This window comes from Halichoerus grypus, chromosome 5 (assembly GCF_964656455.1).
Source record: "Halichoerus grypus chromosome 5, mHalGry1.hap1.1, whole genome shotgun sequence".
Lineage (NCBI taxonomy): Eukaryota > Metazoa > Chordata > Mammalia > Carnivora > Phocidae > Halichoerus > Halichoerus grypus.
The window spans coordinates 76,209,239-76,353,417 of record NC_135716.1 but is presented as its reverse complement, the minus strand read 5'-3'; the positions used below and the strand labels follow the sequence as shown (position 1 = coordinate 76,353,417).

At 36.5% G+C, this 144,179-nt stretch overlaps 1 protein-coding gene across 6 annotated transcripts; it reads right to left on the bottom strand.

Annotated features, from left to right (window-relative positions):
* Window positions 1–31,899: 31,899 nt before the first annotated feature.
* On the bottom strand, window positions 31,900–125,362 carry RB1CC1 (RB1 inducible coiled-coil 1). 6 transcript variants are annotated; one of them, XM_036073035.2, is made up of 25 exons: window positions 124,982–125,362; window positions 110,242–110,267; window positions 100,177–100,291; window positions 98,717–98,838; window positions 97,325–97,451; window positions 96,982–97,152; window positions 91,204–91,406; window positions 89,415–89,841; window positions 83,626–83,796; window positions 74,709–74,893; window positions 74,351–74,537; window positions 74,185–74,266; window positions 73,862–73,923; window positions 72,392–72,495; window positions 71,825–71,951; window positions 69,841–71,741; window positions 54,838–55,003; window positions 52,095–52,203; window positions 51,758–51,998; window positions 42,987–43,041; window positions 41,948–41,995; window positions 39,213–39,271; window positions 36,961–37,097; window positions 33,664–33,734; window positions 31,900–32,860 (listed from the first exon to the last, which is right to left on the bottom strand). In XM_036073035.2, the coding sequence occupies exons 4-25, from the start codon at window positions 98,785–98,787 to the stop codon at window positions 32,783–32,785; spliced, it is 4,782 nt and encodes a 1,593-aa protein (XP_035928928.2). In that variant the 5' UTR covers window positions 98,788–98,838; window positions 100,177–100,291; window positions 110,242–110,267; window positions 124,982–125,362; the 3' UTR covers window positions 31,900–32,782. The 6 variants fall into 6 exon arrangements, with proteins under 6 accessions (XP_035928928.2, XP_035928929.2, XP_035928927.2 ...); XM_036073036.2 differs by lacking the exon at window positions 100,177–100,291; XM_036073034.2 differs by lacking the exon at window positions 110,242–110,267.
* Between the last annotated feature and the right edge of the window lie 18,817 nt (window positions 125,363–144,179).

The window sequence follows — 144,179 nt, the reverse complement described above, 5'->3', positions numbered from 1 at the left end:
TCTAGGTAGCATTGACATTTCCACAATATTTGTTCTTCCAATCCATGAGCATGGAACATTTCTCCATTTCTTTGTGTCTTCCTCAATTTCTTTCATGAGTATTTTATAGTTTTCTGAGTACAGATTCTTTGCCTCTTTGGTTAGATTTATTCCTAGGTATCTTATGGTTTCGGGTGCAATTGTAAAGGGGATCAACTCCTTAATTTCTCTTTCTTCTGTCTTGTTGTTGGTGTATAGGAACGCCACTGATTTTTGTGTATTGATTTTATATCCTGCCACCTTACTGAACTCCTGTATGAGTTCTAGCAGTTTTGGGGTGGAGTCTTTTGGGTTTTCCACATAAAGTATCGTATCATCTGCAAAGAGTGAGAGTTTGATTTCTTCTTTGCTGATTTGGATGCTTTTTATTTCTTTTTGTTGTCTGACTGCTGTGGCTAGGACTTCTAATACTATGTTGAATAGCAGTGGTGATAGTGGACATACCTGCCGTGTTCCTGACCTTAGGGGGAAAGCTCTCAATTTTTCCCCATTGAGAATGATATTCACTGTGGGTTTTTCATAGATGGCTTTTATGATATTGAGGTATGTACCCTCTATCCCTATACTCTGAAGAGTTTTGATCAAGAGAGGATACTGTACTTTGTCAAATGCTTTTTCTGCATCTATTGAGAGGATCATATGGTTCTTGTTCTTTCTTTTGTTAATATATTGTATCACATTGATTGATTTGCAGATGTTGAACCAACCTTGCAGCCCAAGGTTGGTTCAACATCTGCAAATGTTGGTCGTGGGGAATAATCCTTTTAATGTACTGTTGGATCCTACTGGCTAGTATTTTGGTGAGAATTTTTGCATCCGTATTCATCAAAGATATTGGTCTGTAATTCTCCTTTTTGATGGGGTCTTTGTCTGGTTTGGGGATCAAGGTAATGGGGGCCTCATAAAACGAGTTTGAAAGTTTTTGTTCCATTTCTACTTTTTGGAACAGTTTCAGAAGGATAGGTATTAATTCTTCTTTAAATGTTTGGTAGAATTCCCCTGGGAAGCCATCTGGCCCTGGGCTTTTGTTTCTTGGGAGATTTTTGATGACTGCTTCAATTTTCTTAGTGGTTATAGGTCTGTTCAGGTTTTCTATTTCTTCCTGGTTCATTTTTGCTAGTTGATACATCTCTAGGAATGCATCCATTTCTTCCAGATTATCTAATTTGCTGGCATAGAGTTGCTCATAATATGTTCTTATAATTGTTTGTATTTCTTTGGTGTTGGTTGTGCTCTCTCCTCTTTCATTCATGATTTTGTTGATTTGGGTCATTTCTCCTTTCTTTATGATCAATCTTCTTAATTCTTTCAAAGAACCAGCTCCTAGTTTTGTTGATCTGTTGTACGGTTCTTTTGGTTTCTATTTCATTGATTTCTGCTCTGATCTTTATTATTTCTCTTCTCCTGCTGGGTTTAGGCTGTATTTGCTGTTCTTTCTCCAGCCCCTTCAGGTGTAGGGTTAGGTTGTATATTTGAGACCTTTCTTGTTTCTTGAGAAAGGCTTGTATTGCTATACACTTTCCTCTTAGGACTGCCTTTGCTGCATCCCAAAGATTTTGAACATTTGTGTTTTCATTTTCATTTGTTCCCATGAATTTTTTAAATTCTTCTTTAATTTCCTGGTTGACCCATTCATTCTTTAGTAGGATGCTCTTTAGCCTCCATGTATTTGAGTTCTTTCCGACTTTCCTCTTGTGAGTGAGTTCTAGTTTCAAAGCATTGTGGTCTGAAAATAGGCAGGGAATGATCCCAATCTTTTGGTACCGGTTGAGACCTGCTTTGTGACCTAGGATGTGATCTATTCTGGAAAATGTTCCATGGGCACTAGAGAAGAATGTGTATTCTGTTGCTTTGGGATGGAATGTTCTGAATATATCTGTGAAGTCCATTTGGTCCAGTGTGTCATTTAAAGTCTTTATTTCCTTGTTGATCTTTTGTTTAGATAATCTGTCCATTTCAGTGAGGGGGGTGTTAAAGTCCCCCACTATTATTGTATTGTTGTCGATGTGTTTCTTTGCTTTTGTTCTTAATTGGCTTATATAATTGGCTGCTCCCATGTTAGGGGCATAGATATTTACAACTGTTAGATCTTCTTGTTGGATAGATTCTTTAAGTAGGATATAGTGTCCTTCCTCATCTCTTATTACAGTCTTTGGTTTAAAATCTAATTTGTCTGATATAAGGATTGCCACCCCAGCTTTCTTTTGGTGTCCATTAGCATGGTAAATGGTTTTCCACCCCCTCACACTCAATCTGGGGGTGGCTTTGGGTCTAAACTGAGTCTCTTGCAGACAGCATATTGATGGGTCTTGTTTTTTTATCCAATCAGATAGCCTGTGTCTTTTGATTGGGACATTTAGCCCATTTACATTCAGGGTAACTATTGAAAGATATGAATTTAGTGCCATTGTATTGCCTGTAAGGTGACTGTTACTGTGTATTGTCTGTGTTCCTTTCTGGTCTATGTTACTTTTAGGCTCTGTCTTGGCTTAGAGGACCCCTTTCAATATTTCTTGTAGGGCTGGTTTCGTGTTTGCAAATTCCTTTACTTTTTGTTTGTCCTGGAAGCTTTTTATCTCTCCTATTTTCAATGACAGCCTAGCTGGATCTAGTATTCTTGGCTGCATATTTTTCTCATTCAGTGCTCTGGATATATCATGCCAGTCCTTTCTGACCTGCCAGGTATCTATGGATAGGTCTGTTGCCAATCTAATATTTATACGATTGTAGATTACAGATCTCTTCTCCCAAGCTGCTTTCAGGATTTTCTCTTTGTCTCTGAGACTCGTAAGTTTTGCTATTAGCTGTTGGGGTGTTGACCTATTTTTATTGATTTTGAGAGGGGTTCTCTGTGCCTCCTGGATTTTGATGCCTGTTTCCTTCCCCAAATTAGGGAAGTTCTCTGCTATAATTTGCTCCAATATACCTTCTGCCCCTCTCTCTCTTTCTTCTTCTTCTGGGATCCCCATTATTCTAATGTTGTTTCATCTTATGGTATCACTTATCTCTCAAATTCTGCCCTTGTGATCCTGTAGTTGTTTATCTCTCTTTTTCTCAGCTTCCTGATTTTCCATCATTTGGTCTTCTATATCACTGATTCTTTCTTCTGCCTCATTTATCCTAGCAGTTAGAGCCTCCATTTTGGATTGCACCTCATTAATAGCCTTTTTGATTTTGACTTGGTTAGATTTTAGTTCTTTTATTTCTCCAGAAAGAGTTTCTATGCTTTTTTCAAGCCTAGCTAGTATCTTTAAGATCATCATTCTGAACTCTAGATCCAACATCTTACTAATGTCCATATTGATTAGGTCCCTGGCAGTCGGTACTGTCTCTTGCTCTTTTTGTTGAGGTGATTTTTTCCGTCTTGTCATTTTGTCCAGAGGAGTACAGATGAATGAGAGAACAAAATGCTAACAGGGTAACAATGTCCCCAGAAAATATACACCAAACAAATCAGAAAATACCTGAAACTGGGGGAAAAGAAAGGCAAAAAAAAAAAAGAAAAAAGAAAAAGATAAAGATAAAAACAAACAAAAACAAAACAAAAAAACCTGAATATGATCAAATATGATCAGGCTGTTGCATAGATCAGTGCCACACACTAGATTTTGGGCGTATTTTGGTGTGTTAGAAGAAAGTGCCTCCCAAAATTTTAATAAAAGAAGAACATATATGTACAAAAATAAGGGTTAATATGATGAAGGGATGGAATATGACTGTAAAGGTGAAAATTATAAAAGATTTTATAAAAGGAATTGATGATAAGAAGTTGGTTGAAAAAAGAAAGAAGAGGATTAAATAAAAAAGGTGCAGAGAATGTGTTCAGGCAGGAGACTAGAACAAAGCCATACACTAGAGATTTAGGGTATATTTTGATCTGTTAGAAGAAATTGTATCCCAAAAATTTAAAGAGAGAACAACTTATATATATATAGCAAAAATAAGGGTAACTACTATGAAGGGATAGAATATGACTCTAGAAATGAAAAATAAAATTTTTTTTTTTTTTTAAAAAGGGATTGATAAGATGTTGGTTGAAAAAGGGAAAAAGAAATTCAAAAAAAAAAAAGTTAAAAAAAATTAACTTTGAAAGACTAAAAAATCATGGGGAAAAAAAGCCATGAATTCTATGTGCATTATTCCCCTAGCGCTGGAGTTCTGCCATTCTCATTGATGGGTAAATTTGGTCTTGGCTGGCTTTTCTTGCTGATCTTCTTGGGGAGGGGCCTGTTGCCGGGGTTTCCAGATGTCTTTGCCGGAGTCGGAATTGCCCCACCCTTGCCGGGTCCAGGCTAAGTAATCTGCTAGGGTTTGCTCTTGGGAGACTTTGTTCCCTGCAAGCTTTCCATACAGTTGGAGGACAAGAGTGAAACGGCACTCTCCTCCTCCCAATCTCCACCCTGGAGGAGCCAAGAACTTGGGGCTCCACTCCTCAGTGAGCCCCCAGAGAAAAGCAGTCAATCACTCCCGTCTCCCTGGTCTCCAACCGCACTCCGTGCTCACCCGGCCTATGACTGAGCATTTCTATCTCTGCCTCATGACCCTGTGTGGAGTCTCCAAACCCAGCAGATCCCTGCCGTGCCCACTTGTGCCGCTCCTACTGGGGGAGGAAGGGGAGTCTCCCTGGATATGCCACTTGTTGGGTCCCTGCTGGAAGAGCAGTGGCCCGACTCTTCCACAGATCACTGTCTATGGCAACCCCGACCTGAGAGCCCATTCCTCGGCTCCGTCTCTGCAGCCACTTTCCTGCTCCAATACCTGGGAGCTCTGCCGCACTCAGGCACCCCTGGTCTCTCTGCGACCCCGAGGGTCCTGAGACCACACTGTCCTGCCAGACTTCCACCCCCCCCAACCCCCCCCAACCCCCGCTTAGCCACTGGAGTGACATCTCTCAGCAGAGCAGACCTCTAAAATTTCCAATTTTGTGCTCTGCTGCTCTATCACTTGCCAGAAGCGACTGATGGAGGCCCCCTCCCCCGCCGTCTATCTTCCAGAATATCACCTCAGATTCACTTCTCCGCATGTCCTACCTTCCAGAAAGTGGTCGCTTTTCCATTCAGAGAGTTGTTGCTATTCTTTTCCTCGATCTCCTGTTGAGTTCGTAGGTGTTCAGAATGGTTTGATCCCTATCCAGTTGAATTCCTGGGACTAGATGAAATCCAGGTCTCCTACTCCTCTGCCATCTTGCTCCTCCCCCCTTCTGAGATTTTTATCTTGATGAAGTACCAATAGTTCATTTTTGCCTTTGTTTCCCTTGCCTTTGGAGATGTGTCTAGCAAGAAGTTGCTGTGGCTGGGGTCACAGAGATTGCTGCCTATATTCTCCTCTAGGATATTGATGGATTCCTCTTTCACATTTAGGTCTTTCATCCATTTTGAGTCTATTTTTGAGTATGGAGTAAGGAAATGTTCCAGTTTCATTCTTCTGCATGTGGCTGTCCAATTTTCCCACTATCATTTGTTGAGGAGACTGTCTTTTTTCCAAAAGACTGTCATTTTTCTTTCCTCCTTTGTGGAAGATTAGTTGACCACAGAGTTTAGGGTACATTTCTGGGCTCTCTATTCTGTTCCATTGATCTATTGTCTGTTTTTGTGCCAGTACCATACTGTCTTGATGATTACAGTTTTGTAATAGAGCTTGAAGTCTGGAATTGTGAGGGCACCAGCTTTGCTTTTCTTTTTCAAAAATCCTTTGGCTATTTGGGGTCTTTTCTGGTTCCATACAAATTTTAGGATTATTTGTTCCAGCTCTGTGAAAAAAGTTGCTGGTATTTTGATAGGGATTGCATTAAATGTGTAGATTGCTCTCGGTAGCATTGACATCTTCACAATAATTATTCTTCCAATCCATGAACATGGAATGTTTTTCCATTTCTTTGTGTCTTCCTCAATTTTGTTCATGAGTATTCTATCGTTTTCTGAGTACAGATCCTTTGGCTCTTTGGTTAGGTTTATTCCTGGGTATCTTATGGTTTTTGGTGCAATTGTAAATGGAATTGACTCCTTAATTTCTCTTTCTTCTGTCTCTTTGTTAGTGTATAGAAATGCACTGATTTCTGTGTGTTGATTTTATGTCCTGCCACTTTGCTGAATTTCTGTATGAGTTGTAGCAATTTTGAGGTGGAGTCTTTTGGGTTTTTGATGTAGAGTATCATGTCATCTGCAAAGAGTGATTGTTTGACTTCTTCTTTGTCAATTGAGATGCCTTTTATTTCTTTTTGTTGTCTGATTGCTGAGGCTAGGATGTCTAGTATTATGTTGAACAACATTGGTGATAGTGGACATCCCTGCCATATTCCTGACCTTAGGAGAAAAGCTCTCAGCTTTTCCCCATTGAGAATGATATTCGCTGTGGGTTTTTCATAGATGGCCTTTATGATATTGAAGTGGGTACCCTCTATCCCTACACTGTGAAGAGTTTTAATCAAGAAAGGATGCTGTATTTTGTTGAATGATTTTTCTGCATCTATTGAGAGAATCATATGTCTCTTGTCCTTTCTTTTATTAATGTAGTGTATCATGTTGATTGATCAGTGAATATTGAACCACCTTTGCAGCCCAGGAATAAATCCCACCTGGCCATGGTGAATAATCCTTTGATATACTGTTCGATCCTATTGACTAGTATCTTGGTGAGAATTTTGGCATCCATGTTCATCAGGGATATTGGTCTGTAATTCTTTTTTAGTGGGGTGTTTGCCTGGTTTTGGGATCAAGGTAATGTTGGCCTCATTGAGTTTGAAGTTTACCTTCCATTTCTATTTTTTGAAACAGCTTCAGAAGAATAGTCATTAAATATTTTTTAAAATGTTTTTAGTATTCCCCTGGGAAGCCATCCAGTCCTGGACTCTTGTTTGTTGGGAGATCTTTGATTACTGCTTCAATTTCCTTGTTGGTTATGAGTCAGTTCAGGTTTTCTATTTCTTCCTGTTTCAGTTTTGGTAGTTTATACATCTCTAGGAATGCATCCATTTCTTCCAGGTTGCCTAATTTCTTGGCATATATTTGCTCATAATATATTCTTATAAATGTTTGTGTTTCTTTGCTGTTGGTTGTGATCTCTCCTCTTTCATTCATGATTTTATTGATTTGGGTCATTTCTCTTTTTCTTTTTGCTAAGTCTGGCCAGTGGTTTATCAATCGCATTAATATCTTCAAAGAACCAGCTCCTAATTTCGTTGATCTGTTCTACTGTTCTTTTGGTTTCTATTTCATTGATTTCTGCTCTAATCTTTATTAATTCTCCTCTTCTGCTGGACTGAGGCTTTATTTGCTGTTCTTTCTATAGCTCCTTTAGGTTGTGTATTTGAGACCGTTCTTGTTTCTTGAGAAAGGATTGTTTTACTATATACTTCCCTCTTAGGACGCCTTTGCTGCATCCAAAATGTATTGAACAGTTGTGTTTTCATTTTCATTTGTTTCCATGAATTTTTAAAATTCTTCTTTAATTTCTTGGTTGACCCATTCATTCTTTAGTAGGATGCCCTTTAGCCTCCATATATTTGAGTTCTTTCCAAATTTCCTCTTGTGATTGAGTCCCAGTTTCAAAGCATTATGGTCCAAAAATATGCAGAGAATGATCACAATCCTTTGGTACTAGTTGAGACCTGATATGTAACCCAGTATGTGATCTATTCTGGGGAGTGTTCCATGTGTACTTGAGAAGAATGTGTATTCTATTGCTTTAGGATGGAATGCTCTGTATATATCTGTGAAGAGCATCTGGTGCAGTGTGTCATTCAAAATCCTGTTTCCCTGTTGATCTTCTTAGATGATCTGTCCATTGCAGTGAGTGGGGTAATAAAGTTCCCTACTATTATTGTATTATTATCAATGTGTTTTTAATTTTGTTATTAATAGGTGTATGTAATTGGCTGCTCCCATGTTAGAGGTATAAATATTCACAATTATTAGATCTTCTTGTTGGATAGACCCTTTAAGAATGATATAGTGTCCTTCCTCATCTTTTATTATGAACTTTGGTTTAAAATCTAATTTGTCTGCTATAAGGATGGCTACCCCAGCTTTCTTTTGACGTCCATTAGCATGATAAATGGATTTCCACCCCCTCACTTTCAATCTGGAAGTGTCTTTGGGTCTAAAATGTGTCTCTTGCAAACAACATATTGATGGGTATTGCTTTTTTATTCAATCTGATACCCTGTGTTTTTTTATTGTGGCAGGTAGCCTATTTACATTCAGAGTAACTATTGAAAGATATGAATTTAGTGCCATTGTATTACCTGTAATGTCACTGTTTCTGTATATTATCTCTGTTCCTTTCTGGTCTATGTTACTTTTGGCCTCTCTCTCTTTGCTTAATGGATCCCCTTTAATATTTCTTGTAGGGCTCATTTAGTGATCACAAATTCTTTTAGTTTCTGTTTTATCTCTCTTTCTATTTTGAATGACATCTTTGCTGGATAAAGTATTCTTGGCTGCATATTTTTCTCTTTTAGCACCCTGAATATATCATGCCAGTCCTTTCTGGCCTGCCAGGTCTTGGGGGATAGGTCTGCTGCCAGTCTAATGTTTCTACCCTTGTAGGTTATGGACCTCTTGTTCTGAGCTGCTTTCAGGATTTTCTTTTTGTCTCTGAGATTTGCAAGTTTCACTATTATATGTTGAGGTGTTGACCTATTTTTATTGATTTTTGAGGGGTTTCTCTGTGCCTCCTGGACTTGAATGCCTTTTCCTTTCCCCAGATTAGGGAGTTCTCCACTATAATTTGCTCCAATGCACCCTCTGCCCCTCTCTCTCTTTCCTCTTCTTCTGGGGTCCCAATTATTCTAACATTGTTTCACTTTATGGCATCACTTATCTCTCATATTCTCCCTGCATGATCCAGTAGTTGTTTATCTCTCTTTTTCTCAGTTTCTTTATTCTCCATCCTTTTGTCTTCTATATCACTATTTCTCTCTTCTGCCTCATCTATTCTAGCAGTTAGAGCCTCCATTTTTTATTGCATCTCATTAATACCCTTCATTTTAACTTGATTAGATTTTAGTTCTTTTACTTCTACAGAAAGAGATTCTCTAGTGTCCACTATGCTTTTTTCAAGCCCAGCTAATAACTTTATAATCATTATTCTGAACTCTAGTTCTGACATCTTACTTTTATCCATACTGATTAGGTCCCTGGCTGTCAGTACTGCCTCTCGTTCTCTTTGTTGAGGTGAGTTTTTCTGTCTTGTCATTCTGCCCAGAGAAGAATGGATGAACAAGAGAACAAAATGTGAAAATGGCAACAACAACCCCAGAGAATATAAACTAAACAAATCAGAAGAGACCCAAATCTGAAAAAAAAATTAAAATTAGAAAAAGAGAGAGAATATAATCAGATAGGTGAACAGAACATAGCAATACTGTGGATCTTGTGTGTATTTTGGTCTGTTTGTTAGAAACTAGATCCCCAAATTGTAAAGAAAGAAAAAATTATATTTGTACAACAATAAAATTAAATACATTGAAAGGAAAGAATGTGACTATAAAAATGAAAATTAAAAGACAAAAAAAAAGAAAGAATATAACCAGACAGGTGAACAGAACAGAGCAATACACTATATGGTGAGTGTATTTTGGTCTGTTTGTTAGAAGAAGCTACGTCTCAAAATGGTAAAGAAAAACATATACTACATATACAAAAATGAAATTGAAAGGATAAAATATAACTGTAAAGATGAAAATTAAAAATTAAAAAAGACTTTAAAGAAAAGAAAAAGGGGAGAATATGATCAGACAGGTGAAGAGAACAGAGTAATACACTAGATTCTGGGTGTATTTTGGTCTGTTTGCTAGAAGAAACTGCATCCCAAAATTGTGAAGAAGGAAAAAACTATACACATACAAAAATAAAATTAAGTATAATAAAAGGATAGAATGTAACTGTAAAAATGAAAATTTAAATAAGAAATTGGTTGAAAAGGAAAGAAAAAATATTAAAGTTGAAAGACTAAAGAATCATTGGGAAAAAAACCATGAATTCTTATACAGTATTTTCCCCCTGGTGCTGGAGTTTTGCAGTTCTCTGTGATTGGTTAACTTGGTCTTAGCTGGATGTTTTTGCTAATCTTCTGGGGAAGGGGCCCTTTGTGCTGATTCTCAGGTGCATTTGCCCCAGGCAGAATTGCACCACCCTTATCTGGGGCCAGGCTAAATAAGGGACTCTGGATTGCTCTGTGTTTTTTGTTCCCTGAAGGCCTTCTGTGCTGCTTTAGAAGAGGAGGATGAAAACAGTGGCCTCCCGATCTCCAGCCCAGTGCCAAAAGCTCAGGGCCCCACTCCTCAGTGTGCCCTCAAGGAAAATCTGTCAATCACTCCTGTCTTCCTGGTCTCCTTTGGCACTCCGTGCTCACCCAGCCTATGATGGGGTGTTTCTATCTCAGGCACGCAACCTCGTTTCAAGTCTCCTAACTCTGCAGACTCCTGTGGCACCCATACCACTCCTCCCAGGGGAGCAAGAGGGGTCTCTTGGAGTTCTGCCACTTGCTGGGCCCCTGCTCAGGGAATGGTTGCCTGACTGTGCCACTGTTTGTGGTATATGGTGACCCTGAGCTGAAAGCTCACTCCTGGGCTCTCTGATTTCAGCCAGTTCCCACTCCAATGCCTGGGAACTCTGCCACACTCAGGCACCCCATCTTCCTGTGACCCTGAGACCACACTGTCCAAACTAGGATTCTGTCCCACTTCACCACCTGAATGCCTTTCAGGCTGGAACATCCCTCTCCAGAGCAGACTTCTAAATGTTCTGATTTTGTGCTCTGCTGCTATATCACTTTCTGGAAGCCAGCTAATGGATGCTCCCTCCTGTGGTTTATCTTCTGATATATCCCCTCAGATACACTTCTCTGCACCTCCGACCTTGCAGAAAGTAGTCACTTTTTTATTTGTAGAGTTGCATCTATTCTTTTCTTAGATCTCTGGTTGAGTTTGCAGGTGTTCAGAATGATCTGATAGCTATCTAGCTGAATTTCTGGGACCAGATGAAACTAAGGTCTCCTACTCCTCTGCCATCTTGGACTATCTCTCTTTATTTCTTTTTTAAAAATTGTGTTGTTTTCAAGTGTTTCCTTCCCTTTATCATCCCCAATAAAAGTCATTGTCACATTATTCAACGTATTGGCTACTTTGTTTCTGTTTTATTTATTTAGTGGAAAATCTCATAAGTGTGAAACAATAAGATGTAAGAACACTGTGGAAATGTCCCTTTTTACTAAATACTAGCAGGTAGAGCAATAATCAAAATTGTACATGAATTTCTAATGAAAATCATTTCTTTTTTTTCTACCTGGATTTAAACAACATAAAAAAAACCAATATCCATATCCATTAATACAAAAGATGTCTATTACTTACAAGTGTTAAGTCTAAATATCCATTAATTAGGAAGGTAAGCTATAAATGATAGTTCTGAATTTTACTAAAATTACTCATTTTTTTGCTTTATGGGATAGTCACATGATACTTCCTGAGAGGTTTGTTTTTGTTGTTTTTTTTTTTGTTTTTCCTGTTCTTTTTATGAGGAGATGGAGTTTGGTTTGTTTTTGTTTTATCTTACAGAAACTTGAAGCTCTTTATATATACTTCTATTCTGATGAAATCTTTAGAAAGCTGATGCCCAACCTGAAAAGCAGAGAAACCCCAAAACTGAAATTGCGCTTGATTTCAGAGCATTTTCTCTAATGTCTTCTAGATATAGATATAATTATTTGTATATAATAAAATTAAATACAATATAATATATTTAAGTATAAATATAATTATATACATATAAAATAAAACTCTACCAAGGATCAAAAATTAATTAAAGTAAATTAGAAATTAAAAATCATAATATTGTTTTATCATATTACAATGGATTCCTTCTCAAACCAACAATATTTTAAAAAAGATAAAGTACAAATTAATGTGGGATATGAAGAAAATGAAAATTGGAGGGTATTTGGTTAAAGATGGTGGAATAAAGCATGTAAGGAATTTTGTTATTATTTCTGGAAACCCTCCAAAGACTACCAAAAAAGCAAAATATAGACACAAATCTGCAGGCTCTGGGAAACAAGTACATATCCATAACACTAACCCAAGGACTCTAGAATATCCTCAAGAGTTAGAATAATTAGAAAATCTGTCAATAAGTGTTGCCTCTTATCATCCAGTCAACAGCAAAAGTTTGGGGGTAATCCCTTTGCTCTTGTTGATGGGAGTTGAGTTGTTTCCCCACATGTTTGGCTTGAGTAGATGATTATTATCTAATGTTTTCTGTCTTGCTAGGCTTCCCCTTACTGATCCTTTCACTACATTGAACATGCTTATCATAGCAGAACATTTTGTCATCTGAACTCTGTGGCATTTCTGGGTTGCTGGCTTCTACAGCATGCATTTTGAGGGCAAAACAAAACCACTGCTGTTGAGTAAGGGATAGGTAGGGCTAGGTAGGGAGAGATAGATAGGGGCCTATGTGATCAGGCTCACAGAAATCCCAAAAATGTGGAAGTGTGGGAAAACAAGAAATAAGGGAACAAACCGCACTTTCCTGCCCTAGGACCACCCTGACCTATGCGTGGAGGGTGGGTGGCTTTTTTTTTTTTTTTCTTTGATAATCACCTGTGACCAACAAAGAATAACCAGACTCTAAAAAGGAAGTAAGCCATCGAAGGTATTATCATTAGTCCTTGCTCAATGGTTATCAATAGAGATGTTAAAAGGATTTAAGTTCCCTCCTTAGCTTTCTATATATAAAAGACCAACCCTGAAGGCCCTCGTTGGCAACCCTGTCTGGACCTCTCTCACTTTTGAGAACTTTTTCTGTATCTTCACTTAATAAACCTCTATTGCTTTACTCACTCTCGGTTGTCCTCAAGCTTTTCTTCGACTAGGTGAGACAAGAACCTAGCTCTCCCACTTCACTGTGTCCTGTGGCCCCTCGTTAGTCTGCTTTCTTTACACCTTTCAGGGATTTCTATGTTTGTTTTATCTATAATTCAAAGGGTTTTGAGCCATACTTTATGGTAAGAAAGAAGTGTGTCTACTCTACCTTATTCCAGAACAGGAAGTCTGTGTGGTATAATTTTAATCATTCTGTTGTCTCATTTTTTCTTAAAGTTAAATCATCAAGACGGCTAATAATAGTATGGCTACAAGGTCCTCTTCTGGATTTGAGATTTTATAATTTGATATCAAACAGGCAAAATAAGAAAAAACTGTTTTGCATTTGATCTGAGAGTTGCTCTAAATTTGGTTCTACTTATCACTAACAGTTCAAAGTTAATCACTGTTTCATTATCTTCTGGCATAATTTATTAAGCTGACGATTAATCCAGAGCCCTGTTAGCTTATGAGCTCATTTTACCATATTTTTAAGTTTTAATAAATAAGTTCTCAGTTTTAAAAGTACCTGCTTCCAAAACCCTTTTATATTTTAACTTTTGAGGTGCACATTAAGGTTTTCAGAATGGCTTAATATGCATTTTTTCAATTTTTCCTCAGTCCAGGAAATTAAGCCTCATAGAAAGTTAAATTATGTATCCAAATTAATGGTGAAGCTGTGATGCATAATATAGTTTGTGTCCATATTTGAAGGTTTTCATTATGGGAGATTGTTCCATGAGAGAGAGGTATTAAGCAAAACGACCTCTCACAGCCAAAGGAGTCATAAGACTGAAGAAAAAGGCCAACAGGTCCAGCTTGTTGAGAATGTTTAGGATTTAGAAACAGAAGCATGCCTAGGGCAACCACAGGACAGATCTCCCCAACCCTACCATCCTTAAGACCTGCTTTTATAGCCCTGAAAGCTGGAGTATATGTTGAGGGCCCAGGCAGGAGGAGAATGCTTGAGGGTAGGTTTGTGCCAGAGTTCTAGGGGCAGAGCAAATAAGGATGTTATGCCCCAAGGTTGTACTTAAGGGTGTGGTTAAACAAAAGGAGAGAATGAGGGTGGGGGCTGTGCTCTAGAAGGTTTCGGGTCACAGAACAGTCACAGTAGCCAATTTGTTCAAGATGGCGTTGGTCTGGTTCACACAAAGGTGTATTTGAACCGTTCTGTTTGCCTTCAAGAAGACCAGTGGATTTTCGTTACAAGGAGAATATTTAGGAATCAGAGATTATGCAAAGATAAAATGAACTGCCCTAGTAACTTTCCCACCTCTGGAGCAATTCAAACATCACCTGGATATCTCTAGGGAATTCATATATATTGCAGATGAGATTTAAGCATTGCTTAAGTTTGGTGACTATGGCCTTTATGGTTTCTGATATTTTATGATTTTATACAACTCTGTTGATGATTTAGAATACGGTTGAATTCTAGAATACCGAAGCCAAGGTAAATGTTTGAATTCATGCTTTGTATTTAAATCATGACGGAAAAGATCATATGCCATTCAAAGAAATTTTAAACTAAATTTTTATTTTCCTGAGAAGTTGCCTACTAATTAAGAGAATGGATTTTAAGTCATTAATTGCAGGAAGACTCCGTCAAATATTTCTTGTATGAATAAATTCTGGATAATTAAACATGTACAAAAATTACATGTTTGTATTAGATTTTTCATTCATTATTCCTCAGCTTACAGAGAGATTTGAGCTAGATGTACGACAAAGAGGCTTCCTGCGCTCTGCATGTGAGTATTAGCCAATTTTAAGAAAATAGGATTAATTTCATATGCTCTTTTGGTGCCCCAATTATTAAAGCAATTGCCACTTTTACAACTGGTACTCATAGATGTCAAGTACAAGAGTATGAAATAGAGTATCATAAGCTTGATTACCAATAATTGAAACACCACACTTACTTTAGCAAGATAATTATTGTGGTTTTCAGTGGGACCATACTCTGACAGTTGTGAGGTTTTGCCTGGTCTCACCTTCTGCCACTAGGAAACACGTCCAGGCATATTTTAGAGGAGCAGATGGGCAGTAATAATACGTGTTTCCTAAGTAGATCACTCAAAATCTAAATGCTCATTCACTTATTTATTTCCTTAGCATACTTTACAGGAGTTTAGACTACTTGGGTATTGTGGATAGCTCTCTCAATTACCTTTATTTAAGGATCTCTCATCCATGAGATATTGTTTCAGTTGGTAATATGGGACCTATTTTTTTCTCTCTCAGTAATTGGTGTTGAGACTTTTGCTGTACTTCTAGGTTAACATACTTTGGAATGTATATTTAAGGCCTTTTTGTAAATTGGTCCTCAGGTTTTATAAGAAATTAGAATGAAAGGAAAACGATCTTAAGCACTAAAGGTAATTTGGTGTGAAAATATCTTTCAATTGTGATTTATCCCTGTAAATAAGACGTTTTGTCATTACTACTGGTGAACTAATTTTATTTAAGTATTATCTCTAAATTAAAAGAAAACTTTAATAGGACCATTTGAATATGTGAACACTAACTTGAGAAACACTGGCTTATTATAATTTATGTTTTAGGACATCTTTAGGATCATAAAATACATATTTTAACGAATAAATGGCTATTGTTTAAATCATGTTTAACACAAATTGTTGTCAATATTAAGTTTGATGAAGCAAAACTGAATTTGAGACCATTTTCCATTGGTTCTGAGTCACGATTTCTATTAGATCATATTCTTTTTTTTTTTAAGATTTTATTTATTTATTTGAGAGAAAGAGAGAGAGCATGAGGGGGAGAGGGGCAGAGGGAAAAGCAGGCTCTCCACTGAGCAGGGAGCCTGATGCAGGGCTCAGTCCCCAGACCATGAGATCATGACCTGAGCTGAAGGCAGATGCTTAACCGACTGAGCCACCCAGGCGCCCCCTATTAGACCATATTCTTAAAGTAATCGATACTCATCAGTAAAAAGTTATGAATACATAACTAAGAGGATTAAGCCACTAATGCTATGTATGAATGCAGAGTAATCTTACTAAAATATACCATAATTTAATCTTTCTATTGTTAATATATATGAATTTGGGGGTAATGTGCTAATTATAGGAAAGATGAAGACATACTAAAATATGTACCCTGTGCTTGCATAAAGGAGACACATGTAGGCATACAGTGATAGTCACTAACCACCTACTGTCTACCATGTAGATGATGCTAGCATCTTCCAAGCACTATGTATATAACAACTTTAAACCTCACAGGCGTGCTTTGAATTGTTGACACTACGACTATCCACATTTTCATCGTGTAGAAGGAGAAAGTGAATCACAGAGAAGGTCACTGGTCAGGCTCATACTTGGCAGAGGAAGGACTTGAACTGGGCAGTCTGCTCCAGACTTCATGTTTTCAGCTCTCAGATGATACTCTATTAGTTTCTTCATTCTGCATTAATTTATTTGCTGAACATAATCATCTAAACCAAATCAAATTTCAACAGTTTTGCATGTCAGGAGGCTTCTTTTCCCTGACGTGTTTTAGGATGGTACTTGAGAGATTGTTATTAATTTGGCCTTCCTGTCTACAGACAGTACATTTGCATCTCTGCAAAATTAGCAATTAGTTCCTTGGCTTGGCTGCAAACATTTTTACGTAACTGCTAAGATAATAAACAACTCCTACATTTCCATAAGCAGAGTTATCTGTTGGAATGCAACAGCCACAAAAGGGCCAAAATGTTGAATGGCCAGTGATCATCTAAGAAGCAGTATTCACCCACAAGGGCCCTCCGCCACATCCTGCAGGCAGGCACTCAGGGTCATTGTGCACAGCCTCTGCGCCACTACGACACGTGGAGCCCCTTCCACTGAAAGCGAGCATGCTCACCAGGCTGATGGGCAATCACACTGGATGCTAAAGCGTTTATGTGAGTAGTTTCCATCACATTTGTTCCTGCCCTGAAGATGCTGATAAGGTAACATTTACTTATGGCATGATTTCTTCATTTAAGGTCCTTTTTCAAAATTTCAGTCTTCAATACATGTTAATTTAAAAATTGTTCATAAAAAAATGGTGAGCACTGTGAATAGTGTAAGACTGATGAATCACAGACCTGTACCTCTGAAACAAATAATACATTACATGTTAAAAAAAAATAGAAGATAGTAGGAAGGGAAAAATGAAGGCGGGGGAATCAGAGGGGGAGATGAACCATGAGAGACTATGGACTCTGAGAAACAAACTGAGGGTTCTAGAGGGGAAGGGGGTGGGGGGATGAGTTAGCCTGGTGATGGGTATTAAAGAGGGCACGTTCTGCATGGAGCACTGGGTGTTATATGCAAACAATGAATCATGGAACACTACATCAAAAACTAATGATGCAATTTATGGTGATTAATATAACATAATAAAATAAAATTTAAAAAAAATTGTTCATAAACAGTATAGGACATGTAGTTTCCTTCAATGTTCTCATTAGTAGAATGTTCATATAAAGCTCTCTTCAGCGATGCAGGAGGAACAGACATAGGCTTTGCTGATGTTTAATGTGAGGGCTAACTTGGACGTTCTGACACTCCTTTCTGGGCCACTGCCCACAGTTTCTGAGAGCTGGAGCAGACCACCTTTGTTTTCTTGATCTTTTCCTCTGGGAGGTGGCAGTCAGTTGCAAATGTGAATTCAGTGAGACAAACTAGTCTGGAAGGGAAGTCTAGGACTGAATTTCCAAAGATAGAAAGCAATGAGGAGTCTGGGTTTGGCTCACCAGTCTGCTGGGTGCACTGCCGGACACGCAGGAATGTGAATCACTGGAATTCAGTTGAAGGGGTGCTAAGTGCTGGTACTCTCAGTTTTGATTCTTGATAAAAGGCAGTTTCTCAAAACCCTTCAAGGACAATGACCTAACAACTTGTATAGCACCGATTAATCCAAGGTTGATGATAATGCCAAAAGATTGTTGAATTTCTTAAGACATCTAATTATATTTATTGCTATCCAAATTAAGGTTCAGAGCTCTGAGACTGCCCACAAGCAGTCGTGCATGATGTAACTGTGTAGCTGTTGTGCTAATGAAGCTGGTAGCTTGAAAACACTGAGCATGAAGCAGAAATGCATAGATTAGGAGAAGAAAAAAAAAAGAATGATAGGTGAAGGGCAGGCTTGAATCTGTAGGTAATATATCATGATTACTGAAGGTTTTTAAGTCACAAACAGGAATAAAACTAAACATTTTGATGTAACAATTTTGATCCTACTGAGAAGTTAAATTTCCCCTGGAAGAGAAATTGAAATCCACTAAGAAGTCAGTGGAATTAAAACTAGGAAGTGAACCATCAGAGTAAATAGTCTGTGATTTAGGCCCTGAGGAACCAACATTTTACAGCTTTAACTTTCTTTTTTGATACATCCTTTTCAAAAGTTAAAAAAAATAAAACAGGTTCTAGTTTGTTTAGAGAATTTCCTGGCATCTTTTGAAGTAATTTGACCCATTCATTTACTGATCTTAGTAACTTTCTTATTAGCCTATATTTATTTTTAGTTGCATAAAATAGTGAGCTTTTATCTTATTTGTAGAAATAACATTTCTTGGTGAGCTGTTGATCATTTTATTTTGGTTCTTACATTCACCGAAGATATTTTTTATTAGCATGGGGCAAATCTACCATTTTCTTTTTATAATTTCTTCTCTCTGTAAGGTTACAAAGTCTTTCTCCTTTCAGGGTGGGGACAAGTGTTTAACTCTATCACTGCTTTTGTTTTTAAATGGTGTCTACTGTTTCTATAACTCATCTGGATGTTATTTGGGGTGAGAAACTAAGTTTTTTTTTTTTTTTTTTTAAGGCAGATGTCTTCTCTGCCTTAATTTATGATGTGTTGATTTGGCTAACCTGGCCTCTTTGCTGCTTTATGAAAGGATTCTATGGACCCAGGTTCTTCACTTCTAAGGTGGTGGGTTCAGTGATGGTTTGGCTGAGGGTAGAGAGAAGGGCTGGTGGGCTTGTCTGGGGACCAAGAACGAGGTGCAGACTGAGGCACACTTGGGGTTTCATCCAGTGCTATCAGGCACCCGGACTGTGGCCCGGGGAAACCCCTGCAGTGTGGAGAAGGATGGGGGTGCTGGTTTAAAGACCCAGAATAAATCACCCCACTCTTATTAACCTTTTACCATCATCAAAAATATGAAACCGCCCTTCTTTTCATGCATACACCTCCTAGGCTACAAGCTACATCATGTAATTTGATTTAACTTGAATTTCAAAAAAGGGCAGATCATTTGTTCTGAGTGCTGAATCTTTTCTAAGGATGTTGTTAAGCATTGAAGCAATGCACTCTTTTAAAGTAAGATAATAAAAGCATGGCTTTCCCCCATTCCTTCGTTTAAACTCCTCTTTCTGCCATTTTTATCCTGTGAGCAGACATAAACAAAGGGTTCTCTTGTCTAAACTTGCATCAGGATGGATTTAGGCTAGACATAAAGGACTCCAAAATGACAAAAAAGAAGTAAACTTGTTTTGGGCACCTCTGCCAGGCACCGTTCTTGCCTTTCTGGAACTCACAGTATAGAGTGACAGGCGGAAAAACAGGATAATAAATGCAAGATAAAGACACACAAAGACTTGGGGCGCCTGGGTGGCTCAGTCGGTTAAGTGTCTGCCTTTGGCTCAGGTCATGATCCCAGGGTCCTGGGATCCCCGCATCGGGCAGGCTCCCTCTGAACCCCCCCACCCCATGCTCTCTCTCTCCCTCTCTCTACCTCCCCCCCAAAAAAGATACACAAAGACAGATGATAAGGATAATAGTCTGAAAGACATTTTCTATGTATATTGAATATCTTAAGGTACTGATTCAATGTGATGCTTACAGTTTTTGAATTTTAGAGACCAGAAGGAAGATGAGAACAGTCAGACGGGACTGGAAAGAGGGAAGACTGGGAGCACAGCCTCTCCACACCTACCTATTGGCCCACAGTGACTTGCATATAGTAGATAATGAGTGAGGGTATCAATGAAACAACACTGCTTGTGGTGGAACATGCAAAGCTAGGAATAGGTGTTAATTTGAGACGAAAATATTTCCATCTGTCTGCAATAGTTGGATTGGTAATAAATGGAAGTCATGGTCCTGATCCTGGGCTAGTCCATCCACCTCTCAGTGTCCTTATGTTAGCTAGGGTGCAGCAGATGTTACTCAATCAGAGGGCCAAAAACCAGCAGCAGAGGGGAGGCGGGGCAAGGGACACAACAGGGAAGGGATGTGTTTGTTTTGCAGAACTGACAGTTCCAGCCAAGGAGATGCCCTGCTGTGTGTTTCACCTGAGAGCCCCTTACGTGAGCCAGTTTGAGCCAGGCTGGAGCTGAGGACCTGCGCAGAAGCCCCCCTGAGTTGTCCTGAAGTTACCTTTTGCTCATTGGAATATTAAGATCTCCTCCTATGGGTGGAGTTTTTAGGCATTGTTTGAGGATATGGATGTATTGGTGTATTGACGTGCTGGGCATGTGCAATTGAACCATCTTGAGTGCAAAATGGTGGTTTATTAAAGCACGGGGCCAGGACCTGTTGGCAGAAAGAGCTGCTGCCCCCAGGGGTGTCAGGAGTGGCTGATTATATACTGGGGAGTTGGGGGAAGTAAGGAAAAAGGGAGGTTTCAAAGGGTTTTCATATGTTAAAGAAGACCTTCAGGATACTGGAGGCCTGGCTATATCAAGCTAAGGTTGTTTTTCCCTCTGGCAAGGCATTAACATTAAGATAGTGGGGAGATTCTGGAAGAATGTCACACACGTCCCACCCAGGAATGGGGGTTGGGGGAGGTTGCAGGGTGTCAGCTTATGCTTTGTCTTCAAGCTAGGCTTCTGCTCCCTCATCATCAAGCAATGAACCCCATGAGTTTGGTTACACTTATATGTAAAATTAGAGATTTAGTTCCAGGTTGGAAAAGATGATGAAACTGGCTCTCTTGACTCAACTCAATCCTTGAAATTCTAGGAAATAGGTTGTCAAATAATGTGGAAGTAAACCTCTGAACAAAAAATATGGGTAGTGTCAAGAGAACAAAAGGATGTAGGAGCTTGCTAAGAGTTTATTCAGGGGAAAGGCCTTATCTAGGGAAAAGATGAATAGAAGTAAATATAAATAAATAAAGCTATCAACACATGGGGGAATGAAGCATACATATGGGTCTTAATAAATTAGAGATCATCACCGGAAAGACTTTTTCTAGATGTACAAATTTAACATAAGTAGAAATAAAAAGGAAGCAAAGTAAAATACTGCTGATATCAAAAAAGAGAATTTAAGTCCTAAAATAAAAAATTTAAAATTTTTAAAATAAATCCATCAATGTATTTTTTACAAGAGACACTTAAGATGCAAGGATGAAAATGAAGAGATGGAAAAATGACATGTGACACAAATGTGGATTAAAAGAATGCAAGGATAGCAATTAAATATAAGACAAAAATATTTTTTAAAGCTATAAGCATCATACTGTTAAAAATAAATAAAATAAAAAGGCCCCAAATGGAGTCACTTGCCCCCAGGACAGCAAACCAAGACTTAACTGCTGGAATGCGAACTTCAATCAGTCCATCTGGGATTTCCTGATCAGCACTAGGGAGGTAACCTGCATGATAGACCCCCACCCTTCCCCCAAAGGAAGGTGACCTTGCCTGAAACAATCCTTTCTTTTTTTTGCTAGTAACTTCCTTGCCCTGCTCTGTTTTTGCCCATAAAAGTCTTCCAGTTTGCACAGCTCCTCTGAGCTCCTTTATACTTGCTAGATGGGATACTGCCCAATTCATGAATCACTGGATAAAGCCAATTAGATCTTCGGATTTACTCCATTGAATTTTGTTTTTTAATGACACAAAATAAAGAGGAATGTTGTATAGAAGTTAAAGGGAAAATACATCAAGACGTAGCGATTATGAACACAGATCCATTTAACCATATGGTCTAAAAATACATACAGCAACATATGACAAAGTAGTAAGAAATATATAAATCAACCATTGTAGTTATTTAAAAAATTAGTGAGATAAAACAAACATGTATCTATAGATATACCCACTTAACCCCACCGTGGTGAAAGTATAGACTATTTCTAGCACTCAATGCCCCCTTCTACAAAATTAACTTCTATCATCATTATTCATTTTGTCTATTCTTGAACTACATATAAATGGAATCATTCAGCACTTTATTAATAGTTTATTGGTCATTTGGTTTTCCTCTTTAATGAAGAATCCATTCAAGTATTTTGCTCATTTTTAAAATTGGTTTCTTTGTTTTTGTTTTTGTCTTTTTTCCTATTGATTTGTAGTTCTTTATATATTCTAGATACTAGTCCTTTTGTAACTGAACCAACATGACTTCGCTCTCCCTCCTTGATGAGTCACAGGTGGAATTATTGCACAAAGTAAATTTTATTTGCAGCAAATAAGGAGATCATGGGGAATAACTTCCAAACCCATGACTCTCCAAGAGATGGTGAATGGGTACCTTTGTTTCGGGTGAGGATGAATGTTTAGATAGGGAAGCCTTGTCATCATATGCAGAGGCCAGCATAAGATCACACATATGCCTTAAGGAAACATGCCTATACATACAGTGTATGTAAATATGGCTGAGGCTCCTCTTTGTACAGATTTTAGTATTATAATGAGGTAAAGGTAATTGTTGATCAGGCCAGGGATCATCCATGGTCCAGTGGTGCAGGCCAGAGTCAGGGCTCAACCCGTCTGGGTGGTCTGGGCCAGCTGGAGGTCTCATCAGGGCAATTACTATCACCTGAGGGGTGGTTTTGGGTTTCATTTGCCTGAGTTAATAGGTAAGCCATAAAGAAGAGCTTAAAGAAAAATGTAAGACAAAGGTTGTGAATATAAGCAGTAAAGTGAATATAGGAAGTAAAGGTCAGGTCTTGGGGTCTAGCTGGTGACACTTTGTTGGATGTATGTATCACAAATATCTTCTACCAGTCTGTGACTTGCCTTTTTACTCTATTAGTGGGGTCTTTGATGAACCGTGGTTCTTAGGTTTCAGTGAAATGTAAGGTTTCAGTCTTTAAATTGCTTTTCTTGGGTCCGATTTAAGAATTTTTTGTTTTCCCCAGGGGAAGAATGGGTATCTTTCTGTTTTCTTCAAAGAGTTTTATTATTATATCTTCCACATTTAATTTCATGATCCATTTCAAATATACTTTCTGTGCTTCAAATACATTTTGTGCATAGTATGCAGGCAAGGTCAAGGTTCACTTTATTTTCCATCTGGTAACTTTTATTAAAAAGACCATCCTTTTCCTACTGATTTGCCGTGGTACCTTTGTGGTAAATCAGGTGACTGTATATATGTGAATCTATTTCTGGACTCTGTTTTCTTTTCCATTTTATTCTGTGAGCAGAAACCAGGACTGGATTTGTGAGACTATAGATAGTCATTTCCCAACATGCTATTTTTAGGTTGAGACATGAATGCTTTTGCCTTCATAGAGTTCTTTTGATTCTTTTCCCTGACTTACTTTCCATCCCTTTATAAGGACAAAGATGGCAGTGAGCTCCAGGACATGCACTGGCAATGGTGACCCCAGACATTTTTTACTATAAATTTCATTATGTCTACTTTTTCTAATAGAAAAAAAAAATTATGTTCCTTAACCCAATATTCAGAAAAAACGTAAAATTATATGAATGCTAAGGAGCCTTTATTTTGCATTATTCATAATTCATTTTCTATATTCCTGACTATATATGAACACCTACTAGAAATAGTCTACAAATGTTTTGAGATCTCAGAGAAATAACTATAATCTGAGATTTTTAACTTTTCCTATTATGTGTAAAGAAAATATTACCTCGGTTTATCTTTAATGTTGACATTTAATACAGTAATGAGTATAGATATTGATGCAATCTCCATATTGCAATGCATATTTTAAATTATCTTTTAATTAGAAAGGTAAATGTTTAGTTCTTGCTTGTGAATGCAAACGTTAAGTACAAGAAGCAATATTTATATATACTCTGGCTGTCATATTTTTATGAAATGAAATTCCATATATTCTTCATAAACTGACAACTAAAAAAAAAATCTCCTGATGTAAGTACTGATCACAGTTTCTCTGATGCATCCAGTGGAACTAATATACCGGATTCAATTCTCTGTAAGTCCTCGGTCACTGAACACTTAATATCTTATGAAAATTTCTTAAGTCCATCTCACAATGCACCTGGCTCCCCTAAAAATAGTTTCAGCAATATGTGCAGCTTTAATTCTGAAATTGTGGATTTCTCTTTTCTCCTCCCTCTAGATTCACTTGTGCTTCCTCAAAATGTTAGGTGAGCTTTTCTGAGGTCCCATATGTCACCGAAGCTTGTTGATAAATGACAGCTACCCGAATCATTCAGGCAAGGAAGTTTCTGTTAAGAGAATAAACTTAGAACTAGTGGTCATTGTCCCACGGAATCCAATTTTGGCTAATTTGCACTGTGAACAATGTGCAGTTTGTTTGCATTCACAATATACACAAAGTAAAGTTGAAAGAGGGAGCACTTTGTTGCCTGAGGTCTTCTACAAAACCTTAGTTTGTGAAGATAAGCCAAATAAAGCTAGAGGATATATATGTGAAAGAAGTGATATAGCTGATCACTTTAGCAGTTCAATGATTTTGAAGCATGTAAACTTATGTAAGAAACATTTAAAAGGCAGTTTTTTATCAGTCCCGAAAGGGTTCATTTAAATTTCAAGATGGTTAATGAACTTCTCTTGTTTGGAAATGAAAAAAATAAATCTAGACCTATACTTTAATCCGTTTATTGTGTAATATGGTTAGTTCTCTAACATCTTTAATTTCTATGTCAAAAACAATTTTTCATATATGTTATGTTTTTCATGAAAATTATACTTCATTTAGAGAAAAACAGAATTGTCAAAACAAAAATGGCTGTATCTAATGAATGATTCAAACTAAAATAGGGATCAAAATGTTTAAGTTGTTTTCTAAAATTTTCTAGAAATATATATTCTAAAATTATTTTAATGTACAAAATATGGATATTAAGTAATCTTTAAGTACTGCTACACCTTTTATTTCCTTTTTTTCAAGGTTTTATTTTTAGGTAATCTCTACACCCAATGTGGGGCTCGAACTCACAACCCTGACATCAAGAGTTGCAAGCTCTACCGACTGAGCCAGCCAGGCACCCCAAGTGCTGCTACACCTAAGTTTGGATGGGGAATTAAAATTTTTATTTGTAAGTTCTTGTGTTAAAGTCTTTATCCCAAGAAAAGATAGAGGGAAGAGAGCAGAGAGAGTTTTTAGTGCCTCTTTGTATCCCTAAATCCATCATAGATGTCAGCTGCTACTTATGTCTGAGGTGCCACGGTTTTAACTTTTGTGGGATTTTGGTGGTGGGCTGGGGTTAGGGTGGGCTTATATGCCCTTTTTTTTAAAAAAAATATTTATTTATTTGACAGAGAGAGAGAGCACAAGCAGGGGGATCAGCAGGCAGAGGGAGAGGGAGAAGCAGGCTCTCTGCTGAGCAGGAAGCCTGATGTGGGGCTCGATCCCAGGACCCTGGGATCATGACCCAAGCAGAAGGCAGACACTTAACGGACTCAGCCACCCAGGCGTCCCACCTTTTTTTTTTTTTTTTTTAACACTGAATAATAATAGCATTTTTAAAAAAGATTTTATTTATTTGAGAGAGAGAGAGAAAGCGAGGAAGAGAGAGAGAGCTAGCACAGAGGGAGAGGGAGAAGCAGACTCCCTGCTGAGCAGAGAGCCCGATGCGGGGCTCGATCCCAGGACCATGAGATCATGACCCGAGCCGAAGGCAGACACTTAACCGACTGAGACACCCAGGTGCCCCAATAATAGCATTGATGTAGAAACCTAGGAAGACTACCACCCTGCAACCCTAATTAGTGTTTTGATAGCACACAGCATCTTTTTAAAGTCTTTCTAGGAATGTATAAATATTTGTACGGCACTTTTTAACATGCAAAATACTTTCACTTACTTTCTCTCATTGTGATCATCACAACAAACTGTAAGGTTTATTTCTTACAGATAACAGAAATTCCTACAGGGAAATTGAGGCTAAAAAATAGTTACATAGGTTAGCCAGTAATTTACTTTGGAGTCCATATTCAAACCGAGGTTTAACAACTAGAAGCATTCTGCCCCTGGTCAGAATGTCACATTGTATCATACCTACAGTTCTAAGCAGCAGGATCTGCCTAAAACATTGGAATTTTCCAGAGGAAACAAGTTCTTTAGATGCTTACATTTAAAAGACTTGTCAAGAATAAGGATGGCTGTGTTCAAGTCATGTATTTTTGAGGTTCAACTGTGGATATTGATGACATGGGGCTAGAGATAAACTTGGGTAAGGCGTAGTCCTGAAATTCCAACATGAACAGAAAGTAGCTGACTGCAAGCACTGACACGGGCAGCTTATGGCGCCCTCAGAGCACACAGCATCCCTGTGGCCTACTGGTTCACCCGATGGGATAAGGTTCAGAATTTTTCCTTGGAGCAAAGGTGTATTTCTTTCAAGTACAAAGGCTAGATTCAGATAGAGTGATAAAGGTCAACCTTTTGAACTCTTGGTTTCTTGAGCATTATCTTTGAAAATGTGGACTACTTCCTGTAGTAGACTAGCAGTTCCTACTGTTGTAAGAGGCTTCCTGCAGGAGGTAGTCAACACGCTCCTTGTCGCTAACAAACTTTATCCTTGTGCTGTCTCTTACGTTAATTTGTAGAGCTTTCTCCAAGAAAGGGCCACAGCAACCGCTCATCACTTTCAGTAACATCCAGCTTTGTTATTATAGTAACCTTGAGTATACGGGCTCCCCAAAAACTTTGAAAAGAACTTGTGAGAAAATACTGTGCAAAGTAACGGTAATGAATTCATTGATATTAGTTGTCTTCCATTTCACAATTGTCGCCTTTTAAGGAATGCCCCAAGTGCATTAGGAGGTATTTTGCTTTGGCCCTTCTAACCAAAGTAAAACTTTTGGAGTTTACTGCTATGTGAATACACAGATTCATCTTGATGTCACACATTATTTAATGGAGATTTTCTGAACTTCATTCTAATCATAACCTTTTAATTACAAGCTCTGTAATTAAAACAATTAGAAATAATATGGTAGTGAGCATTGAGGAGGTATTTTAGTATGTCTAAATTGTTGGAATTTTCAAGATTTATATGAAAATCTGGGAATTTACAATTCCAGGTTGGCTTATTCTAATAAACGCCACAAAGAACATATGCAGAGGGAAATCAGGTATCCCCTAGAACTTGTGTAAAATGAGAAAAGTTTAAAGAAATAATTCAATAGGCATCTGGAGAAATAGTCCTAGTGGCTGTGGATGTGTGGCTGAGATTTTAAAACAATTAGTCCAATCAAGACAACAAGGATTTGGTTATAGTCTCACGGAGACATGACTAGAACTTAATTACACTTTTAAAAAAAGCTAACACCTGAACAACTGAAAAAGGCAGCATTAACTGTAGGGGATGGGAAAGGGAAGCTAGGAAATGCAGCTGGGGGAGAAGGGTGAGTAGCATTGAGAAGGCAAGTCCCCACCTTAGACTCCCACAGCTGAACTGCTATGGCCACCTGACAACCAAAGCTTGCTCCAATTTCTGGCTCGCTGGGCTACATTTTGATTATTCCGCTTCCAACAAGAGACAGAATTCATCTGTTAGTATACTATATTCCCTTGGCAACCATATTACTGTCACAAGTGACAATGGTTTTGGTTTATACTGGAATCACACCCCAGTGACATGGCCTGCAAGGACATGGAAAATTTAGTACTACTGACTCATTCATTTATTTATGGGAAAACAGTTTTGAGTGAAGATATTTACAATACAGAGCAGCATGGGCATGCTTGTCAGGTTGTAAGTCATTCAAATCCCAAGAAGACAACATCGATGTGCTGTGAAAGTGATCTCTTGACATTCCAGTTACATCCACAAGCCTGTACCCACCCACATCTTAATGTTATGAACTGGGAATTACCACTCAGCTCGTGGTGTGAGATTTCAATTACCTTAACTGTGAATACTCTATTGATAATGGTAAATAGCAGTTATTCAATAAATCAAAACTTTTTTGAAAAGCCTCTCCGATGTTTTATGGAGTGCACAATTGTTCAACGCGGAGGCAGTTTGGGAAATACCAGGTACCAAAGTTGGAAGGTGAGTTGTCCGGCATCCCAGATCCCTATGGATATCAGGATCAGAGTAATGACAGAATTCTTGTAGAATTTTTGAATGCTCTTATCAGATAATGACAGTATTATTTGTAAGGCAACTCAAAATATTTTAAATTATGCCCAATTGCTTTTAGTGCTGTTAAGAATCCTCCGGTAATATTTCCAGGGTGCAAAATAGGCCACAGTTGTAAATGTTGCTCACTCATGTTTTCTTGCACTCTTCAATGCTACAGGCTAAAATGTGTTACTGGATCTACTTATGTGTATCGTGGTATGAAAACATAAGGGCAGAGTATACATTTCTACTAGATCATGTATAACCTGTTTTAAAAGTTAATATCTGCACATATGGTGACAGCTCCAGAAATCATACTTCTAAGCAGGTTGGATGAAGAGATAAACTTGTATGTACTTGTCAGTTTAGGCTTTACACTTGTAGGAGTTAAGAACTCATTCTTTTAAGAAACTACACATTGATGTTAGAAGCTTGAACTGGTTCAGCAGACATCCACTGTTACAGCAGAATTCCAAAGAGATTACAAGTGACACCTACATGAGCTATTTACAGAGTAGTATTACTGACTGGTGGAGGAATTAACGGGTGGCATTTCTAGATCAGTCTAAGAAAGGAGTATTACAACATCAACTGGGAATTAGACTGTCAGAAGCATTTTTGCTATTAGGTTCCACAAAACATCTTTCAGAAGCAACATGTAACATTTGTAAAAATAACCCCTGAGAATGCTGGAATTTCCTGAATTGTCCATATTATACTGTTAGTTCAGTGAGAATGGAGGGATTCCTCCCTCTAGCAGGCCTAGCACCTGCTCTGAAGGAAATAGAATGGGCAACATCCATTAAAATGGCTGAATGGCACAGTATTTTAATGGGGGCACAGACACTAAAGAGGCATCGCTAGGTATATTCTTATGTGAAGCATACAATTATTGCTTTGATGAGAGCACATGGAGAACTAATCTTGCATTTTGTAACACCGAGGCTTGCCACTTGTTTCCTTTAACATGAGGACTGATATTGCTAGTAAGCCTTATTTATTTTAAGGTAGGAATGAAACAGGTGAAACGAAATGGTCTCCAAGTCTGAGACACCTAAGAAGTATGTAAACCAAATAGCTTACAGCCGACTGTAGAGTCTCATTACCACTATGTTAAGAAGTGTTTGAAAGAATTTCCATCTTACTCACAAATATTATAAATTATACAAAGCATTTTTAAAATTGGCCAAAGATGGCTTGTTTATATTCTGAGACTATGACTAATATAAAGCTATCAATTAGTGGACAATAACATTTTTAACTGCTCCCAGTTTTTATTACTAAGTAACATACGTACTTATGGAAATTATTTTAAACAAATTTTGTGGCTTTAGACATCATTAAATCACATGCTATTCTAAAAAAAATTTCAAGGATATCTGTAACTATTTCTATCAAAGGGCAACAGCTATTTTGCACCTTGTGATGGTATTAAAAAGACAATTTTTATACCCTGCTACTCCTTTGAATCTGAGTTGGTTCTGTTAGTTTGACCAAAAGACAAGCGACAGAATTTGCCTTCCAAGCCTCAGACTTTTGCTGCCTCTTTTAGGAATGCTACATTGCTTAGAAAGCCAGGGTATTATGATGGAGACCACATAAGGAACCAAAGTATCCCCGAGGACAACCCTAACCTTCAGACACTTGAGTGAAGGCATTATGATCATCCAGCCTAAGTTGAGTCAACAGGTGACTGCAGCCATGTGAGCAACTAAGTGTTCTGGAATGAATAGTTACACAACAATAAACACTTGATACAGAAATTGGTACCAAGCCTGAGGTGCTGCCGTAACAAAAGCCTAACGTTTGGCACTGCCTGACCAGAGGCCGGAACAGTGAAGGAACTGTCTGTGAAACTGCTACTGAAAGCTGGAAAGATGATGACATATTTTGAGGTAGCCAAACAAATGGCAAAACTAACAAACGTGTGCTTCTGGCTAAAAAAGTTTCCAAGAAATGTTCAAAGAGACAATTGATTCATTTTAGCTGTGTATAATGAGGCATGGGGAGAGATGGTTCCAAAATGCATGTTTCTGGGAAATGTGACTTGATGAAATCAAATATGAAGACGCATTTAAAAAGATCAAGGCTCTGGCAATTACACAGTAATAGCACAAAAAGAAAAAACAACAGAAAAGCTTCAAATAGACTATGGCCTGTACAAGGGAGGAAATGTAATCATAGTTCAGGACATGGCTCAGCAAACAGTATTTAGAGTCATGATATTGTAAATGATAGTTGAAAAGTTACATAGTAAATTATTGGAAAGATAGAAAAAGTTCTAATGAAATAACTAAAATTTCATAAAAGAAAGTAAACTGATAACAAATTATCAAGTTGATTGCAGTGTAGTCTTATGATTTGGCATATAAACTAAAAAAGGCTAAAATTAAAAAGTAAAATTTTACTTCTAGGTGGTACAACTGGGAAATAGGACAGGGACTTAGGGATGTATTAATTTTTTTGAAAGCATGTACATGTCTTATGCCATGATAATTTTAAAAAATAAAAGTGAAGGTTTAGATAATTTTTGCTCATTCTGTTCTTAGCATATGCAGAGGTACCTTTGCAAAAAGAAATTATCCACGTATTTCATGTGTGCTTAAATTTTACTTGCAGTAAAATGTGATTTTAACATTCATCCCTGGAATAAAGATACATTTCTATTAGAGTTTGAGTAGTGAATTTAACAGGTTTTGATTATGCAAAAAATCTTTACAATAGCTTTTATTCAATATTTAATCTGTTTTTGAAATTGTTCAAAGTACTTTATATTAATTTTCATCACTTAACCTTCAAAATAACCTTAGGAGGTAGGTCCTATTATTATACCATTTTATACATGAGAAAACACGTTCAGTTTATGCAAGTTGCCCAAAAGCACAGTACATTGACCATAACCATACAAAGATTAAGAACTCAATTGAGTTTTGATTTCCAGGTTTCATTTTTAACTAACAAAACTGCATTTTCTTTACATGTGCTTTATAAAGGGATATGTGAACACTGATAAGATGGATATAAAAAAGAAGAAAAACTGTAAGCAATAAAATCCAACATTAAAGAGGAGCATTAATGAGATGATGGCTTTCATGTGTCAGGCCACTGTGATTCCACAGCACAACGACCACATATTTATTTGTGTGAAGGGCACCAAGTAAGTCAAAATGGTCCATCTGGCAGATTCATTTAGACCCAACCAAATCTGCTTAACAAAACCATTCTGTATATAAAGTAGTTTAATGCTTTGGTATTTTTTGCATTGAGATGTCATGGAAGGATTGAATAGAAACATGTGAAATCATTTGTTCATTTATTCATTAATATGTTGTCAAATTCAGTTTTCTATACACTATGGTGTTTATTCCATTTTCTGTACTATTAGATATACATATTTAAAAAAATATTTAACTTATTTTAAGAAGAAATTAAATATTTTCTGAAAAAGAATCATTTTATTATTGTTCTCTAGCAACAAATCTGAAACAAGCCTCATCCAACTCAACTAACTCATTTAAATACCTTTGCTCCATAGCAATTTGTCTACATATCTAGTTTACACAATTCTATTCTACATAACACTGTTTTACCCTGTTACATAGTATATAGTTAAAGAACATTTTTGTAATAAACATGTTTCTCTTTTGATATGATACAGAACAAGTTTTTTCACACTTCCCAGCAATCACTCAAATATATTAAAAATGTATCCTTCTTTAAAAGGCACACACATTTACAGGTTCAAATCTTTATTGTTTTAAAATTCTACATGTCTTTTACAATACAATATTTTGTTATTTAAATGACCTCTAAATGGTTAATGTACAATGAATATGCTTTTTCTGAAATCAAACCATGAATTACGATTTCATCAATATGATTATTCTAAACCAAGTAATAAAGAGGTTGGGAAGGTTCCAGTGCTGCATTTGAAACTGTGAATAGCAGACTCTTCCCTTTAGAACCCAGGTGACCACTGTTGAAAGTGCTTTTGAAGATTGCTGATTATGGCTGATCTTAACATCAGCCAATCAAATTAAGAGTTTCTTTTTGTTTTGAAACATCAAAGGGCATTTAAAAAAATAAATGAAACAATTTGCTTTAGTAATCTACAGAGGCAAACTCAAAGTTATGATTATCTGCATGCAATAACACTCCTCTTTAAATAGTTTTGAAGAATTTATACATTTTATAAAGAATGTGTTTAAGAGTGCAAGTTTTCTGATATTGACTTCACAAAAGGACAAATGCTGGTAATAATAACTAACATTTAATATCTAAGTCCAAGCTAATGTATATGTAACAGGCAATTAATATGGCTAACCATAAGCCACAATGCAGGGTATGCCCTTTGAGAAAATTAACTAGTTTGGTCCACATTTCTAGTTATTTGGGTAAAAAAACAAAAACAAAACCATTTTAATTCAGCCAAGGGTTTTGATGAATTTATTGTTCCTAAAACGTAGCTAGTTAAAAAGTAAATGATATACACCAATGAAGTATATTGTCACGGTGACTTTTGTATAAAAAGATGGCCTGCTGTTTTTGGAGTGATGAATAAGCACTGTAGGACAAATCAGAAAAATGTCACAGAATGTTTAATTTCTTCCATAAGTTATACTTTCTTATTCCACGACACAGCTTTCACTCTGTAAAACTTTGTCCCCAAAGGAACTTTAAATCTGTTTTGTGCCTAAGAAGAGAAGAAAAAGAGTCACTTAAATGGTTAAAACCAAATCACAAAGGTACTGTCCTATCACACAACTCAATGCTAGAGTATTGCGGGCCGAGAAGCATGGGTGAGAAGTCTTTTATCAAACTACACAAAATCCAGCCCTTACACATGAGAGTATACTGTACCACTAATATTGATGGAAGAAAGAGCTAGTAATAATTGCTCAAGAATATAGTACAAAGGGAGACATACGTCATGATTTCAAGTATCAAAGAACCCTCAATACACAGTTTAAGTTTCATTAGTGTTTTGGAGCAGAGGGGCCCCAAATTACAGTGAGTCAGGAAAAATGCTCATTAGATTCCATTGATTCTATAGCATTGACACTGCTGACATTATGGTCAGGTACATTTTTAGTCATCAAAGTATTTGCATTATCTTTCTTCAAAGGGGGTAGCATATGAAAATCAGAAAAAAACTCTACTACAAATAGTAGTAATTTAATCATCAGTTATGCTGTGTGTTCTTTTTTTGCACAAGAAAACACTAATAACTTGATAGTTATAGAACAGAAACTTGCAGTTATTTTCATGTATAGGCTGATGAATTGTTGGTAATCTACCTACATCTACTCTCTAAAGATAAATAACAAATACTTATAAAATTGGTGGTTCATACTCATACTCATTAAATTCAAGGTATTAATCAAATGAGCTAAAGGACAAACGACTGCCCTAGTAACAATTTCTATGTGAAGCAGTATGTGAATCTGAATCTTCTTGATAGTTCCTAGGTTTATATCATTTGATGTAGTTTTTCACCTTTTTGGCTTGACAGTATTCCTTTTCCATTACTTTTCCAAGTACCCAGGGTCTTCTAGATGCACCTGAAGCTGTTGAATGAAATTGTTAATTTCTTTTTAAAAGTACAGGTATAATCACCCATGAAAACAAAACTGCCAGAATCAAAACTAGTAAAGTTTTCAAAAGTGAAAGAAGGTAAAGACTTTTAAAACAAATCACTAAAATACAAAATGATTTATAAATCAAAAATGAACTCATTTTACTTTTCAGCCAGCAATTTTGGCTTTACTCATTAAATATAAATGGTAAATCAAATCACAGAATAGAGTTCAAGAAATACAAATAATCTAAGTACAAATCATGAACAAATAAATCTAGGAATTCTAAATTAGCTCAACAGTGCCATCTACTGAAAGTGCTAATGAAGATGACCATGTCCATTTCTGAAAGCAGACAGTTATTCAGACAAAATTTATTTTCCAGGTTCAAAGCAAAGCACTACCCTTTTCTTTGGTTGGGGGGTGGGTGCTTTTAACACCAGTGCTCAAGGGCAGGAGTTGCATCTGCCTCACATCTGTACTCCACAGTGCCTGGAATGGCAGTGTTAACCCCTTGAGTGCACAAAAAACGAGAGTTAAAGGCTTAAGAACCAAAGTCTGGAAAGGCAGCGCTTATGTAAAGGGGAGATGGAAAATGGAGGAGGAGACAGGATGAAAAGACTAGTCCTCACAGAGCCAAAGTGTGACAAGCTAAGAAAAGGAAAGTACTCATTCTATTTTTAAATTCATCAGAAGATAAGTTTTTAAAAGAGTCAATTTGAAAAGTATTTGGCCAGTAAATTATCTGGTTAGGCTAAAGCCTTTGAGAGATTCCTAAGAGAAGACAAAACGGATTTTTATTCTGTAAACATAATTTGGCAACATATAAATGAAAGATATCATGAGGGGCGCCTGGGTGGCTCAGCCAGTTAAGCGTCTGCCTTTGGCTCAGGTCATCATCCCAGGGTCCTGGGATCAAGTTCCACATCGGGCTCCCTGCTCAGCGGGAGTCTGCTTCTCCCTCTGCCCCTCCCCGCACTCGTGCTCTCTCTCTCACTATCTCTTGCAAAAATAAAATCTTTTTTTTTTTTTTTTTAAAGATTTTATTTATTTGACAGAGACATAGTGAGAGAGGGAACACAAGCAGGGGGAGTGGGAGAGGGAGAAGCAGGCCTCCTGCTGAGCAGGGAGCCCGATGTGGGGCTTGATCCTAGGAGCCCGGGATCATGACCGGAGCCGAAGGCAGATGCTTAATGACTGAACCACCCAGGCGCCCCAATAAATAAAATCTTTAAAAGAATAATAAAAAAAAAGATATCATGAGTGAACTATCAGAAATAAAAATGTGTAGATATATCACATGATAGAAAGATTAAAAGCCCCTAAACCACAGGATATGGAAAATACTCTTAAGAGTAATACAGCACTTCACAATTCATGATTTCTGAAAAGAATGATCTAAAATTAAACACTTAAGTTTTATGTTTGAGGAGTAGTAAGTCCCACTGTCACGGGCACAAAAACACCCTAATAATCCCCAGGGCAATGACACAGGGGTAGGGAAGCATAATTCCCAATTGGTAACCTCAGTTCTGTATTTCTCAAAAAAAGGGTGGAGGGGAGGGAAAGCTGGAGTTCCTTGGTAAAGTAAGATTGTTAAATAAGTTCTTTTCTCCAAGACCTGTGAGAACCTTTAAAATGGTAATGTACACTGTAAACCTCTAAGAGTATACAGTGTTTCCTAGATTTATTTTTATTTAAGTTTTTAAAGATTTATTTGAGAGAGACAGAGAGAGAGTGGGTGCATGTGGAGGGAGAGGGGGGAGAGGGAGAGAATCTTCAAGCAGACTCCCTCTGAGCTTGGAGTCGTGGCCTGAGCTGAAACCAACAGATGCACATTCAACTGACTGAGCCACCGAGGCGCCCCAAGTGTTTCCTAGATTTAAACACTAACTCTCCTATTCTTGGGAAATGCATATTGAAATATTTAAAGACAAAGATCCATGATATAACTTGGGCTCATATGGTTCCGGCAACAAAAACAAGCACATATTTGTGTATATTTATGTATTTATACATTTAGACATACACATGTAGAATAAGGCAAATGGGGCAAAATGTTAACAACAGGTGAATCTGAGTAAAGGTGTATGGGTCTTTTTTTTTTTTTTTGCACTGTACTTACTATGCAACTCTTTGGTAAATTTAAAAATCATTTTCAAATAAAAAGTTTAAAGAAATGAGAAAAAAGAAACCCACAGAAAATCGAAAAAATAACCAAGTTCATTGTTTTCAAGACAGAAAACCAGTAAGTTGTAAGCTTATCTTCTCATTTCTCAAGGTTACATGAAAACTATACAAGTCTATGGACATTCTGTATAACCCACCACCAACAGTCATGATGGAGTGACTACGTGACACTGGCCTACGTCAAGAGTTGGTATTTGCCCATGTTGGTTAAGTCATTCCAAACAGAAACATCAATGTAAATGGACATATATTCCTTTTTTTTTTTAACATTTTATTTATTCATTTGAAACACAGAGATACAAAGAGAGAGAGAGAGCATGAGCAGGGGGAGAGGCAGGAGAGGGAGAAGCAGGCTCCCCCTGAGCCAGGAGCCCAATGTGGGGCTCATTCCCAGGACTCTGGGATCATGACCTGAGCTGAAGGCAGACGCTTAACCATCTGAGCCACCTAGGTGCCCCTGGACATATATTCTTGTATTTTAATAATTCTATTTAAGCTAAGTATCCCAAGGTTTCTATTCTTTAAAGATCAAAGTAATTACAATAGACATTGTAATTTAGTAAATTTTAACAAAACTTTTTTTAAAAAGCCTTAAAAAACTAAGTATTTGTAAGTTTAATAAAAAACAAGGTAGGCACATAAGATGATAAACAGGACAGAAAAGACATTTTACAGTTGGAGAGAATATTTTTTCTAAAAACAGTCTTTATTGCCTTTGTAAACAAATGAGTATAAACTAAGCTTAAATAGGCTGCATTTATATGGGAATTCTGACAATATAATTCTACTTTTGCTAGGGTATGAGATACTTGACCCAGGTGCATTAAATACACTCTAATTTTGAACTTTCCACAGAATCCAGGAAAATAATCTGTATAATGCAGATTTTATAAAAAAACAAACAAAAAACATATTAAGCAGAGTTCCTTCTTAGTGATTTAATTCTAATTAGTCAAGAGGGTAGAAAAATCTTTGTTATATTCTCTATACTCCAGGTTTTTATCTTAGTTATGGATGTGACACTTACCACCCTCACCTGGTTTGAGATCCAGGGCAGGCAGAGACTCCGAATGCAGAAAATACAAGGTTGGACTAACAGTAAATAACACATAATTGTCATGGCGCTCATCTAGGATGATGAGTACCAAATCTCCCACCTGAAAACTGAATAAAGGAATATAATTTATTGTCCTCAATGGTTACTGCCACCCTCTTCTGAAAACTTTTAAGTATGTATTCTGCAATATTCAACTCTATATTCAAATATCCATGCATTATTAAAACTCACATTAACATGATCTTTTTTTCTTTTACTCTACCCTGCTCCCAGTGAGAGTGCTGGTCATACACAGCAGATGTTCACATGACTGTCAAAGACCAAAACTTTTAAATTTCCAATACTATCTATTGTTTAAAAAAAAAGAAACAAAACAAATGCTTGGATGAGAGGGAGAAAAACACCATTATAGTCACCAATCACAGGAAGAAGATATTCATCCTCATCTTCCATCTTAGAACATGAAACAAATTCCAAGTGATATTTGCAGTCACAGTGGCAAAGAAAGACTACATACTATTTCTCCTGTCTCCAGGTATAGAGCTCTTCAATTTGAAAGAAAAACCTATTGTGCTCAGTTCATGTACTTAATTAGTTTTAAACAAGTCAATGAAAATTACTGCTTTAGGGCGAAGGCCCGAAAGAAGGATCAAGGAAAGAAAAAAGTGGGTACAACTGCCCATATATGCTTCAATTGGTTCTGTCTTCAGAATCATTTTTAGAAATGTTGTTCAAAATATGAATAGGCCTTGAAAGTTAATCTTGTGACCTTACTGAATTTATCAGTTCTAGTAGTTCTTTGATGGAACCTTTGGTGTTTTCTACATAGTATCATGTCATCTGCAAATAGTGGAAGTTTTACTTCTTCCTTGCTGATTTGGATGCCTTTTATTTCTTCTTACTGTCTGACTGCTGTGGCTAGGACTTCCAGTACTATGTTGAGTAAGAGTAGTGATGGTTACCAGAGGGGAGGTGGGTGGTGGGGATGGGTGAAATAGGTGATGGAGATTAGGAGTACATTTATCATGATGAGCACTGAGTAACACGTGGAATTGCAGAATCACTATATTGTACACCTTAAACTAATGTAACACTGTATGTTAACTGTACTGAAATTAAAATAAAAAAACTTAAAAAAGAAAGTTAATCTCAGATTTCTTAGTTGTCAAGATCATTTAGTTTAGTAGGCCCTGCACCTGATAAATCATCAAAATCACTGGGAAAGCTTTTAAAGGATAACAGCTTTTTCCTTAATTGCTCATCCTACAAATACTTGATGCCTACCTAACAAGACGTGGCAGGCACTGTTTTGGCTAAATATCAGAACACCTTCAAAAAGGTAAGGGCCTCTCTCTAGGCAGTTAAAAAAAAAAAAATTTTTTTTTTTTTTTAAAAGCTCATCTCACTCTAATCTTTGAAATGCCAAAAACTGGATTTGATCTGACATACAGCTGATATATAAAAGCAGATACCAGCTAGTTTTTTAACATCACTGAGAAAAGATAAAATTTTAATGAGAAATTGAAGGTCAGAAACCACAGATGTCTGACAACCGAAAATTTAGTTGACAGACCTATTACAGACAAAAATAAAGGCTCTTGTAAAAATATCTAGTTTGCTGATCTTTTTATCTGTCCTGATAGGTATAGAAGACTGACCAGTGTTTATATGCTGCTGACAACACTTTTTGAAAACTTTATTACAGAGACCCTCCTTTCAAACAGCCCATGACAAAACCCAATATATTACTATGGCTAATGTGGTCCTAGAAGACTGTCTATGAAATTATTCAACTGATAAATAGTGTATTGTGAATTGGTAGTATATCAATAAAATGAAGTCTGAAAAATAAAAATGAGGAAACATTGCAACTTAAAAAATCTGACTCTCCAATCTAAAATGTAAAAGGCTAAGGTAATAAATGGGATTTAAAAGAGGTGAAAAGTGAAGTAGAGTCAAAAGGAATATTTGTGTATAAATGATAAATGAAGCTGTAATAATGACTTCAAATATAATCCTAATGTTTCCAAGAATAATAATTTAGAAAAACTATGCTTTTTAATAAAAAATTTTTACGACCAATGGTTACAAAACACTCAGCTCAATGCACCTGAATCTGAAGGAATATAGCCACTGAAAAATATTTTCATTAACAATTCAATACTATCCAAATCAATAAATTTATTTCACTGGAAAACAGAAAATATAAATATAATACTTACTCTCTAATAGCTATCTTTTCAGAATGCCTTGAGGATACCGAAGACATGCTCTGAGACATCTAAAAAAATGAATAAAGCTTATATAATTAAAGCACCACATATATTTATTAGGTCCTTGCTGCAAAAATTTTTGATGTCACACATATTCACATCCGTGTCCCAGCTTTTAAGGATCCAAATATGAGGTTCACTATTAATATAATTGCTTTCCTTCAACAATGAATTTTCAGTGGACAAATTCACCTACATTTTTACTTATGGTATTTTCTTAATCAAATTTGCCTGCATTAAAAACTTTAAATATAGGATATTTTATTTATAATTACATAGTTAATATTAAAAATATCACAGAGTAGAGATTGACAAGTTTTGGGGAAGCGTTTGCCAATTCTAACACATCAGTTTCAAATCTTTCCTTTTGGTAAACGAACAAACCAAAAAACTCTTCAGGAAAATCTTATTCAAAGGTCCAATATCTAACTACGAAAAACAAATACAATACTCCTCTGGTTAAAATGGGGGTGGGAGAATAAAGTTCTGAGAGTTGGTAAAGTCCCTCACTTACCTCCAAGGCAACTTCTGAGAACTTCAGTTTAAAAACCCACTATTTTCAGCAAGTGCTAAATAATGAAAGGTGTGATTGTCATCCATTTCCTCTCCTGATGAGCACAATGGAATGGGACACGCTAGGTGATGTAGTGTTGCCTTAGCTCAGCTGGGACTGCTTGCTCTTCCAACAGGCTTTAATCCATTATTTACACCATCACATGATACACGGGACTTATGTCCCATAGTCTTGGGGCCAGAAAGGAGGGTGAGGATGCCTATACTTCCCAAGCAGAGTGGGTCCATTACACAGTTGTACAAATCAAGGACAGTTAATGGATTTCTCTTTGTTTAATAAGTCTCTTTTTAAAAATTTTATTATGTTAATCACCACACATTACATCATTAGCTTTTGATGTAGTGTTCCATGATTCACTGTTTGCATATAACACCCAGTGCTCCATTCAGTACGTGCCCTCTTTAATACCCATCACCAGGCTAACCCATCCCTCCACCCTCCTCCCCTCTAGAACCCTCAGTTTTTTTCTCAGAGTCCATAGTCTCTCATGGTTTGTCTCCCCCACCGATTTCCACCCTCCTTCATTTCTCCCTTCTTACTATCTTCTTTTTTTTTTTTAACATGTAATGTATTATTTGTTTCAGAGGTACAGGTCTGTGATTCAAGTCTTACACAATTCACAGCGCTCTAATTCTGATGCTCAGAATTTGTTCCATTGCCCTCTAAACATTATCTGGAATGATGCAGGGTCTCATTAGCATTTGGAAACAAAGTAAAATGAACAACAACAAATAGTGAATAGAAAGGCCTAAAAGTGTAGCAACTTATTATCAGAATCATCCAAATGGTCTATATGCTGCCAGTGAAGAAAAGTTTGACTATCCATTTTCCAGACCATATTCAATTTTATTTTGATTTTTAAAAAAGCTTAAGTTTTTCAGATATTTATTATAAACAAGGGCTTAGATTTAAGAAAACACTGTGTGAAAACAGTTGTAAATTGATATGAAAGTGTGCTTTGCATTGAGACACCTCTTTGGATGGGAGTGGGGTACTCTTTGGATCTGAAGGGCAAAAATCTTTCATTCATAAACACTTCTCAAGCATCAACGGTGTACCAGTTACTATTCCAGGTGCTAAGAACACAGACAAAATTGACTATAATCCTTGCCAAACACAGCTTATATTCTATTGGAAATACTGCATAAAACAGCATACTGAATGATGTCTGGGATAGGCAACTCTTCTCAGTCTTTTTGAACAAGTTTGCTCTACTTATGAAAATAGCAAATAGCCTTAAGATTATTTTGGTGATAAATTAATGATTGACTGGAATGACTACAGACTAATTGACTATATGACTGATGACTGTAGAATTAAGATGTAATTTATGCTGTTCAAGTTGGGGAAGAAAGGCATATGAAAGAAAGCAGATGCTTCCCTACAAGACACAAATTTTAAAAAGCTCAATTCTAATCAGTACCTTAAAACTTTTCAAAAGTATTGAACACAGGCCTTAGATTATTCCTATTTTTTTTTGTAAATTACAATTATTAGAACTTGAAAAATGAAGTAATTGCTTTATTAAAGCATGTAAGATCAACTGTATAACTGTTCAAGTAATTGGTTAAGTTCAAAGGTTAGATTAGAGCCAATATTAATTCAGAAGACCACATAGTATCTCATGTAAGGTGTCAAGGTCAAACAGTTTAAGTTAAAAAAAAAAAAAAGAAAAGAAAAAAGGGGAAGGGATACCATGTATTAATTATGCACACTTACATGTGAACATGTTAATTTTCAAAAGGCCTATGAAGAATACCTCTAACTTTGTTACTGACTTAAGAATCCTAACTTGATGTTATAAATACATGTAATTATGGAATCCTAAGTGATCATAGCTTTTTAATCAGAAACACTGCCTTGATTTTATTGACTGATTTTAACATTATATTAGTAAGGCAGTCCGCTTGGTCAGCTCTATGGCTACAGGTAGTAACTCTGACTCAAGGTCATCACTCTGAGAATCAATTCATTAATGACCCACATGGCCCAATGAAACTACCAGAAATAAATTAATCAAGCCATACATATCTCTGATGGTATTTATAATGAAAGATAATGCAAAACATTTTGAAATGTTAACATCTATTGGGCAAGAAAAATAACTTACCAGTCTTTGATTTAACCGCTTGTTTTCTTCTTCTTTCAACTGTAATGTCTGTAGGAGAAAAAAAGAGACCTGTGGTTTATCCCCTGTACCTTCTCAAATTGAAACTTAACTGTCAAAATTTCCTGAATCTTCACATTAATGTTCTGATCTAGTATGAAAAATTAGTGACTATATTCTTTTTTATGGGTCCTTTCCAACTGTTTTAATTATTTACAGGCTTAAGAGAGAATTAGAACAATTTTAGATACATTTACCTAAGCCTAGAGTTCTCAAGAGTTTAATATGCATTAGAATTACTTGTGGCACTTGTAAATATGCAGTAAATAGCTGAGATCTAACTCCAAAGACTCTGTAGGGGATAGACAGGAGACAGGGATAGGAATAGGTATGGCCTAAGAGGAGGATTCTGTAGTTGTAATACACACCACAGCTGATTCTGATAAAGGTGATCACACAACCCTTTAATAAAGAAAATGTAGAAAATCTTAAAAGCCTAAGGAATGAAAAGTGGTCTATGAACAAAGATATGTTAACTTTGAATCAAAATTATAATATAACCTGGTAGTACAACTGGGAGGAAACCCCTTATTGTCAGTTTTTTCTTGTTCAATTAATCTCTAAAAAAACGCTTAACTTTTCTTCATTATTCATATTCTATTTTCACCCAATTCTAGAGAATATTTACCTTGCTTTTGAAATACATGAAGTTCATATTTATGTTTTGCTGCATTCTGAATTGTTATTGAATAAACCATTATTCCATATATTAATTTTATAAAGACCACCAATCTTTCTTACTGATAGAGACTTCATGTATTGGGAAGAAATGAAAATAAGAGGACTGAAATACTACTGCCAAACATTTAGCCAGTTGGATTAAAAAAATGACAGGATTTCTCAAAACATTAACCACAAAAGTAACCATTAAAAGATCTAATTTATAAACACAACTGGGTATGTTTTCAATACAAGGTTTATGTAACTGCATCCCCAGAGTGAACATAGCAAACATTGTATTTCAGGAAAGCAATTTACTTACTCGTTCTAACAGCATTATTCTCTGTTTTTCTTCAGATAGCATATGACTATTTTCTCTAAAAGAGAAGGATTTATTTTAGTTTAAGCTGGTGAAAATTCTGGACTTTACATTTTCCAGTAAGATTTGGAAATTTAACTATTAATACAGAGCACTTAAAGGTTTGTACTAAACTTTCAAAAGCAGACTGTTTAAATTAGGACACATTTCAATGGTGTATATTCTTTGTACCAGGTCTTGAACCTAGATCTACAAACTGAAATTATAAGCAAAACTTTGTGCATGCATTCTTCCAGAGATAAGGTCTTCTGAATTTAAAATTTTTTCCCCCCCAGGGATTAAAAACCACTCTTCTTCCTATGTGTGGGGTTAATCCATGTTACCAATCAAATGGTACTTCTTGGGTGGCTTTACCATTAAAACTAGAAACAAAACAAAATGCTACACGTCCTTGAGTAAGCTAAAGGACTTGAAGTTTTATTTTACAAAAAAATAAACCAAATATCAATAAAGACTTCAAAAGTACTACTAAATGGCTATAAATGTGCTAGTCACTGTGCCATGTGTGAATCTGCCCATCACACTAAAATACTCAAAAATTAGAAAAGAAAAAAAATGTAACAGGGTGTAGCCTTGTATTTTTATTTTTACTACTAATAGGAAATAAAATTGTGAGACATTCAAAGTATAAAATATGATGATTTGATATACATACACATTGTAAAAGCAGACTCTCCACTGAGTTAACTAACACCTCCATCACTTACCTTTTTTGCAAGGCAGGGAGAACACTGAAATTCTACTCTCCTATCAAATTTCAAATATACAACACAGTGCTATCATTTACTGTCTACATGTTATACAGATCCTCAGGTCTTATTCACCTTGTAAGTGGAAGTTTGCAACCTTTTTTTCCCACCTCCCAGCTCTTGGCAACTACTTTTCTACTCTATGGGTTTGACTTCTTACTTAAGATTCTACAGGGGCACCTGGGTGGCTCAATCGTTAAGCGTCTGCCTTCGGCTCAGGTCATGATCCCAGAGTCCTGGGATCGAGCCCCGCATCAGGTTCCCTGCTCTGCGGGAAGCCTGCTTCCCCCTCTCCTGCCCCCCCCCCCCCCCCGCTTGTGTTCCCTCTCTGGCTGTCTCTCTCTCTGTCAAATAAATAAAAATAAAATCTTAAAAAAAAAAAAAAGATTCTACATATAAGAGATACTATGCAGTATTTGTCTTTCTCTGTCTGGCTTATTTCACTTAGCATAATGGCCTCCAGTTTCATCCACAATGTTGCAAAGGGCAGAATTTCCTTCTTTCTTATGGTTGAATAATAATCCATTATATATTTTTATTCACCATTTTCTTACCCATTTTCTTTATTCATCCATCGAGGAATACTTAGGATGTTTCCATATGTTGGCTACTGTGAATAATGCTGCAATGAACATGGGAGTACAAGAATCTGAGATAATGATTTCATTTCCTTTGCATGTATACACCCAGAGATGAGACTGCTGAATCATACGGTGGTTCTTTTAATTTCTTAAGGAAACTCCATACTGTTTTCTATAGTGGCTGTCCCAGTTTACATTCCCACAAACAGTGCATGAGGGCTCCTTCTTCTCCACATCCTTGCCAGCATTTATTATCTATTGATTGTCTCTTTAATAACAGACATCCTGATAGATATGAGGTGACTGATATCTTGTGGTTTTGATTTGTATTTCCCTGATGATTAGTGACATGGAGCACCTTTTCATGTACTTGTTGGCCATCTGTATGCCATCTTTGAAAAAACATCTATTTTTTTGCCCTGTTTAACTGGGTTGTTTCTTCGCTATTGAGTTGTGTGAATTCATTACATATTTCAGACATTAATAATTTATCAGATATATGATTTGCAAATATTTTCTCCCACTCCATAGGTTTTTGCCTTTTCATTTTGTTGATGTACATAGAAGCTTTTTAGTCTGATGTAGTCCCACCTGTTTATCTTTGTTGCCTTTGCTTCCAGTGAAAAAGCCCAAAATCACTGCCAAGGCCAATGTCAAGGAACTCACCTCCTATATTTTCTTCCATGAATTTTATGGTTTCAGGTCTTATGTTCAAATTTTTAATCCATTTTGAGGTGATTTTTGTGTATGATGTTAACACAGGGATCCAATTTCATTCTTTTGTATGTGGCTATCCAGTTTTCCCAGCACCATTTATTGAAGACACTATCCTTTCCCCATTAGTTTTCTTGGCTCCCTTGTCAAATTTTTGTTGCCTAACACGTGGGGATGTATTCCTGGAATCTCCATTCTGTTCCACTGAGCTATGTTTATGCCACCTGTTTGATTACCATAGCCCTGTAGTACAGTTTGAAATCAGGAAGTGTGAGGTCTCCAGCTTTGTTCCTTTTACTCAAGATTGCTTTGGCTACTCAGGGTGTTTTGTAGTTTGATATGAATTTTAGGACTGCTCTTTTCTATTTCTGTGAGAAATGCCACTGGAATTTTGATAGGGATTGCATGAAATCTGCAGATTGCTTTGGTTAGTAGACATTTTAACAATATTAATCTTGCAATCCAAGAACACAGGATACCTTTCCATTTATTTTTGTGTCTTCTTCAATTTTACCAATGTCTTGTAGTTTCTCACTACAAATCTTTCACCTCCTTGGTTAAATTTATTCCTAGGTATTTTATTCTTTTTGATGCAATTGTAAATCAGATTGTTCCCTCAAATCTCTTTGTTAGTTCATTGTTAGCATATAAAAACACTACTGATTTCATGTCCTGCAACTTTACTGAATTTATGATTAGTTTGAACAGTTTTTGGTGGTCTTTAGGGTTTTCTACATATAATGTCATGTTGTCTGCAAAGAGTTAATTTTACTTCTTCCTTATTTGTTCGGGGTTTTAAAAATTTCCTTTTTTTGCCTAATTGCTCTGGCTATGGCTTCCAGTACACTGTTGAATAAAAGTGGCAGAGTGGGCATCTTTGTCTTATTCCTGATCTTAAAAACTTTCAGCTTTGCACTGGTGAGTATGATGTGGGTTTCTCATATATGGCCTTTACTATATTGAGGTACATTCATTCTATACCCACTTCTGTTAAGAGTTTTTATCATGAAAGGACATTGGAAATTTTGTCAAGTGCTTTTTCTTCATATATTGCAATGATTAAATGATTGTCATCCTTCATTTTGTTAATGTGATATATCACACTGATTTGCAGATATTGAGCTACCATTGTATTCCTGGAATAAATCCCACTTGATCATGGTGTATGCTTTTTATTTTTTAAAATATTTTATTTATTTATTTGAGAGAGAGAGAGAGAGAGAGAGAGAGAGAGCATGAGTGGGATGAAGGGCAGAGGGAGAAGCAGACTCCCAGGTGAGCAGGGAGCCCGATGAGGGACTTGATCCTGGGACTCTGGGATCATGACCTGAGCTGATGGCAGATGCTTAATCGACCGAGCCACCCAGGCACCCTGCATGCTCCTTTTAATGTACTGCTGAATTCAGTTTACTAATATTTTGCTGAGGATTTCTGCATCTGTTCATTAGGGATATTGCTCTGTATTTTTCTTGTCCTTCCCTTGTCAGGTTTTGGTATCAGGGTAATGCTGGCTTCATATAATAACTTCAATAGAGTTCTTTCCTCTTCTACGTTTTAGAAGAGTTTCAGGAAGTTTGGTATTAGTTCTTCTTTAAAAAAATGTTTGATAGAATTCACCAATGAAGCCATCTGGTCCTTGACTCTTCTTTGCTGGAAGGTTTTTTATTACAGATTCAATCTCCTTACTATTAATTGGCCTGTTGAGATTTTCCATTTCTTCATGATTCAGTCTTGTGGTTGTATGTTTCTAGGAATGTAGCCATATATTCTAGATTGTCCAATTTGTTGGGAATAATTGTACATAGTAATCTCTTATGATTCTTTGTATGTCTGGTATCAGCGGTAATGTAGTGTTGTAATTTAATGTTTTAAATTCTTCTGCATGTGTAATTCCCCAATTACATTTTAAGCAACTTGACTGAGGCAGGAATTTTATCTTCTAAGTGTTAATTCTTGTAGGAAGAGGCTTTGCCTAACATAAAGTCACAAAGACTCATAATTCTAGCTTTTACATTTAAGTCCATGATCCATTTTGTTAATTTGTCTTATAAGATAAATAGAAGATCTAATTTCATTCTTTTGCATGTGGATATCCAACTGTCCCAGCACCATTTATTGAAAATGCTATTATTTCTCCATTGAATTGTCTTGGCACCTTGGACCATAATGCAAAGGTTCAATTGACTATAAATATTAAGGGCTTATTTCTGGACTCTCAATTCTATTTCAATGATCTATAAACATATACATTCACATATATACACACACATATATAGATCAGGCTACCACCATACTGTCTTGATTGCCCTAGCTTTTCATTAATTTTTGTAATAAGGACACGTGCGTTTCCAACTTCATTCTTTTTTGCATATTGTTTTGTCTATTAGAGTTCACTGCACTTCCATATGAATTTTAGGATCTACTGTCCACTTCTGCAAAAAAGGCATATTTCAACAGCAATACTGTGTTGAATCTGCAGATCACAAGAGTATTGCTACCTCAACAAGATTAAGTCGTCTTCTTTTTTTTTTTTTTTAAAGATTTCATTTTTAAGTAATCTCTACACCCAACTTGGGGCTTGAACTCACAACCCCGAGATCAAGAGTAGTATGCTCTACCGACTGAGCCAGCCAGGTGCTCCAAGATTAAATCTTCCAATCAATGAACATGGGATGTCTTTTTAGGCCTTCAATTTTGTTCAACAATGTTTTGTAACCTTCAAAACATTGTATGAGTCTTGAACTTCTTTTGTTTAAACTTATTCTTAAGTATTTAGATTCTAGTGAAATTCTTGGGTGTGTCAATATACAAGATCATGTTATAGATACCAATAGAGACAGTTTTATTTCTTCCTTTCCAATATGGAATGGATGCCTATAATTTCTTTTCCTTGCCTGAGTGCCCTTTATAGGAGAACCTCAACTGATCTTTTTCTTCTTGATTTTTAGGGGAAAAGCCTTCTTCTTTCATCACTGAATATGATCTTATTTGTGGCTTTCTTAGATGCCTTTTATTAAGTTGAGGAAGTTCTCTTCAACATTTCAATACTGAGTGTTTAAATGCTTTCTCTTTATTGATATTGATATGATATATTACATAAACTAATTTTTAAATATTCAGCCAATATTGCATTCCTGGGATAAACCCAGTAAGAATCCCTTTTATGTATTGCTGGATTTGGTCTATTAGTATTTTGTTGAGAATATCTGAATTTATAGTTATATTTTCTTAGAGTATTAGAACTGAATTTGATGTGGATTTCTCACTCAGTAGGACTTGGAAGGGTTCTAAGATTTTAACTCCTAAGGAGTTTAATGCCAGTTCTGATATTGCTTATTTAGAGAAGGAACTTGAAGAATGACTGCTAAACTACTATTTTTAATTTTTATAAAATAAAGTTAATTATTTAGACTTTCTAAAGTCACACAAATAGAAACACAAATAGAAAATTAAGGGGGAACTTCTAAAGTAGGCTGAAATAAGTAGAAACCCAGCACATTTAACAAGCCAATTAGAAAAGGACCAAGTTGGCATTACTAGACCTAGCTTCAATTTTCTTTTTCTTAGTTTCACTGAGGTTTAATAATTGATATGCAAATATCTGCACACATTTCATGTACACATCTTGATGAGTCTAGACACATGCATACACCCATGATACCACCACCACAACCAAGGAACTAGATATATCCATCCAATTAAAAAAATTTCTGTGTGTGTGTGTAAGAGAGAGTGACAGAGAAAAAGGGAGAGAGAAATTTTGATGTAACACTTAGTAGTCTTTTCCTTGTGCTTCCCTACTCCACATTCAAAGTAGTCTACTTTAAGAAATACTATATGTTAAGAAATATTTAGTCTTTAATACATCTGTAATATTTTTTGGTATATAATATAAAATATAGGTTACCCTCCACCAACCGGTAACCAGTTACTCCAATATCTCACGTCTTTTTCCAAACTGATTTAAAATGCCATCAATTTCCATACATCCATGGGTTTATTCAAGACAACCAATTCTAGTAATCTATTTACCCGTGACTTTATCAACAATATACAGAATTAATTATCGTCTACAGCTTAAGACTATATCTTAACATCCAGCAGGATAAATTCCTACTCACTGATATTTCTTGAAAATGTTATCAACTGTTTTTTTGCACATTTATTTTTCTATATGAATTTTAACATCCAACATTAAATTTTACCTACTTACCCTGTTGAAATTTTAGTTGGGTATAAATAACTGAATAAGTCTGATGAGAAAACAGTATCTTTGCAACACTGTACTTCCATCCATCTTTAACTTCCAAGCCTTTAAATACCTTTCATAAAGTTCTACAGCTTTCTCCACAAGGGTCTTGCACATTTTTTTGTTAAACTCATTACTAACAAATTATTTCCTTAAATTTTCATTGGGATCTCATACACACACATACACGTATACATATACAAATACATATATGTATATATACACACATACAAATATATATATTCAAATCAGCTTTTGCTGGTAAATATATGCAAACTGCTCTATTTTGATATATTTATGACATACACTCTGATGTAGTCTTATTACTTTTAATAGTTTGTTAGGTCTATGTGGTTTGAAAAGGAAATTATCATGAAATCGTGACAGTTAAGACTTTACTTGCCAATTTTTACTGTTTATTGTCTTGCAGAATGGTCATGGTGACAGCTGGCATTCTGGCATTCTTCCTAAAATTATGGAAAATGCTTCTAAATGTTTCAACATTGAATATAATGTTTGCTATAAGTGTCTCATGTATACTCTCTCAAACTAACAAAGTTCCCCTCTATTCCTAGATTGCTAAGATTTTTTTTTTTTTTTGAAGATTGATTTATTTGTCAGAGAGAGAGAGAGAGAGAGAGAGAGCACAAGCAGGGGGAGTGGAAGGCAGAGGGAGAAGCAGGCTCCCCACTGAGCAGGGAGCCCAATGCGGGACTCGATCCCAGGAGCCCAGGATAATGACCTGAGCCAAAGGCAGACCTGCCCAATCAACTGAGCCACCCAGGCGTCCCTAAAAAAATATTTTTAATGGACACGGACTTTTATCAGTTGTTATTTCTGTATCTAGATGATCACATAATCCTTTCCATGTGATCAGTGAATTTGGTTACACTGAGATATTCTGAGGTTTAATTATTATTATTATATTCCTGAAATATTCCATTGAGTCATGATGATCATCTTAATACTCCATTGTATTTGAAATGCTGAAATTGTCTTTTGGATTTTTTACAACTATAACAAAAATGAGATTAATCTTTATCTTCTTCTGTATAATTTTTAAAACCATACCTGTGGTTATGGTTCTATTCATTCCACATATTTACTTATACCTTCATTTTGCTTGATATTTCATTTATCATGGCTCATATACTTTTATCAATTTCATTTTCTAATACATATACTTGAGATTATATAATTCTTCCAGTGTTACCACCTTCATTATATCTCATTTTTTTGATACTTTTGTTCAGATTTAAGTAAATAAATTTCCATTTTCTTATCAATACCTATGTTGAATATATAGATATTCAAATTTCCAAATGTATAAACTTCTATTTTTGTTACAGGTTTTCAATTGCTTATGTTTAGTGGCTGGAATTATATCAATATTTCGAACTTTGAGACTTCCTCTGTGATTTGGTATATAGTGAATTTTCTTAACTGTTTCTCTATTGCTTTATTTTTTATTTCACTGTGTCCTGAGAGGAAGGTCTACTGTTACTGTAGCTCTGAAAAATTCTCATTCTAGTTTTAATCCATTTTTCATTCATACACAATTGATCAAAGTCACATTTTCAAGCATCTACAAGTTAACAACCAATTGCTTACGGTAAAGTTGTGCCCTCTCTACATGTGAAACTTTTTCTTAAACTTATAAAAAACTTTTGCTTTGAATGGCTTATATATTTTTTTCCCTTATCATTTTTCTTTACGTGCTTCTCATATGTAGAGTTCAACTGGATGCTTTTTTTTTTGAGAGGTTTTGTTGTGGTAGGTCAGTTAGCTTTTCATCACATGTTTTGACTTATTTTTGTCATTTATGTTTTCTAATTACCATGGGCTCTTTAGAGGTTTGTGCCTTGCCTTTTTGAATTAGTTTATTTGCTCTGTTTTTCACTTACATTCTTAAAACCTTGTATCTTCCCAAAACTCAAGTTAACCAGTTTCTACTCCTTTCTTTTAAACCAAACAGAAAGCTGAATACATTTTTACTTTTTAAAAAACTCCTTTGCCTTCCCCCACCCAATACACTCATCAAAATAAATATATTTATTACTATAGTAATGCCTTTTCCTCCTAGGTAATGGACTTCAAAATTTAAACACTTCCTATAAATAAAATAGCTTGACACTACTGCAGTGATCCTTATCTTGGCAGCCTATGAAAAGTTTGGTGCACATATAAAGTATGAAAACATGCCAAAGTGATTCATATATATACACAAGCAGCAGTATTAAGATATTTCTCATATTTATAGATTAAAGGAATTTAAATGGCACAACTTTCAGATATATGGGCTGTGGGCAACCAGTAGTGCTACCATATTTCCTATCTTTAGAGCTTTCAGCTTAGAAAAGTGCACACTAGTGGTTTAAAAGCCTGTATTACTTAAGGAAGTTGAAGACATAATGTACTTACTGTACAGACATCATGCTTGTCTCCATTGCTGAATCCACTTTTCCTTCATCTTGTGTTTCCATGGCTGATCTCTCTGTTTCACCTGGGAGTTCAGGTGCACAAGCTCCATAAAGTTCTGGGGCTGCAGCTACATACGCTGAAGGAACAAAACTGCTACTACGCAACTTATTGACTTCTTCTTCAAGTTTTTTCTTTTCCTCAAGCAAACGAGCTCGATCTTCAGATAGTGACTCTATCAAATCTGAAGGCCCCCAAGTTGAAATAACATTATAAAACATTTCATGTGATTTTTAAATTTTAAAATGGAGTTAAAAATATATTGTGAAACATTACTAACCTTTATCTCGCTCTTGCTGTTGCATTGTACTTTTCAACTTATCGCTAAGATCATTGATTATATTTTCTTTTCTCATTTTCTCTCTTGTTAAAACAGTGTTAAAATTGGTCTGGAACAAGAGAATGACAACTACTTAAATTACCTGCATGTACACAGCATCTACGACTAAAGAAACTAGCAAATATTTTTGCATGGTGCATCTGCACGTGGAGAAGATAAAGTGCAATTCACAAATGATGTTCATTTTTTAATAAGAATACTCTACTGTGGTAAATACAATGTGACTGTGCTGTCCTGAGGTTCCATATTAAGATATGCTCCAATTTAATACCTTGAAAATGAATGCTATTTTCTTTTTTTTTTTTTAACGATTTTATTTATTTGACAGAGAGAGGGAACACAAGCAGGGGGAGTGGGAGAGGGAGAAGCAGGCTTCCCGCAGAGCAGGGAGCCCGATGCGGAGCTTAATCCCAGGACCCTGGGATCATGACCTGAGCCGAAGGCAGACGCTTAACGACTGAGCCACCCAGGCACCCCGAATTCTATTTTCTCATTATTGTCTACATATTTATTGTCAAAGGAAAAGCACTAACAGATAATTTTATTTTTTTTTTAGGCAGATCACCGGTGACCTGAGATGCATTTTTTTTTTTTTTTAAGATTTTATTTATTTATTTGCCAGAGACAGAGAGAGAGCACATGTAGGGGGAGCAGCAGGCAGAGGGAGAGGGAGAAGCAGACTCCCCACTGAGCAAGGAGCCCGATGCGGGACTCAATCCCAGGACCCTGGGATCATGACCTGAGCCGAAGGCAGACGCTTAACAGACTGAGCCACCCAGGTGTCCCTAACAGATGATTTTAAAATTGGGAAGAAAGAAAGAAAACAAGTGCTGTTATACACTTCATTTTTTCTTTAATACCCTTCCTGCTTCTGCAATCTTCCTTTTGTCTTTAGCTAAGTCTTGATTACCACAGTATATTTTATAGAGATGACTTTATCCCATCATCTTCTCCTTTCTGGATATTTGCAATAGACACTGCACATCTGGTTAATAATTACTGGACTTGTTACTTTTTAATTTTTTATAAATACCTTCCTACTGTGAAGCTCATGTATCAAAGTGCCTGCTGATTGCATAAGCCCATTTGGCAATTCTAACTGCAGTTTCTTTTATAAAGATGACCGAATTGTTAACAATTTCATTTATAAGATCTCCATTAAGATCTTCTTTAAACTTAAAAGCAATAGATGAATGGTAAATGATCTAAATTGATTCTTCCCATCTGCCCAGCATTTCCAATTCCAAAATTAATAATCTATGATCCTTCAATGTATAATGCCAATAATGCTAAAAACTGGGAGACTTAATAAGAATATGGCATTTTTAGATCAAAATTAGTTAATTCATTAAAGATTGAGTTAAATATCATTTCTAGCCAGAAAGCATACATGGAGATGCCTTGAACATTTATGATGCTAAGCCATTTCTTTTTTTAAGCCATTTCTCTATGTATTATGTATGTATAGAAAATAAGCATTTATAGTAGTGTGTTTTAGTCAGTTAATTCATCCCAAATATTTATAATAGCATATTTCAGCCAATTAATTCGTCCCCTACTTAATTTTGGAAATCAAAAATTGGGGATTAGCTCACAAAAGAGCACACAGAGAAAGAAAGTGAATGAAAGATACATTTTATGTAGAATGAATCATACGAAGGAATGTACAACCTCAGATTTTTAAAAACAGAGACATCATTAATGATCTCTTCACTGGTAATTCTTACTTAGAACTGGCTGCTACTCCACCTCCCTGAACAGTTAATTTCGCTGGCTTCCATAAAGCCACACTTTTCCTTTTTCTCGTTACTCTTTCTCATTCCCCGTTTCAGGCTCTTCTTTCTTTCCCCAGGCCTTAAAACTTAAAATGTAAAGTTCCTACAGGTTTTGAACTATACTTCTATACTTTTCTTGAATTCTACAGACATTAATGTAATCACACCATTACAAGAAAAGGAAAATACCACATACGTTAAACAAATGTGTATATCAACTGTAACATGTTACCTGTTTCAGAAAAGCATTCCCTGGGGTAAAAAAAGCAGGTCACTACTCTCCCTGGCCTGAGCTGTCACAGCAGACACCCACTGTCCCCACAGTTGCCCATGTTTGGCAGATCTCCATTCTTTCTCCCCACCCCAGTGGACAATCCTGATTAAGTATAAATCCAACTGTGGCATTCCTTTATTTTCTCTCCAGGTGCCTGAGGTGAAACACAAGCTCCCGAACAAGGCAACCTAGTCCTTAGTGGTCTGTGCCCCTGCTTCCCTCGCAAGCTTTACCCTCTCCCCATTCCTCAATATTATTAATAAAGTGAATCAGCAAAATTCAACAGTAGATCATGATTATGTACCACCAGCCTGTCACATGGATAAAAATTATAGAAAGTAAAAGAAATCTGTACTGATCAGCATGTAATTTAGAATAAAATTTGAGCGCTTAGGGGGAAAAATTCAAATATCATGTGTGAAGTAGTAGAAGCACTTTCATTTTACAAAAAACTAATCTGAATCAAAAATGCTTTTATCATGAAGATATTTAATAAATATAATCAGGGTTAATGTAGGAAAATCACATCTAAGATGTAAGATGCCCTCAGTTACGCACAAAAAAATTATATTTGTTAATTTATGTTTGTCTTCTTTAGACCTGAAATAAATGAAACGAGGGTGGGGGACCATACCTGTTGTTCAGCAATCAGAGATGTTCGAACATTTTGCATTTCTTCATTCTTTCTTTTCTCTTGCTCTTCAAGTTGTTCTAGAAACTTTGCTTTTTCTTCCTGAAGCTTTTCTTGAAGTTCAGCAACTAGGCTTGAAGAATCTTCTCTGGTAGATTCAATGGCAAGACTTGGAAATTACATACAGTATTAAATTTTTTTTGAATATAACATATAATCACAAATATACCAAATATCACAAAATTAGTTGACATCAGAAAGCCTATGTATCTTCCTTAAACCTAACAGTAATTAATTGCTGTTAGAGATATTTCTATGTAACCCACCACCCTTTTTATCTACCAAGGAAAGGGAAGCAAGTAAAAGGGAAAAGTTTAACAGAGATTATATACGTGTGATACCAACATGGTGAATGACTATAATGATTATATTTGATAAATTCAGGATAACCTGCTTCTACCAGCATTGGGAATGTTTTCAATATAAAAAAATCAATATGCCTCTCAAAAGCTCAGCTTCAAATGTTGGTTCTGCTAATCCCAGAACTGTAATGTACATGACAGAGAAAGAAAAAAAGAAACACATACGTGAGGATCACATATATTGAAAAGTCCTTCTTAATTTTTTAAATAGGTTTTGGTTCATTTTGTTAACTAATGAACAAATAACACAAAACTAAAAAGGAACTTAAATGTTCACACAGCAAATCTACATATTTATAATTCATATTCACCTCCCTCAAAACTAGCTACCCCCTAAGGGGTTGCTGACAAAGCACCATAGGTAAGAAAAGAGGACAAGGTAAGGAGAAATAGCAAAAACACAAGTAATAAGTATTGTAATTTCTGATATAGAAGTTAATTTTATCTGCTTTCAACCTAATAACCTTTTACATCAAAAAAGTTTGCCCATGAAGTAGATAATTAATTCCACCAAAGGAGTTATAAATATGTTAAACCACGGGAATGAGGCTGCCATGTTAGCAAATATTCCCAAACTATTTTAGTGATTAAGTCAACTGACTGCTTTAAATGTACATTTACACAATTTTAAATTACACTTTAATGTTTTTGAAATCAGGAGGCATACTGAAGATTTTTAAAATTTACTTATTTGAGGGCGCCTGGGTGGCTCAGTTTGTTGGGGGACTGCCTTCGGCTCAGGTCATGATCCTGGAGTCCCGGGATCGAGTCCTGCATCGGGCTCCCTGCTCGGCAGGGAGTCTGCTTCTCCCTCTGACCCTCCTCCCTCTCATGCTCTCTGTCTCTCATTCTCTCTCTCTCAAATAAATAAATAAAATCTTTAAAAAAAAAAAAAATTTACTTATTTGAGAGAGAGTGAGCGAGAAAGAGTGGGGGGAGGAGCACAGGGAGACGGACAAGCAGACTCTGCGCTGAGGGTAGAGCCTGATGCAGGGCTGTATCCCACGAGCCTGACATTATGACCTGAGCTGAAATCAGGAGTCCGATGCTCAACCAGACACTCGACCCCCTGAGCCACCCAGGTGCCCCTTGGAATCAAAGAGGCATTTTCTAGTCAATGTGGATTTTAGTCCTGATGTAATTTCATAATCTATAAAATTATACTATTAATATTATAGCAATTGATAATCATACAAAGAATTATTGTGATTCTTTTATTCAGTCTTCCAAATTTACTGATAAAATCTAGTAATTCTTATCAATTTGCTGCCCATTTTCTTCTAAGGGATGGTTTTAAATGGCCAAACATGAAATATGCAGTTAGAGACATATAACCGCTACCAAAGTCTGAGACTTCTTAGTTTACAGAAAGATTTCAACTGGGGAAGCACCTAATCCCTTATGCAGTAGAAAGTATAAGGTAAAAGATCTGTTTTCAAAGTTTTTCCTTTAGGGCTAGAGGAGAGGAGTATAGAAGGTAAAAATTATAGCACAGATGGAAACCTGACAAGCTACATAAATCAAAGTGTTACTCAGGAACTAGAATATAAATATGGACTCAACATACTAACAAAGTGTTAAGGATTAAAATTGGTATAGGCAGGGTTTATGTATTAGGTTTTCTTCAATACTGTTTGGCTAATGTCTACCTTTGGCAAGTAAGAGATATACTTTGAAGAATTATTCCTACAGTTACAGGATAGGTGAATTGTTACAGGAAAAACAAAAAGCCAGGTTTCACGCAAGTAAGCAAGGTGACCACAGTGAGGAATGAAGTTAGAGAAGGGGGGGGGGGGGAGTCAGATCATGAACAGAAAACATTTTGGATTTTATTAGCAGTACAGCGTAAAGTCATTAAAGAACTTTGTCTAGAGAGAATGACAGAATACAAATTTAGGTTTGTAAAAGACTGCTGTGAGGATGTTGGTGAGAATAATGGAGCACAGTAACAAAGTAAGAAGGAGAGAAGGTTTCAGCATGAGAAAGGATGCTAAGAATCCTGTTTTTGTGTGTGTGTGTTATGCACAACGATGGGTAGTATTTATAATTTCTAGGTGTCTTGTAACTTTGGGTTGCCTGGTGCACCCTGGGGAAGTGTTACTTTTACTTCAAGTGTCAGTGTTGTGCTAGGATGAGGCAGGTAGGGGAGAAGATAGTTCTAGGCACATAAGAATGTGCAGACATCATTGTCTCTTTGTAAATACACAATCATTCCAAATACCCAGAATATTAAGTAACTGCCTTCGGCTCAGGTCATGATCCTGGAGTCCCGGGATCGAGTCCTGCATCGGGTTCCCTGCTCAGCAGGGAGTCTGCTTCTCTAACCCTCCCTCCTCTCATGTGCTCTCTCTCAAATAAATAAAATCTTAAACAAACAAACAAACAAACAAACAAACATTGAACCAAATACCCAGAATGAGCACATTAAATGATTAGGTATATGCTGACTCATAGGGTAAAAGACTTTTGGTGGCAAAAGCAAATAAAGGAGAGCTTAAGACACAAAGAACAATCAATCATACTGTGTTGGGGACAGGGGTTTCTTGTGGTTATATATGCTATGTCACATTGTTTGAGGATCCCATTAGAAAAGGTTCCAGGGAACTGTTAGGCACATCATTCTGTTGTATTTTATACTACTCTATGACCTCAAATGACTGTCATCAGGGGAATTAACCCTAGCAATGAAATAGTAACAGCTAGAGTAAGTTTTGTTTCTTATAGCACCATGGCCACACTTTCTTTGGGGACTAAGGAGATAGGTGTGTGCTGAGTGGGAGGGAAGGCATGAGGAAAAGGTTATAGTATTTCATAATTAAGAATACTATTTGATCTAGCAATGCTGGCATAGAAACCTAAGAAATTTATCAATACAGGTTGCTCCCCCCAATCTAAACTTACATAATCCTGTCTTATATTATTAATACCCTAAAACGGCCTGGAAATTAGAACTGAAGGAACCAAATACATTTGTTGTCAGTTGGAAATTTCTATACTCTTACACAGAACCTGAAATAAATCATTTCTGGTTGATAGGTTACCCCACCATTAATAAATTAGTGTATGCTAGCGAAAGATTCTATTATACCCAACATTTCTAGGAACTAGAAAATCTGCGCTGGATACAAACTAGACTGTCATGATGCTTGAACTATCTCTTATCATTATATATTAGATTTGGGCCTAGTAAACAATATATTGTTTATTGTGGTTTTTTTAAATGTTTTTGAGATTAAAATTATAAAACTGAAATGCTTCTCCTGTACTCACCCAGATCTACATCAACTACTCCCTGGAGGCACAGCTATGAACAGTGTAGTAGGTAGATTTGCAAACAATACAGACACAGACACACACACACAGACACACACACACACACATTCTCTGCACTCATTTTCTTTGTACACAGGAGTATGAGAAAGCCCTTTCCCCTACTAAAAGTAACGTATATTACTGATTAAATTTTTCCCAGTTATATAGGAAAAAAATGTATTTTACTTTGATTTTGCATTTCCTTAATCCTAGATAGACTGAAAACTATTCACATATTGGCTATTTGTACTTCTTCATTGATCTGGCTGTTCATATCCTCTGTCCATTTTTCTAATGAATACCCTGCCTTTTCCTCACTGACTTGTGGGAGTTCTTTAACATTACAGATACAATTAATACTCTTATTTATATCTTGCTGATGCTTCTCCCATGTAGTTGGTCTCTCCATGCTGCTTCTGGCATATGCGCAGCCAACCAAGCGGTGGAAAGCAGGGAGGTGTGCTGGACCATGTCATCACCTCAGCATCATTTCTTCTCAAAGATTTCCTCATTCTTTTTCAACTGTTTCTTCTGCATGACAGAGAAGCCTAGAACTATGTTACCCAGAACCCCCTTCCCAATAAGTTCTGAGTTCAAGTTTGCCAATGAAAGATACCCACACAAGATCTGGAAGGCTAAGAGAAAGACAGTTTGTCATTCTGTAGAAGTGGCTACGACCAGCTATGTGGGCTGTTAAGTTCATGAGGGGTTTCCAAGTGAACTACCTGCACTGGTGCCACAGTAGACAATTGGTAGACGTCTCCAAGAAACTGTAGCAATTTTCTGACTAGCCACACACTTTTGGTGCTTCAGATGGCTTTGAACCTACAGATTTCCAGGTCTTGGGCAGCAACTCGTTTACCACGTCCCTCCCTTAGGTCTCCCCAAATTCATATAAGTTCTAATTCTAATATTAAACCCTTTAATCCTGAAATATTTAAAAGAGATTCTGTTTTCTAAATTCAATACTGACAGATACAAATATGATCCTTGGGGGAAAAAAGCATAAAGACAGGAATCTGGAATTGATTCTCTGATCTGTTTCGATCTGAAGGCAGTGATGACCTCACTGTTAGTGCAAAATGGAATTCTGGCAGATTAGGGCATTCTATGGCAGAACAGCTGATACCTATAGCTATGTGCATCAGGTGACTAAAGGTGGCAAGGTTTTAGAAATGCCACAGCTGTCCCTACCAATCCCACCAAGCCTTCCTTGCCAGCAGCAGCAGCCTTTACTCCCTCATCTGAAAAGATTAGTGTCACCTTGCCTGAGGTTCCCTTCTCAACAAATTGATCCTTCTCAACTGGCTCCCATACTATTTAATTACTTCCAGACTCATCTCTACTTTCAAATCCCCAGATCCCAGGGGAGATGAAAATCTAACCATGGAGGAATTGCAACTGCAAAATTTTCCATTTGTTTTGGTAGCAATATAGGAAATATGTATGGGGATAGATCCAATAGGAGTTAGAAAAGGCAAACATAATGGTAACTTGGGCCAGTATTATCTGTATGGATACAATAATCAGAGACTCTAGATTCAATGTTAACAGTGTGCTAGATTTATTGCCTGAAACCTGGATCTAATGGCCAATGTCAAAAGAAAATAAGATGCAAAGATGAGATATTCTAGACCACACGCAGGCAAACAATGGCCTGCAGGCCAGATCCAGCCTTTATCTGTTTGTGTAAAGTTTTACTGCAACACAGCCACACCCGTTCATTTACACTCTCACTTCTCTCTGGCTAGTTGAGTAACATGGATAGAAACCATATCACCCACAAAGCCTAATATATTTACAATGTGGCCCTTTACACAAAGTTTGCCAACCAATCTCTGTATCAATGATTCTCAAAGTGTGATCCACAGAACTTTGACTAGAAACACTTTCAAGGGATCAGTAATATCAAAACTATTTTCATAAGATGATATTTGTCTCTTACACCTTGTTGACATTTGCACATATGATAAAATCGCTGACACCTTAACAAATTAAAGACGATAGTGCCAAACCGTACTTTTAGTCATTGTTTCTTTACACCAACGCACTCAAAGTGGAAAAGAAAAAGGCAGATTTTGCAATATCCATGATACAGTAAGAATTATTATTACTGAATCCTGACCACTGAGTATGCACCTTTTTAGTATTCAGTGTGATGAAATGAGTACATATAAAGCACTTCAGCCACTTACAGAAGTATGTCTGTCTCACGGAAAACTACTTGTATAATTGCTTTGCTGTGTGCTGAATTAGCTACATTTTTCATGCTCTACTATTTCTATTTGAAAAACGACAATCTCTGGTTATTTAGATTTGGGTTTTCAACAGACATTTTCTCAAAAATGACCAATGTGAGCTTGTTACTTCAATTAACAACTGACAGAATTTGTTACCAATGGTAAAATGTGATTCTCTAAAAATAAATTAAAATTTTAGAAACCTTGAGGCGCCTGGCTGACTCAGTCGGTAGAGCATGTGATTCTTGATTTCAGGGTCATGAGTTCGAGCCCCACTTTGGGCACAGAAATTATTTAAAAACAAAAACCAAAAACCCAAAGAGAAAAAAAAAATCTTGTACCTGCCACTATGAACTTGAGAGCCTTCCAGTACTTAAGATCTTTCTCATAAAATTGGTAGGTATACTAACACAACTGATTTTTCTTTCAATAAAATAAGTCAGTATTTACAAGATCTGCATAACTCAGTGAACCAGTGTTTTTCATATGGACAATTCATTGTGCTACAAAATTATGCATGAGTAAAATAGCCAAAGTGCAAGGCAGTTCAATAGATATTAGCATAAACAGCATGAAAAAATCCATTTGATAGCTTCATATTCTATCCTGAAACTAATGTTTAAGAAATTATAATTTGTTGGATTTTGATTTAGTATCAAGGAAATGTCCACAAGTATCTGAAAACGTTATTGAAATATTCCTCTTTTCCAATTACACGTAAGTTAAAGACTGTATTTTTATCATACATTAATCAAAAGATACTGCAATAGATTTGATGTAGAAGCAGATATGAGAATCCATTAAGCCAAACATTAAAGAGATATGCAAATATATAAAACAAATGGCACTCTTCTCACTTATTTTCATTTTAGAAAATAGTTCTTAAAGAACACAAAATAGTTCTTAAAGAATACATGATCCTTGGTCTTGAGGAATGCATCCAAAGAATGATGGTGATAGGCATAGTGGAAGAGATTTATTATTTATATCCTGGGAGGGTCCAGAGACACTGCCCTTCACCAAGGCTTTAAGAAATTCAACTTCAAAAAGCTCTATAGTGGTACTCTGCAGGAAAGGGATAGCAGAGGGAGATGAAATCACTGAAATTCAATGAATTTGATGAAGTCAAATTCTTACTCTTTGCAGATAATATAATACTTTATGTGGAAAACCCAAAAGACTCCACCCCAAAATTCCTAGAACTCATACAGGAATTCAGTAAAGTGGTAGGATATAAAATCAATGCACAGAAATCAGCTGCATTTCTATACACCAACAATACAGAAGAAAGAGAAATTAAGGAGTCGATCCCATTTACAATTGCATCCAAAACCATAAGATACCTAGGAATAAATCTAACCAAAGAGGCAAAGAATCTGTACTCAGAAAACTATAGAATACTCATGAATGAAACTGAGGAAGACACAAAGAAATGGAAAAACGTTCCATGCTCATGGACTGGAAGAACAAATATTGTGAAAATGTCTATGCTACCTAGAGCAATCTATACATTCAATGCAATCCCCATCAAAATACCATCAACTTTTTTCACAGAAATGGAACAAATAATCCTAAAATTTGTATGGAACTGGAAAAGATCCCGAATAGCCAGGGGAACGTTGAAAAAGAAAACCAAAGCTGGTGGCATCACAATTCCGGACTTCAAGCTCTATTACAAAGCTGTCATCATCAAGACAGTATGGTATGGCACAAAAACAGACACACAGATCAATGGAATAGAATAGAGAACTCAGAAATGGACCCTCAACTCTAAGGTCAACTAATCTTCAACAAAGCAGGAAAGAATATCCAATGGAAAAAAAAAAGTCTCTTCAACAAATGGTGTTGGGAAAACTGGACAGCCACATGCAGAAGAATGAAAACAACCATTTCCTTAGACCATACACAAAAATAGACCCAAAATGGATGAAAGACCTAAATGTGAGACAGAAATCCATCAAAATCCTTGAGAACACAGGCAGCAACCTCTTCAACCTCAGCTGCAGCAACTTCTTCCTAGACACATCGCCAAAGGTGAGGGAAGCAAGGGCAAAAATGAACTATTGGGACTTCCTCAAGATAAAAAGCTTTTGCGTGGAAAACGAAAACAGTCAACAAAACCAAAAGACAACTGACAGAATGGGAGAAGATATTCACAAATGACATATCAGATAAAGGGCTAGTATCCAAAATCTATAAATTATCAAACTCAACACCCAAAGAACAAATGATCCAATCAAGAAATGGGCAGAAGACATGAACAGACATTTCTGCAAAGATATCCAAATGGCCAAAAGACACATGAAAAAGTGCTCCACATTACTTGGCATCAGGGAAATATAAATCAAAACCACTTCACACCACTCAGAATGGCTAAAATTAACAAGTCAGGAAACGACAGATGTTGGCGAGGATGTGGAGAAAGGGGAACCCTCCTACACTGTTGGTGGGAATACAAGCTGGTGCAGCCACTCTGGGAAACAATATGGAGGTTCCTCAAAAAATTGAAAATAGAGCTACCCTATGACCCAGCAACTGCACTACTGGGTTATTTACCCCAAAGATACAAATGTAGTAATCCGGGTCACCTGGGTGGCTTAGTCGTTAAGCGTCTGCCTTCGACTCAGGTCATGGTCCCAGGGTCCTGGGATCGAGCCCTACATCGGGCTCCCTACTCCGTGGGAGGCCTGCTTCTCCCTCTCCCACTCTCCCTGCTTGTGTTCCCCCTCTCACTGTGTCTCTGTCAAATAAATAAATAAAAAATCTTTAAAAAAACCAAAAAAACCCCCAAAAAACAAATGTAGTAATCCAAAGGGGCACCTACACACCGATGTTTATACCGGCAATGTCCACAATAGCCAAACTATGGAAAGAGCCCAAATGTCCATCGACAGATGAATGGATAAAGAAGATGTGGTCTATATATACAATGGAATATTATGCAGCCATCAAAAAAAAAAAAAGAAATCTTGCCATTTGCAATGACGTGGATGGAACTAGAGGGTATTATGGTAAACGAAATAAGTCAATCAGAGAAAGACAATTATCATACGATCTCACTGATATGTGGAATTTGAGAAACAAGGCAGAAGATCATAGGGGAAGAGGAAAAAAACGAAACAAGACGAAACCAGAGAGGGAGTTATAACCATAAGAGACTCTTAATCTCAGCAAACAAACTGAGGGTTGCTATAGTGGTGGTGGGTGGGAGGGATGGGGTGGCTGGGTGACAGACATTGGGGAGGGTATGTGTTGTGGTGAGAGCTGTGTATTGTGTAAGACTGATGAATCTCAGACCTGCACCCCGAAACAAATAATACATTATATGTTAATTAAAAAAAAAAGCTCTGTAGTGGTACTGTGCAAAACAGGGATTGCAGAGAGATGAAATCACTGAAATTCAATGAATTTAATGGGAATGACAGGATTCTGGAGTGGTAGAGGCCAATTAGTGGCACTTAACCAGCGACATGATGTGGTATTATTACAGGGAGCAGAGCCAGAGCAGCAATCAGGTCTGACCCAGATAAATCTTTGGCACTGGCTGTCCACAGGGCCATAACAGAACAGGATGATAAAGGATTATTAAAACTTTTTAAAATTGTTTTTTAAAAACTCAGTATTTAGTGCTCAGAAAGCTAATTTAAATAAGGAGAATCACCACCCCTCACCCTAATCCCAAGATCTGAGTCAGTCACCAACTACAATGCCGAATTTTATAATCTTGTCTCCTCATAGAGACCTGTGTCCACTTCTCAGGCTTAGTGTGTATTCTGGGAAAGTAATTAACCAACCTTTGGGGGACAAATGAATACTGGCTCTGAGGGGGCTCTAATGCCACTGTGGTCCACCAGGAGATTACTAATAGCCAAGTGATAAATGGAGTTTGGGTCCATCCTTACATCCAGAATCTCTAGTGGAATACACATAAAAGTAACTGTTAGCGACTCCTTGTTGGTTCCCTTACTCATGGAATGAGGAACTATTATGGTAAAAAAAAGCCAAGCAAAATCTCTAAAACAGTCTCTCATTTCATATGATGTAAGGGCGATTTTTATAACATTCTTATTCAACTTAAGTATGTGTCCTGTAGAAAACATACAAAAATAATGGATTCTCATAAATTTAATCAGGTAGTGACTCCAAGAAAACTGTTATTTCACACAGGACCTCTTTGCTGGAGTAAATCAACAAGGCCACTACTGCCTGACATGGAGCTAGTGACTTAGTGATTTCTTCCCTCTTCATAATACATACTAGAGGCTGACAAACTTTTTGTAAAGGGAAAAAGAGTAAACATGTTAGTGAGATGATCTGTCATACCTACTCATTTCTTCCAAAAGCAACCACAGGCAACAAATAGGTAAAGGCTTTAAAGGGCATCTGTGTATTCCAATAGAGCTGTATTTACAAAAACAAGTGGGAAGCTGGATTCCCAGAGGCCAGTTTGTCAACCTCTAGTACAGACCACAAGCAGCAGTTAGATTTTACCTACAACAACAGCAACACACTTCCAATGTCTTATATCTGGATTATACCAGTTCTCTAGTTCTCTGTTAAAATCTGGTTGGCAGGGATACTGGTCTTCTTGCTATTCCTCAAGATATCAATACTAATCCAAGAGAGGGGTGGGGAAAAGGGGAAAAAGATATCATATTAATCCAATACATTTATGGCATTTATGCTCCTTAGGCCAAGTAAATAGGAAGCAGCAACTACCTCAGCTATCAGGGCGAGACACAGGAATGCCAGAGGATGAGCAATAAAGACCATGAAAATTCAGGAGCTTGTCAGCACAGTGAAATTTCTAAGAATCCAGTGGTCCAGTCATATGAGATGTCAAGGGACAAGCTGCTTATAGGTGAGCATCTCTGAATTTTGGAGGCAATATATATAGTACATTTGGGATTGCTGCTCTGACTCATTTACGAACTAACTCCCTGTTCTGTTTAAGTTCCAGAGCAACATGCAAGTTGCTCTGCCCCTTGAGCCACACTTCCCAGAAGATGCCTGAAGTGTCTGTAGCAGAAATGAATACTGTATAGAACTTCTGACAAGTCCTATAGGAGAATCACAGTTGAGAACCTTGGAATTTTGAAGTGCATAACTATTTTTCTGTTGTAAAGTAGTTATGGCTTGCTACTGGGTCTGTAGAGATTGAAAGACTGACCATGGTCCCCCAAGTTACTGTGTGTCCTGAGCTGCCCATCATAAAGTGAATGTTGTCTAAGTCATGAAACCATAAAGTTGGGTATACACAGCAATATTCCATCACAAGTTAGATGTGGCATACATGAGATCCAAGAAAATATGGCACAAGTATGGTACAAACAGATCAAGAGATTCAGGTTCCCAAGGTGCTTTCTCCTGCTACATTGCCTCCTTTCTCTCCATCAGGACTCTGACATTGACTATGAATGAAAAAAAATGGGAGGCCTGGTTTCATCATGATTCTGCAAAATATACTGACACTATTCAAAAGTACGGTTGAGGTATTAGAGCCCCACTGAGGAGTGGCTCTAAAGAACAACAGTGAAGGGAAATCTTCCCAGTGGCAATATGTTAAGCAGTGTACCTGAAGTTACCGAGTAGGAGAAATGGTCAGGGGCAAAGATTTACAGTGATTCACGGCAACTGGCCAGCCAAGGGCTTGGCTGGATAGTGAGGGACTTCGAAGAAACTAGACTGAAATCTGGTGGGAAGATTTCTGGAAAAGAAATAAGGACCAGCCTCTTGAAATGTGCAGGATATTAAGTATGAGGACATGTCAGTTCTCTGAGTATATTATGTATGACTGTGAGGAACCTCTTAATAATCAGATGGGCAACCTGAACATTCTGTATCAATCAGTCCTATTCAAAAGGCTGATGAATGACAGTCTATACAGGCAGGAAGTGAAGTTACATATGGGCTCAGCAATATGGATTTCTATACATTTAGTAACTAGCAGTGAGCCCCCCTGATATTGCAGTGCTCCTTTGGGAGACCATGCCAGCTACTTGGTGGCATGCTGATTACACTGGACCGCTTCTGTCATAAAAAGAACAGTAATCTATCTTCACAAGAACAGTCTATTATTCTCCATATAGAATTACTTTCCATGCCCACAGTATTTCTGCAAAAACCACCATTCCTGAACATATAAAAAGGCTTATTCACTGCTATATTCTACTATAATTGCTTCTGAACATGGAATTTCATTGTACAGTGAAAGATATGTAGCCATAGCCTCGTGCCCATGGAAATCACATATTTTACCACATATGCCAATCATTAAACAGCTGGTTTGATAAAACCGTGGATCAATGTACTAAAAACTCATTACAGTACCAGATGGGTTCCATGACCAGTGTGGAGCCCAATATGGCGCTTGAACTCAAGATCCTAAGATCAAGACCTGAGCTGAGATCAAGAGTTGGACACTTAACTGACTGAGCCACTCAGGCACCCTGTCATTCTGAATGGCTAGGGTAAAGAATGCAGTACATGTCCTGAACCAAATACTACTATGTGAAACTAATTCTCCCACAGTTAGAATATATAGGTTGGAGAACCAATGATAAAAATTGGAATAACACAGGGCGCCTGGGTGGCTCAGATGGTTAAGCGTCTGCCTTCGGCTCAGGTCATGATCTCAGGGTCCTGGGATCGAGTCCCGCATCGGGTTCCCTGCTCAGTGCAGAGCCTGCTTCTCCCTCTCCCTCTCCCTCTGCCACTCCCTCTGCTTGTGCTCTTCTGTCTATCTCTCTGTCAAATAAATAAATAAAATCTTTGAAAAAAAATTGGAATAACACATATGTTAACTAACTAGAATTTAAATAAAAATTTGGAAAAAAAAATTGGAATAACTATTATTTCAATGAGCCAACAGCAAAAATTTTGCTTCTCATCCTTACAACTTTGGGCTGTGCCAGTTTGGTACCCCCAAAAAGAATTCCTTTACCAGGAGATACGACGAGGGTCCCACTCACCTGGAAGCTTAAGCTACCACAGGGATACCCAGGGCTCATCACAGCACTGAATCAACACACAAAGAAGGAAGCTGCAGTATGTACTGATATAACTTATCAATGAGAAACAGTTGTTCCTACACAGTAAAGCAGAGGAATATGCCTGGAAGTCAGAAGCTTTTCTAGGGTGTCTCTTGGCACTGCCATGTCCACTGATAAACAGTCAAATGAGAAACTACAGCAACTGTATTACAGGAGGAATCATTATTGGCAGTCTCTTCAGGTCAAGTAGAATCAGCTGAGGTAATGTCTAAGGTAAAAAATAGAAGGAAGCCGTAAATACCTACTAGGGTTATGAGACTAGTTATAGAAATAAAGACTACCACAATTAAGCCTATACATATGGATGAATTTTTTATCTTTATCCCCTTCTCTCGGTATCTTAGCATGTAATAAGCGTTGTGACAATTGTAATTAACCCTGTATTTCAGTATTTAGCCTACAGAATATCAAAGAGAGATTGTGTATGTACAGAAAGATAAATGAACAGAGTTCTAGGATGGCTACAATGACATAAGTTTGAGTCTCACCTTTGGAAGTGGGTGAGGCTATCTGAGAAGATATGAGACAGAAGCTGAATCATGTCCAACAGAAACATGACATTTTAAGTGTCTTTATTTGGGAATTCAACATGGGCAAAAGACACACGAAGGACCCCGAGTCGGAAATGGAGTGTATACAGTGCTGGACTGTCATCATCCAGCCATCGCTTTCATCCCTCTTCTAGAATCTCATCTGCACTATACTGCAGAGATGTGTATTTCCCAGAATCCCCTTCAAACTGCAAGTTTGCCAATAAAAAGAATATGCACAAGATCTGGAAAGCAGAAAAGCAGTCCAGACTTACTCTCCAAAACTAGGTGCATCCAGATGAAATTTCACAGGAGCTTCCTGTCAAGTAACTGAGAACTACCCATTTTGTGTTGCAGACTGAGCCACATTACTGGGGCTCTGAAGAGATTCTTGATTGCTACAGCAATTTTCCAGGGAGCCATGAATAACTCTCAGCTTCGGTGGGTACTTCAGCATCTATTTTCCTGATCTTTCACCCAGAGCTTTCCGGAGTTTCAGCAGTCATTCCCTTGACCTTAGCTCCCCCAGCTCTGTAAACATTTGTGCAGGCCCTAATTCCTGTATTAAACCCTCCAATCCCCTCAGAATACATAAAGAGTTCCTGTTTTCAAAACAGAGCGGGAGGTTTACCTGAATACCAATATATGAGTATCACCAGCAGAAAGTCTATCACAAGAGATTGTAAAAGTGATAAAGGCAGGAAATAGGTTAAAATATATAAGGTATACAAACTATAAATATATTCACTCAGAAGAACTAATGACAGAACTAACTGATAATGTTCTAGAAGTTGTTCATTAGGCCATAAAACCCCTGAATGAAGTTTAAAGAGCAGAAATACTGATCAAAAGGTAGTAACATCAGTCAAAATATTAAAAATACAAAAAAAGAAAAAAAACCCCACCACTGTATAAAACCTGGAATTTAAAGACATTATCTTTTGAACCACAGAGGGAATAACTGAAACTTAACATCAAGGAAATAATAGTGATGAGACATTTAGCCCCAATTTAGAATTTACTCTTTAATAAAAGTGAGCACAGATGAAACTGTTATCTTTCATACATATGCAATTTAAAAAGAATGGTAAAAAGTAATTTTCAACAGAAGAAGTTAGGTAAAAAATTCAAATAAACCAAAAGAAGGAACTTAATGAATTAAAAAAGGAAGAAGCCCTGGAAAACATTTGAAATTTTCAAAAAATCATTTCTTTGGAAATCTAAGATATTCATCCATTTTTAAAAGCCACTAATGAGCTTATGTAGTCTGTTATTTTTTTAAATGTTTGAAAGAAACACTGACTATAAATAAAGTAAAAGACTTTACTTTATAAAAATATCTCAATTACTATATTGGCCTAAGATAAGTAAATCAAGGTACTGTGATTACATAAACAATTAAAATTTGAATCACCAATATTTTAATTTTAAATTTTAAAGTAATTCTTACCTTTTTGCTATTTGATTCTCAAGATATTTAACTTTTTCTAGTAACTCTTTCTCAACAGCTTCTCTCTCCAATTTAAACTCTGTTAGGGCAGTCTGAATAGCTTCTTCTTTTTCACAATTAAGCTTCTGAATTAACTGTTCTCTGTCTTGTTCCTGGCTCATGACAAGTTTCTCTTTGTCTTTCTCAAGTTTCTGGATAATAGCTTCGTACTTCTCTTCCTGTTGGGTGAGTTTTTCATCTTTTTGTTTTTCAAGAGCACTCAATTCTGCATCTAATTTACTCTGCAGTTCAGCTATTTCTCCTTTCAGGTTTCTTTCTATTTCAAATGCTTGGTGATGCAATGACGTTACTTTGTTTAATTCAGCTTTAAGCATATCAGATTCTTCTTCATGTCTACTAATTAACTCTGAAATGCACTGATCTTTTTCAATTGTCATTAAAGTTCTTAGCTCTGCCAAGCCCACCTGATAGTTTTCATTATTATCCTGAATCTTTTGGTTTAGTTTACTTATCTCTACTCTCAAATTTTCTGTCTCTTGTTCAAGGAGAGATTTTAAGGTCTCCTTCTGCTGGGCTCTGCTTTCTTCCAGCAAAAGTTTTATTTCATCAGTTTCTGCTTCCTTCAGTGCAAGTTCAACCTCTAACTTACATCTCATGTCTGACAAATCTGAAAACTTGAGTTTTAATTCCTGTAGCTGTTGTTCTTTTTCCTGGATAACTGTGGCATGAGACTCTTGTATCTGATCGATTCGTTGTTGATTTTCCTTTTTTAGTTTCTCCAAAGACACTTTATGGTCTGTCATAACTTTCTCAAACTCCTGTGTGTGCCTGACATGCAGAGCATCCTCTAACTCCTTTAGATGACTTTGCTCTAAGCACTGAAGTTCTGTCCGCAGCAACTGCATCTTCTCATCATTTTCAACATGGAGCTTCTTTAAGTCTTCTAACACTCTCTCTCGTGACTGTTTCAGTTCATTAATTTCACAATTTTGAGTGTGCATTATATTTTCCATTTCTAACAACTTCTGATCCTTTTCATTTTGTAAGCAGATGACAACTTCTTTTTCATGTTTAACCAAAGCAAATTCATTATCTTTATTTTGTAAAACCTCCTCAAGGCATACCAAGTCTCCTTTCAGCTTTTTAATTTTGTTTTCATTTTCTTCACTTTCCTTTATTAGTGCATCAAGTTTGCCTTCATATTCACTTTTTAAAGACTGCAGTTCTTTTTGATGTTTTTCATTTAGTGTTATTTCCAGAGAATGTTTTACTTTTTCAATAATGTTTCTTATTTCTAATGCTGTACATTTTAAAGAATTTGAGAAGTCACACTGTTCTTTCTGTACAAATGTTCTGAAGTGGCAAAGGTCTTCCTTGATGGTTTGTATGCTGAAGTGCGAGTCTTGGGCAACAACTCGGCATTTTTCCAATTGGACATTCAAAGAAGCATGATCTCCTAAATCCTCTTTACCACATACATTTGTATCCTGCATCCGTCTACTGTCTATTGCATTGATAACAGATGAATAAAGTGATTCCACCATCATTTCCGGACTCTGTGGATCACTTATAGGATTAGGAGATGACAAATTTTCTTCTATTACAAACTCATTTACAGCAGACATAAAATCTGATTCAGGACTTTCTGCTAATGAATCCAAGTCTAATGAAACTTGGTGAATAGTCTGTTCTATGTTTGGATGGGGGATAGTTTCAAAATCAAATGTATGTGCATCGATGCTATCTGGAGATAACTCTTCTAAGGGACATACTGCAGGACATAAGGGATCCTGAACAGTGAGTGAAGGAGGAGTTCTCGGTGAGGTAGTAGTTGCAATTCCTGTTGCACTTTCTATCCGTGGTGAGGAAGCCGACGGTGGCGAAGTCTGACTCATGGATGCCTGGAAAAGAGAGGGATAGGCTTACAGAGCTGCAGCAACATTTTACACTAATGAAACAAACCACTTGAAAGAACTTAATTTGCCTTTTGTTCACTCAGTAGATCTGTAATGGTCTGTGACATTTCATCCAAACTTTGTGCTGCTTTTACCAAATTATGTAGAGCAAGTACATGCTGGTGTAGAGGTTCAAAGTCACAAAGTAAGGGGACCCTGAAACAGAATGCAATCAAATAAGATTTGTGATTTCATAACGAGAAGATGGATACCTACAACCAAATATTTCGATCTATGTCAAAAAAACCAGACAGTACTATCATCCCCTTTCAAACAACACCAGAAATAGCTTAAGAGGCCTAAGACATAATCATTAAAGTAATGAATTAAAACTCTCCCACAGTATACAAAAAGTACAGAGTAATTACTAGAAAAAAATTAATTACATGTAAGGCACTAATTTCCTTTATCTTCATTTTCTGATCATTTGCATATTCCCTAGAAATTTCCTAAAGCAGCATAGGAAAGTCAGTCTATCATAAAATATTTCTATATGCTGGCATCTCCTGAGACTATCGGTGCTACTTTCTATAGCTCCAAAATAATGAAAACATTTTAAGATGATAACTAAAGTTAAAAATACTAATGATATTTACCTGAGGAGTGGCTGAACTTCTGAAGGACAGAATGACTGAAGAAACTGTAAATCTTTTAATGAAATATCTGGAAGTTCACAGTCAAACTTTCGAGGCTTCTGTGTCTGTACCCCCCCCCAAAAAAATAAAAAGATAAAAAAATTACCAAAAAACATAGGGTACAAATTTATAAGTTTTTACTATGATTAATTTCAATATAACAAAGAAGCAAAAATGCTACAAATCATCTACTGACATTTAAGAAATAGAATAAAATAAAAATGAAGAACTATTCAATGACCAACATGGTATACTATTTTTCTGAGTCGTAAATGACTGAGAACCACAGCTGTTGGTGATCAACTGATGTGGCTGTTCCTCCCTTTCTCATCATCTTTTTAAAACCGGGGTAGTATCCTGTCAACATTAAAGGAACCCATTTGTTTCACCAGCACATAAGCTATTCCCAAATTTTTGTTTTACTTATAACATGACCATGAAGATCTCTCTAGCCTTAGCTCTATGTCTATTCCTATCATTTATTAGAATGCCTTGTTGTTTTAATATGGTAAAAGGTTTTTTCCTATGTAACATGTCCTTCCTTGCCTTTCACTTGATCTTTCCATTCTTTTCAAAATAACTCTTAGTCAATTTCAGCTTCTTAAAAAAAATTCCCTGGTAAGTCCTACCATTTCTTTATAATATTGCCAAGAAATACAACTTTTAAAGTAACTCTGGTTGTTTCAATCATTACCTAAGCAGATTTAGAGATGTCAAGATGCTCTTCATTAAACAGAGGTCCTAGATAAATGAGTGTGGGAAACCCTATTACATTACTCATTCTTAGATATTAAAAAATACATACATTTAAGGCCTAAGAAATCCTGCAGTACAAAAAAATGTTTAATAGCTAAGCAGTGCAAACAAAAAACCTGCAGCATTTCCCAAACTTCTCTGACCTGTGGAATCATTTTTTTCACAAAATAAAATGAATGGTCCCCAGTAATCCTGATTTAAAAACACACTTATTTTTCAGGGTTTCAATGAAGGCCACCTGAAGAGTCACCCTATTCTGATTTGTAAACACATGAATAAAATGAGGGTGGTGGTGGTGGTGGTGGTGGTGAAGAAAATGAAAAGGGGAGAGGACAGAAGGAAAAGAAAGGACAGGGACGGGGAGAAAATGAGGGAGGGGAAAGATAAAGAGAATGAGAGGAGGGTGAAGGACGAAGATAAAATAATAAGAAAATCTACTCCTACCAATCAACAGCTTAACAGTGTAATATGGCTTATCCTCCTGCGTTATGAAAACTCCTGATCAAAAACTATGAATATTCTTTAATAAAGTTTCATGACAACTCACTTTTAAAACCAAAAACATTTTTTATGTTGATAAAAAGAAATTCTATATGTTTCTGAAAATATCTCTACTTCTGAAATGAGGTTTGAACACATACAAAATTTAGTCATGGTTAGAAAATTAATACATACACAAAAGGATGGGGGCCAGGAGTCCAATCCCCTAAACAGACGATTTCTTAAAAAGGACTTTCCTGTGTAAAGAAATTAACAATATGGTTATTTTGTAACTTTATATTTCAGGGTAAGAAAAAATCTCTGGTTTTTGAAAAACAAATTAACAATTCTTCATATTTAAATTTTAACAATGGATTCAACTCTACAGACCTTAAAAGGAATGTTTCTCCAGATTTCAATGGTAACTACTATCACATACATGCTATATAGTAACACATTCTTATCTACAAATAAAAACAGCATTTTTCATTAAAAATAAATTAGTAAAGAACACTTACTAAATAATTTCCCAAAGGATTCCCTTTTTGACTTTTCAGCTTCATATAATCGCTTTCCATCTTTGACTAAAGCACCAACCCACTAAGAGGAGGAAAGCTTACGTTAATATCACACACCAATTCATTAAGGCTCATACACAATGAAAACAGAATTCAACTTGCATACCTCCCTGTAGTGTTTTATGAACATTTTTCTCCTTACAACCTCAACAACAGCTATGCAGTACATCTGAGGAACTGTACTAAGAGCTTCAACAATTTTGACTCTCTCTAACAGTTCTATTACGAGGCGGAGCAAAGCTTGCAATTTCTCTCCATCTTGATCAGCATGAAGCATTACAAAGCAACACCACCTACAGAATGAAATTGAGACACACAAACTCTATAAGAATAATCTAATCCCAAATTAATCAACCAATCAAGTATTTCAATATAATGCCAAGAGAAAAATTACTCCATTACTTGGCAGAAATTTAAAAAATCACTTCAAAACATCCAAAATTAGATGTAAGAGAATCACTTACTTCAGTCTGACATGTAGGTTATTTGCTAGTTCCTGTTTGGCAGTGGTACACTTCTGTTTAATATCCAACAGTTTTCTATGATTTTGCAACATAATCATCAACTGATTTGCATGACTCAGGCACAAATCAGGTAATACAGATGCATCCTTCAAGTTTTCAGCTCTCATCTGATTAGCTAAAAATCCCTTTGAGAGAAAATATTTTAAAGGACATTAACTTGGTTTCATGAAAGATACCAACATTCATTTAAGAAGAAAATCTTTGTTAAATATGACTGCTCTACTTTTAGAGAAGATTTTAAAATCCACTATCCTGAATGTAGATATGTTCGTAAAAAAAGATCATTTTTAAGAACTCTGCTCATCTAGTTGTTTCATTTTCATGCTAGGAAAAAAAAAAGAAACCCACTGGGAAGATAGAGAGTAATTTATCCAAGGACGCACTTAATAGTTAAATTAGAACTAGAACCTAAGTGTCTAGACTCCTACCACACCATGGGTCAGTCAGAGCATGACCTTAAATAAAATATGGTCACTGATTTTAAGCCATGAAATAACTGACTTAATCTAATCAATGATATTCAATAGTATTTTGTACCCTTCCCCAAATGAATAACAATTGACTGTACTTTTTATTAAGAAGTCATTACTCTCTCCAGTATTTCTGGACTATATTTTGTTCCACTATATATATGTATCAGTGCTCATATTAGAATAAATTAAATGTTTACAATACAATTTTACAATACATTTTATTATTTGGTGTAGGTGAACTTTGCATCATTCTGCTAAGTAGGGATTGTGTTTAGGCTATAAATTAATTTAGATAGATGTGCCATATTTAAAATAAGGTAGTTGTGTGCAGAAAACATTAAAAAAAAACAAACCAACAGCAAACACTTAAAAAAAGGTCCAAAGACATCTTGCTGAGGTTATTACTAAGCATTTTTATTGTATTTATAGGTTCTTTTTCCTACTCTGCTTACTAAACAGTTATTGTGTTATAGTTTTACAATTTGCAAGTCTATCTGACTGCCATACTTGCTACTGTAAATAATTATCTTTCTAGGAACTTAACAATATGGCCGGCAATAGCGTGTCTTTTAACTTTTTGGTAGCGCTCTCTCTGTTTCTGTTTCATGTCTTCCTAAATTTCAAGAAAATATTTAAATTTAAATGACATGTATTAAAGTTAAAATCATTTAATATCTGAAAATAAGACAATTTCAATACGAATTTTATGCTTTACTTCCTTTTCAATATGCTATATGTTCCACTGTGGCTATATTTTTTCTCAATTTAAAAATAACTTATTGCTTTTATCAATTGTGTTAAAATCTTAATAGGTTTCCACTAGTTTTTACTGAATCCAAGAAAAACACATAATTAATCCCCCAAATTAAATTCTAAACCACTAATAAGGAATTTCCTGACACCAAAAGCACAGACATGCAAATGTGGCCAAAAGCAAAAATGTGAATCTGTTTTCAATAAAATAAATTCTGTATTTGTTAAACCATCCTTAGTATACTATTTAGACTAAGTAGAAAAATCTCTAAGAAGTACAAGCTTCTTAAAATAAGTCATCGGAATGAAAAGTACAGCATAGGGAATATAGTCAACATACTGTAATAATGTTTAATGGTGACAGATGATTACACTTATCATGGTGAACAATGAGTAACGTATAGAACTGTCCAGTCACTATGCTGTAGACCTAAAACTAATGTAACATTGTATGTCAACTATACTTCAATAAAAAAAAGTTTAAAAAATTAGAAAAATCCCTGATATCATTTAGTATTAATATTTTTATGTGTAACTAAGGATTGATAACTACATGATGTATAAGTTTAAAAGAAAATTACACAGCTGACTGAGTGAAGATGGAAGGCAGAACTTAAACTATACCATATCCTAATTCTGAATTTCAGTAGGTTATCTAATAAGAATTAAATAATCATGACAACATTCAAAAGAAATCTAACTAGTTGTTAGTTACTACAGTACTTATAACTCCCCTCAAGATGTATTCTGTGAACTTTTGGTTTAGGAAGCAGATTCCCTGTTATTTTCTTACTTTGTTGACAATCTTTAAAGATAAAAAGATTATCAGAGGAATAATACACATTGAATAAATTTTCAGGGCTCCAGTGTTAACATAGCTTCAGAGATCTGGTTAAGTTTCTCTGTAAGATAAGGTAGAAGGGTCTATAAACCTCCTCAGAAGTGTTGTGGTTTTAAAAAAATTACTCTCTTAAAGCTTCCTGAACTGGTCTTTATCATATAAGATATTTAGGCAATAAATCTCCTTCCATTGTCTTTTCCCTTCTCGCTCTCTTTTTTTTTTTTTTTGAGAAAGAGTGCAAGAGAGCAAGTGAGGGGGGAGGAACAGAGGGATAGAAGGAGAGACAGAATCTTAAGCAAGATTCACGCTCAGTGCAGAGCCTGACGTAAGGGCTCGTTCTCACAACCCTGAGATCATCGCCTGAGCTGAAATCAAGAGTCGTACATTCAACTGAGGCACCCAAGTGCCCCTTTCCCTTTCCTTTAAGAGTGGTTAGAAGATTTAATTGCTATGTAGCTAGAACGAACTACACAAAATTGTGTTTATATAAAATCTAAAATCAACTCCTCAAATTGATTGATCTGAATTTATCTACTTTCACTGACCGCATTCTGAAGGAAATATTGATTAAAAAAAAAGAAAATATCTGCAATGGAAAAAAAATATTAGCTGTAACAAAACTAACAGATGAGACATCTGTAAATTATGAAATGTGAAAGATTCCAGACCAGATTAAAGAGAAGTCTAACATGTCACCAAGAAGGCTACATGAACCCAAATTCTTGCTCTCTCTCTCTCTCTCTCTCTCTATTTTTTTGGTGGGGGTGGAAGAGAGAATCTGAAGCAGTCTCCACGCCCAGCTTGGAGCCCAACACGGGGCTCAATCTCATGACCGTGAGATCATGACCTGAGCCAAAATCAAGAGTCAGACCATAACAGACTAAGCTAGCCAGGCGCACCTCATTCTGTAAGTACTGACTGTGTACTTACTACAGGTCAGGAACCTGTAAGGCATTGTGAATAAGGCAGTGAGGAAGAGAGACTAGAATCCTGCTTTCTTAGAGCTTATATTTTTTTGTTTCTTTTTTTTTTTAATTTTTTATTGTTATGTTAATCACCATACATTACATCATTAGTTTTTGATGTAGTGTTCCATGATTCATTGTTTGTGCATAACACCCAGTGCTCCTTGCAGAACGTGCCCTCTTTAATACCCAACACCAGGCTAACCCATCCCCCCACCCCCTTTCTTTCTTAATTTCTACACCCAATGTGGGGCTCAAACTCATGGCCCCAAGATCAAGAGTCACATGCTCTTCCGACTGAGCCAGTCAGGCGCCCTGGAGCTTATATTCTTAAAGAAGAAATATCATTTAAAAGAACCCCACATAATCACTTAAATCATGACATAGGCTAAGTACAACATGCTAAGAGAAAATAAATCTGATCTGATCAAGACTGTAAAATCAGAGAAAACTTGTTTGTGGAAGTGATGTCTCAGTTAAAACCCTTGCCTCTATACATCCCTTGGCAGCCAAACACATAAAAATATAGGAGTGAAAAGTTGCTCCAACAGCCACATATCACCTAACTTCAACAGGTTATCCCTTGTCTCTCATGAGCACATTTAAAATTATCTTATTATAGCCAGTTTCTCTCAAAGCCATTCACTCAGGCAAGCCTAGCTGACATCCATGGCTCTTAGGGCCTTGATTTGCATCTGTTCTACAATTTTGTTCTGAATATGTAATACACTTATATTAAAACGTATGTAGGAACATCAAAAAATATTCACTGAGGAATAATTAAATGAGAATTTGCCTCTCAATGTCAAAAAGGACTATAGTACTTCAGGTATCAATATCAAAGAAAAACATATTTTTTAAAGATTTTTATTTTATTTGAGAGAGAGAGAGAGAGAGAGAGAGAACGAGCTGGGGGGAGGGGCAAAGGGAGAGGGAGAAGCAGACTACCTGCTGAGCGGGGAGCCTGATGCGGGGCTCAATCCTAGGACCTTGAGATCATGACCTGAGCCAAAGGCAGACACTTAACCGACTGAGCCACCCAGGTGGTCCAGAAAAATACATTTTTTAAAAGTAAGAGTATTATGCTTTAAAAGTTAAATTCTAAGAGCTACGATAGCTGAAAACATTAGCAAAAGCTGGGAATAAATTAGGGGGAAAGAAGATGGTTAGACAAGGTACTTCTATGATCACAGGATGCCAAAAATTAGTTTTCAAATTTCCACAGGAACAGTATAGGACTTGTCTACTAAATTTTTTTCAGTTTGGGTTCAAGAAACCCTGGAAGGGTCAGCCCTGGAAAGCAAACAAAAATATAGGAACAAACAAAAAAGGATCAAGAAATGCTTCTTCTATTTTTTAAATAAAATAAAAAAGTACTATTAGCTCCTTCATCAAGCAACTACACTTCCAGAAAAATTACTTATCCTTGTATTACACAACTCCATTTGCCTAATCCAATGCAGGTGAGGATAACATCAGCATCAGATTTTTTTTTAATACAACCAAATGCAAAACCATTCATTGTAGCTGCCTGATTGTAGTAGAGATATTACACACACACTCCTCCTCCAAGAGATTTGAGAGTAAAGAAAGAGAGAAAATAGATTATCTAGATAAGAAAACAGGAAGTCCTGGTTTATTCAATCAGAGAAACAGTTACAAAATCTGGAGATTTTCTTTCTTTCTTTTTTTTTTTTTGACAGAGAGAGACACAGTGAGAGAGGGAACACAAGCAGGGGGAGTGGGAGAGGGAGAAGCAGGCTTCCCGTGGAGCAGGGAGCCCAATGCGGGGCTCGATCCCAGGACCCAGGGATCATGACCTGAGCCGAAGGCAGACGCTTAACGACTGAGCCACCCAGGCGTCCCTAAAATCTGGAGATTTTAAAGGAATGATGAGTTCATAAAATTAAAAACAAAAAAATGACTAATACATCTGACTACGTCAAAATTTAAAATTTCTGTGTAACAATCTTTATAACACTATCAACAAAGAGACAGCATCTGTATTATTTACAACAAAGGATTATCCAGATTATATATAAAATAAATTCTTACAGAAACATTAGGATAAAAAATTGGCAAATGAAAATTCAGAGGAAATAGATGGCAAATACTGATATAAAGGAAACTGCTCTTCTCATTAATTACTGGGAGTGTGGACTGATTTTTCCTTTATGGATGGTATATTATAACATTACTAATTAATATTTAAAATGCACAAACACTCTAGAGTATAGCAATTCCATTACTGAAGATTGTCCCTAAAGAAAATACTAGAACATGCACATAATGGCAGACATGTACTGGGATAGTAAAACAATGTTTGTAACAAGAAGAACTGGAAGCAACCTAAATGACCATCAAAAGGAGTCTGGTTAAATAAATTATGTTTGACTCATTCTATTGAGGGTTAGAAAAGAATGATATTGGAGAAACAAAAAAATTAGAAATTCAGAGCTGTCTCAAGTGATGGTAAACTATAATTTAATGGTAATGCAGACCAAGCTTCCTGTGGCATTAGTTACTAGAGATGTAAGAAAGCAGTGAAGGAGAAGGGCCAGGATCTAGGAGGAGGAAACCTAGGGAGGCCAGTTAAGCAACTAGAAATGCTTTGCCCTAGAGACAAGTGCTGATTCCTGAAGAGGAGTCCAAAGCTAAGAATTAAAAAAAACAATCCTTCTGACATTCTCAAGGACCTATGAAATAAAAAACTGGAGATCAGTGCCAGCCAAAGGAAGTGAAGATGGAAAACACTTTGTATTATTAGTACCCGGAAAAGCTGTATCCTATGGAATAAGAGTCTACAAAAGCAGACTTCACAAGGACTGGAAGACCAACTACAAAAGCCATCACAAGGACTGGAAGACCAACTTCCCATCACCTAAATCCCTGAGGTTGGATTAAGATGATATAAGATTGTGATAACCCCTACCACATGTAAACAAATTCTCTCTAGAAGTGTTATCTTAAGCTTCATATTTCCTGTTTTTATTTTTTTAAGATTTATTTGTCAGAGAGAGAGAGAGGGAGAGCACGAACAGGGGGAACAGCAGGCAGAGGGAGAAGCAGGCTCCCCGCTGAGCAAGGAGCCTGATGTAGGACTCCCAACCTGAGCAGAAGGCAGATGCTTAACCAACTGAGCCACCCAGGCATCCCCTGGGTTTTTCTTATTAAAAACAATTAGGCACATGAAAAGGCAAAACCACATGAATTTAAACTATAGGAAACAACAGAAAATATCCACAGACACACAGGCACAAGTAATGGAGTTACTAGGTATAGACTTTTAAATTACAATATGGTTAATGTAATCAAAGAGATGATGAATGGGTCTGAGTATCTTGGTAGATAATTTGAAACTATATAAAAAGAACCAAACTGAAACTGTGGAGCTAAAAAATAAACAAAAATTATAAATCAATAAGTGGGTTTAATAACAGCCATTCACAGCTAGAAAAAATTAATCTGGGTCAATACAAAATATTTGGAATAAAGCACGGATAGATATAATGATGGGAAATACAGGAAACAAGGGTAAATGGAAAGAATGAGATGAAAGGTCTAATACATGTGTAACTGGAATCAATGAATGAGAAGGGAAAGAGTAAGGTAAAGGCAAAATTTGAAGAGAAACTGGGAATCTTCCCAAAAGATATGCCATTAAGCCACAGCTTCCAGTAGTACTACAAGCCCAATGCAGGAGAAATACAAAGAAAGCCACATCTTGTCATATTATAGTAAAACTGTTAAAAAACAAACCAAAGGCAATGTGTTAAAAGTAAATCACTGACAGCCTAGATTCCATATCCAGAGAAAACATCCTTCAGAAACAAACATGATTTAAAGAGATTTTTAAATGACAAAGACTAAATTTGCCACTAAAGGATACTATAGGATACTTTTTTTTTTTTTAAAGATTTTATTTATTTATTTGAGAGAGAGAGAGACAGAGATAGTGAGAGGAAGAGCACGAGCAGGGAGGAGCGGGAGAAGCTGGGAGCCTGATATGGGGCTTGATCGCAGGACCCTGGAATCATGACCTGAGCCAAAGGCAGATGCCTAACGACTGAGCCACCCAGGTGCCCTACTATAGGATATTCTAATGCATATCAAACTTACAAGGATGCATATGTTACTTAAAAGGAAAAAAGCTAATATGGAAGATAGAATAATAAATAATTTTTAATGATAAATTTTTTAATGATATATATATATATATATAATTTTTTTTTTTTTTAAGAGAGAGCAAGTGACCAGGGGTGGCGGGGGCAGAGAGAGGAGAGAATTTTAAGCAGGCTCCATGTCCAGCATGGAGCCCCACATGGGGCTCAATCTCACAACCCTGAGATCATGACCTGAGCCAAAATCAAGGGTCAGATGTTTAACTGACTGAGCCACCCAAGTGTCCCCCAAGTTTTTAAACTTTAAATTTAAATGATAAAATAATCCGAAGGGCAAAAGCAGAAAGGGATAGAATTGGAAGAAAAATTAGAAATAAAAAATTAGAAATAGTTGACTTAAAAACAAGTAGTAATTATATTAAATAAATGGATTAAATATTCTAATATTCTAATAAAAAAACTTCTCAACTTACTTTGAGGCCATCATAAACTCGGTGCCCAAACTTGACAAATACATACCAAATGAATAATACACACAACACAATATAATTCAGTTTGCCAAAATGTTACACTCAATTCAGAAATACATAAAAAAGACAATATATTATGACCATGTTGAGTTTATTTCAAGAATCTAAGGATGGTTCAAGATTAGAAGTAGACTATAACTTTCTTAATCTGATAAAGGGTTTCTATTAACACAAAGAGAAAAAACTAACTACTAGAAACATTATAATTGTGAAATACCACTTTCTATAGATCAGGAATTAAACAAGCACACCCACTATCACATTCTACTCAGCAATGGTACTAGGGGATTCTAAATCAGTCAAAAGCATAAGATAAAGGGGTTCAGTTCACAATAAGGTGGCTGGATCCAAAATCAGGAGAAAAAAGAGAGTCTGGGAATTACAGATGAATTCAATTAGGAAACTATAAAAATGCAATAAATATTTTAAAAGTTATTTTAGAAGAATAAAGCAAGGATATACACGTTTTATCTACCTGCAACACACTGTGTATAATGCTATGCAAGTAAAATAAAACATTTATACCCATTTATATGTTCTACAATTGGAGGAAAAATACTGGCAGAGGAACATTAAACTAGAAAAGTGTGTGTTAGAATCAAGATTATGCAAGTCAACTCTTTTGCTGTTTTGCCAGAATGGATGGAGGACCAAGTCATTAGTGTGGCAGAAAATGTCTAGGCTAACCACTCTTGGCAATTCCATCACTTTGTTTTGGTTATAAGTCTGAGAACAGAGTTCTTGGAACACTGCATTAAATTAGACCTAAAAACCTAAGTATTAGTAATCTCTAAGATTTTATATTTTCCTCCTGTCCTTTACAAATCTCATGTATTCTTCTTTAGTTTTCTGAGGGGGGGGGAGCAGGAAGTACTCAGATGTTTAGTACAATGACTGCTTTATCATGTTCTTTCCACATGTTTTTTCCCCAGCTGCTGACAGCATTTTCATGGTTTATCTTTCAGCTACTACCTAAAGTGGCCTCAGCTCATTTTATCAAACCTGAACATTAAGAACGTGTCTTCTTCCTTATTACACGGAAACAATACTGTTCATTAACACTAATCAAGGATGAGGTAAAAATGATGGTGTATAACAAGTTGATATTACACATAAAATACTGGTACAGAGAAACTACGAATTGCTTTTCCTGAGAGAAGTCTGAAATGAGTACCTGAGCGAGTTCCTTCTGTTCATTCACCAGTCGGCTGCAGCTAGCGATCATCTGGTCCAGGGCATAGAGCCGGTCTTCAAGTCCTTTAATGGCTTTCATGTTCTGATTATCAAGTTTGGCAATAGTTTGACGGCATTCTGCTATAAATGGTCGAATAATCCTTGGATCAAGCTAAATGACAACAGAACATATGAATGAAGTTTTCAGCAAATAGTTTAAAATATATTTCTCACTATTTTAACACACAGCTTCAGAGGAAAAAAGTTGAAAAATATTGAGAAGTAAAAGCATGGGGAACCTAAGTTATACTTTCACAAAATTGAGAGCAGGATAATTATGTTAATAAAAAATTACTGATTATATTAGAATAATTAGGAATATAGTGCCAGGAATTATAACCTTCCAATCAATGCCATAATTTAATCAATCCTCAGTATCACACAGAAAATGTTATTTTCAAGGTCTTACAAAGTAAAGCAGAGTTAAAACACATTCTTTGTTCATTGTCTTAAAACTCTAATTTCCCTCAAAACATATCAATATCTTCAAAGTGACTTCCCTCCTGGAGGTATCTTTACTATCAGTCTCTATCTCCTAAAGGAATTTGCTTGATCAACCCCACTTTTTTTTTACTCTTCAATCTCTCCTGTTTCCTGGCTTTATTTCTACAAATTTTCTGGAATTCATGGAACCTAATTTCTCTCAACACTGTTCCCCTTCCCTTGAAAGAATACACTGTGTTTTTATGTGTAGTCTCCATTAAAACCATTCTGCCAAAGATCACCAATGACCTCCTTTCACTTGAGGCTCTTACACACTGAAAACAATCTTTGACAAACTCTGGAAGCTTTGGGGTATTACCTCACTGGTTCCTCCACAGTACCCTTCCCTGGCTCTTTTTCCTGTCTAATCCATAAATACAGATAATCCAGAAGGACTTTGCGCTCAGCCCATTCTTACTATTTCTTATATGATTTCAGCATTAAGCATAAATTTCTATGGAGCTCCCCTTCTGTAATTCCTGATCCTTCTCACAGATTTTCAGCTTGTGTTTCTGACCACTTACTAATATCTCCATGTGAGTATCAACCACGTTATCTATTATTATTAACTCATTATAGTTGTCTTCTGTTGAAATCCCTAAATGGCTTCCTTTTGCCTACAATGACATCCAAAAAATATAGCATAGTAAAGGCTTCAGTGATTGGATACCACTAAATCTTTCCAAGGCCTATCCTCTTTTCAAACTGAATTACCAATTACATCCAGACAAGCCCTGTGTTTCTCTAGCTCTGATCTTTCTTCATACTGATCATCCTGCCTAGCTGTTTGAAAGCCCATCTTTGCCTCTACATAAGGATCCTAGTCAAATACTGCCTCCTTCATGATGCCTTCCCTGATCTCTACAATCAAAGGACCATAAAATATTTAATGTAGTGTTTGGTACATAGAGAACATACAAAGGCAGTTAAAACTGAACTATTTTATTGTTATTATCAATAATCCAGTGTAATTAATAAGAGGCTGCATTTGCAACACTACAAAAAAGTTAACAGAGCCACTACTTATATATAGACAGCAGTTGCCCAATATAAATGAAGACCTTACATACGTTAACATTTTCTCAATTTTCTTAATTTCACCGTAACTGAGTCCAATCTGCACACATTTCTGATCCAAAGTATTGTACAAACCAAAGATTAGCTATAAATCATTAAGGTGATAAAGGGCTAAAAAAGATTAAAATAGATTCACATTTTTAGCTTGTGCAAAATTACAACTACACATGGACTTCACATAGCAATGATTTAAAGAAAAAAAAAACAAACCCCAAACCAGGGCTCCTGATTATGATAGTTCTGTATTTCATAATTCATTGAGAGTATAATACAACTACACTGATAAGATGGAAGAGTGTTTTGTAAATCACTTGAGTAGCAGTTACATAACTTGATTTCCTAAAATCTTATTCTACTTAATATTTTATTTCATTTGTCCACAGGTAATAAAAATTAAAATTTCTAAATGGAGTCTCTGGAGAAATTTTTTATTTTATTTATTTATTTGTCAGAGAGAGAGCAAGCGTGCATGCGCACAAGCAGGGGGCGCGGCGGGCAGAGGGAAAAGCAGGCTCCCTGCTGAGCAAGGAGCCCGATGTGGGGACTCGATCCCAAGACCCTGGGATCATGACCCGAGCCGAAGGCAGACGCTCAACCGACCAAGCCACTCAGGAGTCCCTCTGGAGAAATTTTTAAAAATATGTATTTTAAACCACAAAATTCTATTAATAATTATTTAGGAAATTTTCAATAATTGAACACAGTGCTACACTAATATTTTACTCTTGGGCTTTTCCACTGATATCTAGAAAGATTAATATTGTTGTCTTAGAAGAGAAGAAACTAAAAATTTTCTTACCCTCTTCATTCTTCCCATCCCACCTCTAAATCCACGCCCACTGCACAGAGCAAACAATAATATTTCAATAACAACACAAAAATCCTGAATGAAATACTACAACAAGATTCCATAAATTATGCTGGTATTAATCTGAACAGCTTAGAAATGAGCTAAATGTGTATATTTCCAACTATTAATCATCAGATATACAAATGTTTGCCTTTTACAGTATAACCTGAACTAGAATATCCAAGATTCATTCTAATACGAACACAGTACAACCTAAGAAAATATGTGAGTACACAAAAATGCAGCAACAATTCTAAATTTTACTTGGTATACGAGGGAGAAAACTAAACAGGTCATGAAAATGCCATCTATTAATCCATCCAAGTATTATAAAACAGAGGATTTAAATGATGTAGGGATGACACGAGTAATAAATCAATGGAGGTGCCAGGATTTGAGCCCTTATGATGCCCAATCTTAGGCAAGTTCCATAATGCCTATGTCTTGACTAGTTTCTTGAAAAAGATCTTTGATTTAGGCAGTTGGAAATACACATTACAAATACTGTTGAAACTGGGATTAGTATGTAAAAATGATGCCTTTAAACAGAATTTGCTTTTATAAGAAGAACATCAAACCTTGGCACATTTTAAAATTCACTGGCAAACAGCACTACTACTATCAGATAATCAAGTAGGTTAGTTGTTATGGGTAATTATATAATAAATGTGAGATAAAAGGAAGGCATCTCTGATGAGAGAGAAGTCCTATACTCCAGTTTAATCTATCTTTAGAAATGCCATTAGTGGCAAAGAATAAACTACCAAGAGGAGGAAAATATTAATCTAATAAAAAACTATGACAAGTGCTATTTATTACACAGTATATCCCATGAATACAATATTCCACACTGTAAAATACAGGCAGAAATATATAAACAAATATATAAAATTCTTCAAAATGTGTTTTCATTGCTTTTGAACAAAAATTTTTTAATCTAATGGGCATGCACAACTGAAAAGAATGCTTTATTATATATAGACAATATTTTAAGCTATGCTAACTCATTTTATAACAAGAGACTATAACCAAATAAAAATTTATATTTTGCTTTCATAATATAATGGCCATGTAATCTATCACAAAGACTTCAGATACACTTGGTATGTACTATGAAAGTAAATATTAACTTAGGTCAGTAATGTGACACCCTAGTAATAATACTACAGCTAACTTCTGTTTTCTGTAGATATAAATTCTTATGAATTTTAATTAAGCCAGAAAAGGATCATTGTTTCTTCTCTCTTGTCATGTAAAGTGAATAAAAATGATATGGCTGTGCTGCATTTCATTTAAACATGCAAATGCAAAGCCAATTTCAAGTCCTTTTAAAAGGGGATTCTCCTCATAGTCTATAACCCCTATTCTGACTCATGCAGAATTATATATATACTTCAATCACCCTAATTACAATCATGTACTTGACTTTCCAAAATCATGAATTAGAATTCTTAGGCTACTAAAATGTCAACATTTTAAACAGGAATACTAGTTTTCATTCCTTTTAGGCAGTAATCTTTGCATAATATATTACATACTTCCATGCCCTGGCAAATATCTTAATTGAAGCTTTCTTTGACGACAAATAATAAATGGCCAAAAAGAAATGCCTCCTTTAAAGGATGTCATCAAGGAAGTGGAAATTTAAAGAATTAAGAAGAAACCTAGAATTTATTTAAGTTTTCCATTTGGAAAAGGTATGTGCTATTTTCCATGCATTCCAGACAATGCACTGCCTTTCTCAATACTCAAAGAACAAGTCTCTTTTCCAATTAAGTGCCCTTTTAAAAAAGGTTAACTATCGTGGCAATTATCTTTAGACAATAGCAGCCTTCAAAATACTATTTTGTTTTTACTGTATAACTGAAACATGTGCCCATCAACTTCCTTTCTGAATTCAAAGATTTTCTATCAGCTTATGGATCATTTATATTTTAAAAATTTATTTATTTTAGAGAGAGAGAAAGAGAGAGAGAACATGCATGAGTTAGGGAAAGGGGAGAAGGGAGAGAGAATACCAAGCAGATTCCCCGCTGCGTGTGAAGTCTGACATAGGGCTCAATCCCAGGACCCTGAGATTGTGACCTGAGCCGAAATCAAGAGTTGGCCGCTTAACTGACTGAGCCACCCAGGCGCCCATGGATCATATTTTAAGAGATATTTATTTCCAAGGTCTAAAAGTTTTTGGAAGTATATTTAGAGAAGAACTTAATCCAAAATACAAGCTAACTATAATTACAAAATACAACCAAGAACACAATGTCGAAATTTTGAATTTGAAAATATCTCAGGCAGATATAGTATTTAAAACTTCTTTTATAAGTCAGAAAGAAGTTCCCTCTAGGGGGATGGTGATTAGAAAGATGCACACAGGATTTTCAGAGAGATGAAAATGTTCAGAATCTTCTTTTGGGTGGTGGTTACTCTGTGACCTAACCACTCAAGAACCTGTATATTTCACTGAATGTGAATCGTTCTCACCAAAAAAATTTAACTGAAAAAAAAACAAAATTTTATCTTTAATATTTTCCAAAAGACCTTGAAAGTTCTATAGCATTTATAAATATGAACATCTGATCCATTATTAACTTAAAAATATGGTAGGCTAGAGGTGGCCAAATATTACCATTTACCTATTTTCAGAGAGTGCTCCATACTTACAGCACAAGAATGAAAACATTAAGACCGCTCAAGTTTTGGGCGCCTGGGTGGCTCAGTTGGTTAAGCAACTGCCTTCGGCTCAGGTCATGATCCTGGAGTCTCTGGATCGAGTCCCACATCGGGCTCCCTGCTCGGCAGGGAGTCTGCTTCTCCCTCTGACCCTCCCCCCCTCTCATGTGCTCTCTCTCATTCTCTCTCTCTCAAATAAATAAATAAAATCTTTAAAAAAAAAAAAAAAAAAAAAAAAGACCGCTCAAGTTTTACCTAGCAGATGAAAGAGCCTAACTGCAGGAACAAATGAAAGGACAGGAGATATTAAAACATCTAAGTAATATTACAAGGTCAGAGAAAAATATATTTCAAAGTGCTACCACCAAAATCTATAGCATTTGAGTAGACACTTCAACGCTCTGCATTGCAGAAATTTTATGTATATGACCTTTAATAGTCTTCACAAATTTACTAACAATTCATAAATTAGGTTACAAGTGAAAAGATTTGATTTGTCCAAGGTTGAAACCTTGGTTATGAAGTCTCACATCAAGGCTCAATATTTCCACTATAATGTGTTACCATTCTCCCATTATATAAAACAATTAGTATAAATAATATAATTTTGAGTAGTTGAAATGACCCAAGAAATATCAAACATGACTTACTCTGCTCATGGAATCAAAGCATTTCCTGACCAACGATTCCACATCATTAGGTCTATCTTGAACATTTATCCAGTCTAACAAAGAAACATTAAAAAAAGGCAGATCACCGTCTTTAGCATCTACTGAAGTTTCATCCTGCTGGACAGTACTTTGGCAAGATTCCCTAATTTCTTTTCCATTTTCAGCATCTGTGGTATCTGGGGCTATATGTTCCACTGACTTGTGAAATGAGGTTAATAAGGATTGGTTAGTTGTTCTAGGCATATCAGGAGAGAGCACCAGTTCAGTGGAGGTTTTCATTTCAGCCTTTTCTGAGCGTTCATGTTCAGGTAAAGAATCCAGTCTTCCCAAACATTCCCTGTAACTATGTCTGGTTAGGCACTCCAACAGTGGAATCTTGGCCATTACTGAAACCGCAGTTCCTAAACTTAAAATACAAAAGAGCTGTCAGTAAAATTATGGAACCACTCTAGTTAGAGAAATAGCATTTAATTATTATACACACAAATATTACGACCTCTCTATTACGTTATGCATATACAGTCTATGTTCTTTAAAAGAAACCTAGTTAGAGAATGGTATCATTAACACATTAAAATACCACTCTCAAGTAAAGGGAGCCAGCTTGTACTAAACAACTGTACATGTGGTTTTCATCAAACCTTAAGATATAAAAAATTTGAAATAAAAAAAAAAGATTTACCACAGCAGTCCCTTAAAGTATGACTTTAAGTCAATCAAGTATTTTTTGATAAGTTGAAAGCACAGGATAAAATTAATAATCCCAATAAAGATTAAGGTAACTCTCACATTCATTATACCCTATAGACAGGTAGATGTATGTTGTCAAAAGGCATAGGGAAGATGAACTATCGATGATCTGATTTCTGTAGAACATTTGTGAAGTGACTCAGGCTCCTACGAGAAATTAACATATCTAAAAGAACTTCCCAAACAACAGTTACTTGAAAAGGTTGTTATATAAACTCTTTCTAGTCTTAAGTAATCATTCCCTTCCTTCCCAAGATCAGTCCCACTGGCAAGGCCAAAATCTTCTAATTCACACCACAAAACAGAAAAATGTGAATTAATGAGGTTCATTTTAATTAAAAAGAAAGATGTTACTTCCCTCCAATTCAATTCAAAGTAACAAAAAATGCAAAAACAAACTAAAAAATGAATGTAAAAATTGAAAGCATAAAGCATACACAGAGACAACAAAGGGCTATACTCATGCTGAATTACTGCTATATTTTTACATTCATTATAGCCCTTTTCAAAAACAACCACTGGCTATCAGATGTGCTTACATGTAAAGAGCCAGAAAACCATCTAAATGGCTTCTTTCAATCTCAGCAAGCCTACATCATCTGGCAATATTTAAAAAGGAAAATAAAAATTTCCTTGATTGCTCAATGTTTGAAAACTTTTCCATTTCTGTTAGATGTGTTATGTTTATATTTTGCCTTTACTTTAACATAAAATTGGCAGCAGGGCAAGAACGAGACAAAGATTCTTGGGTTTGTAAATGATTTAAAAGTATTTTGAGCGCTTTGCATAAAGAAAACAAGGTAAGAAAAAGAAATGTGGGTGATCCATAAAATAGGTGAATAAAATTGACCACAATTTTAAAATTTTAGAGCCTATAAAAGTCATCACAGAAGTCTCAAAAAATGAACAATTATAATAAACAATTATTAGAAATGAAAGCACATTTACTGAAACAACTGATAAACTGCAAAGGTATTTTAAACAAACATCTTATTATCCATTTTAATGGCAAACATACTGAGTAAGTTTTAACTTGATGTCTTCTATGGATTGCAGATAATTTGAATAAATACTTTCAAACTTGAAAAGTAGCTTTTGGTAAGAATTTGAACAGTCCTCCAAATTGGCCATGATTGCAGCCCAGCCTTGGTGTTGAAGATGTTCATCATGGACCAGACCTTCACAGAAAGAGCAAAGTTTCTTGGCAACTTCATACATTTCCTGAAAAGGAAGAAACACAGCAAAAGAAGGTAATGTTTGTGTGCATGTTTGCATATGTATATTTACCTGTATGCATGAATGTAGTCTAAATATATTTTAAACAAAGCACTGACAAGGGAATGTTTTAGTCTATCTTAGTGTTTGTTGTTGTGATACTGAGAAAGAAGAAAAACTCCTAACTCATTGCTGCTGGGAGTGTGTACTGGTGGAGCACCTACAGAGGGCAATTCAGCAATAACTGTCAAAAGTAAAATGGCATCTATTGTTTGGCAGAATGATTCATCTTGTAGAAATAAACGCTTAAACAAATGAACAAAAAATACTAAAAGGTTCTTTATTTCAACTATAAAATGAAATGGAACCCACCTCGCTGTCTATCAAGAAATTATGTGCATCTATACAATGGAATTTATTTAGCATTAAATAATATATATATTCATAAATATATAAGATCAATACACAGTAAATTTAAAAGGTAGGCTGGATTCATAAAGTGAATTTTCTGTGTTTACTACTGAAAAATCAGTTATAGGTGACCTACAGATCTAAATGTAAGATTAAAAAAAAAAAAAGGGTAGGTGGAGGGGGGATTCTGGAAGATAGCATAGCAGATATACACTAGCAGCTCCACACTAGCTGTTCCCTTCGTATCTTTGAGATAAGCATATATTTCTTAAATAAGATCCAAGAGCAAGACTATTGATAAACTGGACATTAAACTAAGAATTTTAATTCATCACAAGACACCATTAGTGAAATGAAAAGGCAAGCGACAGGATGGCAGAAGATATTTTCAACATTTAAACAGACAGCTTATATAAAGATTATATAAAGGCAACTAAAATCAAGTACAAAAAGATGAGCAACTCAATAAAGAGTAATTAAGAAACTAGAATAACTTCACAAAAAGGATATGCAAAGTCTCATAAATGAATGGAAACCTGTTCATCCTTATTAACAAATATAAATAAAATTACAATGGCCTACCACTACACACCCATCAGAATGACTAAAATTAAAAGCACCAAGAAAACCAAGTATCGGTGAGTTTGTTGAGCAAGTAGAACAATCATACACTGATGATGGGAGTATAAATGGATACAACCACTTCAAACAGCACATGTAAAGTTAAAAAGAGGCATACCCAAGAGAAGGCAAAAGGTGCACCAAACAACATGCAAAGATATTCACAGCAGCTTTAATCACAATAGTTGTTTTTTTTTTCTTTTAAAGATTTTTATTTTATTTATTTGAGAGAGAGAGAGAGCACAAGAGGGGGTAAGGTTAGAGGAAGAAGCAGACTCCCTGCTGAGCAAGGAGCCCCATGCGGGACTCGGTCCCGGAACTCCAGGATCATGACCTGAGCTGAAGGCAGTCGTTTAACCAACTGAGCCACCCAGGCGCCCTAGTCACAATAGTTTTTAACTGGAAAGAATATCTATCAATAGTTAAATGAACTGTAGCATGTTCATACAATGGAATACTATGCAGCAATGAATACAAAGCATTAATTCATGCAATTACATGAACGAATCTCAGGAACATAATGTTAAATAAAAGAGGCCAGACACACACACACAAAAACAATGATTCCATCTATTTAAAGTTCTAAAAGAGGCAAAGTAATTCATGGTTTTAAAGTCAGGATATTGGATGATTTTATGGAAGAGGGATGATGGGTACCAACTGGGAGTAAGCATGAAGTAAGGCTTCGGGGGTGATACCATATTTTAAAACTTCACTTTGTGAAAATGTGCCACAAATTAATATGCAATGATTTGTACATTTTCTAATATGTATATATCTCACTAAACAAAAATCTATTATTAATTTCACTAATGAAGGTATCTGAATCCAAGGTCACACCACAATTGGGGTGACCAAATTTAAACTCTGCCGATGTGACTCTAGAAGACCACACTCCTTCCACTGTTATAGGGCCTCTAATTCCTTATAAAATGCACTGTCTGACATATTCACTGTTTTGGTTACTATAGCTTCTGAGTACTTTTTAAAATCCGAGGAACATGTATTATTCCCTCCACCTTCCATTCTTCTTTCTCTTAACTTTCTTAACTATTCCTGGACACTGATCCTTCCCTGTAAACTTAAAGTCCATTTTATCTGAAACCAAACTAAACAAATAAAAAAATCAAAAGTTCCTCCTCACTCTCCAAAGCAAAAATGCCTTTTTCCCCCCCACACCAATGCTTTTCATGGCAACTTTAAATGCAATTCATTAAGCTCATGAATATATTAAAATTATGACTATGAATATTAAAAATGATATTAAGAATGTCTTTTATTTCAGAGATAGAATTTAGTGATCCATCTGTTGCATATAACATCCAGTGCACATTACTTCAAATGCCCTCTTTAATGCCATTTGCCCAATTACCCCTCCCCTCCAACCTCCCCTCCAGTAACTCTCAGTTTGATTCCCAGAGTTAAGAGTCTCTTATGGTTTGTCTCCCTCCCTGATTATGTACTGTTTTATTTTTCCCTCCCTTCCTCTATGCTCCTGTTTTGTTTCTTAAATTCCACATATGAGTGAAATAATACTTCTTTCTCTGACTGACTTATTTCACTTAGCATAATACTGTCTAGTTCCATCCATGTAGTTACAAATGGCAAGATTTCATTCTTTTTGATAGCCAGGCAATATTCCATTGTATGTATAGACCACACCTTCTTTATCCATTCATCTGTTGATGGACACTTGGGCTCTTTCCATAATTTGACTATTGTTGATAATGTTGCTATAAACATCGGGTGTGTGTGCCCCTTTGAATCACTATATTTGTATCCTTTGGATAAATACCTAGTGGTGCAATTGCTGGGTTGTAGGGTAGCTCTATTTTTAACTTTTTGAGGAACCTCCAAACTGTTTTCCAGAGTTTAAAAATGTCTTTTCATTGGCTTATAACTTATATATATATTTTAAAGATTTTATTTATCTATTTAACAGAGAGCGAGAGAGCACAAGGAGGGGCAGTGGCAGAGGGAGAGGGAGAGGCAGGTTTCCTGCTTAGCTGGATACATGGCTTGATCCCAGGACCCTGGGATCATGACCTGAGCCGAAGGCAGATGCTTAACCGACTGAGCTACCCAGGCAGCCCTATAATTTATGTTCTTGAACAGAATTTTATATATTTTTTGTTACTACTTAGATTGTAATACATTTTCCATTTCCATTCCAAAACAGGGCCCAGTACCAAGAAATGTGAATGTTTATATATTTATCACATATTCAGCCACCTTACCAAAAGTCTTTTTGACAGATTTTTATTAAATTCTCGATATTCCAAATATACAACCATATCTCATCTAAAATGGATGTTTTTTCACTTTTTTTCCATTAATTTTACCACTTACTTCATTTTCATTTTCTTATTTTGGTATATTTCTCAGAAGTTCCAAAAAAATACTGAATAGACTGATTCTGATTTATGCAAAAATGGCTCTAACATTTCGTTGATTTGAAAGCTGATTATCTTCCATATTTGGTCAATTCTAAATTTTATTTTGTTTCCTCCTAGAGCTATTTTACTTATTAAGAATAGCTGCTAAATTTTAACATATGCTTCTTCTGGACAATATTGATATGACTCTGTTTTCTTCTATAAAGTACTAACGATTGAGGTAATTAATTATATTAATTCATTTCCAAATATTGAATCACCCTTGCATTCCCATAATATATCCTCTTTGCTATTAATATATTACTCTTTTGATACTCTTCTGGTTTTATCTGTAAGAAAAAATGAGTATATTCTGTATTTTCAGGATACAAAATATTAAACATAGCCCATAAGAGCTTTCTGATTATGAAAGAGACATATTAAAATCTCCCATTTTTAAATTATGATAAATACACATGAAACTTACAGTTTTAACCCATTTTTTAAGTGTATGACTCAGAAGCCTTAAGTTTTTCACATTGCCGTGCAACCAGTACCACTATCCTTCTCCAGAACTTTTTCATCATCCCAAAGTGAAACTATATCCAATATACATAATTAACTCAACCTTCCCCTCACCCCTCAACCTTGGGTAACTATTCTTCTATTTTCTGTCTCTATGAATCTGACTCCTTTAGGTACCTCATATAATTGACATTGCGCAGTATTTGTCCTTTTATGTTTGGCTTATTTCGCTTAGCATATTTATCTTCAAGGTTTATCCATATTGTAGTTATAATTTTCTTCCTGACAAGGTTAAATAATATCCCATTGTATGTATATACCACATAATGTTGATCTATTCATCTACCAATGGACATCTGGGTTGTTTCTACCATTTGACTACAGGAAATAATTCTGGTATGAATACTGGTGTACATCATTATGCTTTAAGTTCTCCTGCAATTATTATCATTTAGCCTGTGTTGATAGGAAAATACAGATCTGACTTCTCTTTCTCACAAATTAAATCTTTTATTATAAATTTCACTTTGTTCTGTTTAATGCTTTAACATCCACTTTGTCAAGTATGAATACTGCCATTTAAAATTTTTTGTACATATTGGAAAGAAACTTTGTTCTCCTCAAGGACCTAAATATGGATATGGAAGAAAGAATCACATTTTTAAGAGTTATTTAAGTCTTTTGTTTCTGTCTACTCTATCATAGGTAACTTTATTGATTATAGCAATGTTCAGAAGTCATTAACTGCATACCATAATTTAGGAAAGAAGTTGAACAAATCATGTTTAAAACTGCTTTTCCATTCTAAGATCTTATAACTCTTTGCAAATGCAGAAAGACTAACAACTTATGAGTCTGAAAATTTAAAAACCAGACATATTAACCAGCAAAATGTTTCTCCCAAAACTTTTATTTTTATGTTTTTTTTCATGCTTCCTCTGTAATTCAGACCACTTTGCTAGCTATTTATTTATTTGAGTATAGTTGACATACAATGTTACGTTAGTTTCAGGTGTACAACATTGTGATCCAACAACTCTATACTTAGGCTATGTGCACCACAAGTGTAGCTAACCATCTGTCACCATTCAATGCTATTACAGTATCACTGACTATATTCTTTATGCTGTACCTTTTATTCCCATTTACTCATTCCATAACTGGAAGACTGTATCTCCCACTCTCCTTCACTCATCCCCCAACTTCCGGCCCCTCTGGCAACCACCCGTTGAGTTCTCTGTGCTATTTAGATTTGAATGCTTTTAGGAACTACCAATTTGTTATAACATTCACTGATACCTAAAATAGGCTAATACTTATATGAATATGAATAAGTATATGAATAAGACATCATTTTGTTAAGTAACCAATTTTTTTTTTTTTTAAAGATTTTATTTATTTATTTGACAGAGAGAGACATAGAAAGAGCAGGAACACAAGCAGGGGGAGTGGGAGAGGGAGAAGCAGGCTTCCCGCGGAGCAGGGAGCCCAATGTGGGACTCGATCCCAGGACCCTGGGATCATGACCTGAGCCGAAGGCAGACGCTTAACGACTGAGCCACCCAGGTGCCCCAACCAATTTTTAATTTTAAATTGTACTAGATGTAAATAAGTATAATAATCTCAAAAAACAATTATTTTTATCTTACCACTGCAAGTTGTGTCCTTGAAGCAACAGTGTGAAAAACTGCAGGCATCATAAGAGACTCTTCAACTTTTATTTCCATGTCATTTTCTGTTGAAAAAGTAGTTTTTGGAATAGCAGGTGGACGATCACATAAGATCATTTCTTTGTTAAAAAGAAAAATTGGATTTGTGTCCTACAGAAATAAAAAAGCAAAAGAAACTGAAGTAAAATGTTATAAATATTGAACATGCACACTGCCCTCAATATATGAAGCAGATAAACCTTACTTTTGAAGTTGAGTTCCCAATTCCCTATGTGATGTGAAACTGGGGCATGTTTGTACGAAAAGGCTCATGGACACATACCGTCCCAGCACTGTAGGTGCACACTCTTCGATCTGCAGCCATGCATTCTCCTCCATTGACCACCAGCACCTGATGCTGAATAGCAATCTTGTATTTGCTATGAATGGCATGCTTGAGGTCTGCCACACTTTAAAAGGGGTGGGGTGGAGCAAAAAATTAGTTCTACATAACTTCCCAATGACAAACTTTTTTATTATCAAAGTAGCACTGTGTAAAAATATCTGATAGATATTAATTTCACTCTAAAAAAATTTCCCCAAAACAACAGTATAAAATACAAACTTCTTGTTTCTGGAATCAGATTCCACAATCAACTGGCTGATCTTAGGTGAACAAATAACCCATTTGGCACATCTACAAGTGAGTCTATAAAATACAGGCAGTAGACATATTTATTTCTGTGCTCTTTATATAACACAGCAAAAGAATATGCTCAAATTAGCATCAGGTCTGTTAAAATCCTCAGAACACAGATGTCTGTTAAAATCCTCACATCACATTACACAAACTACATTAAGTATAAACCATAAAATTGCTTCCTTTCCCTATCTTTCAGAAAATCATTCCTTTACAGGTAAAATTGTATTTTATAAAAACCAGAACTTCAAAAAAAACAATACAATTTCAAATTCCATTTTTAAAACTAAGATTATTAATTCCACAAATTATTTGTAATATTTTCAGTGTCAGGTTTATTCTGTATTGCTATCAAGTCTTTGCTCTTAGGTCCACTACCAAAACACAAGCATGTATAGTTGTTACTATTTCCTTCCTTGCTGTCTGGCCTCAAAATATGTCCTCCCTCGCCCTGACACTTCTCCCCAAATTTCACAAATATAAGGGCATTCATTAGTCAAATATTGGAATCCCTTGCAAAGCTGGAGAATTATTAGATATTATGAGTCCTACAAACTTGGTTAAAAATATTAAACTGATTGTATTCTTGCATCAACAAACAAAACAAATACTACTGACTTTATTCATACAAGGGAATAAAAACAAATCACCAAAATACATAGGACTGATACATGTACTTTATATAGCTAGCAATAATTTTCTTAGCAATGTCCTGGGAAACTGAGAAGAGCAATCAGCTATGAAAACTTCTTCTATTTGATAGTTTTAATTTGAAATCAGTTTGTTTGCAGGTAGGTTTGTTTAATGTGAATAATATATTCACATAAACAGAACAAAGCACAATTTTATGAACCTAACTTTAGCGTTTTAGTGAAAGATGACAACTATATACGTAATATGCTAAGATAAAAGATTTAAGATATTGCTACTATTATTTTCTTATTTAACAAAGGAATAGTTTTCTCCAAATCAAATAGTTTAATTTTTGCCTACACAAAATGCAAGAGTGATGAGACTGAATGAAATACAACTTACGTTTGCACTGTAAGTTCAGTGTCAAATGTCAGGGTAGTTCCAGTGTTAACCAGAAATACATATAACTTCATGATGATTTCTCTGGATTCTGTGAGCTTATACCTCACACTCTGACCTGATTACTAAAAGAAACAGACAAGAAAAATGATCAGTTATATAAACACAACTACGAATACCCTCACATAAGACATGTTATTTATATAGTACAACTATGCCAACAACAAAAAAATAGTTTTTGGTGTCTAAGATGGCTAACTGGACAATTTGGTAAACTTGTTGCTTAAAAAATAAACAGTAATGAGACTAGTGAAAAGCATTAACTATTCTTCATTAAAAAAAATTGTTTTAAGGAAGAGGCCAGCAATTAGAACAAAAATTATGTGTATACTTCACACTGTCCTCATGTACCCTTATACATTAAGAATTAAAATTAAATACAGAGGAGGGGGGTGGGAGGATGGGTTAGCCTGGGATGGGTATTAAAGAGGGCACGTTCTGCATGGAGCACTGGGTGTTATACACAAACAATGAATCATGGAACACTACATCAAAAACTAATGATGTAATGTATGGTGATTAACATAACAATAAATTTTTTAAAAAAAGAATTAAAATGAAAAATTTCATCAAAGATCTTCCTAACTCAAAAAGTTCTTCCCTGACTGCTTCCTTAGAGCAATAAAATATTGTCTGGAGGTTAAACTTACTAATAGCAAATAAGAGTGGCCACTACTTGCAAATTAGGGGAAATGAGTTAATTCCAATTCCTTCCACCAGCTGTCTCTTAATCTAAATTCCACCTCCACACTGAGTCAGAAATGCTCCATAAGAAACTGTGACCCTACCAGTTATATCATCTTGTTGAACAGTACAAAGTGCACAGGTCTAGAAATCAGAATATTTGAAACAACTGCCATTAACTAGCTGACCAAGTCAAAACCTCATATATAAAATAAACTTCTTCAGGGAGCCTGGGTGGTTCAGTCGCTTGAGAGTCTGATTCATGGTTTGGGCTGGGGTCATGATCTCAGGGTAGTGAAATCAAGGCCCGTGATGGGCTCCACCCTCATCAGGGAATCTGCTTGAGATTCTCTCTCTCCCCCTCTCTCCCTCTGCCCCCTCCCCACCCCTCCCGTGCGCATGCTCCCTCTCCCTCTCTCTCTCTCAAATAAATAAATCTTTAAAAAATAAAATAACATAAACTTCCTCATCTACAAGGGACAGATTTCAAATCTAGCATTTTAGTTTTTACAATTAGAGGTAAAAATCCCCCAAATTAATGAAAGACCATAAATTAAGATACTAGAATATATCTTTCCTTATGCTCTTTCCAATGAGCTTTAGAGTAAAATTATCAGGGAAGAAAGAAAAAATAAGTAAGATCTTAAAATTAATGTTTCCAAAATCAGTTTTTTAAATACATTAGATGAAAAACTTACGAATTTAGAACTGTGACTTACCGTCAGGCACTGTGAAAAGGACTACCACTTTTCTTAAAAAGCAGATTAAAACTGGCTTATGTTTGCTTTGCTTGATATTGGCAACTGAATGGCATTACTGGTTAAACTCAGTGAACTGGAAAAGAAAAATTTCTGGATTATCACAGAGAGACATAATTCAGTATGTGACAATGTATGGCTATTGTCCTTTCTTTAAAAATTCCCTTCTGAAAGAGTGATTTCTACTCAATCTCTCTTCCTACACGCACATTCACCGAAACCACAAGAGTATAACTTTGATCCATACCACTCCATTAAAAGACACAAAAGTCTCTAAAAAAACTCTCCAAAACTGCCAAATTCTACAGCCATTTCTTAGTTCTTAAAATATAATGGTATAAAAAGAATCTGGCTGTGGAGTCTGACTGCCTCTGGGTTTAATCCTGGCCCCATTACTCGTATATGATCTTGGGCAACTTACTTAATGGTCTTGATTTCTTGTTTTGTAAAATGAATAAAAATGGTACCTATAGCAGGCAGCCTCTAAAATAGCCCCTCCACCTCTGAGTATCCATACTCCAGTGAAATCCCCACCCCTACTGGGTGTGGGCAGGGCCCGTGATCTTTTTCTAACCAATGAAATATGGTGAGGTTAATGAAATGTCACATGATTGCTACTCAAGATTAGAACTTCCACCATGCCAACGGACTCCCTCTTTTGCCAGCTTTGATGAAGTAACAAGCTGCCATGGAGAGGCCCATGTGGCAAGAAACTGAAGTCAGCCTCAGCAAGAAGCTGAGAGTCTCAGTCTGACAAGCTGCAAGGAACTGACAACCATCACTGAGCTTGGAAGAAGATCACTCCTTGGTTGAGCCTCAGACAAGACGCCAGTCCCAGCAAACACCGTCACTGCAATCTTCTGAGAGCCCTTGATGCAGATGACCCAGCCAACCTACGCCCAGAAAATGTGAACTAAAACATTTCTTACTCAGCAAAAGATAATTAATACAGTACCCCACATTGCAGGGATATTATGAGAATTAAGGGAGAAAAAGTATGAAAAAAATTTTAATGTACTAGCCTCATGCTCTGCAATAAGAATTCAACAAACAACCCTAGCACCCCTTCTTGGGCTCTTTTTCCTCTGCCAACTCTCCAGTGTTTGGGTGGGACCTCACCACCAGGCCCAAATTCAAGAGTACACTTTATCTTACAAGTTAAAAGGAGTTCTTTTGTTTTCTGAAGGATTAGGTAGCTAAAAGTATGGTGACTAAAATGGAAGGAATATTGGTAGCAGAGATGATTCATTAATTCATTCATTCATCCAAATGAACAAACACTTATTGAGCTTATGTGTCAGGACTGTATTTTGTGAACAAAATAGACGTGATCTTTGCTCTGATGGAGATCACAGTCTTGAAGTAGAAAAAAAAATTAAACAAAAAGAAAACAAAGATGATGTAAGTTGTAATAAATGCAATGTAAGAGGAGTGGGGTAGCGAGAAGAACCTACTTTAGATTTGGGTGATCAAAGTAGGCCTCTATGTGGGTTACATTTAAATAGGGTCACACAAATGAGAATAAGCCTGTTCTGTAAAGGTGGGGTAAAGCAGTACAAGAAGATACAACATTTGTGAGCCTAAATATAAAACCTTATAAATAATCACAACTTTATTCTAAGTTTCTACTTTTCTTTCCTCCTAAATATTATTTACCTTTTCTGTTTTGGTTTAACTTCACACTTAGAAAAAAGTTACAAAAATAGTACAAAAACCCCCTTGTACCCTTTACTTAGTGTTACCAACTATGTACACTGTGCTCCATTTGCTTTATCAATTGGGCCATTTAAGGCTCCATGCCTGCTCCTTTCTCCTTCTCTCTCTATATACATGTACACCACACACACAAATACATTTTTCCTGAACTATCTGAGAGTAATCTGCAGACAGACTGTCTCATTATCCATAAATATTCCAGAATGTGAGTATCCTAACAGAAAGGATTTTTCTCATACATGACCAAAGTACATTTATCTAATCATGAAATTTAACATAGATCCATATTATCATCTAATCCACAATCTGTACTCAAATTATTGCCCTTTATGGTTTTCCCCCCTCAATCTAGGATCCAATTCAGGATAATATATTGTGTTTAAATTGTAATATCTATTTAATTTCCTTCAATCTAAAGCTTCATCGATCTTTTTCTTTTCATGATCTAGGTACAATACTGTTCTCAATCCATCAGAGGCTTCAGAAATTATTATAAAGATGGACTCAGTGCCACTCCCCTGTTCCATAATACTTACAGTAAATGAGGGAAACTCTGATAAATGTAGCGGCTACTATGTGCCTTTAAACAAACAGCAATCTCTTCACCTGGCATTCACCCTAAGAAACAGCTCAACCTAAAAACCACAATGATTGTGGTTTTGTAAGCATGGTTACAATGCTTACAAAAACAGCTGCACGAACAAAGCTTATTTGAAAATTGGTCTGTATGTATAATTCATGAATAATGTAAAACAATCTCAAGGACAGTTTTGACTGCTGTGGCTCTAGAACTTAGGTTATAGTTTGACTCCACTATACAGGCACACACACTTGATACTATCTGTCATTTAGCTCATTTCTTTCTTTCTTTTTTTACTTAGCTCATTTCTAACAGTTCCCAAGTGATGTTAATGACAGCATCATTTAGAGAAGCACCTCCTGACCTACCCTGACGTAACATCCCACGTTTTCATCCATTATCTACTGTGTGAAGCCATCGCATTGGCAACTTTAACCAGAAGTCTCCTTCTGAATCTTTACTCTCTGTGTCCTCATTTATTGTCATATACCACCGAGGGCCTATGCTAGAACAGCGTTAAGAGAAAAATCTAACTAGTAAAATGAGTCATCATTGCCCCATGGGCCTCACTAGCCCTGGTGCTCAATGTCAGCCTAATGGTAATCCTAAAACTTGTATGGAACCACAAGAGACCCCGAATAGCCAAAGTAATTTTGAAAAAGAACAAAACTGGAGGTATCATAATCCCAGATTTCAAGATATACTACAAAGCTGTAGTAATCAAAATAGTATGGTACTGGCACAAAAATAGACACACGGATCAGTAGAACAGAATAGAGAGTTCATAAATAAACCCATGATTATATGATCAATTAATCTTCAATGAAAGAGGCAAGAATATGCAATGGGAAAAAGTCTCTTCAGCAAATGCTGTTGGGAAAACTGGACAGCTCCAAAGAAAAGAATGAAACTGGACCACTTTCTTACGTCATACACAAATAAACTCAGATGGATTAAGACATAAATGTGAAACACGAAACCCTAAAAATCCTAGAAGAGAGCACAGGCAGCAGTTTCTCCGACATCGGCCGTAGCAACTTTTTTTCAGGGTATGTCTCCTGAGACAAGGCAAACAAAAGCAAAAGTAAACTATAGGGACTATATCAAAATAAGCTTCTGCACAGCGAAGGAAGCAATCAACAAAACTAAAACACAACCTACTGAACGGGAGAAGATATATGCAAATGATAGATCTGATAAGTGATTACTACCCAAAATACAGAAAGAACACAGGAAACAATAAGTATTGGCAAAGATGTGGAGAAAAAGGAATTCCTATGCACAGTTGGTGGGAGTGCAAACTAGTGAAGCCATTATGGAAAACAGCATGGAGGTTCCTCAAAAAATTAAAAATAAAAACTACCATATGATCCAGTAATTCCACTACTGGGTACTTACCAAAAGAATATGAAAATACGATAATTCAAAAAGATATATGCACCCCTATGTTTATTGCAGCATTCTTTACAATACCCAAGATATGGAAGCAACCCAAGTGTCCATCAACAGATGAAGGGATAAAGAAGATGTGGGGTACACACATACACACACACACACACACACACGGACTATTACTCAGCCATAAAAAAGAATGAAATCTTACCATTTGCAACAACATGGATAGATCTAGAGAGTATAAAGCTAAGGGAAATAAGTCAGTCAGAGAAAGACAAATACCATATGATCTCACTCATATGTGGACTGTAAGAAACAAAACAAGTGAACAAAAAAAGAGACAAATCAAAAAACAGACTCCTAATTACAGAGAACAAACTGATGGTTACCAGAGGTGAGGTGCATGGGGAGATGGGTGAAATAGCTGAAGGGGATTAAAGAGTATACTTATCATGATGAGCACTGAGTAATGCGTTGTATTGCTGAGTATTACATACCTGAAACTAGTAACACTATGTTAAGTATACTGAAATTGAAATTGAAAAACAAAACCAGAAACATAAAGTAAAAAATAAAAGGGAATAGCAAAAACAAAACAAAACAAAAACACACAAAGAAACACAGGCTAATGGCTTCCACGGCCACAAAACGCTCATATTTATTTCACCTGTCCCAAGTATATGACACAAAGAATAATCATCAGTACCACTGAGTGATTCATTATATGTCAGTCATTATGCTCAGTAGTATTATATGCAATAGTTCCTTTATTTTTCATAACATGTAAGATAACCATATTATTACTGTTTCTTCTTGGAGTTTAGGGAAAAGATTCAGAGATTACTCAACTTGCCTAAAGGTAAGTTTGAACCCATCTCAGTTTACATTTATTCAATAAAAATTTCACCTGAGAATCTAGTATGCCTAGGCATTTTTTTTTTTTTTTTTTTTTTTTTTAGTTTCGGACATAAAAGAACAAATAATATGATAAAATTCCCTATTCTCATGAAGCGTACATCTTACTGGGCAACCTATACACAAACTCCATGATTATCTACTTCCAAAAAGAATAGCTACAAAAATGCAATTATTTATAATTAAAAGTAATTCCCAAATATATGCTTGCACTTTTCTATGTTTTATTCTTTAAAGATACAGATATTGTTGACTTAACAATAACCACTGATTGTTAACATGAAGTAAAAGCCATACCAGCTACATATCCTCACAATTTCTACTGTGAGAAAGGCTACTATTATCTCCATCAATCAAATGACAAAACTGTGGATCTAAAAAAGTTCAATCATCTCTCAAAGTCATACAGCAAAAACAACCAGAGTTCAAATCTATGGCTGGGTCAAGAAGGAAGGAAGAACATGAATGTACTACTAAACACATGTAGTAAGTACATCCCATGACTTGCCATTTTACTGTTCCTTTAGAAATCCCAGTACTTGTTTCCCCCACCAATTCTACCACTTTTAAGTCTTCATTTTCTTAAATGCAATATAAAAAAAATTCTAAGATTAAGTAAGGGGGGTGGGATGGCAGAACACTTCAAAATTTGACATGGTAAGGTGTTCAAATGAAAAATCAGTTGCCCTCCAAGAACTGGTGCGGTCCTAGGTTATGGGAGAACAAGATTCTCTTGGGTACGTAGATAACATGGTTCCTTGCACACGGCAAAGACTGGAAATTCTTCCATACTGTGGGTCATCTTTGCAGGGGGATTCTCTGAAAACTTCACAAGCTAAAGAAATGTACACAGAAGAACTTACGTATAGTAGCAAAGAAAAATGTGGCTGAGTGAAATACTCAAAGTGGCCTCCTTTGCTCTGCAGCCCCTGGGCTGTGTAGGTACTGTTCTAAGGGACAAGTGGAGTTGCAGAGGCCCACTCTGCTCCCAGGGCAGCATTCTGCTACTCAGGGTACACACTGGGGGCCACTGACATGTCAGGGATGCCACAGCTTCTGCAGGCAGCAAGGAATAAACCAGTCTTGGAATGGGAAACCCAGAAGGTCACCTGCCTCCAGCCACAATTTCAGAAAGAAAAGACAACTCAGGATCTGGAGTCTCTGGGCAGAAAGTAAAACTTACTGTGTTGGCTTCTCTCCCCAGCCTGCCAGGCCCATATCCCTTAGGTGGTCCCTGTGTGTCCAGAAAAAAAATCTCCAATTGATGTCAACTGAGCATAAAGCATGCCCACCCCCCTGGATGGCCCATTCTGGACACTTGGGACAGGGCAAGGTAGAAGTTTTTTCTCTTATTATGTAAACACCTACCTAATAGCCGTGATCTTGCCTCTGAACCAGCAAAGCCTAAATACTTATCTGGTCCTTTACAGAAAAAGTTTGTCAGCTTCTGCTCTAAGGCTTGAGCAGCTCCAGCCAGTTCAGTGTGAGTGTGCACATACCTGGGTTATCACCAGGCACCTAACAGTCAAGAACGGAAGCCTAATGGTGAGCACATGCTGCCTGCAACTGTAACACTGCATGGAAACGATAACAACAACAGCAGACGGCGAGCCCTCCAGGAGACAGGCCCAATTTCCCAGCTTTCTAACAGATGACAGGGTTCTGGATAGGTCACAGGATTTACTCATTTTCTGACTTATGGGGGAGGGGAAAAGGGAGAAATCCAAAAAAGGATGAATCTTTCCATTACCTGTTTCATCATTTAATCCAAATATCAAAAGACGGGATCTGACTTTCTCCTCAAAACTGTTAAGTGGGACAGTGTTACAACAAGTGATTAAAAACAGCTTAAAAAAAAAAAAAAAAGAGTTCCTATGAATTAGTAAGAAAATCACAAAAATCCACAATACATAGTGCATGAGAAAGTATTCCAAACAGTTAACCAATGAGGAAAGTACAAGAAACCTCTTCAGTAATCAAAGAAATACAAATCTGAAAAAGACATTATTTTTAAATGAGCAAGAGTCTCAGTCTAAGATTCCTAGACTTTCAATCTAAGAGAAAAGAGATACAATAAAGTGTAAAAAAAAAAAAAAAAGAAAAAGTACTTCAGAGATGTTAGTTTGAACAAAAATTTTTCTCTTTGCCTAAAACACGTATTTCACAGCCCCACTGAATTAAAGGCAGTGACAACCCTAGAACAGTTAAGTACCCATCTCCCTTGTATAGTAAAGAATTAACCTTATCCAAAGAGAGGTCTGGACTTTACCCTTGGCTATGCGGAGGGGAACCTGAGGTCTCTGGAATGTCCTGCTTGACAGGAGTGTCTTTGTTTGGGGGCTTTAGAACAGTCTAACAATGTGATTTATGATGGGGGCTTTAGGACACACAGTATCAGTTTCCATCTCCAGAAGAAATGGAGACTAAAGACATTAGTTGGACCTCTAAAAAGAGCTAGAGACTAAAGGTCAGCTACCATGTAAAGATTATAGGACCTCAATAAAAACTCCAGACACCAAAGACTCAGGTAAGCTTCCCTAGTTAGCATTACTCTATGTACCGTCACACACTCTGGCTAAGAGGAAGTAATCCTATCCATGAGTCCATGGGAGAGGGCAACCAGAAGCTCTGCATTTCAAACCCTTCCAGACTCTATGCATATCTTCCTTTGTCTGCTTTTAATTTTAATTTGTAACCTTTCACTATAAAAAAAAATCATAATTAAGTATAGCATTTCCCCCATGGTCTGTAAGCCATTCTAGTGAATCCTCGAACCTGAAGGTGGTTGTAGGAACCCCAAATTTGTAGTCAGTGGATCTGAAGTGAGGGTGGTCCTGGGCATCACCAACAGGTGGCTGGTATCCAAAGTGAGAGTAGTCTTATGGAGACTGTTCCATCTAACTCTAGAATCTTTGTACATCTAACTCTAAAAATCACTGTACACCCATGTTATGGTTTCTTTTTTTTTTTTTTTTATTTTTTTTTATTTTTTTTTATTTTTTAAATCTTTTTTTTTTTTTTTTTAAAGATTTTGTTTATTTATTTGACAGAGAGAGATACACAGCGAGAGAGAGAACACAAGCAGGGGGAGTGGGAGAGGGAGAAGCAGGCTTCCCGCAGAGCAGGGAGCCCGATGCGGGGCTCGATCCCAGGACTCCGGGATCATGACCTGAGCCGAAGGCAGACGCTTAACGACTGAGCCACCCAGGCGCCACCTACGTTATGGTTTCTAAAAGGAACCTTTGGAGAAGTGGCTGATTCCAAAGGTCTTAAGTAGAAAAATGTACCAATCACATAAGCCTGGAACATTAAGATGTGCCATTAAGCAAAGAAGCTATCAAAGACTAATTAATAAGACCATGTCAAAAGGGCAAAAACTCAACTTGAACGAGCTTTCATGACTAACATGGGGCAGTCTGCGCATTGAAAGAATACTTACAAATACTTATATAGTATAAAATCTGTAAATATTTATGTTCATAACAATCAAAAAAGGAAGAAACAAACCCTCAGTGAGTTAGAGTAGCAACCTATTATGAAACTAAAAAAGGAAAGGATTTAAGGACTTATCCTCTTTCCTACATGAATTATATTTCAGGATAAACAATATAATGAAGAAATAACTTTTTACAGAAAAGCTCCATCTATTACTACAGACAGAATATGGAAGACAACAACTTCACAATGAAATAATGGATCTAGACATCAACAGACATTAAAATAATTAAAAGAAATGTGACAGATTAAGCTTGTTGACAAACATGAACATGCTGATCACTTGTCACACTGCTACCAACTCATGTCTCTGTGTTTCAACTGAAAGTATGCAGCTCATCTATAAAATATTCTTGCCCACCTCCCCCCAAAAAAACACAAACCCAAATTTAATAAAACTACATCTACCTACAGTTACCAGTTTATAAGTAATACGGGTGTAGAGAAAAAACAAACAATATTATAAGAAAACAATCAGGTAAATTCAGAAATAAACATTCTATAGGACAATGACCTAGCTTAACAAATGGCCTCAAAAAGAGAGGAAGAATTCTACCTATTAAAAAAGATATAAGAGACATAATAATCAAATGTAATGTTTGGATCCTGAATCAAACTACTACAAAAAACACTTTTGAAGTAAGTGTGGAAATCTAAAGATGGATTAGGTATTAGAATTACTATTCCTTTTGGGGCATGATAATGGCATTTTAGTTATGAAATAATGAATTCTGAAAAATTAATGTGTAAAATGATATTTGAGATGTTTTAGAACAGTCTAGCAAAAACGAAGGCAGAAGGGGAAGGGGGGGAAAGGTAAGTACGGCAGAAGGACAGGTAGTAAGATCAGCAAAATACTGGTGACTATTAAAGCACATAGCATGGACAGATTAGATTCAGCACATTATTCTCGCTACTAAAATGGATGGTTGGGGGGTGGAGGGATGGGTTAAATAGGTGATAGGGATTATGGAGTGCACCTGTCCTGATGAGCTCCAGGTGATGTATGGAAGTGTTGAATCACTATATTGTACACCTGAAACTAAGACTGTATGTCAACTAACTGGAATTAAATAAAAATTTTAAAAAATATATTCTCTCTACTTTCGTATATGTTTGCAAATTTCCACAAAATAGTACAAAAATTATCATAAGTATTTTGCAAATCATATTCAACACTCATATATTATAGGTGGGGATCTACTATAAATAATTATGACCTTCTTGGGAAAGCAATTGGTGCTCATGGGTAAATAAGTAAATGTTCTATAAACATACATTTCTCTTAACCTAATAATTGTACCATAAAAATTTTCTTATAGAAAAAATTTGTAGTTGAAGTATATACAGAATACTTTACTACTTGTGAGTAGTGTTAAAAATACTCGGCCACTCATTCATCTACTTATATAGTAAAATAGGATATATAATAATTTTTAACAAAGCTTACAGTGTTGAGTGAAAACAATAATGCAATGATTACAGATGTTTAAAAAGAATAGAGGAAAAAAGATGAGAAAGAAATACACTGAAACAGTAAAAATAAGTACCTCTAGTAATGGAATTAGTAATAATCTAGTAAAACAATTAGCTGCTGCCAGAATACATCACCTTCCTGGTTATAATCTGACCTAAAGTGAGGGAAAAACAACTGACTTTTATATAGGAAGAGCTTAATGGCCCTGGTTTAAATTCTTTTTCTTTTTCTTTTTCTTTAGATTTATTTATTTATTTTTGAGAAAGAGAGAGAGAGGGTGCATGTGAGCAAGCAAGAAAGGGGAGGAGGGAGGGACAAGCAAACTCCCCGCCGAGCAGGGAGCCTGATGCAGGGCTCCATCCCAGGACATGTGGCTCAATATTCCATTGCCTTTTTGTGTTAACTTCCATAATAAGTAAATATAAAAATACAACAAAATAAAACTTACAGAGCACTTCCAGAGGTTCCTCACCCCTACAAGAGAAGAAAAATAGTATAGCTAAAAGCTTAGCTCAATAACCCGGTTTTTCTGTATTTTGGATATGTTTTTGTTTTTACATTTTTGAGCAATGCTAGGAGTTATTCACAAAAGCAAGTCCATTCTATAAAAGGCTGCTGTAAAGAACCCTGTCTGTTCTGAAACCTAACTCCTGACAATGCCTATATAAGGGTGACAGGCATGTTAGAAATAATGTGTCCCACACTTCCCATCATTCATACTGGACAAAAATTTTTTAATTTCCCCCCACACCCAGTGGTCATATTTTCTCATGTTAACAGCAAGTTATTGAAACACTTTCTGAAAGCAGCTTTTCACTCTGGTAAGACAGTGCTGAGAAAATTTATTTTTCATAATTTCTCAAAGAGAACTGTGAACTTGTTAAATAAGTCTGGACCCAGCATATATCAAATCTCAGCATATCATATTTGCAGCCAGTCCATGAACAAGAGAATATACAAATAATGTATAATATATAGGGGCTTTGTGAACAATTGCAAATACAATGAAAATCACAACTTCCTGAAAGTAAGCACATATGTACAGAAATATACAAATCAAACTTGCATTTTATACCAGTACCTAATCAATATACAATATAAAGGATATGCAGAGCTTTCTCTCAAACTACACCGTAGCCTTTAATTTTTCAGCAAAAATCACCACAGACATGAAAAATAAAATTTACTTTCAAGTTAAGAGTTTTCCTGGACTATCACGGCAAGGAGAAGAAATTTGACCTTGAGGACACCGAAAATACCTGCCTATTCAAGATTCTATAAGATAAAGTTTATGTACAGGGCTCAAGCCATCTATTTAAGGAAACAGACAAAATTCAATCTCTGTCTTGAAGGGCTGTACAATCTTATGAGGTTAACAAAAAGCCAGATGTGAAATAAATAGTAAATGTCCTGGAGTTCCATTACTCTTACATGAGCACTCTGTCCTGTTCGATACAAAGGGTTATCATATAGATCACCATTTTTCCATCACCTAAATCTCCTCATGATCCTGCCTGACCTTAAATTCTTTCTTCTATACCTTAGCTCCTAAATCACTGGAGTCTTTTCTAAAAAATCTACTTCTGTCTTTAGCTGTTACTTCGACCCTGGATTACTGATTTTTAAGTGATCACATCATAGTTTCACAGCAAGATTTGTTTGGTTCAAGAAAGATTTTAATTCTACATTTAATTTTTTTCCATATTTCACATACTGGGCACATAGCGTGACAGAAACGAATTTTTGTGTAAGTAAAAGTTCTGATTCAGATTCTACCTGAAAAGTATGGTTTATAAAAATCATTAAATACTCTAAATGGGTAATAAAATAAACATTCATATTTTAAATTCTCTTATTAAAAGAAATATAAAACTTCTATAAAGACTAATTTTGTGTAATCTAAATGTTATAAAATTTTATTGAATTACATGTTCTCTAGACAATCCATGAGCCACATGGCTTTATTATCAACTAAAAACTTGTAGAGTTTAAAAAACCTTCTCATCACTACACATCTAGATTTCATTTGCTAATGTGTAAAATGGGAATATTAACAATACCTGTCTCATAAAGCATTTTGAAAAACAACTAAAAATATCTATGCCAAGAGCTTAATATTTAGCACAATGCCAACTGCAATTACAAACTTCAAAATGTTAACCTAGGAACAGGCAGTAACTCTTGCAACATAACAGAAACTATTCAAGAGCATCTACTGAGTGAATAGGCTCTCACAAGCAAAAGTACTCTTAGAATACTACTTGCGTAAATAAATAATAAAACAGAGTTCAAACAGTTAATTGAGAGAGATCTCATCCAACTAGCTAACTTTTGGTAGTTTCCTTAGAGCCAAAATATTCCAAGACTCTTTAATTAAAAAATAGAGGGACGCCTGGGTGGCTCAGTCGTTAAGCGTCTGCCTTCAGCTCAGGTCATGATCCCAGGGTCCTGGGATCGAGCCCCGCATCGGTCCTGGGATCGAGCCCCGCATCGGGCTCCCTGCTCGGCAGGAAGCCTGCTTCTCCCTCTCCCACTCCCCCTGCTTGTGTTCCCTCTCTCGCTGTCTCTCTCTCTCTGTCAAAATAAATAAATAAAATCTTTAAAAAAAATTTAAAAATAGAAAAACAAAAATAATAATAATCATCTCTGCCTTAAACATCTCCAAAGTGTTTCTCCTACTGACCTTTTTGGGTTCACCAATGGTAATCAACTTTGTTTAACATGTCATATGTGAATAAGGACTCCTTGGTCTGTGTACTCCTCTCTCCCACTTATTCCCAATTAAGCTATCTAATTCAGGGCTTACTACTGCATACCCATGCTCTGACAATAACCTAACTGAGCTCCTTCTACCCAGTGGATTTCAACTCAAATCAGTCCTAGAAGACACTACCAACTAAAAAATCTGAGGTCTTATTTTAATGTCACTTTACTTCTCCCCAACTAAAAATGCTTCATACATCTACTTGTCTAAATCCTTGGAGTAAACAATCCAATACTGCCTTTCTGTGCTTCATTACATGAAGCTCCATACCATTTAAAATGACCTCCTGATGAGAGATGAATAAGCCTTGGTCTTTAGTGCCTTTACTCATGTCATTTCATTGCCTCCATTTTGTAACCATGATGTCACCAACATCCTGTTGTAAAATCTTCACCAATCTACTGGCTGCCAACAATCTTCCTTAAACACTTCAAGCCCACAACTTCAAATTTCTACTAATAAAATAATAGTGTTTGTATCCAGAACATAAATAAATGTCTTGCTCTACATTTTTCCCCACCTGCCAAATGCCTCACATTCCTCAAACTGTATCGTAAATAGCTACAGAAAACTTGGCCATGCCTTACACCTCTCTTCAAGATACCACAGTGTCTTGTACACCTACTACCAAGACATCAGACAGTCAATAAATGAGGCTGAGGCTATAGAGAAGGACTAGAGCAAGAACCACAATTGTGAAATCAGAAATACAAAATGGCTCAAAGAGAATCCACAGGAATACTTTATAAGAATGTACAATTTACATATCCTATATGCTTGCTACCAAAATAAGATGGTCCAAGACAGCTGAATTCACTCCTTGGTATGTAACTGTTAAAACATTAAGCAAAAAGGGGCATTAGTAACCAAGCACATCTTTGGTCATCCTGAAAATGAACAGAATTCATCCTGAAAAAATACTGGAACAGAAGTAAAATAGATCTGGGTTTTAGTCCTAGATTCACATCTTTACTTCTAATTTCACCAAATCTCATTTCCTTACCTAAAAATTGAAAAGGGTATACTGGCTAATTCCTCCAAGTTTTTATAAAATGCAGATCGATTTACAATAAACTCAGTTCTAACTTATTTAATGTCTGAGTTTCTGAAGATTAAAAAAAAGAAGAAAGTATATGCTATCTTCTTTCAAGGAGCTTAATCACATAAAATGAACATGACACTACAATGCAATACATATAATATTACAGAGGTATGCAAAAGTTGTATAGAAAAGGAATGGGCAAGAGTTCACAAAAAGGTGTCATTCCAGAGACAATGGACTCTGAAAAACAAACTGAGGGTTCTAGAGGGGAGGGGGTTGGGAGGATGGGTTAGCCTGGTGATGGGTATTGAGGAGGGCACGTTCTGCATGGAGCACTGGGTGTTATGCACAAACAATGAATCATGGAACACTATATCTAAAACTAATGATGTAATGTATGGGGATTAACATAACAATAAAAAATTTAATTTAAAAAAAAAAAAAAAGGTGTCATTCCAAAAAATACCCAAAAAAAGGTATGTAAAATTGAGTTCCTGCTAGATACCAATGATTTACCCTCCTCGATCACTTTTGCTAAAATTTAAGAGAATAAGCTTAGCAAATCACTAATTTCCTAGAAAAAAATCAATCATTAAAAAGAGCTAACCCTTTTTATCAACTTACAAAGTTGGGATTTCTAATTAAGCACATTTTCCCTTAACTTACATAAAATCTATCAAATTTCTAAGTGTACTGCATCTAAATGATCTAGAACTAAGTTCTTACACGCAATGGTGAAGTGCCACCATATAAGTGAACTGCTGCTGAAAGAATTAGAAATTAACTTTATGACATAAAATTTCAGCCTTAGTACATAACACAGTATTACTTTTCACCAAATAGTCAAGATTTTCTAAAATCTGCCATAATGCTCATTTTCTATATAAAATTACTTTTTATAAAATGAAATCATACTTAGTATGACACAAGCTAGCCCAATTTAAAATTAAAAGCAACAGGTTAGTAACTCAATAATGACATAAGATTTTCTTAAAATTATTATGTGGTCCTTTACATAAACAATGTCTTTAGTTTCTATCCATTGAGACAATAACTATTAAGTGACCATTATAAACACTTATGTATGTATATACAACTATATACGGGGAGAGAGACAGAGACCCTGTAAGGAGAGAGCATTTATCAAAACATGTCAAATATAGTCTAACAGTTATTAAAACTGGGATTCTGGCCCATTAATAGATAACTTATGGAACGAAACAGATACAAATATATCTTCATATACACAAATAAAGATAAATAATAATAACAGAATTTCAAATTGGGGGAAAGGATAAATTGTTCAAGCAATAGTACTATAACATATAGCTATCCATAGCATGCAGAAAAAAACTTTATCAGAAATGCCATCAGCTTTTACCCTTTAGGTTACTTCTAATGACTGAAATGAACAGTGCTGACAAGACTAGAAATCGGTACAACTTACAATGAGATTTAATTGGCAATATGTATCAAAATTTAAATTGTGCAAATTAAAATGTACAAACCAGCAATTCTACCTTTGAAAATATATTGGAAGCAAATAAACAGACAAGTGTACAAAGGTATATATCCAATGACTTTTTATTTTTAACAATGAAAAATTAGAAAGCTATCAATCGTGATCAGTCAAATAAATTATGGTGCAGCTATATGACATTATTTAGACATTTAAAAATGTTAGCTCTATACATACTGATTAGTGACATATTTACTGTTCAATAAGAAAAACAAGTTACAGTATATGTGATTCTGTTTGTGGATTTTACTGTTATTTTATTAAAACTAATGGTGAGGGAGTACATGTATACTCAAGCATTAAAAAAGTCTGGACCATTGCAACTTTTTCTAGATAGGTCTCCTGAAGCAAAGGAAACAAAAGCACAAGTAAACTATTGGGACTACATCAAAATAAAAAGCTTCTGCACAGTGAAGGAGACAATCAACAAAACTAAAAGGCAACCTATGGAATGGAAGATATTTGCAAATGACATATATAATAAAGGGTTAATATCCAAAATATATAAAGAACTTATAAAATTCAACTCCCAAAAAACAAATAAAATAAAAAATGGGCAGAAGACATGAACAGACATTTCTCCAAAGAAGACATGCAGATGGCCAAGAGACACATGAAAAGATGTTCACCATCACTTACCATCAGAGAAATGCAAATCAAAACCACTATGAGATAATACCTCCCACCTGTCAGAATGGCTAAAATCAAAAGCACAAGAAACAAGTGTTGAAGAGGATGTGGAGACAAAAGAACACTCCTGCACTTTTGGTGGGAATGCAAACTGGAGCAACCACTATGGAAAACAGTATGGAAGTTCCTCAAAAAGTTAAAAATAGAACTACGATTCAGCAATTGCACTACTGGGTATTTACCCCAAAAATATAAAAAGTTATGCAAAGGGATGCATGCACCCCAAGTTTACAGCAGCATTATTACAAAAGCCAAATTATGGAAGCAGCCCACATGTCCATCAACTGATGAAAAGATAAAGATGTGGTGCGCACGCATGCGCGCGCACACACACACATACACACATCACATGCAAGAACATTATTCAGCCATGAAAAAGAATGAAATCTTCCCATTTGCAATGACATGGATGGAGCTAGAGAGTATAATGCTAAGTGAAATAAGTCAGAGAAGGACAAATACCATATGATTTCACTCATATGTGGAATTTAAGAAACAAAACAAATGAAGATAGAGGGGAAAAAAAAGGGGGGGAAACCAAGAAATGACTTAACTAGAGAACTGATAGTTACCAGAGGGGTGGGAGTTGGGGAGATGGCTTAAATAAGTGATGGGGATTAATGAATACACTTATCGTCATGAGCACTGCATGGTATATGGAATTGCTGAATCACTGTATTGTACACCTGAAACTAATAACACTACGTTAACTAACTGTAATTAAGAATATAACATCAATCTTTTTACAATGGCTATTTCTGGATGCAGGACTTTCACTTTTCTCTGGTCTCCTTAAAAATCACATTTATAATCAGAGGTAAAGATACTTATTTCCATTTTGAAAAAGAAAAAAACACAACACTTTATGCATCACAAAGAAATAAAGAACCTGAAATACGATGCCCTAGAAGAGTTGGTCCAACTAAAAGAACAAGACAATGACCCCCATCTGCTGCCCCCATTCTAGCCTCAACTCTGCCATCACAGTGTAGATATACCTTCTGACTCTACCATCTTCCCTACATGGTCATTCATATTTAGTTCTCCAACTGTTATCTTTACATACATGTAAGAGGGAAAACAGAACTGTTAAAAGAACATGAGATTTGGAATCAGAAGAGCTATATTTAAGTCCTATCCCCACTATTGACTGTGTGACCCTGACTAACCTCATCAAACTTACTCTATTTTTTATAAGATTTTTTATTTTTAAGTAAGCTCTACACCCAACGTGGGGCTCAAACTCACACCAAGATCAGAAGTCACACGCTCCACAGACTGAGCCAGCTAGGTACTCCTAAACTTAAATTATTTTGACTACAAAAAGAAACTCCCTATCTCACAGTGTTGTTGTGAAAATGTAACAAACCTATGAACTATGCAAACTGAAGGGCAATACAAACATCAGTTACTGTTGTTTAACTCAGATCTTTGCCCCCAGGCACAGGACTAGCACTCAGCTGATGCTAAATATCTCCCATTAGCAATCATGTTGTTACCACAAACTTGACATATCCACACTTCAATTCAGTGCTTTTCCTTTAAAACTATTCCCTAACTTCTTTTGTCAAAAAAGCTATCATTCTCCTGTTTTTCAGAACTTTAGTTTTTTCTAAAGTCTATCCATTTTTCCTCTAGAATCCAACACTTTATTCTCCAATGACATAAGCCTTATTTTAGAGCCTGGAAACTATTCTCGCTGCCTTTTAAGTCTCCATCTTGCTCCAAGTCTTCCTGAGCATTTGCATCAGTTACAACCACTGTCATCAGGCTGCATCCCTCAAGAATCTTCCCTAGAGCCTCACAGTTGCCTACAGGAGGACACAAATCAATGGCCTACCATGCTCTGTGGCTTGTTTCTTTGCAGCTATCTCTCCTGCCACCTCAGTAGAGTACCTCACAGTTTCACTGAATTTCATTATCTGCTCCTTTAAGAATGTGAATTTGCCAACTCTGGCTTAAAGCTACATTAATATTAAAAGGGCAGACTTTGAAGCAAGATTTACCTCTATATGAATGAATCCCATCTCTCCCAATGAGGCTCAGATAACCTGTACACATCAGTTTACCATCCATAGACTGAAATGATACCTTTTACACAGTGTATTTCAGACTCCTTTACTGTGCAAGGACTATAATAAAAGCTCTAAAAATGGTGGCGATTATAACTTTAAACTCCAACATTCATGGACTTCATAATTACACCCTAGTTTACCTTTCTAGAAATATCTCTATTCCTGTACATGAAACTTATATTCTCTCACTTTATATACCCCTGCCGAATTCAATTCCAATTTCTGCTAATATGAATTTTACTCATCCAACTATGGTCCAAAAACATGGTTCTATTAGCACTTCTGGGAAGTTTTCCCTAACCACAGGTGGCCCACAGTACTCTTATTCCTCTGCATTTACAGAGCTCTTAGTAGCTATATAAGGTAGTAGGAATTATCATAGAAAAAAAAAAAAATCTCACATCATAAAAGGACATTTGTTCCACCTGAATCCTCTTTGGATACAATCAGCTATAAATGAGGGGGAGAAGGAGATATAAACCCATCTCCTATACCTGTGAAAAACACTGTCTATCCAATTTATCAATTGGAGATTAATTTACAATTTCCTCTTTGAGAGACTGCCACCATAATGATTAGGTCAGCTATTCCAGTTTATTGTCAACTATTCAAAATTTAGAACTAGCTTCCTTATGGGGAAAACAAAGGGAAAAACCTCAATTTCTGACTTCCCAGACTGAACACATTCAGTCATTATTCATTCTCTATTTGTTAAATATCCAACATAAGCCAGAAACTGTGCCAGGTGCTAGGATTACAAGTCCCCACAAGTTGCTTTCAGATCTAGCAGAATTCACAAAATTTGGATGAACTAGATATGTTGGACCAAAAGTTTTGTAGAGAAAGAACAAGAATTAGGAATAATTTTGTCTGATTTGTAATTCTGCAAATTGCAATTTGACCTCAATGAGGGGTCACTGTGTGCTGCATCAATGAAAATGTTTACCACAAACAGAACGTCTAGGTTACCCAGGGGACTAAAAACTGGACTTCAAACCCTCCAAATCAGATTATTTCCATCTGATCTTACCCTTTTTCTCTGCCAAGAGGAAAAGAAAAAGAGAAAAAGAAGAGTAGGTCAGTCATTTTTCTCACATTCCCCCGAAGAGAACTTTTTCCATAAAAGTTCAGAGCTTCCAAAATGAAGCTACAACTAGACAAGCAACTTCATATAAGACAGCACCCAAAGAATACAGACAACAGGAATACTTTTAGTAGTTTGGCTTCAGGTTTTTTCCCTGTGTATACAGAAAAAATGTATGTGTATATACGGACAGTTTGGTTTTACAAAAATGAGAAAGCATCATGCATACTGCTATACACCTTGTTAGAACTGAATAACATAATGTGGGAATCCTTCCATCAACACATATAGATGTATTACACATTTTGCTGTCCTGCCATTCATAAAAATTATGTAAAATGCATGACTTACAGATAACTTGAATTTGGAATATTAGTAACAATCTAAAAAACAGAAGTCCAAATACAGAATATCATTAGATTTGTCATTCTGAATTAGTCTCATTCGTAAAAATTTAATTCACTTTGTAAGTATTATTGCATTTAAACATGTTTTCTCATATATGCTATGTCATTTGATAACTTCTGCTTAACAGAAATTCAAAAAAGCTATTAAGATGAATTTAAGTCAAGTTTGCTAGAAAACGGCTCTCCTCCCTCCAAATTATACCAAGTATGGAGGCCACATCCATTTGAAATATAACATCCAGGGCTGTGCATGGTATAATTTTTAAGGGATGGCAAGAGCAAGTTGTGACACTCCCTTTGTTTTTTTTTTATTTTATTATGTTATGTTAATCACCATACATCATCATTAGTTTTTGATGTAGTGTTCCATGATTCACTGTTTGCGTATAACACCCAGTGCTCCATGCAGAACATGCCCTCTTTAATACCCATCACCTGGGTAACCCATCCTCCCTCACCCCCCCCCAAAACCCTCAGTTTGTTTCTCAGAGTCCATAGCCTCTCATGGTTCATCTCCCCCTCCGATTTCCCCCCCTTCATTTTTCCCTTCCTACTATCTTTTTTTTTTTTTAACATATAATGTATTATTTGTTTCAGAGGTACAGGTCTGTGATTCATCATTCTTACACAGTTCACAGGGCTCACCATAGCACATACCCTCCCCAATGTCTATCACCCAGCCACCCCATCCCTCCCACCCTCCACCACTCCAGCAACCCTCAGTTTGTTTCCTGAGATTAAGAATTCCTCATATCAGTGAGATCATATGATACATGTCTTTCTCTGATTGACTTATTTCGCTTAGCATAATACCCTCTAGTTCCAGCCACGTCGTTGCAAATGGGAATATTTTTTTTTTTGATGGCTGTATAATATTCCTGTGTGTGTGTGCGTGTGTGTGTGTGTGTGTACACACACCACATCTTCTTTATCCATTCATCTGTTGATGGACATCTGGGCTCTTTCCATAGTTTGGCTATTGTGGACATTGCTGCTATAAACATTGGGGTGCATGTACCCCTTCAGATCCCTACATTTGTATCTTTGGGGTAAATACCCAGTAGTGCAATTGCTGGGTTGTATGGTAGCTCTATTTTCAACTTTTTGAGGAACCTCCATACTGTTTTCCAGAGTGGCTGCACCAGCTTGCATTCCCACCAACAGTGTAGGAGGGTTCCCCTTTCTCCACATCCTCGCCAACATCTGTCGTTTCCTGACTTGTTAATTTTAGCCATTCTGACTGGTGTGAGGTGGTATCTCATTGAGGTTTTGATTTGGATTTCCCTAATGCCAAGCGATGTTGAGCACTTTTTCATGTGTCTGTTGGCCATTTGGATGTCTTCTTTGGAAAAATGTTCATGTCTTCTGCCCACTTCTTGATTGATTATTTGTTCTTTGGGTGTTGCGTTTGATAAGTTCTTTATAGATTTTGCATACTAGCCCTTTATCTGATAGGTATGGCACTCCCTTTAAATGTGAACACAGGTTTTCTAAACTCTTAAGATTCACCTAATTATGTCTATAGCAAAAGTGTTATAGTTCTATGCTTCATTTTATAATAGTCACCTAGTTTAAAAATGAAATTAAAATTATATATAGCAAATACTGAATTAGCTTCATTCTATTAAACTATATGTAAACATACAGCAATATCAAAAAAAAGGATGTGCACAACTGGAATTTGCAGAATAACAGCTAAAGCAACCATGGGTATATTAACAGTATGGTACTGATCTGACTAATATTTCAACAGATTTTCTGGATACTTGCTGATCAATTATTATGTGTAGAATATGAGGGAAAAAAATAATGCGCATAGTCCCAAACCAGTAACAAAGAAATGGAAATGGGTCACAATTATTTTCATCCCTTAACATAATTACAAGCCAATAAAATTCGAGAATTCAAGACAGCAAAATCATGGGAGTGGGAAGGAGGGTGGGGTGTCACTCCATAATCCTCAGGGTACTCACTAAACAGCTGTGAAAGAAACAAACCAATGAAGGGGTGCATGAAAGCACTCACATACTAGGAAAAAGTAATTTAAAAAGACCTCAACTTTACTGAGGGATGGAAAGAAATGCCATTCTCTCAGGGACCACACAACAGAAGTCTACTTACAGGCAATTAGGTTTATTAGGCCCACAATAATAAACAAATCAGAAATGTGATAATTAAAATTTACATACTTTTATCTACAACAGTAAGTACACATCTTCCACCTAGCACTCTACAATCTGCTTCTCTAGCATTATATCTATTCCAGTGTCTGAAAGCAGCCAGCATTACAATTCATCTTCTTTAAAATTTCCCATAGTTCAAAATTTCCTACAATCTTATATACAAAGCTGACATACAAAGTTCTTATTCATTATTCATGTTGCCAGAGCTAAAACTGTGTGTTGTAGGGGTTTAACATTTCTTGAAAACATAAATGAATGTAGGTACAAGCTGCCTTCTAGCCTTGCTGGGTTTCTTGGAACAAACCTCTGTGCCTTTGCACATGCAGGGTTACAGTACATGACTGTTTCCTTACTATTTACCCACAAAACCCAGAGTATCTGTAGAGCCCTCACTATCACCATTCTCAGTGCCCGCTCATTTCTATTAGTCCACCCTCAGTAACCTTTTCACTTTTTCTTGTATATGCCAATTATCTCAAGAGCCTTCCCATTTACTATTCGTGCTGTCAAGAATGTTCTTGTCCCAGTCACACAGCTAGCCTCCTCACTTCTCCTGGGTCTTTATTCCAAAGTTACCAGTGAGGACTTCCTTGCCACTTTATCTAAACCCCCCAATCCTGATACTCATCTCCTCCCTTCTGTTTTTTTTTTCCCCCTTCCTAGCATATATCTCTTACTCCATATTTTTCTTGAACGTTCACTGCCAAATTCCCAGCATTTCTTGACCAGTGCCTGGCACATAGTAGGTGCAAGTAGGTACATGATAAATCCCAAGCCAAATTTGTTGAGGTGGCTAGGCCATCCTCTTAAAGAAAAGTGAAATGACTTATCCATGTCAGATCATGCTTCTAAAAATATCCCCCTACACTCCATAAAAACCCAAATCCCCTTTCATAACTTTCTTTCAAAGTTGCAATAATGCAATAGTGTAATTATATTTATACAGGACTCCAATTTCCTATAAAGCAAAAACAATTTCTTACACATTCTTATCTTCCTTGTAATAACTGGTTCACTTGTCAGTTGTAAGTAAGTAATAACTCTATGAATGAACGTGTGTAGAAAGGGACTGCTAGATTTTCACTTGAGTTTCTTTTTTTTTTTTTTAACATTTTATTTATTTATTTGACAGAGAGAGATAGTGAGAGAGGAAACACAAGCAGGAGTGGGAGAGGGAGAAGCAGCTTCCCGCTGAGCAGGGAGCCGGATGCGGGGCTTGACCCTGGGACCATGACCTGAGCTGAAGGCAGACGCTTAACAACTGAGCCACCCAGGTGCCCCTTTCACTTGAGTTTCTTCAGCCACTATTATCTATACTACAAACGAAAGGTTTACATGGGTTAGAGAATAGCATTATCCAAACAAGAACATTTTACTAGATATTCCTGTTTAAAAAAAACATTTGTAGTTACATACAACTGCAAAGTAAACCATATAGCAGGTGCTCAAACATTTGCTGAATGCATGAAAATTTAAAGACAGTCTCAAAATCAGAAACCAAATAAAAGCTCTTCTCAAGCTTACATAATAAAAACTTAGGTTCAGAAGTGTGGCTTTTCAAAAACAAAGGTCTTGTGTCCTCTGCCCTTTTGGACCTTATGAATTTGATTTGCTAAAAGTCAATCTGCCACCCATTCTGAACTTGTATTTGTTAGCAAGGGCCAGAAAATTTTTCTGAGACAAGAGTACTGCTTCACCGTCTTCCCTGTCATCCAACAACAGCAGAAGAACTAGGCCAGTAATTAATCCTAAATTTGACTAACATAAAAGATTCAAAATCGACTAAATAAAATTACTTTTAAAAAGTGGACTGAATCCATGGGGCGCCTGGGTGGCTCAGTTGGTTAAGCGACTGCCTTCGGCTCAGGTCATGATCCTGGAGTCCCTGGATCGAGTCCCGCATCGGGCTCCCTGCTCGGCAGGGGGTCTGCTTCTCCCTCTGACCCTCCCCCCTCTCATGTGCTCTCTCTCATTCTCTCTCTCTCAAATAAATAAATAAAATCTTTAAAAAAAAAAAAAAAAGTGGACTGAATCCATATCTAATTTCCATCAACAGATATTTATCAACAAAAACACCAACATAAAGCATCTCTTTTATAAAACTATTTAGGCTTTAAACACAACACTAAAATTTAAAAAAAACCATAACAGGAATGTTACTGAGAAAATGTGTTCATTTAGGCCACATTCTATTACAACATTAAATACAGAAAGCAAACATACCTTCCCACCCCTAGCTTACAAACCAAATAACCCCCAAAATAAAATCCTTATGGTACTTTCGCTTCCCACAGTAATACCTTATCAAAATGGGAAAGACCCTCTTTGTATCAAATATCGAAATACAATAATGTGATTCTTGATTAAACCCAGATTTGTCTATTTATATTAAAAGTCGTCTCCTCCTAAATTGCTAACTTTCCAACCCTTCGGATAACTCCAACAATCAGCATGAACACACAAAAACCTAGAAACTATACAATAAAATGACAAGCACATTTTCATAGGGCCCAAATCATTGCTCTATGTATAGTAAACTTGAGGCAAGCATTGTTATCTAGCTTAATGACTTGTGTAGTAGTAAGACTCTACCAACAGTGAGCACATTAGTCCTCTCGGCATCCAGGCACACACCACTTCGTGGTATGACCACACTTTAAAGAGTCATGATGGAAAAGACTAGATTACGAAATCATAAACAATAAACATACTACATCCACCAGGCGGTGGAAGAAACTATTCCCCTCAAAAGCTGCCATTTCTCCTGTTGTTCTCCTGCTTCTACTAAGGAAGTTGTGAAATCCGCAAACACACCCCATCCCAAATCTTATCGGTGGGGCTGGCGGAGGCTGAGTCATTCCTAGGAGTAACTTTATACCGATCCTCGCACACCGGGATCGGGACAAAGGCATCTCTCCGATCCTCCCGCTGTGTGCTTCGTTCGGCCTCGGCCCAATTCCACTCCCCGGTTTCTCAAGTCAAAGACAGCATTAAGGCTAAGCCTGGCAGCGGTGACGACAAGGGAGGATACGTCCCGGTGGGTTCGGCGTCCCTCGCCCTCGGCCACTCCCGAAATTCGACCCGGGGCTGCCCGGGGCGCGCGCGTACAGGGAGGGACCGTGGCGCCCCGGCCGAGGAAGCCGCAGGTAGGCCTGCACCGGGCGAGCCCGCCCCACACCTCCCGCAGCCCAGTGGGGCTTCGACTCAAACCGCGTGTCTCCTCAGGGGCTGTCGCGCCAGGGAGGCGGCCGCAGGGCAACACCTGCCGCGGCCGGATTAGCCGGACCCGCCGGCACACACACCTGCAAGCGGGCGGCGCTCCGCCCGGTGGGGACCCGGGCGTCCCCGGCCCCCTGTGCCGAGGCCCCCCGAGCGGCCCCGGTGCCAGATGGGGGAAGGGGCCACGGGCAGCGACGGCACTTACCTGGCAGCACCTCCTCCTTCGCCGGCGGCAGCAGCAGAGCCGGCAGCCCCTGGTACCATCTTCCGCCGCCGCCTTCTCCTCGGCGGCGGCTACCAACCGCCCATCGGGCACCGCCAACCGACACAACCGCCGGCGTCCCAGGTGCCGGTCGCGGCCCCGAACTCCAGGCGGGAGGGAGGGGTCAGGGCGGAGCGGGGTCGCTGTCAGGCCCCTCGGCTCTGGGTCGGGGGCCGGGGGTCAGGGGGCCGCGGCCAGTCAGAGCCGAGGGGCCGGAGCGACTCGAGGACCCCAAGGCAGCGCCGAGGGCTCGGCAGGGCCGCGGACACGGCCGCGGTTGGGTTTGTTATTGTCGACTCCGTCCCTTCCTCCGCGGAGCATGCCGGGAAACGGTGGGCGGGGGGAGGGGTGCACCCGGTGGCCCGGGCGGTGCGGAGAGGCGCGCGCAGGTCCGGAAGTCGGCAGGCAGCCGGTAAGGGGGGCGACTCCGCCCACAGTCGCTGTCGGCAGGCCTGTGAGTTGGCTGTCCTCTTGTGACCCGGGGAGAGCGCTGGGGCGGCCTGTTGCTGTGCGAGCTGTAGTCCGGGCGCTCACTGCCCCAAGGTGATCTTGACCTTCCTTGCTACAGCGAGTTGGCCTGGGTTGGGCCGACCCCGCCGAATTTTGGATTAGCCCCAGGTTAAACAACTTATCTCTTTCAACCTGTCGCGGAGGAGCGGGGCCCACTGAGGTTCCGTGTCCCCGTCGCCTGCCCGCACACTGGGCCAAGGTCTGTAAGAGGATGACGTACCTGGCCGTGCGGCGGGGCAGGCTAGACTGCCACCACCACCATACCCCCACCGCTGGGACTGCGAGCGGCTGATAAGTGTCTCGGGTAACTCTGTAAGTGTGGGGCGGCACAATTTTTCCTCAGACCAGGTAAGGCAAAGAAAACGCCCGAGAGACAAGAGAGTTAAGGTTTGGTCGATAGGAATGAAGGTGTAAGCGGCAAGACCACCAATTTTCAGCTCTATAAATACTGAGTTTGTTCTCGAGTGGGTTAGCGTGAGTACTCTAATGGGCGGGAAACAATTTCGGTGGAATCCTGAATTTGTGAAGATGAACACTCAGAAGCGATGACTTGAAGCCACAAGGCTTTGAATATTAAAATGTGGTTAGCAGAAGTTACACGTAGAATAATTATATAATACTCTTTAAATTCCTTTTATATCCAGACATACGGTACGAGTCAAAGTTTAGAGGTGCTACCAATGTCAGAGGGCTCTGGAGTTGGGTTTGCATAAAAAATGAGTATTGTTACCGTTTTCAAGAGCACCAAAACAGAATAAATACTATTAGGAAGCAGAATTTCCAATCCTTCATTTGTCACGTGGAAACTGACTTAAAACATTGAACGACTGGTAAGCATTAGGGATTTTCAGTTTCCTTCACACCTGTTTCTGAAAGTTATGTTTGAGAAGACCTTATTTTTACCACTTTCTTTTTAATTTTACACTCCTGCATATCCCAGAGAGAATCTTGTCTTTGGCAAGTCATTTCACTTGTTCAGTTTTTTTTTTAGGCTAGAGTTTTATACTCCCAGCAAGATACAGCAGAGAAGTGAAAATTAAGAGACTAACTTGTTCTTATGCCTTGGGGGGAGGTATGAACTGGCAAGACTAAGAAGAAGGATGCTGATTTTATTAGTCACAGCATAGTAACCAGCACACAGAAAATAGGTGGTGGAGAGATTTTGCCAGAAAATTGGTAAGCAAAACAAACTGTTAGGCCTGTAAAGAATATAGGGCTGTTTAAACTTCTCTTTAGTTACATTTATCATTACAAATACAATTAGAATGTGAAAACATCACTGAACTATGTGGGTGGTAATCTATTAAATAATAAAATGTTTTAAATGTTATTTGTCTCTCTGACCTCTTTCTTTGGAAAAAAAAAAGTTTCAGTCCTCATCTCTTAGTCATAGGTTGGAAGAAATGATCAGAAGTGATTGGTTCATACCTTAAAAGTTTACATCTTCTCCAGAGATCAAGAGTTTATATGCATTCAGTGTTGTTTCTTAGTGATAAGTATAAATATGTTAACATTAGCTTTGTCATATATATGCAGGTATCTGGAGTAAATACTATTACAAGTTACTGATACTGCTTATGTCTATAGTAATAAGTTTCAACAAGTTGCGTTTTCTTTCCTACAGAGGATTTTGAAAACCCAATGTATTCTCCCTTCCTTAGTAAATTAAACCAACAAAAATCCCTCATGCAGCATTACTTCTCTACTAAGCTTCTTGATAGGAAGTCCACAATCTGCAGCCTCATTTCCACCTACTGTTCTTTTCTCACTGAAATTGCAAACAAGTTAATAGGGACCTCCAAAATATTGTGCTAAATGGACTGTGCTGATACTTTATTTGAACTTTCTAAAGCATTTTGTATTTTAAATTATTCAATCTTTAATTCCCTTCTGTTTGCAACATCTCCCTCTTTGCTCTTAAATCTCTGTCCTTTCATTTGGTTCTCTTCCAAATTCTCAAGTAATAAAATACAACGTAAATGATGCAAATATTCTCTATGGGAGAAGACATGAGAGACTTAATCTTGTCCTCATTACATGATTATTTTTTAATTTAATAAACATTTAGGTCTTTTAATAGATTTATAGTGAGGGCAAAAGAAGCTAGTTCTCTTTAGGAGTACTTAGGGATTACACAGAATCTACAGAGAAACACCAGAGGTACTTCAACTCAGTTCAGATCTTTAAAATCCTATTTTTCCTTCAGGTCTCCATTTTAGTGTCACTTTCTTTTATCTATCTATCTATTTATCTATGTATCTATCATCTATCAGAGAGAGAGAGCGCACAAGCAGGGGGAACAGCAGGCAGAGGAAGAAGCAGGCTCCTCCCTGAGCAAGGAGCCCGATGGGACTCCATCCCAGGATCCTGAGATCATGACCCGAGCCGAAGGCAGACACATAACCAACTGAGCCACCCAGGCATCCCTCAGTGTCACTTTCTCAGGGAGTCCTTCCCTAACATGCCTGTAGTTCCTCTAGATTATTATATCTTTTACTATTTGTCTAACATGCTGAAATATAAGTCCTTTTTTAATAGAGGAACCGTTTTCCTAATATGTGATGTACAGTGATGTGCATACAAACATTTGTTGACAATGCCCTACACTTTTTTTCAGGCCTTCAATTTATACTTAGACTCACCTCAACTAGTCTCCATCATTTACACCATCCAAGACCAATCTGATCATGTCTCTTCCCTAACCATCTTCATTGGTTTTGTTTTGTATATTGGATACAATTTAAATTTTTTAACATAACTTAAGAATCTCTCCATTATGTAGCAACCCATCTCTCCAGCTATATCTCCTGGCACTTTTGCCCTTTACACATGTGAGTTTCCTCCTCCAGGAATGTTCATTCCACCTTGTTCATTTTTCAAAGTCATTTTTTAAAACAGCTTGGACATCAGCCAGCTTCTAACTTCTGGGCAGTATAGTGATCCACACATCCTTCTACCTCTGCTCCACACCACACAACTATAAGTTTTTGTCTCTCCTCTAAGTCTATGAAGTTCTTAGGTTTAGAAACTATGAATTATTAATTTTCAAGTTCCTAGAACTTTCTAGAGAGCTTGGCACATAATTAGCAATTAATAAAATATTTATATTGAAGATTGACTAGGAAGTTAGTATGGAAAATTCCTGCTCTGAAATATCTCAAAGGCTTGTACACGGGGCCATTCAAAAATCACTGTAGTGACAAGTTTAAATGACATTAATTCCTTATCCAGAATACATCAAGATATTGGGGAGGTCACAGTTTACAGCTTAATCACAATTTTGTTAATCCTGCCTGATTTGGGATTTTATTCTGCATGCATTAGATATTTCTCAACTTAGTGTCAATTCTCTCATTTTCTTTTAGGTTATGTTCAAACAGCAAGCAACTGCGATTAACATAATTTGACTTTTTTCAAAGAATGAATCAGTTAGCCATTTTTAAAGGTTAACTCCTTTTAAAAAGTTTTGGATTTTGTTTTTAAGATCATAGCTAATGATGTATAAAACATGGTCATGCACTACTTAGAGACTTCTGGCACTATGATTATTAAGTTAATGTTTTTAGTACTATTTACAGACGTTAAAGCTGCCTTACTCGGTCTGTTGGTACTCACATATTATTAATGATAATGATGATAGTAAACTTATGAGTGTTTATCTTCAAAGCTAGTGATGAGCTTGATGAGCTAGTGAGCAACACTGTTTCTAATGCTGTAACACATACAATACTTCTAGCATGCTTAATTTTTAAACAGATTTAAAGTAATAGATTGAGACAAAATATTTTTAGTCATTTTTCACATGAAGGTCTTGTCTCTCGTTACTTTGAAGAGCTTTTTAACAAAATGTCCAAAGATACAGCTGGACTGTCTTTTTTTTTTTTTTAAGTATTTTACTTATTTGTTTGAAAAAGGGGGAATGAGTAAGAGAGGGAGAGAGAATCTGAAATAGACTCTGCACTGCGCACAGAGCCCGACTCAGGGCTCGATCCCACAACCGCAAGATCATGACCTGAGCCAAAACCAAACACTCCACAGATAGCCACCCAGGCTCTCCTCAGCTGGACTGTCTTAAAACAAAACCTTATCAGTTCTGCAGATATAGATTAGACTGAAACATCAAATGCTAGTTGGACTTGAGGCAATGTCTTTCAAAGGTCTTTTATTGTGACCCACATTAAAATACACGTTTTAACATTGTGACCTGGTGTGTACATACAGGCCTCCATCAATGAAACCATGTTTTATGAAAACAAATACTTGTGATGCACTCGGATATTTTTTTTTCACTCTGATGTTTTCTGTTTTTGTTCCAGTGCTAGTCTTGACCCACTAAATTGATTCTACTACACTCCAGTGGCTTTAAAGATCTTCGATTCAGTGACATAGGCCCCAAACCTTGAGATTCTTTGCTTCTGATTTTTCCATCAGTTCTTCCTAGTTAGACTATATCTGTCCGTAGTCAGGTTTGTGATTATGTTTATTAAAAAAAATAACCTAACTGAAGCCAGTGCAATACTAGTGAGTGTATCTTAGATCACAAACATGCAAACATGGGCTTTAAGTTTATAAACCTTTTTATTTGTCTTTGTAGCTCTATCCAGTTTCTATTAATTTTCTCCATATTTACAGATGAGGAAATGAGAAGTTAAGTTACTAATTCCTTCTAGGTAATGTTCTTCAGCCAATAACTGTTATGGCTAATATATGAGCCCAGCCAATTCAACAGGCTATATTCTTAAACACTATACTATGCTGTCCCTTAATTTGGTGGACTCCTAAAGGGGGGAAAATTAAAAAATTTTAAGTCTAGCAGTAGGCTACAGAGTCTCAGCACTATTAGCATTTTGGGCTAGGTAATTTGTTATGGGGGGCTGTCTTCTATATTTTAGGATGTTTAACAACATTCCTAACTTCTACCCACTAGATGCTGGTGGCATCCCCAGGGATGACAACCAAAAATGTCTCTAGACATGTTATAGTGTTCCCAAAGGGACAAAGTCACTCCCTTCCCAGAACCACAGGCTAAAGCCTGGTACATCTATATAATGAAATGCATTGTAGTCTTTAAAATTGTATTTTAGAAAAATATTTAATGACAAAATATTCTAAGTTAAATATACAGAACTATACTCTTTTTAAGGTGCACTATTTTTTTTTTCATATTTGAACATTTCTGAAATCTGGGTGCATTTAACAATGGATAAGGTCCTACAGTCTTGTTAACCAACTGCCATTCATTTCCTGTTTATTCAAGGTATCAAAAAAACTAGCTTAGAAAAAAAAAACCCTAAAAACAATGGTGGAGCATTCTTTTGAACCCAAGTTTTCACATAATTTGACTTTTTTCAAAGAGTCAATTTCACAAAAGTTTGTGGAGAAGGGTGGGAAAGATGATGAATCAGACATGTTGGACAAGCATAATGAAAGGCAGTCCAAAGCATGCTCTATCCAAAGAATTGCAAAGCCAGTACAGGAGTCTGGCACCATGACTTGCTTCATTATGGATTCAGAGGGAATACCTGTTGCCAATGCTTTTACTGGTGAAAAGGATGAATTGTATGGAAAAACCAATGTATTTTATTTACTTATATTACTTGTATAATATTTACTTATATTTTCCTTTTTATGTATGCACAAGATCAATGATAAAAAAACAAGTTAGTAAAATCTAACAAAGCTTTTTAAATAACTAAAAATTACAGGTGATGTATCCTTTCTGTGTGTACATATTTCTGCATTTTCCAAACTGCAAGGTCCTTAAAAATGTATCCTTACTCTTTCAACTTAAAGTGGTTCTATATTGTTTATTACACAAAATTCAAGATTTTCTAATTTGCTGAAGTCCATTTATTTTATTAATAGCCTTGTTTTGGGCTATTACTTCCTCAGATCATCCTTTTTAGTTAACCCTACCTGCTGTCCATACATGCAAAAACACTTTTCCCGGTAGGCATTCTTTTTCAGTGTGGTGTATTCATTTATTTTTTTTATTTTGAACATAATTGACACACAGTGTTAGATTAGTTTCAGGTGTACAACTTAGTGATTTGGCAAGTACATATATTATGCTATGTTTGCCCCAAGTATAGCTATCATCTGTCCCATTACATTTCTATTCAATGTGGTTTATTAAGAGGAACACTGAACTGGACAACTGGAAACCTCGCGTCCAATCCTGCCTCAGCCTCTGAGCTGTTTCCCTAGTGATCAGCTCCTTCTACTCTGTCAAACTGTCTGCACTGTTCTTAAATCCCTAACCCATACCCCTTTGCAATTCTCTCATTCTCGGTAAATAATCTCACCTCATACATTACTGAGGAAATAGAAGCTATGAGAAAAAACTTGTTCACGCTTCTGCCATAAAGTCTGCAAACCCATCTGCACCTACTTAGTCTCCCCTCCAGTCACTGTTCTGTCCCTTCAATGGAAGATGTTCATGGGCTTTTAACTCCATTCCGTCATCTCATTGTGTCATTCTGTGGGACTACTTGGTACATGCAAAATTTAGTTCATGTGAAATATTTTGTAGAATTTAAAGATTATCTTTAAAATTGGATTTATCCTTAATTGCTTATTGTTCCATTTAAATTTTTTTAAAAATCAAGAAATATATCAGCAATGTGATTTCGTAGTTACCTAAGATATCTTTTGATGTGCCAGTTTTATTAAAATTAACTTCTTAGTTACTAGACAATTATTTACATAAAATGCCGTATTGATCTGTTAACAAGATCAAAGTTAAAACTCTTAGGAAGATATAAAAGCTATTGAAAAGTGTTTTTCTTTTCCCCTTTGTTTCTGTAATATTGTTATTTTTTTAACTTTTAATTTTTGACTGCCTTGATCACATGAAATCTCTTTTCTTTCCCCAAGTTTTTACTTAAATTCCAGCTAGTTAGCGTGCAGAGTAATATTAGTTTCAGGTATAGAATTCATATGAAATTAAAAAAAAATTTCACTGTCTCTTCTGGCCATTGTTATTGTTAGTTTCATGATTGTTACTGAAACTAATTTTATTGTATAAAAGAGTGGAGTGTTAAAAAAATTCTCCACTCCGAATTCAAATACACTATACAGTGACAAGGCCCAGGACTCACTTTTTAGATAAGCTTTAGAGGGAATTCTAATGCATACTTGGCCTTGGGAAACAAAAGACTAAATCTATAAAGATCCTTTTAATCCTACTAAGTCCTCCTTCTCCTTTAAATCCATAGCTGCCACCCTCTCTCAATGAAATCAACAGATAAATCCTAATCTACTCAGCACTTTCTGTGTCTTTGTACTGTTATCAAACAATTACTTTGAATTTGTCATTCTCAATTGTGCCTTAATTCTTTTGGAATTGTGCGCATTGTTTCTGTACAACTAAATCATAAGGTTTGCATATAGGAGTTGGAAAACCTGAGATCTCATTTGGATTTAGAAAATCACTTAATATGTATGATTTCAATTTCCTCCTTTTATAATGGTGTTCGCAATACCTATTTTAGCTTTCTCACATTACTCTATAGGTTAGAATGAAAATTGCATGTAAAATATACTGCACTTTGAACATTTTGTATGGTCCCCAAATAATAACAATGGCTCCTCATACTTCTTGAAAAATGCAACTCCATCAGTTCTTAAAATTAATAAAGTGTTTGTATGTATTTTAGTACAAACATCTAGTTACATTTAAAACAAAAGAATTACTTAATTTTATATCTTTCTTGTTATTTACATTCATATTATGAGTTTTTTGCCTGCTTTCCTTCTCCCCTTCATTCCTTTATACCTTTGAAGTTCTGGAAACATCAAAGAGATGGTTGTGGCAAATGCTCGTCTTTTCCTTTCTATATTTAAGGCTCCCAAGAACATTTTACATTCCTGTTTCAAGAAGGTTGTCTTTGAAAATATCCAACATCACCAAGAAATAAGCTGAGAATCACAGGTTTCCTGAAAGGAAGTTCATCCAGCCTTTGAAAAGAAGTCATAGTTTGTATGTCTTCGACACAGTGGATAGTACAGATTCAAAAGAAGCAAAAATCTATATTAAGTGATTAAAGAAATATATTCTTTTTTCTGTTTCATGAAACACAGTTTTTACACAAAAACATTTTTATACTATTTCTGTATACTGGCAATAATTCAACAAATGAAATTGAGAAAATTTCATTTATATAGCATCCATTTTAAAAGAATATAATAGGAATAAATTTAACCAAAGAAAAGCAAGACTTGTACACTGAAAATTGCAAAACATTGTTGAAAGAAATTAAAGAAAACATCCCATGTTCGTGAATCAAAAGACTTACTGAGATGGCGATACTTTCCAAATTGATAACACAGATTCAACACAAGAAATACAATGCTATAAATTTAAAGTTAATTGATTTTCAAAAAGGGTACCAAGAGGGTGCCTGGGTGGCTCAGTCGCTTAAGCGTCTGCCTTCGGCTCAGGTCATGATCTCAGGGTCCTGGGATTGAGCCCCGCATTGGGCTCCCTGCTCAGCAGGGAGCTTCCTTCTCTCTTTCCCTCTGCTGCCCCCTGCTCATGCTCTCTCCCCCCCCCTCAAATAAATAAATAAAAAGAAGTTAAAAAAAAAAAAAGGGTACCAAGACATTTCAATGGAGGAATAACCTTCTCAAGAAATGGTATTGGGACAAGTGGATATCCACAGGAAAAAAAGGGGGGGCTCCTACCTCATACCATATACAAAAATTAAACTGGATTGAAAACCTAAATGTAATAGCCAAAACTAAAAACTTAACAGAAAGCATAGGAGTAAATGTAACCTTGGATTTGGCAATGGTTTCTTAGATATGACACTGAAAACACAGGCAACACCCGCACACACACAATAGATAAAATCAAAATTAAAAAAGTTTTTGTGCTTCAAAAGACACCACCCAGAAAAGACAATACAGGGTGTGAGAAAGTGTGAGTTACCTATCACATAAAGATCAAGTATCCAGAATATATAATGAACTCTTAAAAATAATAAAAAGACAACCCATTTTTTAAAATGGGCTTAAGATTTGAACAGACATCTCTAAAGATATAAAAAAGCCAATAAGCACATGGAAAGATGCTCAATCTCAGTCACTATGGAAATGCAAATCAAAATCGCAATGAGATACCACTCCACATCCTCAGGATGGCTAAAATCAAAGACAGATAATAACAAGGATGTGGAGAAACTGGAACTCTGCTATATCGCTGGTGAAATTGTAAAATGGTGCAGCCCCTTTGGAAACCAGATTGGCAGTCCTTCAAAAGAGTTAACAGAGTTACCACAGCCCAGCAATTCCACTCCTAGAGAAATAAAAACATATGTCTCTACAGAAACTTATACATAAATGTTCAAACTGTATTATTCATAACAGCTAAAGGGAACAATCCTAACGTTCATCAACTGATTAATGGATAACCAAAATGTGGCATATCCATGCAATAGAATATATATGCTGCAAAAATGTCCATTCCTTAGAGTAAGCAGAATTACCATATGACCCAGCATTTCCACTAAAACCTGTGTTCAGGAGCGCCTGGGTGGCTCAGTCGTTAAGCGTCTGCCTTCGGCTCAGGTCATGATCCCAGGGTCCTGGGATTGAGCCCCGCGTGGGGCTCCCTGCTCAGCGGGAAGCCTGCTTCTCCCTCTCCCACTCCCGCTGCTTGTGTTCCCTCTCTTGCTGTGTCTCTCTCTGTCAAATAAATTAAATCTTTAAAAATAAATAAATAAATAAAACCTGTGTTCACAGAAAAATGTCACAAATATTCATAGCGGCATTCTTAGTAGCCAAAAAACATGGAAGCATGCCATATGTCAAATGATGAATGGATAAACCAAATGTGTCCTGTACATACAACTGAATATTATCTGGCAATAAAAAGGAAAGAGGGCTGAATCATGACACAGCATGGATGAACCATGGAAATATGCTAAGTAAAGGAATCTAATCAGAAAAAGCCACATACTCTATGATTCTGCTTATATAAAATGTTCAGAATAGGCAAATTCCTAGACAGAAAGTACATTAGTGGTTGTCAGGAGCTGGGGAAAGGGATCAATGGGATATGACTGCTGATGGGCATGAAGTTTCTTTTGGGAATGTTGAAAATGTTCTGAAATCAGATAGTGGTGATTTTACAGTCTTATGAATATCTGAAAAGCCACCACACTGTACACTTTGAAGTGGTCAATCTGGTATGTGAATTATATTTCAGTAAAACTTAACATTTTAAAATTATATTTTAAAAAAATTTAATGAGATAAGTAGCAGAGAACAAATAGCCCCATAAATCACCTTGGTTCATTTAGCCATCACTGAAGTGTTTTAGAAGTCTGATTTAACCCTCAGGTGGCAGTCCTTTAAAAGGAGAATCTAATGAAAATGTCATAGTTAGCCCTGGGTGCAGGCATAATAAGATAGTGCTTGTCTACATAATTGTTTAACAATAAATATTGAACTATCATCAGTCTGCTTTTATTATCACCAGGTGCCATTAATCTTAACGCCAATGAAAAAATGCTCCCTAAAAAATCTTTTGTTAGTCCAAGTAGGGTTTATCAATCTTGTCATTTAAGGCCAGATAGTTTTTTGTTGTGGGAGGCTGTCCTGTGCACTTTGGCATGTTTGGCTGCATCCCTGGCCCCTACCCACTTGATTTCAGTAGCACTGTCTTACCCACAGTTGTAAAAACCCAAAGTGCCTCCAGACATTGACAAATGTCCCAAGAGGCAAAATCACCAAGGCAGAGAACCACTGATGTAAATTCTAACTAAATGCTGTGGTTTCGATTAAATTTTAATAACATATATGTAAGCCTCAAAAATAAGTAATTTTTAATATCTTTTAATAAACATTGTATTCTATGGGGAAGTTAATTCATGTCTCCAACTCCTGTGGTACGCTATAAGCCCTACCTTTAAAAAGTAGACTCAAAAAATACAATGATAGGGGCGCCTGGGTGGCTCAGTTGGTTAAGCGACTGCCTTCGGCTCAGGTCATGATCCTGGAGTCTCTGGATCGAGTCCCGCATCGGGCTCCCTGCTCAGCAGGGAGCTTGCTTCTCCCTCTGACCCTCCTCCCTCTCATGTGCTCTCTCGCTCTCATTCTCTCTGTCTCAAATAAATAAATAAAATCTTTAAAAAAAAAAAAAAATACAATGATAGTACCATGATTGTAAAAATACCTAAACAGAAATGGAGTAAATTCTATCATTCTATGTGCAGATTATTCTCTAAACCTTAAAAACCCTTTTTTGAAGCATTTCTTTATCTTTTTCCTTTTTTAGAAAAATTTATAATGAAAAGTATTACTCTATTTTTTCCTCTTTTGTATCATAATTTTTTTCAACTTTTCATTAAAATTTTTTTTAATTTACTTTATTTGAGAGAGGGAGAGAGCTCACAAGCAGGGGGAGTGGCAGGCAGAGGGAGAAGCAGACTCCCCACTGAACAGGGAGCCTGATGTGGGACTCCCAGGACCCTGTGATCATGACCTGAGCCGAAGGCAGACGCTTTACCGACTGAGCCACTCAGGCATCCCTTCGTTAATTTTAATGGCATATTTTTCAATGTCTACATTTCTATCTGGCTCATATTATTTCATTTCATTTCAAGATTAATAAAAACTTTCTCATTCAGAGGAAGGTGTTAAGAATGGTGTATACCAAGTGTTAAATGTGCTAGATACACCACTGATTTCAGAGAAAGAGAAAGTAGCTAACAAAATTGACTGAGCATATGTGAGGTATCATGCTAGGTGCTTTATACCTTATTTAATCTAACACAACAAACTGCCATTTACATATGAGGAAACAGAAGCTCAAGTTTTAAGTTTTTCCTCAAATTTTATTTAAAAGTCTAAATAGCATGAATAATTTATATTCGCAGAATTTTTACTGTCTCAGTCTTGGGCTGGTTATTGCTCTCTCAAAACCAAATAATATAATGATACACTATTTTTATAATATAATTAGTAACTTAAAAACGGGTATATCTGATATATAACATTGTATTAGTTTCAGGCATACAACATAATGATATTTGTGTGCATTGCAAAATGATCACCACAGTAAGTCTAGTTAACACCGGTCACCTTACATGATCACACAGAAATCTTTTCTGTGATGAGAACTTTTAATATCTACTCTCTTAGCAACTTTCAAATATGCAAAACCTATTATTAACTTAGTCACCATGCTGTACCTTACATTCCAATGACTTATAACTGGAAGTTTGTTCTTTTTGACCCCCTTCACCCATTTCTCCCACCCACCACTTCTGGCAACCACCAATCTGTCCTCTAGCTATGAACTCATTTTTTTTGTTTTTGCATTTTGTGTATTATTTTTGTTTTTTAGATTCCACATATAAGTGAGATCACATATCTTGTCTCTGTCTGACTTGTTTCATTTAGCATAATGCCCTCAGGGTCCATCTATGTTGTTGCAAATGGCAAAATTTCATTCCTAAAAAATGGCTGAGTAATATTCCATTGTGTCCATATACTGCATTTTCTTTATCCATTCATCCATTGGTGGACACTTAGGTGGTTTCCATATCATGACTATTGTAATATAATTAGTAATTTTAAACTTGTGCACTTTTATTAGTTCTTAATTTAGTAAGAATTCCTTTCCAGGACATTGGTATACTTTGCAGCAAGACAATTGTCTTAAATTGTAGAACTATTATTATATACACATATTTTAAAAGGAACCTTTTTAGACTTCAGTACTTGCATCTCTGGTAGATGCCTAGGCTGGTGAGCATTTAATTAACCCTTGTTGAATGAATAAGGGATTAAGTTTGTGGCTTGCCTAGTCAACATGAAGTCAGCTCAAAAAAAAAAAATTGTTCAAAATGTTTCTATTAGCAAAGGCTTAGTACACAATTTTAATTTGAAAGACAGGTTATAATACTAAGAGGTAGGGGTGCCTGGGTGGCTCAGTTGGTTGAGCAACTGCCTTCAGCTCAGGTCATGATCCTGGAGTCCCGGGATCGAGTCCCGCATCAGGCTCCCTGCTCAGCAGGGAGTCTGCTTCTCCCTCTGACCCTCCCCCCTCTCATGTGCTCTCTCTCTCCTCTCATCCTCTCTCAAATAAATAAATAAAATCTTTAAAAAAAAAAAAATACTAAGAGGTAGAATCATTAAGATAAAGTCCTAATCTAAATGTTAGGATGGGAAAGAAGCAAGATTGGCATCTTTTAAGTGAATTATATTTCTAGGGCAGAAAGCTAAATATCAAGAGGACGTATGTGTGGCATTTTGCCTTGGGAATCACAAATTTCTTAGCGTGGCCTCAGTAAAATTAATCACATTAAATGCTTCTTTGCCCCAGCCATAAAATGCAACGTATCCAAATATTAAATAATGTCCTATGCCAAAACTTGCCATTGGTGGTTAGTCAGTGTTATAAAGTTCTTATATAGAAGCTGCCCTTGATATGATATGAAAATCAACTGGGGAATCAGAATATATGAACTTGAACTTGAGCTTTAAATAATTGGTTTGTCCTTTTAACAACAAAGCAACCTAGCCAGATTTATTCTTGACTCAGTAAATATAGACAGGGTGTGGTGGCCCTTAGCCAGCTGGGTGTATCTCTGCAATTCAAAAGATGACTAATGAAGTACTGTTTACATTTAAAACTAGAAAAAAAAATTATCCTTGATGTGTACTGTTTCCTTGACTAAGTGGTGATTGAGGCTATTAATGCAAATCATGAAAACTGAAAAAATCCAGGGTTTAAAAGCAATAAAAGGCTATTCTTCCCGAACCCCTCCCATTTACCTCTAAGGTCTTAAAGCGATGACAGGATGGGGTTGGATTTCCCTGGGTTTTCAACTACTTGTCTATGTCTTCCCTTGGACACTGTTATTCATAGTGGGAAATATCAACTATAGTCCCTCACAGTTCATACCAGCATGTTTAGCATGCCTTGCAATCAGTTTCTTATTATTCATGGATTCATTAGTTCATCCATTCACTATAGAAACATTTATCATGGAGATGCCTGGGTCGCTCAGTCAGTTAAGTGTCTGCCTTCCGCTCAGGTCATGATCCCCCCACATCGGGCTCCCTGCTCCCTTCTCCCTCTCCCTCTGCACCTCTGTTTCTCTCTCTCTCTTTCGTGCTTTCTCTCATGCAAGTGCACTCTCGCTCTCTCTCTCAAATAAATAAAATCAAAAAAAAAAAAAGAAGAAACATTTCGGGGCACCTGAGTGGCTCAGTTGATTAAGTGACTGTCTTCGGCTCAGGTCCTCATGATCCTGAAGTCCCAGGATCGAGTCCGAGTCAGGCTCCCTGCTCGGCAGGGAGTCTGCTTCTCCCTCTTACCCTCCCCCACACTTCATGTGCTCTCTCTCTCTCTCATTCTCTTTCTCTCAAATAAATAAAAAGTCTTAAAAAAAAAAAAAAAAGAAACATTTATCACGGACCAAGCACTCTAACAAGGATAAAGTGACAATGAGACAAATGTAATTGTCCATCAGTGGGTGTGTGGATAAGTAACTTGCAGTATATTCAACTTATATAACTGAATACTACCCAGTAGTAAAACTGCATGAACCATGGCTAAGTGTACCACTGTGATGTCTCAGAAACATAATATTTAAGTAAAAAACAAAGACATTTGATAATATGTGGCATTGGAAAGGGTGTGAGAAAATGGGCACTTACTTCATATATTATAACCTCAAGGAAGGACAATTAGCAACCCATTATGATTAATATTACCATAAGAGTGTCAACTGTAATTTATTCTATAGATATATCTTGATGTATGGGAATTGACATCTGAGCAAGAATAGTTATTCCAATATTATTAGCTGTAATAAAAGATGGGTTGTTCATTCATAGAGGACAGGTTAAATAAATGACGTCCCAATGCATCCTGGGACAAAGGAATAAGGAATCTCTGTACATTTTATGTAGTTATCTCTAAGATGCATTGTTGAATGAAGAAAAAATAGGTGCGTTAACAGCATGCTACCTTTTAAGCAAAAAACCCCACAAAAAACAAACAAACAAAAACACCAAAAAACAAACAAACCCCGGAATATCTATGTATTTGCTTAATATGCATAGAACATCTCTGAAAGAATACAGAGGAAACAGGAAAGTGAAACTGGGTGTTTGGGCACCTTTGTGGGAAAGAATCTTTTCACTGCATCCTCCTTTGAATCATTTGAATTTTGAACCATATCTAATCATAAAAGGAAAAGATGATTGCACGTTTTTAAAGATAATGTTGAGTGGGGAAAAAACTTAAAACATAGAAAATAATGTACAGATAATCAAAATACAGACACACACATTGCAATGAAATATACCACAATCAGGATGGTGAGGTAGGAGAGGAGAGAATTGGACTAAGAGAGGCTGACCCAGGGAGCTTCAGTTATATAATGTTTCTTTTTTCAAAAAATCTGAAATACAGGGTGCCTGGGTATATTCTGAAATACTGGGTGCCACCAGTTATATTCAGTTGGTTGAGTGACTGCCTTCGGCTCAGGTCATTATCCCGGAATCCTGGGATCAAGTCCTGCATCGGGCTCCCGGCTCAGCAGGGAGCCAGCTTCTCCCTCTGACCCTCTCCCCTCTCATGCTATTTCTCACTCTATCTCTCTCTCTCAAATAAATAATAAAACCTTTAAAAAAATCTGAAATACATATAGTCATATGTTAAGATGTGTTAAATGTGGGTAATGGATAGATTAGGTGTTCATTATGTTAGTATCCTTTTGTGTTTGTTTGAAATATTTTCTATTTTTAAAGGGAAAGTTGTGATCAGATATCCAGGACATATGAAAACATTTCATATATATTCATATTAAATATTTGTTGGCATTACCAGGGATCATAAAAATGAGGAAGAAATGGTTCCTTCCTTTTAGCGATTTAATCCAGATTAAGAGGAATAAGAATATTATTGAACAGGCTACACAGCTGATGGGAGAGAAGAGCACCTCACCTCACCTAGAGGGGCAGGTCACCTCTCTGGAGGGGAGAGGCATGAAGAATTGTAACTTTTCACAGTGCCGAACTTCAGGTGAACGTTACCTAAAGGTGCTGGACAGTAGTGGCCTTTCCACTTTAATCTCATGATTTCTCATCTGGCCCAAGTAATGCCTTACTGTCTACTCTTTTTTAAAGTGTCCTTAGTTGGCCTTTTATGTCCTTCAAATGAAGATACTGACCTACATGAGGGAGAACTGTGGACATACTAAGGACTCAATCTGGCTTTGGATCCCGCCAGTGCTTCCTACTGGCTGGCTGATCTGGAGAAAGTACCTTACTCTGTGACTCTGTTTCTTCAACTTTAAAATGAAAACCGTAGCAGTATTTGTCAGCATAGTGTGAAATAACACTTGTAAAGAGTTAAAGACAATACCTACCATGTGGTAAGTGCTCAATTAACACTGTCTGTTATTATGCACTCTAAATATAGTCTTCCCCCTTTTAGCTTTATGCCTTGCTCAGGCTATCACTTTTCCCGGAATTTTCACTGGTCACCTGTCAATAGGCTATCAATTTTTCAAAATTCTTTTTTCCTGGCTTGCCCAACTGCATGTCGTTTCTTTGTTCTCTGAGCCTTCATGGAACCACAAACCTTCTATGGAACTTCTACTCTGCCTTTCTGAAGTTATCTGAGAACTTGTCTCCTTCCCCATTTTATATACATATCTATCTATATCTATATCTATCTGTCTATCTATCTATCTATCTATCTATCATCATCTATCATCTATCTATCATCTATCTATCTATTTATCATCTGTCTATCTACACACACACACACACATCACTGGACAGATTTTATTCAATTTCTTTTAATGCCTTTATAGTGGTTCTATGTACTTTCTCTAAGCATCTTTGCCATAGACATCTTTGCCACAAGCATTTTTCCAAGAACATTTTCACTGCATAAAATTGGCTGCAAGGCAATTTTGCTATAAAAGATAAAAAATAACGGGTATGACAGTTTGGTTTCATTTCTCCATTGATGCAGTGCTCCCATTTTTATGTAAGTGTCAGCCCTCATAATGATCTACACAGTGGTGCAGAGTTTGGAACCCACATTTCCCATGGAACTTGGGAACATCTATCAATAGACATGGGACAATATGCCAATAACAAACAGTGTAGAAGGCTTTCACAATGCAATACTAAGCTCAGTTACAAATACACATCCTAGTATTTGGAAAAGGATACCTCTCAATGAAGGAAGAAATTTTAGTGAAAAGAGAACAGAGTGTAATGCTGAACAAGGAGATGAATCAAGAAGCAAAAAAATGTGTAATACTGTGAGAGGTGAAATAAAATGGGCTAACTTGTGACAAGGAGTTTTAAAATGGACCTAGGGGGACATTAAGGAAATGGGCCTTATGCATGTCCCTAGAAGTGGAACCATGAACTTTTGAACTGGACCAAACTGCAAATATTCCAAGGATTCAGCCTGGACACCTGCAACTTGCTACAGTAAGAGATTTTGCTTTGTGACAGCCTTAGCCACCAGTTATATTCAATCAAGATTACCTTTCTGCCACCAACACCAATCAAAAAATTCTTTTGTAAGCAACATATATGTGTTCCCTTTTTCCTTTAAAAACCCTTGACTTTCACTCCCAACAAATGTTATTGCTTAATTTTTGCTTCCTGACAATTTTAGGTTGACAGTACTATGAACAAAAGACTTTGAAGACAAGTGCTTAGGTACAATCCATAAAATCAGTTATTTGCAATTTTGCCATGAATCTACACACATTTTAAATGTATTCAAATATTTTGTATTTTGTGATATCTTTTTAATTTTGTTGTTCATTTTTCATATTTTATATGTCCTTTTTAATGTCCTTTTATTTTTGTGTGTGTGATTTTATCTCTTACAGCAAAATTGCCTTATGGCCAGTTATGTGGTGCAAATGTTTGTGGAGGAAATGCTTGCCTCAAGATGCTTATGGTGAAAATACTGCACATGATTTGTAGTATTCCATCATATGGAATGTTTCTATATCCATTTGCTCCTACAGTTTACAATCATACTATTATGTGAAAAAATATATATTTTTTCTTTCCTTCCCTTTACTCACATTGTCATGAATAAACTCCTATGAACAATCAAGGTTGTTCCATATAGCCAAAGGTCTTAGGTAGTGAAAAAACATTGCTATTATTTCTATCTCTGAGGAACCACCATCTGAAATACTATCTAGAACACATGAGTGCTTTTTTATGCTCTTTCGCCTTTGGGTATGTTGGTGTTTGGCCACATTTGGTCTCCTTTTACTTGCCTTTTTGGTCCCTCTAACTCAGCACTAGTTCTCTCCTTTTTCTTGCTTCTTTCTTGTGTAGTGTTTTTCATAGGCCTAGATTTTAGGAAATATGTGTAACAAAGTTGTTATTGCCCCCAGCTTTTGTTTTTATTTTTTTCTTTCTTTTTCTTAACCTTCTCGTTCTTCTTCCCCATCCTTCAATTTCAGGCTTTTAAGAAAAGTGTAATCATAGACTTTAGTAAAACTATGTGCATTTTATATCATTCTCTTTTACTTTTAGTAAAAACCCTGTGTTCTAATACAGATTTTTAGGAATCATCTGAGTAACTAATAGAAAGCTTTTGGGCTGTGGAGTGTTTTTA

What these genes read in the sequence shown, in the direction of transcription:
- RB1CC1 (XM_036073035.2), bottom strand. Translation starts at nt 98,787, where the DNA reads ATGAAGTTATATGTATTTCTGGTTAACACTGGAACTACCCTGACATTT. An exon ending in CCTGGCCCCCATCCTTTTGT is followed by an intron (nt 72,496 to 73,861) that starts GTATGTATTAAT and finishes GGGGGGGTACAG; the next exon opens with ACACAGAAGCCTCGAAAGTT. An exon ending in ACAGCAAGAGCGAGATAAAG is followed by an intron (nt 51,999 to 52,094) that starts GTTAGTAATGTT and finishes GGGGGCCTTCAG; the next exon opens with ATTTGATAGAGTCACTATCT.